The sequence below is a fragment of the Mustela lutreola genome, chromosome 4 (genome assembly GCF_030435805.1).
Source record: "Mustela lutreola isolate mMusLut2 chromosome 4, mMusLut2.pri, whole genome shotgun sequence".
Lineage (NCBI taxonomy): Eukaryota > Metazoa > Chordata > Mammalia > Carnivora > Mustelidae > Mustela > Mustela lutreola.
Window position 1 is genome coordinate 47268115 of NC_081293.1, and position 124898 is coordinate 47393012.

Sequence of the window (124898 nt, forward strand, 5' to 3'; positions counted from 1 at the left end):
CCGCACACCCACCTCAGAATGTGCTCAAACTCCAACAGGCACGTGGTCTACCCAGGGCAGCCTTGGCCTTTCCCAAACTCAGCCAAAGGACACCCTGCCCACCTGCTCCCAGGCCGAGGGCCTGCCCGCAGGAAGGCACCTCTGAACAGATATCATGGCTGCTATTGGAGGCATCCCACTGCACGCAGCAAGGGTGGCCCTTTATTAAAGATGCTGCAGGACCCCTGCATTCTGAGCTCCCTCTTCGACCTCCTCCATCCTGCATCCCACACTCCACCCCTATAAACAGACCACATTAGCCCCTTCTTATGTGAATGGAAGGTACATATCTATGTTGAATGAATGAACACATGAATGAATGAATGAATGAATGAATGAATGAATGAAATCATATACCAATTTGTTCTTTAGGCAATGAATGCCTTTCCTGAGCCCCAGGGTCGGAGGAATTAAGGCAATGAAGAGATACAAAGCAGGTGAAAACCGACATTCACACCAACTCAGAAAGAACAAGGAAGTAACACTGAGAAAACACAGACTCCTTAGTATGGGCTTCCTCTGGGGACAAAACATTTGTGGGAAAATAAGGGAAGTAGTCCCTAAAGAAAGGTAACTTTCTACAAACCTTCCAGGAAATCTTCCATGCCTGGCACCAAACACAACCGCATGTAGCCATGTGGCCAAAGAGTCCTTTCTTTCACTCACAAAGCCAGTTGGGTCAGGTCCAATGCCGGCATGTTTCGGCACTCCTGAAGATCCTGGTTATCCTTGACAGTGAAGCTCTGAGCACAGGGAAAGAGTCTGTGTTTAGCAGCTAGTATATGTCACCTTTTCATATATTTTCTCATTTAGTCCTGAGAATGACCTTGTGATGTAGGGATCATTATCCTAACTTGGATATGGGACCACTAGAAACCCTCCACTGATCTGTCTTCCCTTGGCTCCCATTGCCAGTGAGTGTCAAAGCCGGAGTCATCCCAAAAGCCAGGCCATAGCGAAATGCATTCTTCCTCCTCATCTACCAGTTTGCACAAGACTTGCTTCACACAGTTCTTGGCCTAGCTGAGGAAGGACACAGGGGCCAGACCCCAGAAGGGCATGTGTTTTGTGCCTTGTCTGTTCCCCTGTCCATTTCCTAAGCTGGGGAGTGGATGGAAGACCCCAGTTCTTTGTTGGTCAAAGGGGGCCCTGGTTGAGAGGGGAGACTGAGAGGGGGCTCAGCCCAATGACATTCCTTCCAAACAGGAAACTTGATCATCCTGCGTTAACTTTGTATCCTTACAAATAGGTCTCCATTTCTTCCTGTTTCTGAATATTTAAAGTGCTCTTAAATGAAGGGATTATTTAACGATTTCTGTGGGTTTTCTGGTATTTGTTTTGAGGGGTTGTTTTTTTTTCTTTTTAATTTTGTTTTTGTTTGACAGTGTTGAATCATCAAAATATTGTAAAGCACTTTTCCGGCTCACTAATTGATACACTCCTGCCTAATTGCCTGCTGTTTCATTTCTTCTTTGTTAAAATGACACAAGGTTTTCAGTTTTGTTGCTTCCCCAAAAACAAAGGGTGTTGCTTCACTACCCCTCCATCTGCGCCTCCACCAGGATGACAGCGTGCACACACACATCACTGGTCCTAGGCAGGAGCTGGGGGACAGAAGCCTGGAAGGAGGGGGGCAGGGGACAGTGGTTGCCAACAGAGCTCCCTCCCCAGCACCCTTGCCTGACATCACCTAGCAGATCTCCCGACATCTGAAATCTTCGGCGGGTCTTAATTGTCTATGCCCTGAATTGCCAAGGGATTTTTAAAGCTCCCAGGGAGATTTTTAAAGCTCCCAGGAGGCTCCAACCAGAATCTTCCAGAAACCAACTATCCTCAAGCATTCCACAGTACTGTGTTGCACAGGCACCCAGCCCAGATGAGTGCCCCTCCTGATGCTGGCCGACATGTGGGCCCTTCCCAGCTACCTATCTTTCTGATGTCTGGCTTTGACCTCCCCTCTAGTTCCATGAACTCACCCTGAATCACAGGACTGATTGTTCTTCTAGCCCTCCCCCCTATGGTAGAGTGTACATGCTGGCCATAAACTTTGCCCAGGGGTGCCCCTGGCTCTGACCATGGGCTTCTCCATGAGGCCCTGCCTCTTCTAGCTTTACCCAGGTCCCAGGATAAAAAAGCAAACCCCAGTAGTCCTTGGCAACATTAGAACTTCAAAGGGGTATGATTTTCTGAACAGACCTCTGCCTTTTCCATGAAACCTTGACAAAACCAGAGGTTGACTAGGAGACAGTATTATGATCCTGTCCTCCTGTAACTCAGTATTTTCTGAGTCCCAATGAGAGGAAAGTAAAATCCAAGGCCACCTTATGAGTCAGTGACAAACCTGGGACCAGACCAGGGGCCCGACTTCTAACCTGATGCTATGCTAATTCCAGACTCGACTTCTCTTCACCTCTCCCAGAACATCCATACTATTCTCTTTCTGTGGACCACATTATTGCATTCTCCAGAGTCAGAGTCATGACTTTAGAATTTACTCTGTGGTTTTCACAAGTTTCCTTGAGCTTAAGAATTATCTGGAGTGCTTACCAAAGAAATGGATTGCTGGAGCCTAACCTAGACAGACTGGTTTAGAAGTTCTGGGAGAAATTCCTGATGGTCCAGTCATTCTTGTCATCAAGAAAGTTTAAAAAAAAAAAAAAAACTGTAGAGGTAATTGGGAGTCATCAAAGGTTTTAGAGCAGGATCATAACATAAACAGTCATGCTACTGAAAGATTAATTAGGTAGCCCTGTGGAAGCCAGATCGTCAGCATCGAGCTGTAAAGAGCTCTGATAAGGGCTACCTGGGAAAGAATTTCCAAGATCAGAGTGGAGGGATGAGAAGTGCAGGCCCTACAGTCATGTCTTCCTATCATGATGCCAACTTCCTGAGCCCATGGAGAGGAACAGCACGCACATATGATACAGGTGGGACGGTGGGGTTATCCCTCACAGGGATTCAGAACTGGTGTCTGCCCCACCTTCCCAGTCTAGCCCATATCAGAGCCCGCCCCTACACTGCTGTCCTGAGGCAGATGGCATCTCAGCTCCCTTCGAGGACTCATGCCACCTGTCCTTGGCCTCTCTTCCAACCTTAGTTACTTCCTTCCATTCTAAACCAGGCAGCTACTTCATCATTAGATGAGAAATTGAGATTCCAGCTCACTTTCCTTTATTTCTATCCAAGATTCCTTGGACGTAGATGACAACATACCCGCCTGAGCTTCCAGAAGTGTTTGTCTGACTACAGCTCCACTTGTTCCATGAAATCTCAGAGTCCTCTAAACTTCCTTCCAGCCAATTCTCTAACTGACCAAGAGGTTTCCTATATGAGCTTTGCGAAGAGACCTCCTAGCTACCATGAGACATATGCAATTTACTTCTTGTCCTCTGAGATCTGTTACAGTATCTCTTTCCTTTACCTGTTCCAAGAGTGGGGCCGTGGCCCAGGGCCCAGCATGGCCCAGCTGCTGCTTGTTAGGCATGGAGGCTCAATGCCAAGAGCACGAGAAGTCAATGTTGCTGCCATCCCCAATTTCAAATCTCTCTATGCCTTAACTTGTCTATGTCCTACAGAGACACAGTCAACACAGTTATTCATTCAATATAGATTGCTATGGGTCTGCTTGGTACCAGAGCCATTAAAATACAATCCATTCACACTCACTTCCTTTAAGACTCCAACATCTGTTGAAAGAGTCTGGAGTGAAGAACTGTCTTCCTTGGAACCTCACCTCACCCCTCAAAAGGACCCCCTTGGCCTAAAGCCATGCATGTGCACCTTGAGGCTGTCTTCCCCTCTCAAAAGCTTATGTCAAGAGAGACCCAGTGCCTTCCTCTGAATCAATACTAGAGTCAAATCTCACCTCCATTCACTCCTCCAGGCCAGGCTAACTCCTAGAGTAGACATAGCTTAAGCCCACACTAACAAATACCTCTTGAATATTGAATGAATGTCTTTCCCACGCAAATCCCAGACAGACCAAGACATTCCATCCAATCTCCTTCTTGACCCTTCATACACATCCTCCTATAGCACAGCAACTAAGAAGTCTTTGTGGCTCCTACAGGACTTTGAACAATACAGTTGAGGGCCTCATGAGGAAGAAGTAATGAGAGAGCACAATTATATGAATCCTCTTTTACAGATGAGGCAAGAGAGGCTCAGAGAAGTGAAGAGCTTCTCAGAGCTAAGGGGACCAGATGCGGTATTTGAATCCAGGTCCTCCGTTCCTGGTTGCTGTCCAATCCAGCCTCTCTTAGAGGGAGGGCAAGGCGCCTGACCAAGTGCATGCTCTGTTCTAGTGGCCTTACATGCTTCATCTTGTCTAATCCTTGCAGTGGCCCTGTGATGCAGAAGTCATCACCCCCATTTTGTAAATGACGGGACTGAGATATAAGGAGGTCAAATCACTTGCCAAGATGACCCTACAAACAGGTAATGAGGGCAGGATTCCGATTTTGGTCACCGGGATCTGAACCCCATGACTTTGGCCTTCACTGCATTGCCCTGCCATGTAGAAAACTCGATGTCTTAGGACTGTCTCATTAGAAAACCAGTCCTCACGCTACTGCAATCCTCATAAATAAATTACCTCCCCGATCAATTAGATAATGAGCAGCGAAGGGTGCTTTAACTCCCAGACTTCCAGCCAGCTGAGGAGAGCACTCGGTGTAGCTGATCTGTGCCATCCCTGTGTAAGGTCCCACAAATTCCCAGCTGAATAACCACAAAATTTCTAAAAGCTAACAAGTGCCTTAGCCCAATCAGAGACATCTTGAGATAGGACTAATGTCCTTCCACATCAGAGACATACCTGAAATCACCAAACTTGTAGGGGCTTGATTGGAAATTGAAAGGGTCATTGTGAAATCATATTGGGAGAAACTTTATTAAGACACAAATTATGTCTGCTACAAATTCAGATTTTTTAGCTCATTTTCCAGATGGGCAGTGGCACGGACTTTCTTCGATCTTCCCTCCTACAATCTTACTTTCCACTGACAAGAGAAACCGAAGGGAAGTGGCGCGCAAGGCCAACTTGAGAGCGGGTTGGGTGCAGAGAATCTGGGCCACAGACCAGAATGCACCAGGACCGCATCCCGGGGGGTCCCTAACAGACACTGCCTTGCCTTTCTCCTCCTGTTTCCACCTCTCACTCTTCACACCCCTGCCTTTGTCCTGTGGGGCAAACTGGGTGCTGAGAGGCCATTGAGGACACAAGCCCACCCAGCTGCTGGAAGGAGAAATGAGCCTTCCTACCCCCCAGGGCCGGCCTCCTCCAGAAGGAAGAGCTCAGGCCAGTGTACTCCCACCATTTCCCAAACCCCTCATGCATGGGTCTGTCTACGCTTCTTCCTTCATCTCTTCCGACTTGCTCTCCATAATTCAGACATTCTTCAGGTTTTGTCTCCTGCAGGTTGACTTGCTTTGCCTGCAAAGATTTGGGCACAGACTCACAGCTCCCTGAGTCTGCCTTCTCATCTCCTATGCCATTTCTCCAGCTCTCTCCTGGTGTGCCAAGTACTTTCCCTCAAACACTGCACCCTTGAAACTGGGCTGCTGTTACATGCTAACAACAGAGGCAGGTAAAATGACAGCTGGCTTCAAGAAGCACCCGATAAAAATCAGGACAGGACTTGAGTGGCCATGCTGAAAAGGCACCATCATCTTATCATGCCCCAAATTGAGCTCATTGTCTTCCTCTGTCACCTTCTCCTCGCAGGTGCTCTGTCCCTGTTAATGGACCCAGCAGTCAGTCGCTCACTCAGTCCAGAACTCTTAATTCCAATCAGCAGCCAAGGGCTGTCAATTTTGTCCCCTTGCTACACCTCAAACGTGCCCCCTTCTCTCTATCCCTAGATGACATTACCTGGCTCCAGCCCTTCTCACCCCCCACGTACATGATGGCCTTGGTTTCCTCACTGGGCTGCCCCCTGAAAAGTCTCATCCTCCCCCAACTCTGCTGCCTCAGGTGTCCCCAAGAAATGCAAACTCTAACCTCAGTAGCTTTCTGTCCATACAGCCCCAGAGTGGCACGGACTCGAAGCATTTTCCCGTCCATACTCGACAGGAAAGAGCCACTACCAGACATGCAGGCAGCATGCTAGTTCACACCCATATTCCTCAGTGGGGTCTGTTCTCTTCATCTAAATCTCCCTGTTCGGGTCTTTCTAAAACATTGCCAGTCACCTGCAGAGAAATCCTTACTCCTCTTCAAAGTCCACTTCAGGTAGAGTCTGATGCAAGAACACTTACCTGTGTCCCTCCAATCTTCCCTGAGCACTAATTAGTCCTTCCTCTATAGGCCTTACATCCTTAAGCACATGTATTTACCTCCTGTCTGTCTCCCTGAACCACTCAAGAGCAGAGGTCATGCTTTCTTTGTCACACATCCGGAGGGCCTGTCCCACTGAATGACGGGAACTCTATTCAATCCGCCAACTCACGGCAGAAAACTTGAAGGTCATCACTTCATGTAAAGGGTCCAAGTATGTGCTTCTCTATCATCCCCCGAAATGATATTTAAAAGTAATAGATGGTGACATATTTTAAGTTAAGGTAAAATAACTCACTGACAAATGGTACAAGGTACCCCGAGACGAACGGGGGAAAGCTATAGAGCAGATCAGTGATCATGGAAACAAGACACCCGGTGCCAAAATATAACAATTTTTATGGGAATCACTTTGGAATATTATTCTTTGGAGCAGGATATGATTCCCCAACATGGGGAGAAAAGAGGACAATGACCAAAAAAGACTGCATCAGGTGGCTATTCTAGGATAAGCACTTTGTTAAGCATTTTATAAACATTGACTCCCTCCACAGTCATGCAAGATGTATGCTATTAACTATTTGCAAATAAAGAAACCAGGTTACATAGAGAAAATAATCCTAGCTTTAGACTAATATACTACAAAACAGGAATCTAAATTCACATCTGATTAGTTCAAAGACCAGCTTCCCAGATCAAAATAAAGAACACAGAAGTCATGATATGAAATGATGGGCAATAGAAAATGAACTCTCCAAAGTCCTAACTATAGCAGTTAGGATTAAACTTAGCTTCAGTTAATAGTGACCCAGAGTGACAGTGACTTACTGCAGGTAGATGTTTATGTGTGTCTTGTTTCCAAGTCTGAAAAGAGGCAGGCCAGGGCTGGGTTAGTGTCTGCAGAACCAGTGGTCACTCCATTCCTAGGGGACAGCCCCCCTGCTCATGTCCCACCATGAAGCTCCAGCCATCCCATGCATATCCCAAGAAACAGAGAAGGAAGGAGAGAAAGAAGAGGCAAAGCCCTCCAAGCACTCCTATAAAAACAATGCCCTTTAACCCTATTTCCTGGAATCTAATTATGTGACTCACCTAACCACAAAGGAAGAGGGGAAATGGAGCCTTCACTCAAGCAGCTGTGAGTTCCAGTAAAAATCAAGGGTTCTGTGGAATGTGAAATGGGCATTAAGGTAAACATATGGTGCCTCCGCCACAAGCACTTAATATTAAACGTATTAGAAATACTGCTATTGTAGGAATACAAGACTGCTCCCGAAAAAAAAAAATCTACATTTATATATTAATGTGTGCTCATTCGGAAAGACTCTAACCTTTTTTAACAAGCCTGGCAAGTTAGAAAGTATGAAAGTGAATGACAGTTAAGCTCCTCATGCCTTGGGGTCAAGTCAGGAGGGGGGAAGTGATTTTTACCATTAACTATTATGATGGAGAAAATGTGGTTATTCACAACACACATCACATTTAAAGCGAATTGCTGAAGGTGTTGGTTCTACAGTTGGAAACAAGGCAAGGTCACCCATTTTTATGACTCTTAATACTATGAGACATGATAGTCAATCAATTAGACAGGAAGCGGAAATCACAGTAAAAGTAAAATAGAATGTACAGTTTTCACATCAACAGAGAAAAACTCAACCTACCCAGTGAAAAACATAAAAGCGGAAAAACACACAAAACAAATGGAAAATAGGACATAAGATGGCAGAGATAAGTTCTAATCAAAGAATAACCAAAAAAAAAAAAAAAAAAAACCCAAATGGGTTAAACTTACCAATTTAAAATGAGATTCCAGGGGCGCCCGGGTGGTTCAGTGGGTTAAGCCTCTGCCTTTGGCTCAGGTCATGATCTCAGGGTCCTGGAGTTGAGCCCTGCATCTTGCTCTCTGCTCAGTGGGGAGCCTGCTTCCTCCTCTCTCTGCCTGCCTCTCTGCCTACTTGTGATCTCTGTCTGTCAAATGAGTGAATAAAAATCTTAAAAATAGATAAATAAATAAAATACAATGAGACTCCCACATTGTATTAAAGAAAACAAGATCCACCAACATGTTGTCTTAGACACATTTTAAGCCAAGAAATAGAGAAAAGCTAAAAAAAAAAATTTTTAGGGGGAGAGATACACCAGGAATATACAAAGCCAAAGAGAGCTGGGAGAGCAGTCCCAATAGCTCACAAAATAGAATTCAAAGCCCAAAGAATAATGTTACCTATTGATCCAAAGAAATAGTAGGAAAAAATACATAATTATTAATATGTATGTACCTTACGATACAATTGTAATAATAATTCAAAATATATAAAGCAATAACTGATGTGGGAAGAAATAGATAAATCAACAACTACAGTCGAAAATTTAATATCCCTTTCTCAGACGTAATAAATAAAGCCATAAAAATTGAGCAAAAATAGAGACTATCCGAATAATGCAATTATTGAAGACAGAGGACTTCACACCAGATAAATACGGAGTAAGCATTCTTTCTAATTACATATTTAACCTACACCAAGAAATGACCATCTATAAAACCATGGACTGTCAATAAATTCCAAAAGGTATGTTCTACTCTCACAGAGCTATATATGTTCTCTACTCGTACTCTAGTAACATTAGAAATTACCAACAAAAAATTAAATTCAAAATTCTATGTACCAAGAAATAGGATTACATATGACTAATAACTTTTGAGCTAACAAATCATAACTGAAATTAATAAATGCTCTAAAACTCAGCAGCAGTTAAGACACTCTAGTTCAAAATTTGTGGGAATTGCTGAAGCAAAACTTTTCGGATCCTCATAAATTCATCAAAAAAATAAAAACAGAAATTGAAAACATTCAATTCAAGAAATTGCAAAAAATATAACAGAGCAAATAAGATAACTAAAAAGCAACAAATAAATAAATAAATAAATAGAACCCATAAAGGCAAAAATGAGTGAAATTGATAATTAAAAAATAGACATTTTATAAAACAAAAAGGCAGTTTTTTAAGGAATTGACAACATAGAACTTTGGTGACACGGCTAGGAACAAAAAGAGAAAAGTTAAAATAAACCGAAGCCAATGAAATAGAAAACACCTACAGGCACAATATAAATAAGTGATAATAAACAAAATACCTACACATCAATAAACCTCAAAAACTGAGATAAAAGGAACTGATGTCTTGACAATGCTTCTGGCAGGAGCAGAACGTGGGTCTGACCCGGTGAGCCGCAGAGCCCACCTCCCCAGACCCCTGCCCCAGAGACTAAGGGTCTGAGCCCAGGTGCCAGAAGTCCACCTGCCATCCTTCATATCCCAAAGCTCATCTCTGAAAGGACACCCACCTTCCACCACCCTAGTCCCAGAATTTTCCAAAGCTCAAATCTGAAACAGATAGCACCCTTATTTAAAACCCTTTGGTGGCTCTGAGAAACACACAGCCAGGGAGAGACTAAGGAGACATGACAACTAAGTGTAACATGATATCTCTGATTAAATAAATCCAGATGCAGAAAAGGGACCTTGTGTAAAAAATCAGGAAGTATGAATAAAGTATGGGTTTTAGTTATTAATACTATATCAATATCGGTTGATCACTCATTGTGATCAATATACCAATTTAATATAAGATGTTTATGATAGGGGAAACTGAGTATGGGGTCTAGGGGAATACTGTGTGTTATCTTGGCAGTTTTTCTGTAAATCTAAAAACTACTGTGAAACAAAAAGTTATTAAATTAAAAAGAATCTAGTGCAGGGCAGGAGACTCTTCAGTGATTCCCCAACACTTCTAAATTCAAGTCCCTTATCTTTGGAAACGCAGCCCTTCTTTGTACACTGGCATTCCTAGGGAGTGGAGACCAGGGGCCAGGGCACCAAGAATAGAGAGAGATGGGAAGCCTGCTTCTCATCATTTATTCAGGTTACAGAACAGAATGTGGGTGGGAACAATTTAAGACAGGGCTCGGGAAAGAAATAAAAAAGGAATGGCTTTGGCTTGGGAAGGACCCTCATTTTGATCAACAAAACATTCCCTAAAAGGAGCCTTGGCGTTCCTTGGGAACATGCAGTCACAGCTGTAGGGACATCTGCTGCTCAGCACCCTAAGCTTGAGGCCTACAGACTTGCAGCAGCCCAAGCTGGAACCCCAACATTGGCCCAACAGGAGGTCCCTCCACCATCCAAAGCATCAAGGTACGGTCAATCATGGTTTAGCCATCTCCAAAGACTGCCTGGATCAGATGCTGCTCTCCGTGGCTGCAGCCCCAGATCACTTTCAGATCACCCTCGAACCTCGGGCCGGCCATCCCAAACATAGACAATAGCCATGGGTCTTCGTCCAAGCCTGCCCCTTTCAGGTCATGTTCCCAGGGCTCTGTCCAAACTAACTCAACAATTGCCACAACTGTAAAAGAGAGCACTAGAATAGAATAGATGCTTCTACCAACCCTTACAGCTCTAAAAAATTCTCTGAATTTTGGGGCACCTGGGTCATTCAGTCGGTTAAGTGTCTGCCTTCAGCTCAGGTCATGATCCCAGGATCCTGGCATGGAGCCCCATGTCCAACTCCCTGCTCAGCAGGGAGCCTGCTTCTCCCTTTCCCTCTGCCTATTGCTCCGCCTACTTGAGCTCTCGCACTCTCTGTCTCTCTACCTAAATAAAATCTTTATTTTTTAATTGTCTAAAATTTCCCCACCAACTCTACAAAGCTGGACTCAGATCTCCTTCTCCCTGTTTCAGACTCATTTTCAAATTCTCTGCAGTTCTGCTGGAAATGAATTAAACCCCCTAAGAGCCTCCAGCTTTCTTTCTATCCAGACCCCACGAAAAGAGAATTCTATGCTGGCAAACCCAGTGTGGGCTACAGGAGAAATGCCAGGCAGCCACACATAGAAGCTACTTTGCAAGTTACATTTCATCCGCATTCCCCTCATTCATCTTTTGGCAAAGAGCAGAGAGAGGATTAAGAATGAGGAGGATTCCATCAAGTCAGGCAAAATTAATTAGCTGCAATTTCACTGCTGAGCTGCCAGGTAAATTTCACAGTGTAATCACTCCAAGCTCCCGCATTAACACGACAATAACACCTTATAAGCATTCAATATCCCATTTCCCTCCATGCATGGTCAAGCCTAAGAATTAAGTACTAGCCCAGCTGCCATGCTTGGTTTGGATCTGGGAAGAGTCAAATTTTGTAGAATGTTTCTCATAAAGAAACACAATAGCTGCTATCTCCACTTTTCCTCCTCCTCACTCACCTATCCGTTCTGGAAGGAGGCTGGACTCCTGTCTCCGGGTCAGTGGGCAAGTCTGGCTCGCAGCGTGATAGAGCAGAAAGCAGGTGGGATGGGCCATGAACCCACTAGGCACCTTGGGGCACTTCGCTCTGACTCTCCACGTCTTTGTTTCCTCACCTGTAAAAGGGGAACAATAGGACCATCTTGGGTGCCTCCAAGCTTGATAAGAGAATCACTTGGGATTGTGGAACATTGTTTACACTCTGCTAACTGAACAGGGCTCCAGTCACAAAGCATCGTAGCAAGAATCATCATGAGTTGGAAGACTCAGATATTTGAACATGAGCACTCACACACCCACCACTGCACATCTTCCTCCCAGCCTGAGATCTGGCTGAGTGTCAGGCTCAGCATGAATACTGGGTGCTGTAGATGTGGGCAAGGTGTCTCTCCCCCAGTGCCCAGAGTTGATGTTCAAGGAAAACCGGTGTTTGTCCTCAGCTAATGTTCCTTAGCTGTTGTTCTTCAGAAAGAGCTGACATCTCTACTACTATTGGACCTTCACCAAAACATCGATAGCTAACTGGTTTTCTCTAATGGCGTAAGGGAAGAAACACAGCAATCCCATCATGAACCAATGGGGTTGACCAGACAGCTCCACAGGAGTCTGGACAACCACAAAGAATGCAGCCCCAGTATCAGGGTACCTATATACAGTGACAAGAATAAGCTTGGGGGCCAGGCCAGCTGGAGTTTTAATAGGGCTCTGTGACCTCATATTTCTGCAGTCTCCTCACCCTTATATGGGAATGATAATACCCACATTATTGAATTATTGAGATGGACCTAACACAGCACACACATAATCAGTGCTCAGTGTAGCCTCACACAGCAACAACCACATGGCATCTACCCAGCGCCAGCTTATTGATGGGCTGATTTCCATTTAAGTAAACTGAAGATTTAGGAAGAAAAACTCAAGGGAACTGGGGACATGTAGTATTTGGATTACACTTAATGACCCAGAAAGCATAGAGGGAAATAACGCTTGGGCCCCAGTAGTAGCCTTGCCCATCTGCAAAGAAGCAAAATGAAGTGGAAGGCGGACATCCATCCACCTTGACCGTGGTTCATCAGCCTGAACAGGGGGCTGACTCAGAGAACACTAGCACACTAGCTCCTGGGAAGTCTTCCCTGTAGCCAAGGGAATCTTCTCAGTAGACCAGTATAGACTCTGGGTCTGCCCTCTGTTGCTACACAGCAGCTCTACCTCTGCTTCCAAATGGTGGCTCTACAGAAAGCACCTCTTGCCTCTGCTAAGGATGCCCCATTCCTTCCTCAGTCCCCAGGGACCAGACAAAAACTGTGTGGCCCAGTACTTAATTACATGGCCTCTGAAGTCAGATGGATGTGGACTGAATCCACTTTGACCCTGGTCCAGCTAGTTTACCTTCCTAAAACTTAGTTCCCCTGCTGTAATATGGAGAATTTAATATAGAAGACTCCCCACTGAACAGGGAGCCCATTGTGAGGCTTGATCCTAAGACTCTGGGATCATGACTTGAGTCAAAGGTAGATGCTTAACTGACTGGGCCACCCAGAGGCCCTGACCATGCACTTCCTAACTTCATGGGCAAACTCTTGTGGCTTCTAAATAGCATCTCTAACCTAATGTATCCAAAACAGGAATCATGATCTGTCCATCCAAAATATTAACTAATGATATTTTTAAGAAATCACCAAAACAGGGCTCCTAGTACCTTGGTCCTCTCCATCAAACCAGCAGAAGGAAATGGGACATGGAAAATAGATATGAGGGTTTTTTACAGGCCAAGACTGGAAGGGGCATCTATCGCCCACACTGCCATGGGCTGAAACTTAATCAGACGGTCACGCGCAACAACAAAGGTGGCTAGGAAATATACAAGACTTGGGTGCCCCAAAGAAGAAAAAGCTCAGTTAGCTATCCCTGTCATAGTCCCCACCAATTTGGGACTGGCACTCAGCTCCCTATTTCTGTTCTTCAGACATACCGGGTTTATTCTTGCCTCAGGCTGCCCACTGCTCTTTGTTCTCTTTGCCTGGCTCTCTGCATGGCTGGCTCCTTCTGTCATCCAGACCTCAGCACAGATGTCACCTCCTCAAAGAGGGCTTTTCTGGCCACTTAATCCAATGTGGCCTCCACTCACCAGCTACTTTCTGACACAGCCCACAGTTTCAACAATGTCATGCACTTATATTGGCATCTGAATCTGCCTTGTTCTTTTTGCACCTGTTTCTTACCGGTCTCTACATTAGATTAAGAAATCCATGAGAGCCTGGCACTGGCAGGTACTCAAGAATATTTCTGAATAAATGAATGAATGAATGAATGCTTTTCTTCCACTCTTCTCTTCTTCTCTCCAATGAATATCGTTACAATCATTACTTTGAACTCTTTATCAAGCATGTTGCTTATCTCTGTTTCATTTGCTTCTTTTTCTGAGGGTTTTAACTTGTTCCTTTTATTCGGAGTATATACCTCTGCCTCTTCATTTTGATTGACTTTCTGGATTTGTTTCTATGAGTTAGGAAGAAGAGCGACTTCTCCTAGACTTTAAAGAGTGGCCTTGTGTGTGGTCATCCGTTGTGTACACTGTGGGTGCCTGGTGACTTGGGCTGGCTGGCTGCGCCTATGGCTGGCAGGAGCTGGGGATCCCATGCGCTTTATGCTGGGGTTGCCCAGGCAGGATGGTATGGGGGTAAAGTGGGAGTGGGCTGGGGTGTCCCAGGAATCTCTACATAGAGGGCACCCTGCCAGGTAGCTGGATCCCACAAGTGCCATGGGCTAGGGGGCTCCAAAAATGTACTGTGCAGGGAGCATCCTGGTCTAGTGGCCAGAACATAAGTAGGTGTGAGAAAGGAAGTTCCACACTGCTCTGTGCTGGGGTACCCTGGCAAGCTGTTGATTTGAAGTGGTATGTATGGGCCTGAAGTATTCTGGATCACCTTGGCATGACAGCCTGAGCTGTAATGAGTGCTGATCAGGGATATGTCCTACTGTGCACTGCACTGAGGTCACTTTGATGGGATGGCTGGAGCTGGTGAGCCTAGGGGCCCAGAGCCCACTGAGGCAGACCGCAGGCCCCAGAGAGAGTTCCAGCAGTTTCTCCATCACCTGGCAGGGTTCTGGAACTGGATCTTTAATACACTAGTTCCTCTTCTACACCATAGCTTTCTTCCTACATCTCAGAGCAGATGAATGTGCTCCCTCCCTCAGTGCTATCCTTCTCCACTGCAGTTCCCAATGTCTGAGGTGGGCTGTCCCTTCTCTCTTGCCCTTCTACCATTTGTTGTGCAGAAGCTGTTCAGTCAGCCCTCAGAACTCCTTCAGGAAGAATTGTTTTTTGTTTTTTTTGTTTTTTAAGATTTTATTTATTTGGGAAGGAGAGCATGAGCAGAGGGACAGAGGGAGAGGAAGAAGCAGGCTCCCCACTGAGCAGGGAGCTAGATGTGGGTCTTGATCCCAGGACCCCAGGATCATGACCTGAGCTAAAGCCAGACGCTTAATTGACAAAGCCACCCAGGGGTCCTGAAGAATCACTTTATAAAGAGTTTTAGATTTGGTGTGTCCATAGAGGAGACGAGTTCAAGATCTTCCCGTCTCGCCATCTTGGACTAGAATCTGAATAAATGCTTTGAGTGAACAAACAGCACAGGACGAGATCTCCATAGAGCAAAAACACCCATCTTTTCTCCGGTTCTGCTGTATTTCCCCTTGCAGAGCCCATCATCTGATGAGCACGAAATTAAAACGCTTCAGCCTCTTTTGGGTAGAACCTAAACTCTGCCTCTTCTGACGGACTTGTACCCTGACTAGCTGATGTTGAGGATCGAATAGTGAACTTGAGAGTGACTCATGCTAAAACTCATTTTATTTTCTCTAAACGACACAGTTGGTCTCCGAGCGTCTGTTCAACGATCCGTTGTTTTGATTCTCCCATCCAAACCGGGTCAGTACACGAACTGATGGTCCCCACAGAGAGACAAAGCAAACCAGTGCTTTCAGTCCACCGATCAGCCTTGCCCCACACGGCACGCAAATCCCGTCCTTGTGCAATTAATTTTGGAAAAAAATCGAATACGCCCTTGAGCCCACCTGCCTTTGGCGTTCACTGTGAGTCTCAGATTCTCAGGGCTCTGTTCCCCTTGACACTGTCTGGCAAGGCCAGGCTCTGCCTCTGTGCCCCTCCCCCCACCTTTCTTGCAGGTGCCTGGTGGAGCTTCAGGAACTTCTGCAGAGGCCTCTGATGTCCACAACTAGGCTTGGCATCAAACAGGCCAAGATTTTAAATATGGCTCCTTCACCTACTTGTTTTGTGGCCTTGGGCTTCTGTGTCCTCTTCTGTAAGATGGAGATGATCGTGTTCATTTTCAGGGCTGTTTTAAGGATCAAAGAAGACAAATGTGTAAAGGACAGAGCCTGGCACAGAGCAGGACCCCAACCGGAAACTTCATATTCTCCAAATACTACATGCTTCATGGGTTCACTGACGCGTTCACTGAGCTAGCACCCAGGACGGTCTGGGTTGAGGGAGGACTGCTGACTGCCCCTCCATAGAGAAGCTCGGTGTTGCCAGACCTCACCATCATCTCGTGCATTCCCTACCTCAGACAGGGCAAAGCACTGACTCCTCCCCAGGGATGGGCTTTCAGTTCATGACAAGGTCTAAAAACAGGGTTCAGTGGGCTCAGTCCCTGCTGAGGCAAGGGTCAGGATCAGAGATGAGAGCTGATCAGAGTGTAGAACACACCTGCTGACCCAGGGGTTCTTACTGAATAGTTCACCCCTCTGTCCATAGACCTGATCACCATCAGGTTCTGAAAGTTTCTATAGGGCAAGCAAGAGATCCTGCCAGTCACCCAAGACGTGCTCCTGCAGACAGGCCTGGGTCCCGTGTCCCTAACAGAAGGCAGACTGTGCCGCAGGACATGGGCTGCTTTGTCCTCACTGAGAGACAGGTGAGAAGTCTGCAGGGCTGCACGCTGCTTAGACACGGCTGGAACGAAGCCCCTTGAGCACAGGAGTTGGCAAGAGCCAACTCACCCCTGCCCATCTCCATCCCCCTCCACCAGCCCAGAGGGGTCTCTGCCTTGGGGGATCCCCTCTGCGCAGGTTAAAGAGAGAAAGCCTTCACAATGATGGACTGAAAGGCAGCTCAAAGACCTTTCCTCCAGGAATAAAGGTAGCTGGGAATGAATGAAAGGGAGAATCTTAGTCCTTTCACTGTAGCATCTTTTTCCTTCTCTGATAAATTGTATCTAAAAGGTCACTCTTTGAGATTGATGGCTCTCTTAGGAGAGTGCTCTCTGTCCCCTCCTCATTTGTGGGGCCTGCATATCCCAAGACGCAGTGGATCCTCTTACAAAAACTTAGACCACAACAACATAAATAGCTAAAATAAAACTTTCCAGAACTCGGAGGCTCTGGCCTTTTGAAGAACTGAATTTATAGGTTGCTCTGCTTTCAGATGTCTCTCCCATTCTGACTTTTGGAAAGAACCATAAACCCTGAGGGCAGGCCTGGACCTCCAGAGCTTCTCAGGAGACAGTGATTCTGGTTCTTCAGACCATACATTCACCACGTCCCCAACCACCCAGCCGTCCACCCATTGAGGCACACCTCTGTTCTTTTCTATTTTTTTTTCAAGATTTTATTTATTTATTTGACAGACAGAGATCACAAGTAGGCAGAGAGGCAGGCAGAGAGAGGGGGGGAAGCAGGATCCCTGCCGAGCAGAGAGCCCGATGCGGGGCTTGATCCCAGGACCCTGAGATCATGACCTGAGCCGAAGGCAGAGGCTTAACCTACTGAGCCACCCAGGCTCCCTGGCATGCCTCTGTTCTTGCAACAAGCAGCTGAGTGCCTGGTTCTGTCCTATAAAGGAGGGACAAAGCAGCGAACTCCCAGACCTGGTCACCAGTCTCAGGGGAGTGCTGCTGGAGGCAAATACAGACAAGTAAACCGACACAGCAGAAGGCTTTGTCAGACATATACTACAACCTGGAAATAATTAGAAATAACTTAGTCTTATTCCCCCGAAGAGATAACCAGGGCTTTATGTCTGAAGCCTTGGTCTTCCTTTACCCACCAGATGAGAGCATGAGTAAGCTTTTATATCCCAAAATCTGGGCAGGTGATCTCACACTGGTCCCTGAGGGCCACCCTGTAGCCGTTGTCTCCAGCCTGCACAAAACTTTAAAAGACACCGGGTCTGGGCAGGTGGGAGACTCGGTGACCTGTGTTAACGTTAACCACTACCTCTCTGCCGCTGGGTTTGTGAACCTTCTCTATGCTCAATGAACTGGGCTGGCAGCAGCTCTCAACCTTGACTACAGGTTAGAATCACCCGGAACTCTTAAGTCACTATGCCCGGACTACGTCTAAGCCAATTAAATCAAGACATCTGGAGGTAAGAGCTGGTCGTCAATCGTGTTTCAGGTTCCGCAGGTGAATCCAGATGAGAACAGCTAGTATAAGGTGAGCTACTGGCTCCGTTGAACATTAGGGATTCAGGATTAGATGCCTTAAGGGGGAAAGTTTGGGTTTCTTCTCCTGCTGGGAACTAGAACATCATCACAGCAGACTTCCCAGGGAAGCAGCAACGTCATTAGCAGAGGAAGCAAAGAAGCAGGGGCTCCTGGGTGGCACACTCAGTTAAGCGTCTGCCTTGGCCTCAGGTCGTGATCCTGGGGTACTGCACATCGGTACTGCACATCAGGCTCCTTGCTTGTTCTCCTCTCCGCTTGTTCTCTCTCTCACTATCTCACTATCTCTCTCTCTCTCTCTCTCTCTCTCAAGTAAGATCTTTAAAAAAGGAAGGAAAACTGGCAACCACCATGGATACGAAAGCTTCAAGGTACTGTCTATGGAAAGCCCAGAAATGACTGGACCTGTTTCTTCATGAGCTGAATCTCAGAACTGGATTTTGTATTAGTTGGAAAAATAAGGAATTGTGTCACTTCAACATGTGTCACCTCAACATCATCTAAGGAATTCATCTCTTTTACGTACTCAATGGTCATACACGGAAGCAAGGGCTAACCAGGAGGGAGACCCCTGCCACAGTAACAGAGGATGGTCCCCAAACTGGCTAGTACTCCCCTCCCTTTACTGGCACCCTTCAGCCATCCATAGAATGGAAGCCCAGCTTCCAGTCATGCCCCACCAGGTCACATCCGCTTGGCACGTATTACCAGTGGTACAGAGGGTCATCAGGGCCCCCAGGGAAAGGGACAATTCACCCTGAAGTAGAGGGGAGTGGAAGGTAAGAACCTGGGCCCTAGCCAGCCTCGTCCCCCTCAGCTTATCAGAGCTCTTCCCAAGAACCCAGATCCCAAGGTAGAGTCACTCGCTCAGCTCCCTTGCCTCCTGCCCTCTTGCCCACTGCCCTTCCCACCCCATGCCCCAGCCTCCCTCCCAGAACAAGGAACTTTAAAACACCTGAAATGACCGCTCAGCCCCTTTTCCTTCTGCAAAGAGACTTCCATCCCATTCTTCTGAATTTCTCCTCTTGGCAGCTAAGCTCAGACCCCAATCTCCTCCTGAAGCATATGGCTTTAAGAACCTTCCCTTGTTTACTGTTGGGACTATTGACTGTATTTTATAGAAATAAAAAGCTCTAAGCTTGTTCTCTCTGTTGGCACAGCCAACAAGGAACAGCTGGCAGCTTTGTAAACGACTCCATTAAATCCCAGCTCCGTCGAGGGGCAAAGACTCCCACAGCCCAGTGCACCTCAGCCTCAGCTGCAAATGGAATCACCTGGATGGGTTTTTAAAAATAAGATGCCTGGGTCCCCACCCCCCAGAGATTTTGTTGTAATTAGTCTGCAAGAGGTTAGACGTGCCATGCGTGAGGATTGCCTTTGAGGACCCCCTCCATGGAATCCCGACCCGTGATCAGTGGTGGAAACCACTGCTGTGGAGCAGATCAACATCTCTGCCAGGAGTCTTGCCTCTTCGCGGAGGAGCCATCTCTGAAGTGCCATTCCTGGGGGGAGACAGGATAAAATAAAGCCATGTGACTCGTTATCCTGTTATCCTCCAGGGTATCTGCAGGTCCCCACCTGGTGTTTTCATTGTCACCACACCCCCTTGCTCTGGTTACAGCTACATCCATCGCCATGCAAATGCATCTTCCAGGATAAATTGCCTTTGCCTGCTGTGCTTCTCAGCCAGCAAACCTTTTCTAAACATGCACTCGAGGAGGGATGCCTCAAACCCAGCTCCCAGTTGGAGAGGAGCAGGTGGCCAAGGGCTGACCTATATGTCAATGCCCACGAACTTCAGTGGGAACACAACGGGCTTTCAGGGAAGGGGCCGACGATGGAGGCAGCTTTCTGGAGGAGGCGGGCCAAAGGTGGGAAGGGAGGGAATGCAGAGAAGGGTAAAGCCAAAGAAAAGGCTTCTGAGAAGAGGTAAAACAGTAAGCAAAGGCTGAGGACAAGAACAGGTATCACCTTCAAGGTGAGGAGGAGATGATGGGCAAAAAGGGAAGACCAAACAGCCCCGTGGATCATCCGTTCCCACTAACCCTGTGGCGACCGCTTGCCGGGGCCATCATGCTCCCCTCTCGGGATCTGTGTGCACCTCTGCCCTCCGTGTAGACCCTCTACTGATGGGGGGATGCGGGGAGTAGGAGGTGACCGTTTGCTGGCCCACCATTTACACTATCAGCACATCTAGCCTGGTCAACAAAACTTCCTTAGCATCAGCTGGTCTCCAGACCACGTCCAAATGTCCCCTCCATGTGTTTCACAAATACCCTTTTCATAGACAATTTGTTCAGCTCAAGATCAGAACGGTGTCCATGCATTGCATTCGGTTGATTGGTTTCTTAAGTTTCTACTCCTCTAAAACTTACTTCCCCATCCCAATTTTTTTATGCCATTTCTTTTATGAAGAAGTCAGGTCATTTGTCCTATAACATTTCCCTCATTCTGAATTCAGTTTATGATGTCTTTATAGGAGTTTTAATTTTGAAAAAGGCAGGGGTCAAAAATCACCAGCAATCATGAGAAGCAGGAAGACCTAACTAAGAACTACTCTCCAGAGGAACAGAATAACCAAAGCATTGGCTTCCTTTTATACCAATCCTTCAAGCTGTGGTTTGAAGAGAGAAGGTAAGTGGGATGCAACTATTTCCTCCCAAGCCCACCCACAGTTCTAGACTCTGGGCATGTGGTGAGGAAAAGAGCTAGTGGGAAGAAAGGACACATCTGGTAGAAGGGGAATGACACTGAGGTCTGAACCTGCTTGAAGGAGGTGAATGATGAGAGCCGCACAAAGAAGATTTTCCAGTGGCTCCATCCTCCACTGAAACCTTCCCTGGGGAAGATCAAAGCCTTGCTCAGCCACAGCCAGTGACGCTCACTGCCCCCTCAGTGGACTTTCTTCAGCAGTAATGATGGAATCTCAGCCCGGATTTCACCCAGAGCCTTGGAGAAAGCAAGAGAGCAGGAATGGCTTCCAGAATAGTCTACATGCTGACTCTGGTGACGTCCCTTCATGAAGGTGGAGGACCACCTGTTCCATCACCCTGTGAATATATCCTATGGCATGTGGCTGTGGAATCAATGAAGAACGGAGGAGAAACTGGTCTGAAGGTGCTGAGCTGGAAGCCAACCTGTGAGAAAGTCCTCAAGCCATCACTTGTATACCAGTGACACTGGAAGAAGCCAGAATGCTCATGACTATGACATTTCATCAGAATGGAAGTTCTTTCCTTTCAAAAATATACTCAAGAGGGCAGGGTATGGGAGCGCCTGGATGGCTCAGTGAGTTAAAGCCTCTGCCTTTGGCTCAGGTCATGATCTCAGGATCCTGGGATCAAACCTCCCCATTGGGCTCTCTGCTCAGCAGGAAGCCTGCTTCCCTCTCTCTCTGCCTGCCTCTCTGCCTACTTGTGATCTCTGTCAAATGATTAAATAAAATCTTTTTTTTTAAAAAGTGCAGGGTATGGAGTTATACATGCACCATGTATTTTCTCTGTGTTGATGGGAATCGGGTGAAATATCTTTGGATTTCCTTTTGAAAAGCACAACCCGGTAGCAAATTACGAACAATGAGTATGTGTGCATCTGAGGTCACGTGGTTGACATAAAACACATCTCGAAAATACACCTTAAATTTTGATCAACTCTATTGGCAGAAACTATAGATCATCCTTTTAATTCTTTGTATGAGAAATGACAATTCTATGGAGAGAGGATCAAAGAATATGAAGCCCAAAAAAGTAGGAACATGTGAAGTAGTGTAAAGGTGTTTATTTGGTAAACATGATGCCATCCTTCTAGATTTGAGGGTGTTTGTGGTATTTGGCCACTTATTCAAATTTGTGTTTTTTAGTAATTTCTTTTCATATTTTTAAATACTCACTTTTGTACCCAGAAAAAAACTTAGGCAAAAAAAAAAAAAAAGTGAAAACTATAAAATAGATGAATTAAGGAGTGATAATTAGCTTTGCACAGTTTCATCTAACAAAAAAAAAAAAAAAAATTCCTTGAAATAGAATGTGTTCTCCCGGGGCTTTTTAATTATGGCTTCATAGAACGTTACAGCTTCCAAAGACCTTGGAGGTAGGTCCTCAGAGAGCTGGGGAACTAAGGTGGGGAAAGGAACCGGGAACCAAAATCACACTGCGAGTTTGTGGCAGAGATCGAATTAGAACCCAGGCCCCTTGGCCGTGACCACAAGCTCCTGCCTCCTGACGCATGCGTGCTTACAGCCTGCCAAAAAGGTCTGGGCTCCTCCAGGCTTTAATCCCAACGTTTACTTGGAACTACGCACGTACAAAAGCCCCCTCCACCTCTGCGCCACAGAGCTACAGAAGCCAGGACCTCCAGGCTGAGAAAGCAGGGGAGCAAGTCTTTCCACCTCAGCCTGATCTACTCCAAAGAAGACCCTCCATGTTGCCAGGATCTGAGCTTCCCCTGTCTTCCCTGCTAGAAAAGCTGGCAGAGGAGGCAGGCGCCCCCTGCTGGCCAAACCGAATAAAACAGGCCAGGCGGCCCTCCCCCTTAATGATTTGACCCCCAAGGCCCTTGGTTTAAAACCTATACATAGCAACATGGAAGAGATGATGCTGAGTGAAAGAAGTCAAGCAGAGAGAGTCAATTATCATATGGTTTCACTTATTTGTGGAGCATAACAAATAACATGGAGGACAAGGGGAGATGGAGAGAAGGGAGTTGAGGGAAATTGGAAGGGGAGGTGAACCATGAGAGACTATGGACTCTGAAAAACAACCTGAGGGTCTTGAAGGGGCAGAGGGTGGGAGGTTGGGGTACCAGGTGGTGGGTATTAAGGAGGGCACGTATTGCATGGAGCACTGGGTGTGGTGCAAAAACAATGAATACTGTTAAGCTGAAAAGAAATTTTAAAATAAATAAATAAATAGTTTAAAAAAAAAAAAAACCTATCCATAAGGAATGCCTGGGTGACTCAGTCTGTTAGGCTCCTGTCTTCCACTCAGGACATGATCCCAGGGTCCTGGGATGGAGCCCTGCATTGGACTCCTTGCTCAGTGGGGAGCCTGCTTCTCCTGCCTGCCACTCCCTCTGCTTGTGCGCTCTCTCGCTCTCTCTGACAAATAAGTAAAAGTTTTAAAAAAAAAAGTAGTGTAGCCCAGAACAGTGCCTTGAAATTTAATGTAAACAGACCTGTTCACTTGCGGGTCTTCTTGAAATGCAAATTCTGATTAGCTGGGTCTAGTGGTGGAGCCTGGGACCCTGCATTACTAACAAGCCCCCCAGGTGGTACTGTTGCTGGCTCAAGGACCACCCTTGAAATAGCAAGATCGTGGATAGAAGTGCATGAACTTTGGAGTCAGATGCAATGGTCTGAACCTCAATTTTCCCACTTACCAGTTACATGACCTCAGACAAAAGACTTAACGACCTTGAACCTAGAAAATTCCATATTTGTAAAATGGTCATGTCCCCACCTACCTCACTGCATTTTGTATGGATTAAATGGACACCATATATGTGAATACCTAGGATCGTATCTGGCATGGAATGGGCAAGCGTTTAGTAGATGATGACGATTACCAGTACTAGCATGTGACTTTTCTCCCAGCAGGTTCATGTCCTCAGCAGCTCACTGCTCATGGACACTAGTCAAAGGCCTCGATTCACACAAACGTGGAAATCATAGCATCTCACACTTATGGATGATGTCATTGTCATTTATTAGCCTCCTCGCAGCCAAGATTAGATCCATATGTAACCGCAAGCCTTGAGGCTTTGGGCCATTTAGAGCTGGATCCTTAACGGTGTTCTCAGGTGTCCCTGCTGAATGTACACTTTCTCTCACATCCAACCTGGAAAGACACAGAAGAAATAAGATTGATGCCTCATCAGCACACTGGAGGTGAGCCATCTTTCACATGTGATCCAGGCAGACACTGGAACGTGACCTGCAGATAAAATCCTCAGTGAGCCCACGGGGAAAGTCTCAGTGCTGTGGAGCTAGAAGGTCTGGGTCCACATTCTGTCATTGGGCCACTGCAGAAACACCTTTAAGTCCTCTGAGCCCCATTTCCTCATCTGTAAAATGAGATGATGGACACAATGCATCCACATTAGACATAAAATGGGAACTACTTTGAAAATTACTGTCCCCAAATTGATCTTTTAAAAAAGAAAGAAGAAGAGGAAGGAGAAGGAGGAAGAGGAGGAGGAGAGAGAGGAGGAAAGGAAAAAGGAAAGCAAGGGAAAGGAAAGGGAAAAAAGAAAAGAAAAGGATGAACCCTAAATTAGCAAGACAGGAACCAACATGTGTTGGAGAGGATGTGGAGAAAGGGGAACCTTCTTCCACTGTTGGTGGGAATGCAAGTTGGTGCAGCCACTTTGGAGAACAGTGTGGAGATTCCTCAAGAAATTAAAAATAGAGCTTCCCTATGACCCTGCAATTGCTCTCCTGGGAATTTACCCCAAAGATACAGATGCAGTGAAAAGAAGGGCCATCTGTACCCCAATGTTCATAGCAGCAATGGCCACAGTCACCAAATGGTAGAAAGAACTAAGATGCCCTTCAACGGACGAATGGATAAGGAAGATGTGATCCATATGCACTATGGAGTATTATGCCTCCATCAGAAAGGACGAATACCCAACTTTTGTAGCAACATGGACGGGACTGGAAGAGATGATGCTGAGTGAAATAAATCAAGCAGAGAGAGTCAATTATCATATGGTTTCACTTATTTGTGGAGCATAAGAAATAACATGGAGGACATGGGGAGATGGAGAGGAGAAGGGAGTTGAGGGAAATTGGAAGGGGAGGTGAACCATGAGAGACTATAGACTCTGAAAAACAACCTGAGGGTTTTGAAGGGGCAGGGGTGGGAGGTTGGGGGACCCAGGTGGTGGGTATTAAGGAGGGCACGTACTGCATGGAGCACTGGTTGTGGTGCAAAAAACAATGAATACTGTTATGCTGAAAAGAAATTTAAAAAAGAAAAGAAAAGGATGAACCACGTTGTGTCACCTTGGCCCCTCCCGTGTCAGAGGGGTTGGAATTCAAGGTAAATCAGGGCCTTTTCTCCACAGTTAGTCCAGGACCTAAGGATCCAGGAAGTTAGGGGTAGCAGGTGCAACAGAATGTTTGTTTGAAAATAAAATATACTATCATTTATTTTATGGCTAAAGAGTTTTGGTCACTGAGCATTGAAGGCCCATCTCCCCATCTGGGTTACATTTAGAAGAAAAAAACAACAGAAACATAAGGCCCATCTCCATGGCAGAGCCCATGAGCTCCTTCTGCACTGGCCTCTACATCCCTGACTCCATTCCCCATAAACATCAAACTTTGGGGGCGCCTGGGTGGCTCAGGGGGTTAAGGCCTCTGCCTTCAGCTCTGGTCGTGATTTCAGGGTTCTGGGATCGAGCCCCGCATCGGGCTCTCTGCTCAGCGGCGAGCCTGCTTCCTCCTCTCTCTCTCTGCCTCCTCTCTGCCTACTTGTAATCTCTGTCTGTCAGGTAAATAAATAAAACCTTAAAAAAAAAAATCAAACTTTGTAGCTCCCAGTGCCCTTTCTACCTCCAGGGCTCTTTACATGTCCCCCTTGTCATTGTCCTCCATCCTCCTCAAACTTTTGACCCAAGGACCAGTCAGGGCTCTTGGCTGTAACCGAATCTGCCTCCAGGTGACTTAAGCAGTGAACAGCCTATCAGAGGAGGTCAGGGAGCTCCTGGTATCACCAAGAAACCTGGGCAGGGGCTTGGGAACAAAGGAAACCACAGTCAGAACCACGGCCAAGATCAGCACCGGGGTGCCAAACAGCACCGGGGTGACCACTCAGGTGCCAACCCCAGCCCCCAGAAGCCATCGGGGTGTGCCCCGCCAATGCCACCACCACCCCCCCCCCACAGGCCTACTCTGCCCCCACACTGTCACCATTACCAGTCCAAGCCATGTGACTCCTTGGCTGCAGTGCCAAGTTTCAGACTAATCTGTCCAACTAGGCACGTCTGAGGGAGTTAAACTGGACTTTTCAACGTCCGTGGTGGGACATGCAGCCTGAATCAGAGACAGACCCACACAGGTAAAGGCTCAGATGCCAGGCAGTCAGAAGACAAAAGACACCACACCTCTTCCGGAACACCATGGCGGCCCCAAAGCTTCCCTGACGTGCTTTTCTCCTTGGATGGGTCCTACACATACTTTCACACACAGTCCGTCATCTGTGCTCCCAGCACCCCTTAAACTTAATCATTTGGTTTTGTCTTTTTCGGACAAATTTTCCATGACTACCTTAAGACGAGCTCCACAGAAGTAGCCCTAAAGAAGAGGAGTGGGCTACCGGCGGTTTACGAAGGAGATTCTCCTTGGAAGATCAATGTGCAGAGAAGGGAGGAGCAGAACAGGAAGAGGAGGAAGCAACGAGGAGGATCTCAAGCAAAGGGGAAGCAGAGGGTGGCTTCAAGCTGACCCTCAGGGGAACCCAGGACAGTGTCCTAAGCCACAGAATTGTCCCAACCCAAGACAAGGGGCTGGGCTCCCACATGCCATGCCCCACAGACATTGACTAGTGGCAGCCAAGGTGGGAGAAGGGAAGTGAGAACATAAACTCCAAGGTGCATCCTTGCAGAGTGACTCCCATTACCCAGTGGAGTCCTTCAAGAAGAAGCAGCAGGGGGCATGCTGGTGGCTCTGTTAAGTGTCTGACTTTGGCCCAGGTCGTGATCTCAGGGTCCTGGAACCGAGCGCCGCCCCCCCCCCCCCCCCCCCCGCTCACCCAATCCAGCTCTGCTCTCAGTAAGGAAACAGATTCTCTCTTCCTCTCTGCCCCTCCTCCCAGCTCGTGCACTCTCGCTCACTCTCTCAAATAAATAAAACCTTAAAAAAAAAATAATAAAAGGCAGCAGGTGTAAGCTTTAAAAGAATGCCATTGAGAGCAGTGATGGTAAAGTGAGGTCCAAGGAGGTAGAAGAGAGTTCTGACGCGGTCTGCTCCAATGACCCCACTAGACTGGGAGTGCCCCTTGAAAGGGCTGCCAGTGGTTGATTTGTCCCTCTGTTCCCAGGACTCCACATAGGGCAGAAAATTAGCAGGCATCCAGGAAATATCCCAAAAGTGGATAAGGGCTGGCTAGGATGGGCGTGTATGCTTCTGGGAGGCAAAATGAAGCAGCAGAGATGGGCATAGACCCAGACAGGGGGTAAACAGGCACAGGCCAGTGATTCCAATCCAAACCGTCATTCCCTTTATTGTCTTGCAGGTCCTGGCCACACTGTCTCTGTCCAAGGAAAGAATTCTTGGAGTTTCCCAGGTCAAAGTACCCCTGTCATTAGAAAGGATCCAGTGTAGAATGAACACACTGGAAGGTGTATTCCCTCTAGAAGGTGAACAAGCATATGGAGTTCTCAGACACAGCTAGCCTACAACTACCCGCCCTCTTAGGAGGAGGAAAGAAGCTGGAGCTAATGCAGAGGGCTTCCAGAAGTCCCATAAAATACCCAAAGGACACAGCCAATTTGCTACAGCAGCTCACTTCTCTTTACCTACTAGCAAGTGGAAGATAGGACCGGACAGGCTCATAAGCCCCTCACGGATGTGCTTTCATGGGAGAGCCCTGGGAGGAATTCATCCAGGCTGACTCGGGAAAGAAGGCTATTTTTAATCCTATGCCTTTGAATTGGCAACCTCAGAAAAAGAGCAGAGCCCCTGGGGCAATCTCTCTCACCCATTTTAGGATAAAGAACCAGGGTGGGGTGATTTAGCAAAGGCACGATTCCAGATGCTAGAGAGATCTGGGACCTTCCAGTCTGAGGCATGGATGTGGCAGACCACCATGAAAGGGAACCACCAAGTAAGGTACTCGGTAGGGTCACTGTGGCCCAAGTCGTGTCATCAGCAAGTCAATGCTTTTACCACTGCCATTGGTTTCTGGAGTTCATGGCCACAGCAATGGTTATTTTTATATGTCAACTGATGGTGCCACAGTGCCAGATATATGGTCAAACACTATTCTGTATCTTTCTGTGAGGGTATTTTTGATGAGACTAACCTTTAAATCAGTGGACTTTGAATGAAGCAGATTCCTTTTCACAATGAGGGTGGGCCTCATCCAATCAGTTGAAGGCCTGGATAGCACAAAAGACTGACCTCTCCTGAGCAAGAGGGAATTCTGCAAGCAGGTAGTCTTTCAACTGAACTGAAGCTTCAGGTTCCTTCCAGGTCCTCCAGCCCAATGACAAATCCTGCAAATTTATATATAGAGAGAGAGGCCACATGAATGTACCTAGAAGGATGGACCCAGGAGGTTGCACAGAGTCTCCATACATCTGGATATAGAAAGCTCAGAAAGCAGACAGATTTTTTTTTTCCTTGGGTGACTTTGAGAGGGGCTGCTGGGGCTCTGAAGCCAGAACCAGACTATCAGTAGAGGCAGTGTGAATTTCACATCTGGAAACAAGATGGGAACATCCACCGGGGTCTGGCAGGAAAGCAGGACAGACCCCATCATCAGATAGAGCTACATCTGGTGGATGTTGACTGGGAAGGAACATCTCCAGCCAGCCCCAGCCCACACCAGGAGGAGTCACCAATCCCTGATGCTGTTAATCTATCCAACGAAGAAGCTGGGATTGTGAATTGACTGATTTTTAACCTGAGATAACCAAGTTTAATTCTGCAGATTGGGAACTTGACATAACCTAGTTTTAAATACATAAAATTAAGGTTTCATTGCTTGCTCGGATACCTGAAGTCATGAAGACTGTAAATGGCATCATCCCCAACAATACAGCATGTCCACACTATCCTGTGCCCCATAGAGGGGACACTTAACCTCTAACACATAGAGTTCTTTCCCATTTCCTTAATATATATTGATACGGAGGCCCCAGGCCAGACCAACAGTATCAACATCTCTAGAGCAGGAACACTGCCTGTCTGTCTGTCTGTTTGGTTGCTTTTAAGATCCCTGGAATATTGTCATGTGAGTACATCTCAGACTCTGGATACTGGTCTCCAGACACTGGAGGCCATCTCAGACCTTCTTCTTCGTCCTGGCATGTAATCCTGCATAGAGACAATTCGCTGGCTGGACAGACATAAGCAGACCATTGAGGCTCTTTCCCCTCGTTCCTTGTATGTTTTCTGTCTCCTGTGCTGTCTGAATTTCACACACAGCAGTATCAGGCTCAGCCAGAAGTCGAAACTATAGTTAAATTTCACTTCTTTCTAATTTTCCAGAAATCACGCTAATGATTCAGCCCATGCTCAGACGCACCAATGAAGAAATGACAACCACCATTTTGCATGGTCATCCCCTGGTCTTGCCTAAACTGGAAAGCAACTGCACGGAGAAGGTAGGCAGAGCTGCCCAGTAGGTGGGCCCCAGTCTTCCCGTTCCTCCAACAGCAGGGTCTAGAGGGACCTGCGCGGGAACCTTTGGCCTCAGGCTCAGCTGAAAAGCCTCTAGAGATGCTCAGAGTGTACTGTCCAGATGTGTACTTCTGATGAGCCTTCCAAATCTCCTATTGCTACTTTATCTTTGGAGACCCCGAGAGGGGTCAAATGGCCACAGCCAGGACAGAAACATACTAAGAACGGGTTCATTACTAAACACGAAATTCACCACAAATTCCATCAAAATGGGCATGTCAGAGTCTAGAGGATGAAGTAGCCTGCCATCCCGGAGACCAGGGACTCTTGCCCCGCTGCCTGTCTCCTCAGGTATGGAGGGAAAGGTGAGGGTCACCTGCACGGAAACACCACAGCCAAGTTTAAAAGCTGGAAGTTAAATAATGAGATGATGGTGTCAGCCTTCAAAGCAAGATGAAGAGGCCCATTAACAGACTCGGCATGAGGTGCTGCAAAGTTGACAGAGGCAGATGGAACAGGAGAGCAGGCAGAGATATGATCTCTGAGTACATGAGCAGACCGAGGTTGGTAAGGGAAGCTGAGACAATGTTGGACTAACATTGCCGCCCAGGTGGACCTTTGGTCTCCTCTACCTTGGGAGGCCCGCCTGGGTAGACTTCACCAAGAACTTCAGAGCCTCTGGCATTAGGCCAGTTCAGTCACTGGTCAGGCTGCAGAAATTAGAGGGAGGAAGGAGGGTGAAGTCAGGGTATTTATTTATGGCCCTGGCAGCCTATCCTCAAGGTCACCGAGGCTGGCTCTGTCCCTGGACACAGTCCTGACTCTCAAAATGGCCAGCTGCATGTGTATCTCCCTCCTCATACATAGTGCAACTGCTTCCTCCCCATCCTGGGGGACGAGGGGTGGAGGGGCGCGACAGCTACTAAGCCACACGTCACTGTTTCCAGTACAGCTCTGCTGCACCCTCACCTTTGCAAATGAACCTCATCAAATGACCCTATGTTGGGGCTCCTCCCTATTAGGACTCTGACTAACAGAGACACCAACGTCCGCTAGATCTTTTCCCGGCCACTCTCAGGGTCTCTGGACAAAGACAGATGACATACCCAATAGCATCGAAAAATGATTCCATGAAGAAGTAAAAAACAAGAGACAAGAGAAAACGCCCGTGAAATGTGTCTCTAACTTTTTCTCCTTTCTTGGGTCCCCACCATACTTCTGAGTACAATTGGCTAAAAAATTAGTGTTCAGGGCTTTTTTAAATTGCTGGGACAAATGGTCCCTCCCTCAAGCCAATAATTGAATTGCTTAATTGAGAACATAAATCTCTATTGTGAATAGTGACATTCCTCTTTAAGGGCTCTGTGTGCTACATCTTCCCGCCTGGACTCCATTGCTTCAGAGACGTGTCAGGTAAGTGCTTTTAACGCAAAGTATTCCTCCCCTGGTATGCACTAAGTAATAAAAGTTAAGTTGTTCCTAAAATGATTTTGCGTTTCTGTTTCAGCTATGAGTTAGTGTCTGCTTTTTAAGGTTAAGAATGTGTCTAATGCAGAGTGTCATTAATTAGTTTCCTGATGGCCCATTTGTTCAGGGATTCCATGCCTCTTGAACAAATTGCTACACTGTTAATAGAAAACGGTATTTTGTTAGGCAGACTTGGGGAGGTGTTGGATTTGTTCCTAAAATAGTATGCTAGAGTCAGACTCTGGGCGACTAGCTCACAGATGGGTTTTGGGGTGGTGTGCTTTTATTTTTTTTTTTTTTACGTATTTATTAGAATACTAATTTTTGTAATGTTTTGACCATTCTGTTTGTTGTGCTGGCTTAGCAATATGTCCTACTTTTCATAAATCCTTAGAAACTGGAAATGAGGGGAGAGGCTTGATGACCCCAGAGAACTTTCTGTAGTTGTGTTCAACAACCCACAACCAGTAGAAATATGAGGCTGTAATGAATACCCACACCACATATAAGGGGGTGGGTCCCTCCTCTCATCAAATTGACCAGCAGCTGCCCTGGGAGAAAAAGAACCATCACGAAGGACAGTCATCTCAGCCAATCAGAAGAAGTCCAATGGAAAAACCCACCGAAACTCCAGGAAGACATGAGAATAAATGAGAAATTACCCAGAGACATGCGCAGAGGACATGAAAGGTAGTCAACAATATAAAATTTGATGAAAAGATTCAGAAAGAAAGATATAGGGAGGGTGTATGCTGAATTTTTGGTCAACACCCAAGTTATAGGCATGAACTGCTGTTGCCCCATAGGCTTGCAGAAGTGTCCAAGGCGCTTGGCTAGTGGCTGAGAATCTGAGCAGAATGTGTCTCTTGTGATGAATTTGGTTGTGCAAATGTTTAGTTTGTATGATAAAGGTGGGGTGCAGGATAGTATGCTGAAGGGCACCTATCAGGACTTCATACACACACACACACAGTACATGTCTGGGTGTGAACGACCCCTGTGGATCATATTTAAGGCTTTTAGCCTCACATGCACATGCACAGACACTTACACACCTTCATGGCTCTCTTCCTTTGCTGATACCCCTTGTTTCCTGTTTGTGGCAGCCTCTTCTGTCCTTCTTCTGTCACTGGTAACCCCAAAGAATTACTTTTCCCAGTCTGCTGCTGTCTCCTCCTGCCAGCAGGGCAGGGGAGGGGGGCAGGTGGTAGAGATGTCCAGGGAGGAAAAAAGACCCTTAGCAAATGGGTCAAGGGTCCACCAGAGATGAGCTCTGCTGGTCTCCCTGTTCTCTAGGGCATGGGGGCTCCTCAGGGCTCCTCTCCTCCAGCTTCCCTGGAGGGGCTCCCTTTCATTGCTGGGTCTCTGGTATTGGGTGCCCCTGGGGCAAGAAATTTCCCTTCAGAAGAGTGCCTGGCACACCATTTCTGAGTCGGCTTGTGACCCTGCAAGCTCACCATGTCCCGCTTTACACAGCCTCCAAGGGGGCGAGCTCAGAGCTCGGCCAGGCGTGAGCTGATTCTCTGAGATGAGGCCGTAAATGCACATACTATTATTCATGGGAGGGCCTTACACAGCAGCTCTCAGCGCCGTCAAGGGGGAGAAGGCATTCAGCGTTTATCAAGTGCTTATCACAGATCCCATGCTTTCCAGAGATCATCCTTTTAAAGCCCACCCACTAAAGGCCACCCGAACACACCCGTAACCAAAGTTAGGTTTATTACCTTGTTGCAGAAGGAGAGCCCGTACCAGAGGAATCATGGAACATCTCCTAAGGTGGGAGTTAGGCAAGATTACTTATTGAGATAGGGAATGGCTTTGGTGGGGACTGGTCTGAATCTGTAAACTTGGGACTTGTAGAGCACATGGACCCTACGATACAGACTCATGTTCATAGCAGGATTATACCCAAGAGCCAAAAGGCAGAAGCAATGCCAGTGCCCACTGATGGACCCATGGATAAAGAAAATGTGGTGTATTCCCACAAGGGGCTATTTATTCGGCCTTAAAAATAAAGACAATTCTTACACATGCTACAACTTGGGTGAACCTTGAAGAAACACGCTAAGTGACAAAAAGCTGAATAGGGAAATTATTTCACTGAAATAAGCAACGTGGAGTTATCAAATTAATACAGACAGAAAGCTGAATGCAGATTTCTGGGAACCAGAGGGATGGGAGAATAGGAAGCTATTGTTTAACGGGTATGGAGGGTCAGTTCTGCAAGTGTTCCATGGACGAGTGGTGGCGATAATTGCATTAAAATGGTCCGTTTTATATTACATAGATTTTCCCACAATAAAAACCAGTCCTTCAGAGTTACTGCCACAATAGCTCATCCGATGTCCTCCAAGAACCCATGGGTCTGTGCAAACTGGCCAGGAGAGTTCAAGCTCAGTGTCTGTTGCCTGCTATGGCTTCGCTGTCTGTTTTGCGAGTCATAGAACAGCTTTGCCAAGACGTGATTTCTGTTTCAATTCTCAGCGCGCCCATCTCACGCTTGCTGGGAGCCGAGTTACCTCGGGCATCTTCAGTCTCCTTGGCTTGTTTGTTTTTCTGTTCTGCTTGAGGACGGAAAGGGGTGGATTCGAGATTTCAACCCAAAGCAGCCATAATGCTCAGCCTGGGCTTTTCAGCTACAGGGCTCCTGTAAAGGGTAAATCACGTCTTTGAAACCTGCAAAGTCCATTTGTCTCTAATCCCTAACAAACACAACTCGAAACATCCACTGCTCCATGCGTAATAAAACACACCAGTAAACAGGGCATCGTCAGACCTCTGGGACCTTGTAGATTGAAATGGCAAAACAGATACATACACAGTTAAGTGCAGGATGCATGGTAAATTCTAGAAATGCCCATATAAAGTATCTGTATAACTGTGATAGGACCAGCTTGCATTGGGTTAAAATCCTCTGACCAAAAAAAAAAAAAAAAAAAAAGGAGCGTCCTATTTGGTTACTTGAGAGGGGATGAGATGTATCATATTTAAAATGGGAACGCTACCGGAACTGTAACACATTCACTTCGGCTTCTCTGAAGGATAAATATGGTGTTAGAATCTCTCATAAGAGTAGATTTAGATCAAGCAGAGCAAGACGGCAAAATAATTCCTAACATATGCACATAATTTAAAACCAGGGTCAGCAAGCTTTTTCTGTAAAGGGACAGATAGTAAATATTTTAGGCTTTTGCAGGCCCTACACAGCCAACGACTTGGTGTCAACAAATGAGTGTGGCTATATTCCAATAAAACTTTCTTTATGAGTGCTGAAATTTGAATGTAATATAATTTTCACAGGTCATAAAATATTATTCTTTTTAATTTTTTCCAGCCAGCTGAAAATGGAAAAACCACTCTTGGCCCTCAGACTGTAGAAGACAGGGCAGCCAGCCGAATTTGGCCGGTGGCTGGAGTTTGCCTCGCCCAGCTTTCGAAGCTTGCTTTTCAGAGGGTGGCAGACAGGCCAGCAGCATCAGCAGCACCTGGGAGCTTATTAGAAACCCAGCACCTCTGGGGCACCTGGGTGGCTCAGATGGTTAAGCCTCTACCTTGGGTTCAAGTCATGATCCCAGGGTCCTGAGAGTGAACCCCACCTTGGGATCCCACCTCAGTAGGAAGCCTGCTCTTCCCTCTTCCTCTGCTGCTCCCCTGTTTGTGCTCTCTTTCTCTGTCAAATAAACAAACAAAATCTAAAGTAAAAAAGAAATAAAAGAAAAGAAATACAAAACCGTCAGCTCCACCCCAGAGCCACTAAAGGAGAATCTGCATTTTTAAGTTCTAAACTTCCCTATGCCTCAGTTTCCCCATGCACAAGATGGAGAGGATAGTCTGTCTCCCTTGGCATGACTATAATAATGACTATCCACACCCACATACACACCCACATACACACAGCTTAAATAGTATTCGTCACTACTATTACAAAATCTCACATTATGTGACAGTTGACCCTTGAAAAACGTGGGTTTGAACTGTGCAGGTCCACTTAGATGTGGACTTTTTCCCAATAAATACGGTACAGTACTGTAGATGCATTTTCTCTTCAGTATGATTTTCTTAATAACATTTTCTCTTCTCTAAATTACCTTATTGTAAGAATACAGTGTGTAGTATATATGACATACAAAGTAGGTATTAATTGACTGTTCATGTTATGAGTAAGGCTTCTGTCAACAGTAGGCTATCAGCAGTTAAGTTTTGGGGGGAGTCGAAAGCTTTATGTGGATTTTCTAGTGCACCCCCACATGGTTCCATTTTTTCAGCCACCTTCTGAGACAGGCATGGTTTACCGCATTTCACAGAAGAAAGTGTGGCCCAGAGAACTGAAAACACTTGCCTAGGGTCACAGAACAAAGTTCCTTCTGGCTTCAAATTGAGTCCTGAGGTTAATGAAGGGTTCAAGGGTACGGAAGGGGCCTGCACTCCCCAGGAACCGGGGTCTTCCTGTCCAGGGCTCCATTCTAACCCTGAGGAGCCGCTTTGCGACCCATGCCCCTGAGACTCTCGCACCGCAGGTGTCCAGCTCTCCAGCTCTGCCACTCCCTGCCCGGGACCCCAAGTTACCCTTCCATTCAGTGACATTTATCTTCCATTAACTTGCATAGTATTTTTTACAACTTCTCTTTCTAGTTCTAGACTGTAAATTTTCTCTCTGCTGAGTCTTGTAGCTGACTGACTATTTTTCATTATATTTGTAGGGCTCAGGGAACAAAAAAAAAGGCGATCCCTTTATTTGAGAATCCTGACATTTATTAGCATAATAAAACTCTCAAGATGAAATTGCAGTTTTCCAGACAGTAATTTCATTTGCAGGACAACTTACAAGGAATTTATTTTAAGGCCAGGTAAAACCTAAAATATATGAGACACGCAGAAAAGTGCAGGCCCCAAATAAAATGAAATAAATGTGTTAGGCATAGAAAACTCAGCTGTTGTCTCTCACATATTAATTAGGGGTGACAGGAACAACAGCTCAGGGGTTCAGTTTCTCGGCCGGGGTTGCTCGGCTCTGTGAGCGGCTGCTAGTGCTTGGAATAAGAAGTTTCTTCCAACACCTTGAAAATCATCACACCATATTCCCCTGCCACGTCACTGCTAAGCCCAAAATAATAATTGTTGCTGTTTCTGTGGTTCTTATCAGCCATCCCTCCCATTTAGACGGAGCTTTCATTACTGCTCATTTCACTGACCCACAAAAAAAAAAAAAAAAAAAAAAAAAAAAAACTAGTGGCAGCCACACAGAAAATCCTATTCTCCAGGAGACCGAGCCTTCATGAAGCTGAATGTCTTGCACAGTCACATAGCTTGTAAGCAGCAAGACTAAAACTAAAACTCGTTTCCTTGGGAGATACTAGAATAGAAGTATCTATTAGAAGAAAATCTAACCATAATCGGTTATGGTTTTAAAGTACTTTGGCATTCAAGAAGGAGACTCCCCCCTTCACTTTGATTTATTCATTCGGGGGCCCTGGGAGAGAGCAAGAGAGAAGTCAGGCTGGGAGACTGACATTATTGGACACATTTGGATGATGGGTCCTTACCTTGGCTTCCCTCAAAGGCAGAGCCTACAGCAAATGCCTATATTCAATTCAGGGGTGGCCAGCCCAGAGGAGCAGGAGAGGGGAGCAGAGGAGGAGGAGGGGCAGATGGGAAGGGGGTGGACCTCATCTGGTCACTCTTCGATTTCATCATCATGAGTTGCTCTGTCTTGCAGGTCGATCTTCCCAGAGGTCGTCGGAAGAACTGCCTGTCCAAACAGCCCCCCAGCCGGAAGAAAGGGAAAGAAGAAGCTTACCATCTGCTGTCCCCCATTGATCCAAGGTTCACCATATGCAGAGCTCATGGCCCTGCTCTTGAAGGTTGCACGATGTCTTCAGCATCTGCAGCAATAGGAGATGAGGGGCCCAAAGCACCCCATGGGCAAGGTGGCTTTGGCTCAGCTCACATGAAGCTGATGTACCCCATAAGGGAGAACAACATCTATGCAGAACGACTTGCAGTGGTAGTGACCAGGGTGAAGCAGGTGGCCAAGAACGTGAAGAGTAGGGAAGGCAGCAGGTGAAGGAGAGCACACAAGATGTGGTACACAACTATCGTGTAAGGTACACCTGTCCACTGACAGAGCACAGAGCTCATCCACCCTTTCACTCCCACCAAATATGGTGCTGCCAACATTAAAATACTAGTAAGTCCAGGGTGGGGAGTTGAACACAAATCTGCTTGATTCCACTATAATATTCCACCCATAACATGCTGTCTCTGTGTCTATAAACATGAAAACCTGAATATGCATGAAGACACTTCCCTGAAAGTTACAGAAGAGTCACTGGGAGAATCTCATTGAAATGAAAACCATACTCAGATTAAGTGAACGCAGGATCAGACTCAAAAGGACCATGAAGGCAGAAGTAATCATACGGGTAACCTGTATCAAGAGGGCCAAATCCTAGAGAGAAAGGCTTTCTTGGATTTATAATTCATCCTAGGTTTGGGGTACATCTATGGGAATACACAAAACCACTGCCTCAATATCACAAAATCTGGGTCAAAATATGCTTCCAAGACGAAGGATAGGTGGCCGAAGAAGAGGCAAATAAAGAAGGCAGGGCAGTATCAGCTACCTATTCTGGAAGCTACGTCTCAGAAGCCTTAGGTAATTATTGCAATGATAAAAATCAATGAGGACAATAATGTACATCATAAAAGACGCAGCATCTATATTTTCCATATAAATCCTTTGCAATATTTCGTCTATACTCTCCATGACTTTATAGACAGAACAGGTAGGAAATAACTTACTAGAAAAAACTGGTTAGTGTTGGAAGACTTTCAGAAGAGCTGTATTCATTCCACAAACATTTATTGAATGTCTACCACTGGTTACATTCAGAGTTCGGCACTGGAATTATTTTGGATTATTAAAACATAACCCATGTGCTCTGGGGGCTCAGCTTAGGGTGGCCATGGCAAATAGGCTTCATTCTCTGAAGTCATAACTAAACTCTTCTTGAAAGAGCTGCATCAGCTAAGAGCAATTTCTGTCCTCGGCACAGGGATGGGGACCAATAGCACGTATATTTCATATCCTTTGAGACATACTAATCTACTTAATCCTCTGGCTGGTGGTGGTGGATCTTCCGGAAGGCCATAAGGATTTGAGCCAGGAAGTTCTTAAGTTGAGTTCAAAAAATGGATACCCAAAGAAATCCAATTGGTAAGGGGGGAAAAAAATCACTCAAACAACAGATGGTAGTCTGGTGGGCTGTCCCTCTGTCCACAGGGTTCCTGCAGCAGCTCTCCCCCTGAAACAGTGATAATTTCCTCCTAAAAGGAAAAACAAAAGGGAAGAATTACTTGTAATCAAGCAAGGGAAATAAACATCCACCAGAGAGAGGCCAGTTCAAGATAGAAAGTCTATGAATATGTATCTGCCTCCTCCTCACTCAAATTTATAAAAATGACAGAAAAAAAAAATCTGCTTTTTAAAAAAGAAATAGAGCCATATTGGGAAAATGGAAATAAATCCAATATGGGAAAATAAGAAGGAAGGACATCAACAAAGATAGGTGTTGAAGAGTACTTGAAACCCAGAAGACCTACAGGATGAGATTATCAGAGGAGGGAAGGTGAGGCAGGGGTTGGAGCAAGTTATCAGAGGGACAGGCTGAGGAGCCCCAGGCTGCAGATGTCTTTGCCTCCACAGACCGGAAGTGAGGAGGGGCAGACCGGAAGTGAGGTGAGGCACCGCCCTCCATTGGAAGGCCAAAGAGTCCACAAAAGCTCAGACTTTCCATGTCGGAAAGATAAGTTACTCGCTGTCAGCAGCAGCCCTTACAGCATAGAGAGAATGGATTCGGGAAACAGGGACTATATCCATTGATGGATAAGCAGGAAATTCAAAGTTCAGACACCAACTCATAACTCAAAATGTGTACATACTTATGGAACATTATACCCATACAAGAAAGATGCCAAACTCAACAACAGAACTGACCTCCCAAGAAAACATCAAGTTTATAAAAACAAACGGTAAGAGCCTTTGAGGGATGAGTATTCATCTCCTCAGTGGAATAAGAAGATAAATCATCTGTGAAGTAAGAATGGGCCATTATTTATGGGGCACCAGGGCGGGACAGCCCATTAAGTGTGAGACTCTTGGTTTCGGCTCAGGTCATTATCTCAGGGTCATGAGATCGAGCCCCGTGTCAGACTTCACACTCCATGCCCCCTTCCCCTCTGCCCCAACATGTGCTCACTCTCTCCCTCTCTGTGTCCCTCAAAATAAATGAATAAATCTTAAAAAAAAAAAAAAAGAATGGGCTATTATTTTTTTAAAGAACCTATAAATGAAAAGAGTACCCACTTAAATAAAAATAAAAATCTCAGTAGAAAACCTGAGAAGCAGAAAAGACATAACTGAAGCTCAATTTAGTTGCCGGAAGAATTGACACGTCGGTAAGAAAGGAGACATCTAAGCAGAAAATGGACAATGGACAGGAACGGACAATCCACAGAAGAAATTCAAAGGGCCATTAAACATATGAAAAGATCCTCTGTGTCAGGAGTAATTGGAGAAATGCAAGCTAAACAACGGTGAGATAGAGCATCTGCCGATCTGATGGGAAAAAATTAAAATGACTGATAATCCCCAGGGCTGGCAGCCGTGTGGGGAAACAGCCTCATCTAGTTTTGGCAGAAGCATGAGTTGGCACTCCATTTTTGGAGGGCAATCTGGCAGATCTTTTCAAATGAAAACGTGCATCATCTTCCATCCAGCAATTCCAATATGACAGATCCATCCTAGAGAAATACTTGCACCTGTGCCCAAAGGGACAGGGACAAGCAAAGCTCTGCAGCCCTGTTTGTGATGATGGAAACCTGGAAGCTATGTAAGTGGCCATCATGGAAAACCACAGGGCATGTGTGTGGATGTGGTTGGTACGTGTACTCAGCACACGCAATTCCATAACAGCCAACGTCCTGATGACTCACAAATGTCAGCTGTAGTGCCGTAGCACTTTACACAGTGATATCTCAATGAAACCTCCCAGGGACCCTAAGGAGGTGCGTGCTGTTTGGAAACCCATCTTACCGGGGAGAAAACTAAAGCACAAAAACTTTAGTAGTTGCCCAAAGTCACACATAGCAATGAAGTTGGGATGTAAAATTTAGCAGCCTACTTCCAGTGACCATGCTTTGAAAAAACACACATAGGATATATTGATCCTGCTAAAAAATCAAATTGCTGAGCAATTGGTAACGAATTATCCAGTTTAATCTCACCCCACTATCCTTATTTTTTAGAATTCTCCTGTCTAAACAAGTACATTTCTGTTTTGTCTGGAAAATCCTGTCATTTTTTTAAAAATCTCCATCCTATTTGGTGTATTTTTTGGGTGGAGAATTGCATTAAATTTATAGTTTAATTAGAAAAAAAAGAATTGCCAGTTTATGTGGAAAATAACAAAACTGTTTTCCTTATGTAAATTTGTGTTAATGCCCAGGAAATACTTGAATAGTAACATGGCAAACTAATACTTCAAGGTGGAGAATGGAAATGGAGATTTGAAATGGACAAGGCATTCACCTTGTATTGTCCTTGATTATTCTTAGAATGTAATCATAAATTAATTGTGTAATTAAATCTTTAACATATACACACTGACCAACAGATCTCCACATGGGCATAGATGAACCCCCTCTATAGTGTAAGAAACTACATCAGAAGTCTCCAACCCTATATTTGAAAGAGGATAAAGACCTTCAAAGTCTTCTGTTCTAACCTTCTGATGCAGGAACCATAGCATAGCATCTCTGAGAGATGGACTTTTCCCTGTGCCTGAATACTTCCAAGGACAAGAAGTTCATCACTGCTCGCAGCAGCTTATAGTGGGCAGGGAAACCAAACATCGTGGTACAGAGGAAAAGGCACAATCTTTAGAGGCAGATGGCCTGAGGATTAACTCTTGGGCCATGTGGTGTCAGCCATGAACACTTAGGGAAGCTACTCAAGCTCCTCGGCTTTGGTTTCCTGATCTATGAAATGGGACTAGTCTGCCTCCCTCATAAGTTTGTCATGAAGAGGAAGCAAGAACATGGATGGACAGCACCGGACATGATGCCTGACACAGAGAAGGTGTCAATATCCACACACACCTGTAGAGACAGGGAGGGTGTGTATGGATAATAACTCCCTAGAGTTGTTAGAAAAGCTCTTCCCAACATGGGTAGAAATCTGCCCTAACCCTGATTAGTCAGTTTTCCAGGAGTCCTGTCCACCCAACATCTAGACATTTGTAAATGGGTCATTTTCTCTGTGCTTTACTTAGAAGGTCAAGTCAAGAGCTGTCCATAGATCCCTGGGGACATCCATGAAGAAAAAGCAAAACCAATCCAAGAGTCCCTATCACAGCAGAAACCCAGTGAGACGGTTCGGGAATTCTGTGACCCTTGCTACAGATGCAAATCTCAGGAAGATGGAGAGCGACCAAGGCTCTGTTTCTAGGCATCTCTCTCTCTCACCCTTGTGACTCACTGAGTTCCACCTTTGGCTTTCTCCCAGTTACTACCATGCTGACAGTCACAAAAGAAGTAACAAAACTAAAGAAACACAAAACAGCAACAAAAGTTGCTTCTGTCTATGTACATACTTTGGAAGGCACCATCTTTCCTCATGAGATGTCTACAGTAGGGGGACAAATGACAAAGAGAGTTCTGGAAAACAAGAACTTCCACACCACTTCACAGTTAAGGAGTACTGTTACCGACATTGCCTCATTTATCGGTCATGTGATTTGACTATTATTTACATCCATTTGCCGGGTTAGGATGGTAAAGTTCAGTGAGACTAAGGAACCTGCCCAAAGTCACACACATACCACACATGTACATATCCTTGTAGTTGGAACAAGAGATGTGGTAACCCTATTAGAAAAGCTTCTCAAGCCACAGGGTGGACGGCTAAGTTTCAGCTAATTCTACAAAGCTGCCAGAGGCCTGACTAGAATGTCCTCAAGCAGGACATCCTGGGGATGAGTTGCAGGTGGGCTGTGGGCTTGGGCAGAAGATGGGTCAGCTAGTCCCTAAATGTTAGCAGTAAGGAGCACTCAGAGACTTGAGGTGAGGAGAAGCTTAGGGACCAGGGCTGGAAGTGCTTGCCTTAGTCAGAGGGCAAGCCAGAGAAAAGAACAGCAGGCCCCAGAGCCTATCTGGACAATCTCTGCCCTCTTCCACCCTTCCACACATCCCTGTGATCCTGTGGACCTGCTGGGCTGCCTGCTCCCTCTCCACCCCATCTCTTGGAACACCTGCAGCCTGGCGCTCCTTCACCTCACATTTCTACCAGTTCTAGCTCCTGACCAGCACCCCTCTGAAGGATACCTTGTGGAAATCAATGAGATCCGTGAGCGTTGCATGGCGATTGGGGTCCACTCCCAGGAAGCTGTAAAAGTCCGCAGAGGCATCCACAAGAAAGTGCTTGAACCCTTTCTGCAGGCGATAGGAGAGGGTGTAACCCCAGATTTTCTCACTGACCCGGACCAAAAATGCTCCCTCTGTCATGTTCTCGAGGAGATCTTCTGCATCTTCTCGACTAATAATTCCTGATTTTAAAAAGAAAAAAGAAAAAGTCAGTAGGTTCAGCAAACTTTTCCTCTGCCACTCTCCCAGACTCATCCCTACCCCTCATCCTGTTTCCATGATATCAGGAAAGAGAGGGCTTCGGGAGCTGTCCAGCACTCGTCTCATTCCACCCAGGACTCATCTTGGCCTAGAGCAACCAGCTGTGAGCCTGCGGGCAGAGTTTCTTTTAGGACCTGAGTTTAGCACGCTTTCCTCCAAATTAAGCCTCACTGATTTGGATTAATTGGGTAAGCAAAGAATTAGTAATGAGCAGGAATTAGAGCATCTATCGATTACAAATACAAGTCAGCAAGCACTGCCCTGTGGAGAGCATTGAGCCCTGCTTTAATGACAACAGCAGAGTGACTTACAGTTATGACCCGGGTTATCTTGCCAGGACCCATAAGTGAGCACCTGGAAACAGTAGGTCCTCTTAAGTAAAAAGACCTCCTCCGCCCACCTGTGGAAAACAGCTCAAAATTTTCTCGGGTTCTGCATTCTTTCATGATGATGATGTGGGTCCAGACCTGGAGTTGATTATTTGTCAGTGGCAATCCCCAAAAAGGATTTTCAGAAGATGCTGTTATCTGGGTAGAGCATAGGAAGCCATATGTGGAGGGAAGAGCCTGAGCCTCGCAAGGCAGGGCAGCGGGAAGAGGGCAGAAGCCAGAAAGCCTAGGTGACCTGCTCAACCTGCGTTCATCTGGGCGACCTGAGGCTCAGCCAACACCTTGACTTCTCCAATGCCCTCTGACGTTTAAGTGATTCATCATCTTACTCATCTACATCAAGGACACCTTATGACTTTCAAGTCGGATAAAGAATTCGAACACATTAACTGAGAGACACTGTGGAAGTGTTGGCTACTGTTAATCATATTTGAGGGAGAGGAGAAACGCACAGTCCTTTTTATACACCCACTTGGTTACCCTCTGCATACATGCAATGGGGTCATTTACTGACAGTCACGTAGCAAAGGGCTAGAAGGTAGCTGAGTTATTGGTCCCTGTAACCGTGAGAGGGACTACACACTTGTGACTTCTCTCCCCCACACCCTCGTGCCACTCTCAAGCTTTCCTGTGGGTACTCCCTGCTCCCCCCACACCCCTTCCATTGCTCTCCTATTTATGGGAGATGTGGCAGAACTTTCCCTGTGCCCAAAGCAGAGGACATAGAGGCCACCACGCTGTCACATATCCCCCTTTTAAAGACAACCAACACATTTGGGGCTCACCTCCATCCTCCTTACCTAGAACTTATCAAGAGGCAATCGAGCGAGCCACCCTTTCCCCAGCCAGGCGCTATTAGTAGGAAACTAGGGAGAAGGGAGTGGGAAGGAAGTGGGGAGCTCTTCTACCACAGCACACCTGAAGAATCACGTGCAATTTCCCCATAGGCAGGAGGATGCACGCTAGGGTTGCTCAGGGGAGGATGTCCATGCCTTCTGCCAGGGAAGCAGTGACAGCCAAAAGAGGACCAAGATGGTCACCTGGAATCTGTCGGAAGACTCAGCACCATCCCTCACCCAACTCCCTGCCCCAATGCCAGAAAACCTAGACCGTAAAGGAGACCGCTGTCGGGAGAAAAGCAAGAGGAGACAGAATAGAGCCATGGGCCGGGAGGAAGAAGGACCAGAAAATGTCACCCCCTTCTCCACTCCACCTACCTCCAGCTGAAGCCCAGACAAGACTGAAAACTGGGGAGGAGAGAATTGTTCCACTGGGCAGGAGACTGAATAGTCACAGCTGAATAGTACCTGACATTTTAATATCTGAAAGCTAACAGTAACACCAAAAGGACAATATCACGTGTCTGTGATCTAAAACCTGTGAATGGCCTCCCTGGTCTCTGGCAGAGTCCAGACTTGGGAATGAGAGACACTGGGCTCTGGGACCACCCCCCGCCACCCACCTCTCCAGGCTCCTTGCCTCACTCACCCCATGCACCATTGCCCACTGCTTACCACAAGTGCAGAAGCTTCCTGCCGGTCCCCAGCCCCCTTTGCCCCAGCGGACCCTGACTCCTCTTCTTCTCTCCTGGGAAGCCCAGGCTGCCCGTCACCTACTCTCTACCTTTGTGCAAGTGAGAAGTGGAGGTCCCTCTGAGTGGTAGAATTTGAAAAGAATGCCTCTCTAGGCCAAAATGGCCAAGCTCACATTTCCGCATTTTGACTCCTCCTCCCTGCAACCAACCCCCTTGGCAGGGACCCTTTATTCAGTGCGCAACCTGCCCCACCCAGCCGTGAAGCCATCCCTATCCCCGGAGGCCGCACCGCACCGGGAGAGCCACCTTTGAGCTTTCATCACACCTGCCTAGAGGCTCCAGTGTATTAGTAAACAGGCTGTGAAGGACTCAAGGATAAAGCCTGTGGCAACTGTGGGAGCCGCTGCTCAAGTCTTCCCTCAAGAGAGACTCTGCTGCCAGAAGTGTCCAGTGCCAAGAAGTGCCCAGCGGCTGCTCAGGATCCACCACCGAAGCCTGCTCTGCCCCGGGGGGCACGAGGGGGTACAGAACCCAGTGCCCTTGACTCAGAGCACTCCTTTGTATCCTTCATGGTGCTTTTTTCAGGAAATGGCTTGCACTTCTGCTTCCTAGAAGACCCAGACTGACACTGAATGCTGACTTTTGTGCCTCAAGCACCTGGAATGCTGGGGAAGGAGAGGCTTGTTTGGAGCAGTAATCAAGAGCATGGACTAAAATCACAGCTTACTCGGGGTGCCTGGGTAGCTCAGTTAATTAAGTGCCTGCCTTCAGCTCAGGTCATGATCTCAGGGTCCTAGGATCCAGTCCTGTTTCAAGCTTCCTGCTCAGTGGGGAGCCTGCTTCTCCCTCTGCCTCTGCAGCTCCCCCCTGCTCATGCTCTCTCTTGCATACTCTCTCTGTAATAAACAAAATCTTTTTAAAAATAAAAATAAAATCACAGCTCAGGGACCTGTTCAACAGGTGGCCTTGGGCAGGTTATTCAAGCCTCTCTGAAACCCAGGGCAGTGTCCTCATCTGCTAACTGGTACCATTAATCCTTCTACGGTGTAAGGTTGTTTGAGCCGATGTTAAATTAATGTGTGAGCAAGCTCCCCACAGTGCCAGAGAGCATAACTAGTTTGCCTCGGCTACCCCAAGAGTACCACTCCTGTGCCACACTGGGATGTCACTTCGTCCTGGAAGCAGCCATGGTCAGGGCACTGCCAGGCTGTGCTGCCCACACCCATGAACCCAGTCCCTCCAGAGGTTGTAGAGGGTGACTTCTGATGGGGACTGCTTGAGTCCCTGGGCCCCAGCTACACCATCCCTAGCAGACTCTCCAGCTGTCTGGGATAATAAACATCTGTGAACTCTGCCCCCCCACACTTTGTAATTCGGCCCAAGACCAAAAGAAGTGAATCCTCATAGTTCACGATGGCATAGACCCTTCCACAGAAAACGTGAGCCCCAGGAGAATCAGTCAATGGTGGGGAGGCCTGTAGGTCACTTACAAGGAGAAGCTGTTACACTTTCCTGCCCATCCACACTCTGCCCTCCTCATCTCTCTCCCTGGATCGCCTCTAAGCCCAAGTACCCTGGGAACTAAGCAATAATCACACCTCACCCCATCCCACCTCCGTCCCTTCTAAACACTCTATGGCCTCTTGGCTAAGGAAAGGAGGGAGGGCTTCCCCCAACCTCTTCTGACTGGGGAGCAAGCACACTGCTCCCCAGGGATCATGGGAACTTTCTGCCTCTGCCAATGACCAGGCCTGGCAGCCTTCGTACACAATGTTCCATGGTAGCTGTTCTGGAATGATGACTAGAGAATGCAACTATTGGTCCCTTCTGAGCCAGTTCCTACCTGTCAACAATGGGAAATGTGGTTTTTCCTATAATTTCTCTACTTCCTCCCTTCAACAACTGTGTAGGAGCCAAGCCCCATGCTGGGTGCCTGGGAATCAGCACTGCATGAAAAACAGTTCCTGCCTTCCAGAAGCCTTGACTCTGGACAGAAATAAAGATCAACTGATTTTATTTATTTTTTTTTTTTAAGAAAAGGCTCACTGTAACCAGTGGTGCTCAAGGCCCTAGGAGCTGAGGGAGTCCCTGGGGGACCACCCTACACAGCTCTGGTGCCAAGCGTGGGAGGGACAGCTGTACTGAGACCAGAAAGGTGAAAAACAGAGGTGCAAGGCAAGGATTCGTTGGCAGAGGGGATTAGCGACTGGTTCCCTGTGTCTGAGGGAGGGCCAAAGTAGGAGCCACGTGGCACCAATGGTGAGATACGTAGAGGTTGGCAGGGGCCAAGCCCCCAAGAGCTCTCCATACCGTTAGAAGGATTCTGGACTTAATTTCGAGGGCAATGAGAAATGACTCATGATTCCAAACATAGAATGTGAGTGTGTTCAAGGATGGATAGATGGCCCCTGGGGGTACGAACTGGAGGCACACAAGCCAGGGACCTCAGTCCCTTCATGCGGGGATGGCTTCATAGCCACAGTTCCACAGTCATAGGGCTGGACTCCAGCTCCCGGACTGTGAGTCTGACAGAGACGGCTTCTATGCTGAGGCAGGGGGGCAAAAGGACACATCGGGGGTTACATAAGAAGCCCCCATCACAGCCAGTCCTGGGCACCATCCAGGGACTCATCCGCCTCCGTCCTCTTAACATCCCGATCACCGTGAGTTCATAACTGAGGACACCGAGGGTCAGCGAGAAAAGTGACTTACCCAGGTCCCAGAGCTAGTAAGTGGTAGAGCCAGAATTTGAACTCAGGTCCTCGGACTCCAAGTCCGGGGCTCTTTGCTCTACAGCATGTTACCTCATCACAGGACAGTAAGTGCTGCTGTGAAAGACAGAGCAGGAGGAGATTAATGCGACCTGGAGAAGTCAGGACAGGCCTGAGAGCGGCAGTGAAGGGAGAGGTGAAGTGGGCTTCTGGGGCTGGGTAGATTCTGAGAGCAAGCAGTGAGCACAGCTGATGGCGTGGGAGGGGAGAGGGAGGGACGTGATGAGTGAAGAGAAGGACACCCCCATGGCACATTGATATAAATGGAACCTACGAGAAGCTTCACTGAAGTCGCAGGACAGGAAAAGAAAGGGGGATGGGCTGAAAGCTGTAGCACGTGTACAATCCAGACCCCAGAGAATACGGGCGAGAAGGAGAGGAGGCCATAGTTAAAGACTGAATGAGTGGGGATTCATCAAAGTCGCATCGCGGTGAACCCACACAAAGCCACTTAGTGTCTCATTCTGTCAGCCAGAGAGAAAAGGCAGATTATCTCCAAAGAATGAACCATTAGACTGATGGTTAACTTCTCATTGCTCTCATAGAAGCCAGAGGACAATGGGATAATATTTTCCGGGTGCTGAGAAAAAAAATAACAGTGTTTCATGAAACCATCTTTCAAGGAAAAGGATAAAATAAAGACATCTTCAGGAAAAAAAAATTGAGAAAATGGACCATCAAAGATAATCTAAAGGACATACTTCAGGTGGAAGAAATTTGATCCTTGACAGAGAGTCTGAGGGGCTAGAAGGAATGGTGAGCATAGATCCTGCAGGTGAATCTAAAAAGAGATGCTGATTTACAAAACAATACTAATAATGGATAATTTGAGGATTTAAAAGAAAGAACTGTCATACAGACAACATCTGATCCATTGAGAGTGGAATCATTGGACTTTAAAAGTACTGCATGTGGAGGGGGAGGCTGGCTGGCTCCATTGTAAGACCATACACTTCTTGCTCTCGGGGTTGTGAGTAGGAGCTCCACCCCCCCGTTGGCTGTAGAGGTTATTTAAATATATAAAACTTTTGAAAAATTAAAAAAATATATATTCTGTGTGTTTCAGAAGAGGATAAAGATATGTATCAACTTGATAATATATGAAATATGCATGTTACACCCTCTCCATTAACCACAGAGAGATAGGCCTTGAGAGTGGTCTAAGCTCCAAACAGCAGAGGTAAAAAAAAAAAATGCCACGAGGAAAGGTTTTTTTTTTTTTCAATGAAGCATGAAACAAGCTAATAACTAAAAAATAACTACACTGTATTCCCTTGGTATGAAAGTGGAAAGCTCACAAAGCTAAAGGCAACAGTGTTTGGAGATTTATATATAAACAATAATGAAGTGAAGATCTGATAGAGCATATGGCCAGAAGGGGGATCCTGTCTGGTGGAAGGACCAGCGCGACCCAAGGTCAGGAGCACACGGGTGCTTCCAGGATGGGTCACGCCTCCACTTCTGAAGCTCCCTTCATGCCCTTCACATCTGTATGTGCACACATTGTATATATTCAATGTTTAATATTTTAAGGATTTAAATATCATGGCTCTTCACCTCCCCACACATCATGCCATGACATTCATTCCAAGTCAGTCAATGTCCTTTGAGGGTTGGGGAGGTTATCAACCAGGAAAAAAAAAAAAGAAAAGAAAGGATCATTAATGAGCTTTAAATGTCAGTGTTGGCTGTTTGGAGTCCCTAGAGCATGGTTCTCAAGCCCGGCCCACTCTGACAGAGTCTTCTTTAATTCATTTTGGGTACCACAAGCATCACTAATGTTTACAATCTTCTCAGGTAATTCCAATATGCAGCCAGGTTTGAGACTGACTGAGCTAGAATGTAATCTCTCTTGCAAGCCAGGGCTGGCAAAGAGGTAAAAAGTGGATTTTTACATTCTACAAACTCCCTCTATATTTCGAAGAGTACTTGGAGGTCTGAACAGTTTTATAGACCTACTCTAGAAGGCACATAGGGAGGTCCTGTGAGAAATCCCTGCCCAACGGGAAAGAGTTTTCCTCAGTTAGGGTGGGACAGAGGGGAAGAGGGACTAAAGGGAGGGCCCCCACTCATGTTCCTGCACCCCACAGAGGAACTAGAAGTGTCCTATGTCCTAGTTTTGTGGAGAATTTAGCAGGTGCCATGCACTCGCATAAGGCAGCCACAATTAGGCAGAATGATGTATGTGGAGATGGAACAACCTGAAGATGATGGCTGCCAGCCTCCCTGAGCTCCTGGGAGCCCGGGAAGGGAGCCGGGACTTCCACCATGTTCTGGTGTGGGATTTGGAACATGGAAGGAGCGTGACCATCATGGAAGGCTGCTGGGAATCAGGACTGGATCAGCCTTCCAGAGAGCCACGGGCACCCCTAATCGGAATAACTGCACATTTACCCTCTAATCCAACAATTCCATTCCTGAGATATATTATAAAGAAATCCTCACACAGGTCCATAAGGGTCCCTGGAAAGAAATGTAAATGACCCTTGGGTTAATTGTGGTGCTGATCAGTTGAGGGCAAGGTGGGTGTCCAGGACTTGAGGAGAGGATGAGCCAAATTTGGTAGATGCACCCGGTGCAACACTGTGCAGCAATTAGAAATAACAGGCCAGAGGTAGAAACAGCATGGCTCTTGTAACCTAGGCTCCATGAGATAAAGTGATAAATACAAATGATATTTAAAGCACCTTACTTTTCATGTCAATATACCTAAGTGCAGAGTAGGAGAAGAAGTGGCAGCAGCAGCATTTTCCAATCTCTCCAAATCCCCAAAGAAAAACAAGCAGAACAAGTCAAGAACAAAACCCAAAGTCGGTGGACTACATTTCCCACAAAACTAGGGGGCAAGGTAGTCCCATGAACCCCAGATACAAATGGAGTGGGAACAATCAACCCAAGACCTTCGTGAAACAGTGTTTTGCAAAAAGAAGAGGAAAGACACCAGGGTGACTGATGGACCTGAGAGCAGTCAACAGGAATTCACTGGAAAGAAGGAGGCCAACTTAAGAACAGCAGCTGAAACTTGGGGAAGATGTGCCTTCCCCAATCCTGGGGAAGGGCAAGAGGCCCCTGGAGACAGCTTGGGGACCACCTTTGATCACTGGGAGTAGCATCAAAATGGAGCAAGTTAAGAGAAAAGAAAGGGAAGGAGGAGAATGTCCAGACCCATGTGGGAGAGGGGAACAGAGCCTGGTTACCCCAGGAAGCAAGCTGCCCTTGTAAGGGCCGGGTTGGCCAGAGGGAGCCATTTTGTTGTGGGCTTGGGTTGACCCTTCCCCTCCTGGAGGAACTTGCTTGCAGGTCCCGGATATGGGGGCGGGCCAGGCCAGATGGAGACATCCAATCAGTGGGGCGCACATATATTTGCTATGGTGAGTTGGAATTCAACTGGCCACCTGTATTGCTGACCAAGCATGACTGTGCAGTTTTCCCTGTGTGTTGCAATCTCATTGGTCACCTGTGTGTGGGCCAGGCTCAACCACCTCTATAAAGGTTAGTCTGTGAGGCAGGGGAGTAGTAGGGGTAGTTGGTGGGAGCAGGGATCAACGAGCAGCATCGTGGGGAGCATCGTGGTTGTCAGGAGCGTCGCTGGGGAGCGGCATCGCCGGTTAAGGGAAGTCATCAGGTAAGGGAAGTCATCGGGGTTGGCATCCTGGTCGGTATTGCCTCTTTGTTAAGAGACAGCCCTGACTGGTCGGTTTGATTTTCAATGCTTGGTGCAAAATAAAGCTTTGCTTGACTTTTGCTTTGTGTCGGTCTTGTTCCTTTGATCACGGACCCTAATACCCTCTTTGTAGACACATCACAAAAACAGCAGAAGTGGGCATCTGGGTGGCTCAGTTGGTCAATCCTCTGCCTCCGGCTCAGGTCATGATCTCAGGGTCCTGGGATGGAGTCCCACAATGGGCTCCCTGCTCAGTGGGGAGTCTGCTTCTCCCTCTACCTTTGCCCCTCCCCACTCATTCTCTCTCTCTTTCTCAAATAAATAATTTTTTTAAAAAAGATAGCCATAAGGGACACCCGGGTAGCTCAGTTGGTTAAGCATCTGTCTTCGTTCGGCTCAGGTCATGATTTCAGGGTCCTGGAATGGAGTCCCTCATCAGGCTCCCTGCTAAACAGGGAGTCTGCTTCTTCCTCTGTTTCTGCCCCTAGATTTTGCTCTCTCGTGCACTCACTCTTTCTCTCAAAATAAATAAAATCATAAAATAAATAGCCACAAAAAAGCATCAAGGTCAAATCACATGTAACATTACCATGAGAAAAAAAGAAAATAAGGAGCAGAATAACTTCCCTTGGGTGATACATACATAATATATATACAAGAACCCTTTGAACAGACACTCATCATTATCAGGACGGCTCCTTATTGAGGAGGAAGGGGATGTCAGAGGAGCATAAAGGAGAGTAAGAAAATAAACAAATTAGGAACAAGCCTGGCTTCCTTCCATTATTATAATACAATAGGAGGACCAGGGAGGGAAGAGATGGCCATTGAACTGAACCTTTCGGACCTGGGGTTTATTTAGAAAATAAACATCATTAAAAGCATAGCCCAGAAAAGAGGCAAGGTGACTCCAGAACCTAGGCCTTGAGGTGGATGGTCTTCTCTAACAGTTAATTGATGGAAGCTGTTGAAATTCAGGAGGCCAAGCAAGAGCCAGGATAGGGCCAAGTCAAGTTTGAGGGACAATCAGTGTGGAGAAGGGGAGCCCCCAGACCCCAGCTATATTCAGTGTCCAACACTCACAAATGATTCCAGAAGCAGCAGACCATTGGATTCGTAAAAACAGAGAAGAAGGCCTAGAGATGAGGGATCAACCAGGACCTATCTTTGGCTTCTTCCCAAGCTATGAGCTCCCCCTACACCCAAATGCCATTGGGGAAGGGGAGTGATGATGGAAAAATTGGATGTTTGCTAGAATATAACTGAGTTAAACTGAAAGAGACTCTTAAAACCAAAGGAATTGAAAATTTTGAGGGTTCTTTTTAAGGCATTAGCAGGACACAAAAGTCCATACAAGGTAAGATCACCTATAAAAACAGGTAAGCAAGAAATTATACTTGTATAACTACCTTTCTAGCAACAATTCAAAAGTTTGATGGAGATGTAAAGACAACCAAATATGCCTCCAGACACTGTGAACTGCCCCACGGAGCACAATCATCCCTGGCAAGTTGAGAACCGCTGACATGCAGACAGATCTGAAAAATCTCTAACTCAGTAAGAAAGACAAAAGTTGTAACAAAATAGTCCAAGGTTCCTCTGAGTGCTGAACCACAGAGGCAAGGCAACTTACTACAGCGCCCTCTGCTGGGCCTCTGCATAAAAATTTGTGCACAAAATTGGGGGACAGAAGCCTTCCGGTGCATCTGCCCCCCTTCCCCCTATCCCATCCCGATTGCACAGCAGGAGGGTAAGAAGCAGGGAGTCAGAAGCAGAGATGGCCAGCATAGCCAAGAAGTCCAGGCTTGCTCATCCTGGTCCAATACCCGCACATTAATATCGCAGGCAACCAGCACCCTCGCAAGGTGAGGCTAGCAACTCCTGACTCCCTTCTTCTCGTGCCACCTTCACTAAGCCTCACCTAATCATCTCCCATGTAGATGTTCTCAAACACCAACAATTTCAAGTTGCTACCAAAATATTGATTCCACCGGTACTAACTGGTGGCAGCCCCAGGACAGGAAAGGCACTTTCTAGCACACCTCCAAAAGATGCTCGGCTGTATGGGACCGATAAATCCCTACGTTAACAAATCCTGGATTCAGTTCCCAGCCTCTCTTGAACCACCAGACCAAACCCTTAAATCAATGGCTCGGAAATTAACCTGAGTAACCAAACGAGCTCCTTTTATTTCTCTGTTAGGGTTTCTCTCTGAAAAGAACGAAACGCAGGAGGGCCAGACACGACGTTTTACTTTTTATGAGTCTCAATTCATCGATGGGCATATTTCTTGCAGCTCTCACGGTAGCTACGCCTCACCGGCCAACAACTCCCCCATCAACCGGTTAGCTATTTCTCATTCATTTTTGTGACTTTCCTTTCTTACTGTCATACTTTCCAGACGATATCATTAAAGAGGCTGGAATTATTAAGCTCTTCATTCTCAACGGTTTCTTAAAGCAACCTAAAGCCACAGAGATTGTGATGAATAAGTCCACATGCCTTCATTTTTTATAACTCCAAATGAAATTTAACCATGGCTAACTGCTGAGACAAGGGCTTCACTGGACAAGATTCTAGATTCCAGATCTAGCCATGCACCAGGGGCAATATCCCATGCCCACGACCGCCTGCTCCAAGCTGACATGCCTGGTTCAAATCACTAGCACCACAGTTGGTGCAGAGGATTGCAACCATGTAGCAGAACGACTTCTGAAACTGGCTACCCAAGGATCCTGCGTAGCCCTAGTTTCAACTTAAAGTATAATCAGATTGTTCGTTTCAGGCCCACCTTGCTGACTGGACTAACAGTTTCACTAGGACAAAGGACGGGTCTTGTCCTCTCTGTGGTAGACATCCCTTGGTCTTGCCCTCTCCAGACCAGTTGCCCTCCTCCTGCCAAGGGAATGCCGACTTTCTTTTGGAAAGCCACACCTTTCACGTCTATGCTGATACAATGGGACGGATTCTGTTCTGCCCCATGGATGGTCATGTGACTCACGCCTGGCCAATCAGAGAGGTCTTATGGTTCTGGCCAGAGTGACTGGTTCAGAAGTGAGCACATGACCCAAACAGACCCAGCAAACAACTAGTAGGGACTAGTAGGATTGGGAGTGTTGAGAAAAAAGCATGTCCTCTGTCTGCTGGACTTCAACCTAAGCAAAAAGGGACATGGCAACCACAAGCTGATACATCGCTTAGGCATGAAATCAACATGTAGAGCAACAGAGCTGAGAGACGGAGAAAACCCAGATGCTAAAACCTTAAGTTCCCTGGATCAAGCAAAGCCTGAAGGCAGCCCGACCTTTGGATTTTTCAGTCATATGAAAAAATAAATTCTCTTCTTGATTATAGCAGGGGTTTTTTTTCTGTTATTTGTAAATGAATATGAGTTCCATGAGGGCAGGGAAGCTGTCATTTGAACTCACCACCAAATGTCCTGTACTTAGCCCAGTGTCTAACACAACAGAAGCTTAAAATTAATGATCAATAAGTTAATTACAGAAATGCCTTACATGGGGAGCCTGCCTCCTCATGCCCCTGCCCAAGTAATTCGACAATTCCCAACCCTGACAATTCCCAGTTTTACGCCCCTGAGTCCCAGATGCCCCCGAGAGCAGTTACATAACATAGACCCTCACCTGTGAGATGGCGACAAAGCTGTTCTGCATTACAGATGGGAGTGTGGACCCTAGAGTCCACTGGACTGCCAGAGTTTAAGCCCCACAGCCCCCAATTATTAACAGTGAGCCTCAGGAAAGTGGCCTCAATTCTCTGTACCTCAGCTTACTTGTCTGTGAAATGGGGCTAATGGTAACAGGAAGCACACAGCAATGATGTAAGGATTAAATAAGTCACTAAATGTGAGCAAGTGTCTGGCCTACTATAAACACTGTGTCCCACCCTAACTACCCGTATTTCTACCTCTTCCAGACAGTAGGAGGAGGAGTCATGGAAATGTTTCCTTGGCATAGCCAACACCAAGTAAAAATTTCATAAATTATCTGTTAAAACAAAAGCCAGCATGACCCCACAGGGGAGGTCGACCAGCCACATCCCATGGAGAGCAAACACTGCACCCCTGAGGGCCAGTACAAGGTTAAGTGCCTCCTTTCCAGGGATGTCAGTGATCCAGGCGGTGCTTCCGTGAACCTCCAGATGGACGCAGCCCCATACACGGTACAGGGCTTGGCAGCAGAGACCCAGGGATAGCCTCTCTTTTTTCCCTCAGCCACCTAATCTCATGCAAGACAAAGGCTGAACATCTGCATGGCAGCCCTGTCCCCCAACAGCCTCCTCACCGTGGAGAGAAGCCCCAAATTCTTCAATGCCCTCTTGGAGAGAAGCAGAAAGGGGAGAAAATCCTAAAGACCCAGTTTCCCGAAAAAGACGACTCCACTGAATAGGACGAAGTTAAAGAAAATGGTCTAGAGTTTATTTTTTTCCCCTACTACCAGAAAGGAAAATGGGGAGTGGAGGTGGTAACTTCGTGACAGGGAGAAATATAGAAAAGTAAAGGAATTCCACTTTCTTTGTAGGCAGAAGCTTGCAACTTGACTGCACCAGTGTTAGTAACGCCCCACTGCCTGCAGGGGGCGGTGTATTGGGGCCAATTACAGGAGGACACTACATTAATTACATATGAAAGCCATGTTGTTCCCCTCTGGGAAGCATTTCTAGACTGTCCCATGGGGAGCCGACACCCACCTGCCCTGTGCACCTCTGAGGGCTGGTGAGACCAGCGTGAATCACAACACCCAACAGTGGCATCATTGTTTGAAATGAAACCTGTAAGCAAATGCTCTGGCAAGTAAATCTATAAAGAACTTAATTACGGAGCAGAAGGTAATTTGAGTCTGATAAACTGTTAATAATTACGCATAAATATTAATGAGTCTTCATTTCCAGAAAGGCTTCTCAACTACTATAGTGACTAGACTTTATTCTCTAGCAAATGTCGAAGCCACCATATTGGTTTCTCAGATAAGCCGAGAGAGAACAGCCCACGTGGGGAAGGTGAGGGGAGAAGAGTCACACAGTCTGACCTAATCGCCATCAAATGGGACCATGCACGCTCTCACTGTTTTGACTGAAGGGCTGTCTGGCTTCTGTTTACAAACCCCAGCAGTAGCTCAGGACTCCTGGAGGTAACTTATTCCATCTCAGGACAAATGACCGCCGAAAAGTTCATCAGACTGTGCCAAAGACAGCCCTTGTGATTTTTACCTTGTGCTCCATGTCCTGACCTTGAGGCCTCTCACAGGTTGGGGGATGTTAGTAGTCTGAGCACAGCAGCTGTGCCCCGCCCGACCCCCCCCCCCCATATGTTCCCGCTCAGCCCTGTGCCTGCCCTCAGGAAACTGGAAGGCCAATGGCTCTGGCAGGAGCTGGGGCACTTGGGTACCAGGGCTGGGATGGGCTTGGGGCTGGGAACAGGTGGGAAACTAGACTACAGAGCCTGGAGCAAAGAAAACCCCAAAATAGCTTGCTGGATTTGAAGAAGGCTCGAACCTATGATAGAAACCTCCCAGAGTTAGGAAGATAGGAAGGATCTTTTGTCACCAGCAGAAATACAATGGGGATGTCAGAAGAGTATTAAATCAATTACATCAGTAGACATCACGGTTTGCGGTTACTCTGTTTTTCTTTTTAATCTAACAGGAAAGGAAATTTCACTTCTCTCAAATTCAGCTAGAAGGCCCAAGCCCTTCTCATGCCCCCATGTGTGTGGATCAGAAGACAAAGATCTCAGCAAACAACCGAAACAAAAGTGCTAGGTGGATAAGGCACAACAGACTGAAATCAGAAGCACAGAGCTACAGACAGCCGAAAGGAAGGAGTTAAGATCTTGAAAACACCATTACGATCTATGCTTTCCTGAAGCAAAAAATAATGTGGCTGTTCTTTTGTAATCCTTTTTTGAGACTTTACAGCCAGTGCACAACTTTTTTTTTAAAGGAGAGAAAAGATTCCTTTATTTCTTAGCTGGAACAGCTTAAGCAAGAACTTAAGAGGAAAGTAGGTCAACTGACCTACTTTTTCTTCTCTTTAGAAATTTTTGCATTTGGGATCCGAGTTGGTGAAAAATTTCCACTCCACACTGTGCTCGGGAGAGGGAACTCGGCAATCTGACGTGTCATGATGGGTCTGAAACATGCCAGTCATCCTTCCCAATGACCCTGTATCACCCTCAAAGCTTTCAAAACACATTTCAAGATGGGGATCGTAGGCATGATGTAAGAAAATTCAGACTTGTGCTTTTTAAATAAGGTTAAATAAGTATCATCTTTCTTTTATGCAATCATTTGATGTCACTTTTTCCTTTACTTCCAAGTCACAGCAGTGGCCTAGCCTCTGGGTGGGAGGCCACCATGTACATATTCAAATCCTGACATGCATCTCCAAAGGCTACCATGTTTATTTATTCCATATGACAAATGGAAGCATTTATTGTATGTCTGGAATTCTCTGACCACTTTATAGATATTATGCACTTAATCCTCACAACCCAACTGCAAAGTGGGTATGACTACTTTCTCCGCAGCTCTTCCTTGCTTAGCATGGATTTAGTGCCTGGGTCCTTGTTGCACGGGGTCCTCCATGCTGGCTGCCACCTTGCAACAGTTTCCAAAGCCTGACCATGGTTCCCTGTCCTCCTGCTGATCTTGGACACCAAGGATGGGGCCCAAGCTGGCTCACTCTCTCCATCTAGGTCCCAGAAATGCTAGCTTCTGAGAGTAATCCCAAAGGCCAAACTGGGTATTCCCAGATTTCCCCTCTAGCTGGGCCATGAGACCAGTGGCAGCTCCACTCCACAAGGTCACAGAATGAGCAAGGGTGAGATTTAAAATGAAGAATTCTGACTGCATCTAAAAGAGGTTCAACTGAGGGGCACCTGGGTGGCTCAGTTGGTTAAGCATCCGACTCCTGGTTTGATCTCACAGTTGTGGGGGTCAAGCTCTGCTTCAGGCTGTGCTCAGTGCGGAGTCTGCTTTAGATTCTCTCTCTCCCTCTCCCTCTCATTCGTTCCATCTCTCAAATAAATAATATCTTTTTTTTTAAGATTTTATTTATTTATTTGACAGAGAGAGATCACAAGTAGGCAGAGAGGCAGGCAGAGAGAGGGGGAAGCAGGCTCCCTGCTGAGCAGAGAGCCCAATGCAGGGCTTGATCCCAGGACCCCGAGACCATGACCTGAGCTGAAGGCAGAGGCTTAACCCACTGAGCCACCGAGGTGCCCTTCAAATAAATAATATCTTTAAAAAAAAAAAAAAGAAGAAGAAGAAGAAGAACAGGTTCAAATGAATATACAGTAAGGGACAGTGAATCCAGAGGGAAGACGTCTGTCCCCCATTCTCCCTCCCTGGGTAGGAGTATATTCAAGGAACCACCAAATGAAGTAGAAAAGGCCAGGATCCAGAAGTCCTGCATCTCGTTCCTGCTGCTATGCTTACGGCTGGGTGACAGGGTTTGGTTTCTCAAGCCCTCTGGGCCTCAGGATGGTCGCCTGTAAAAAGCGAACCATGACTGGGTCAGGAGCAGTTGAGACTTCCCGTGAGGGGATGCCCATCAAGCCAGCCTATATGTCTACACCACCACACAAACACACAAGACTACACAGCAATGTCATGCCAGGACAACTACCTACGATCAGCACCAGTCAGCCAATCCAAGCCCCTTGCTCTGTGCAGCTCAGAGAAGAGGGGGCCCTCCCAGAGCACGCAGCTGGAGGAGCTGAATCTAGACTCCAGTCCCACCCAGCCTCTACTTCTGGACACCATCCTTCCCACTCCACAGGGAGCTGCCTCCCTGCAGGACAGCCCAGTGAGTCTGCCTTTCACCTGCAGGACTCCCATAAGGGCCATCCACAGGGGGTCCCCACTGCCGGTACCTCAGCTTCTACAGCAGAAACACCACCAACAACAGAGAAATGAGCAAGGTGAAGAAGCCCACAGTCATCAGGAAAGAACACCTTTCCTTCTCAGCCCGTAGACTCCCAGGCACCCCCTCGTGGCCAGCCCCGTGCCCTGGACATAGTTTTCAAAGCACCAGAGCACCAGAGAAGACTCTAGAGGTTCTGGAGGAGCAGAGACCGTGGTCCTGGAGTGATGTCAGCAGAATATACGCTCAGAATCACACTGTATCCTGGGCGCCAAGAAAAGAAAGCTTAAAGGTCCCCATTCCCCCCCATACAGTGAGCCCTCTAGACATCCACACTGCCCAATAATTAGCTGTAGCCACCAAAAAGCTTTCTTCTCTTGAAGTGAAATGTCTCTCTTTGTAAGTCCTAGCCCCCAGCTCTGGTTCTGTCCTCTCCAGTAATCTCCTCTTCTCAAGACAGAGCCTCAGAGATGGAGAAGTGGTGGCTCTGCTTTCCCGTCCATCCCACACCAAGACTTTTCCAAGACAAACATTCCCCGGGTAGTCACTAAAAATGACCACAATGACCCCTGCTTCCTTCCCTTCCCTCAAACATGTTGAGATGTGTTGTGATCAAGAGCAAGGTGAACAAGAAGGCTGAAGGTTGGGGCCCATTCTTGAACCTCGAAGCACTAGGACCTTCAACATTCCTGTCTTCTAACTATGCTCTGAAGTCACAGTGTGGAAAGGTAAGAAGCAGTGACCATTACGACTGGGAGCTCAAGCTTTGCATGGAAAGCTTTGCATGCACCCCCTACTGTTGAGCTCCCTGCAGACTACGCTGTCTAGATTGGGGGGGAGTACCTCCTCCCCGGGGATGCCCCCACTTTGTCCTTATACGATAAAATCCCAGCTGAATGCAGGTGAGGCCATCTTCAAGATCCACTCCCAGGACCTGAACAGGGACCTGTGGGAAGAGCTTATCAACACCAGCTACATCAGCCACTGCCTAGCACCATTCCCCACCAAGCCTCAAGGGCAAGCTGTGAGTCAGCCAGTGGGTCATTGCCAAAACAATAAACCATGGATCACATTGTGACTGTTTTTCTACAAGCAAAGCACAGGAAGAGAAATGGGGTCCAACTGAGCCAATGTTCAGACAGAGGATGCTCTTAATAATTTTAGATACATGTTGAAGTCCAAAAATAGATTTTTCCCCCCAAAGCCAAGCTCCCATGTACTAGCTTTTCTCAGGAGTATTTTTGCAGCACAAGAAGGCTCTCTTATAACCCCCTAGAACATGACAATGAACAAAGACAAAAGGAGGAATAACTTTACCACTTCCTCTTTTTAACAGAGGAGACTAGAGAACTCCTTGGTCCCAGCAGGAAACAAGTTGTCCTTCCCCTCCTCTCCATCCTGGCACTCTGCTTCCCAGAGTGGGCAGGGTCTCTGGTGGCCCACCTCAGACTCCGAGAGACATCAGTCCTCACACCGACATGGCTCATTAGGGTGGACAAAGCACACTTGCTGGCTTGATCTTCCTAAGTCCTATGAAATTGATGTTAAAATCCCAATTTCATAGATGTGGATTTAAAGGACACACCAAGGTCACAGAGCTGCTAGGTTCTAGAGTGGGTCCCATGTCTTCAGATCCCTCATCCACATTACCCTTTGGAGCATACAACGCGTCCAAATGTGTTTGAGGGAAGGGAAGGAACTAGGTAGGAGTCACAGTGGTCATTTTTTTAAAGATGTATTTATTTATTTATTTGGCAGAGAGAGGGAGAGAGAGCAAGAAAGAGAGAGAGAGCTAACAAGCAGGCCAGTAGAGGGAGAGGAAGAAGCAGTCTCCCCACTGAGTAGGAAATCCCATGCTGGTATCGATCTCAGGACCCTAGGATCACGACCTGACGAAGGCAGATGCTTAATGACTGAGCCACCCAGGTGCCCCCACAGTGGTCACTTTTAACCTCCACCTAAAACCCAGCTATAATGGGGTGCCTGGGTGACTCAGCTGGTTAAGCACCCAACTCTTGATGTCGGCTCAGGTCATGATCTCAGCTTCATGAGATCGAGCCCCACATCGGGCTCCATTCTCTGTGTGGGGTCTGCTTGAGATTCTCTCCCTCTCCCCTTGCCCCTCCCCTCCCCTCTCTCGTGTGTGCTGTCTCTCTCTCTCTCTCTTAAATAAATAAATAAAATATATTTTTTAAATGTTTAAAATCCAGCCAAAATAACAAGGAATGTTTTACCCAGGAAAGAAAAGATGTATATTGGGGTTGTAATCGATTACATTATCAGCTCAAATTCTCCTTCCCTCCTTGTCTTCACACCCTTCAACACACAGCTTCACAGTTCCTCACAGAAAAGGAACAGAATATTCTTTCCCACCCTCAAACTCTGTGACATATTGTGGCCAATATTCTGAGGTGAAAGTTGACAGTGTCCTGCTTCAAAGACTATATTCAAAAGCCTAGGATGTCACTGGCTCTCTGATCCCTGGGAAGAGCATGCCTGGGCTAGCCTGCTGGTCCTGGGGGCCGGCGGGGGTGGGTGGTGGTGGTATGGGAGATTTGGGGAACACAGCCGCCCCTGCTGACAGGTCCAACCAAGAGCTGTTGAGAACAGAGCCCCCAGCCAACCTTGGCAAAGACACCCTCACAGTTAAAAGGGTGCAGGCTGCCTGTGGGCAGTATGGGCAGTAGCTCTGTCTCTGGAAAGACTTGGTGGGGTGGGGTGGGGGGGGCATTCAAAGATGCCATCAGGGAATGCTCCCCCAGGGGGAGAGGCTGCACTGTACCAGTCCTTCCAGAATTTGGGGTTTTCGGTATGAAGCAAAGTTACTCTCAAGAGTTTAGAAACCAACACGGGGCGGCTAGCTTTTTGTTTTTCCGAGCCAAGGCAATACATAAAAATAACTACCGCTTACTATCACCACCAATTCATAAAAGATAGAACATTTTCACACTACAGTTGAGGAAAGGATATCATCTTAGAATACAACAGTCCTTTCCAAGCGAAGAAGGTTGTCCACCCACCGTCCATGAGCCTTTTTTCTTTCATTCTGTCACAGATCAATAAAAACTTTGTAACTAAATAGCTCCAGTCTGTGTATTAGCAGCTTTCCCGCATGTTTTATGATAGAACTGTCAAGAGAACATGAAATCAGTTACATAAATTATGAGACTTAAATCATGGTTCTGTTTGTTCTGTGACAATATAAAAATTACATTTTTTTTTTCATCAGGATAGAAAAGAAAGCTAGAGATGAATTTGAGCAGCTCTGTCGTGCCTTCGCCGCTGGTGCCGCAAGCACCTCGGAGCCCCCGGGGCTTCCACCCCACAGAGCTTCAGAGCCTCACTGCGCAGGCGCCTGAGACGCCACTAATGTTTTTCCCTGCTTCTAATGGATGAACGAAAAGGAAAGCAGCAATTCAAAGGAAGCCATGTAACTGGGACAGAAGTGAGAAGCAAGGAATCCCCCAGGGTCGGTTTTGTGGTTGTGTGGCTCAGTAACCCATGAACGTTGACTCCTTTCTTTCTGGCCTTAAGGAACCTCTCCATCCTGTAGGATATGTGGAGGCCTGGAGAAGGTGAGGCAAGGGAGGAGGAAGGTCATAAGCGGACAGCTCCCCCTTAACCTCACTCATCAGACCCTCAGGAGACCCACACACCTACCAGACCTACCAGGGTCCAGTGTGGAGAAGCGATGGCTATTCTTTGGGACTGGGAAGACTGGATCTAACCCAGTACTTCCTTCCCACCGTCATCCATTCTTTAGGCATTCAGAGAAAATGAACAATGTCCTTAGTTTCACAGGCTTACATACAGGTAGGAGAACAAACAAAAGCAAATAACAAGATAAGTATCAACTGGGTGAGCACTCTTAAAGAGATGAGCATAGTGAGTTGAGAGAAACTGGCAAAGAAAGGCTGCTTCAGGTAAGGATTCAGGAAAGGGCTCTCTGGGAAGGGGTATTTGAGGAGAAATAAGAATGCATCGTCCATGCAAAAAGCTAGGAAAAGAGCAATACCAAGCAGATCAAAAGCAAGTGCAAAGGGCCCAGGGTAGAAAAGAAAATGGCTTGTTTGAAGAAGAGGAAAAAAGCCAGAGCTGTGGAAGCAAGAGGAGAATTGTGGTATGAGGGTGGAACAGGAAGCAGGACCCATCATCTAGGGCCTTACAGGTCCCAGCGTAGAGTTTGAAATTCATCGTAAATATAAAGGTATTAAGCAAGGGACTGGCAGGATCTGGTTTATATTTAAAATAGTCTCAGGATGCTGTGTGAAGGATATACTGTAGAGGAGCCAGAGTGAAACAGGCAGACCAGTGAAGACATACCTGCATGAGCTGGGTAGTGTCTCTGTGACCTTTATGACCTTGGACAGTCCCTGAACAATGCTACATTTCAGTCCTCCCACCTACAGTACAGCTACCACCTACACTCCATAGCTCACAAACGCTTCAGGCTCCTGCAGATGGGGATGAAGGTGCATGTGGCCTTGCTTACCCCTGTATGATGTCTGCATGCCTTTTCTGGAGCTGGAGCCATACCCACAACTTGCCGGTGAGGGCCTCCCCATTAGCCTGTAAGAAAGGCACAGTCTAGAGGGCCCGTCATGACACGGAGGGCAGCTCTCCATCCGGATGGAATTGAGAACACATGGAGGCTGGCCAGGAAGCAAGGAGCTAGTTCACAATGCAAAGGGAGACACAGGCCAAGGTGGAGGCTGGCCGAGCTCCCAGGAGGCAGGCAAAAGTGAAGCAAAGGCAGGTCAGGGTCTGATGACGTTAATTACAACAGAAAAGATCCATTCTGCCCAGGGGAGTCCTCAGACAAACCTGGGCTCAGCTCATATAGGGAGGGAAGACTCTAGGAGCAAGGCCAGCACGCAACTTATCCAGAGAAACCCAGCAGTCTGGCCAGGCTGCTGGAGAACAAGAGACCTTCTGAGCAGAGAGGAAATGTCTCAGGCAAGTCTATTGTGGATAAGCCAGCACCCAGGAGACCAACCCACTGTGCGGGGACACATGAGAAAGCTCAGCTCATATGAGCCTGGTTCATACCAGAACAACTACCTAGTTGACTCAAAAAATTATGAATAAACAATAAATGCTTATTTGTTTTCAGCTCTTGTGTTTTGGGGTAACTTGTTATGTCTCAACAGCTACCGGGTACAGAAGAGGCTGACGGCCAATAACGACTCCTATCTCACTGTAGCAAGTCTCTGCTGAAATCACAATCCTGTTGCCTGGTTCGAGACCTCTCTAGGTTCAGATCACTGGACTGGGATCATGAGCTTGAGATACATTCTTGAACTTGACTTTATAAGGCTATTGGTGATATGATGAAAACTTTCTCCCAATCCGGACCTGTTTCCTTATCTGGAAAATGAGGAGTTAGACATTTCCAGGGAGCCTCCCAACTCCCTGTTCTATGCTTGGGTGACTCCGACCACTTCATTCAGCTCTTCTGTCATCGAATCCACAAGTGTTTGTGCCGAGCCTGCTGTGTGCCCACCTATGGTCAGGATCTGGGATGCAGGCTCAGACCACAGGATGTGGGCCCTGCCCACCAGGAGCTCCTGGTGCAGGGAAAGCTCCCCATCTGGTGAGTATAAAGAAGACCCCTCTGAGGAGCCCTTGATGGCCAAGGAGGCTGTGAGAGGGAGCAATGGGCAAGATCGTGGTCATCCTTCCCCAGCACAGAGAGGGGAATGAACGCACATTCAGAATCCCCAGCCATATCCAGTCTCCCCCGGGCTCCTGCTCCGAGATGTCTGCCTTTTTCCCTAAGGCCTTGATGGATGCCACTCGGCATTTTGGCTCATTCCCTGCGGAAATCAAAATCTGTATCTTGAATTCAGTACACTCAACGAGCAAACAGAGGATAGCCTATGACCAACCTCCATGTCACTCTCTCCCAGGTGACCAAGAGAGCTGATCCTTAACTCTGGGAGGCTGGCCAGTCTTTGTGGGGCAAAATCCTAAGTTCTCCACTCACCCCGATGACAGTGGTCCCTCAGGACCTCCTCCCAACCCCAGAAGGAGGCAGACGGATGGTGTCTGCCCCAGGGGCCTGAAAAGCTATCCTACCGTGGAACCAGGGGGCGATGGATTTGGTGTTCCTCTCAAAGCCGGCTCGGCGAGGCAGCTGCTCCTCCTTAAACCAGCGGACTATGACTTCTCTGGAGACAGGTCTCAGTGGGCGCTCCCAGGTCCTGCTGAGAAAAGAGATGAAGTGTGGAAAGTTAAGGAGGGAGTTGGGGGGGAGGATGAGAAAGGGGGAGGGGAGGAGAGGGGAGGGAGAGCCACTATGAGAACGAATCAGCACGATAACCACACTCATGCCTGTGGAGAGAATTCAATGAGTCGAGGTGCATGAAGGCACTTTGCCGGTACTAATGCACCAGCTATTATTACTTTCCCCAAAAGAACATTGTTATTGTTTGCTTCCAAAAAAGCCACACAGGTTGGAAATAAAAGAGGATAGGAGGAGGTGTTTGAGGGAGAGAAAAGGCACTTTTTCCCTCTAGAATTTGCAGGGCACGAACACCAGCATCCATGAATTACTTCATGCCCTGGTGACCCTCGTATATCAGGAGCAGCAGACCCAGACACCCAGAGAGGCTGGCCCGTCCGCCTCCCTCCCGGGGCAGCCCATGTGTAAAATGAACATCTACAACATTATTCATTAAGGGCACTGTGGTCATAACCAAAGATTTCAAACAACTCCAATGTCCGTTATCAGAGTTGTTAATAAATGACTTCTAGCACATCTGTGGAGTGGAATACAATGCAACTGTCAAAAAAAAAAGAAAGAAAAGAAAATAAAAGAAAGGAAGGAAGGAAGGAAAAAAGAAAGAAAGAAAGAAAATAACCAGGGTGACTGGCTGGCTCAGTCAGTGGAGCATGGGACGCCTGATCTCTAGACCGTGAGTTCGAGCCCCACATCGGGTGTAGACATTACTTAAAAAGAAAATCTTAAAAAAAAAAATGGAAAATAACAATAAATGAAAGCTAAGCACTGACATGAAAAGACCTCCAAAATACAGTTAAATGGAAATAAAAGTCAAGACACTGAGCCATGTGTAAAACATGCAGACTTCTCTGGGAAAAACAGAGGGAGCTAGGACTTTTCATGTCACCAACTACACAAAGGAACTGGGGTTGGGGGGCACACATACACCGAGGACAGGGCTCCCCTATGGGGCCAGGGAGATCCAAGAAGGTGGAGGCAGGAATGGGAGGCAGCTATTTTCCATATTTCTTTTTAAACTTCCTGGTTTGTGAATTGAATAAATGAGAAGGAAGGAAGGACTGGGCAGGGTGGGGGAGAAGAAAGGAAGGAAGAAATGCAGGCATGATCAGCCCTCCCTAGCCCTCAGGTAGACGGCGAAGGGGGGTTATTAATATCCTAAATCCCAATTAAAGCAGAACTCAGAACAGACCCTCATGCGGATTAACCGTGGTCTGGGACCCAGCAGGCACTACCACCCACCCTCATGCAGCAGTAGTTGCTCTGCAAGGATGGACGTGTGGGGGACCAGCCTCGGGGCTGGCCTAAGGTGGGCACAAGTGGAAACTGGAGAGGCCACAGGCAACCTCTTGACCCTGGGGTTCCGGAATGATGGGCAGTCACCAACGTGTCCTTGCCAAACCATTCTGGAGGCCCCAGTGTGTGTGAGGACCCTCAAGACTCAACCACGCTCATCTACAAGCCTGTGACCAGAACCAGGCATGCACCAGCACTACCTGTGGTTGGAAAGAGCAGCCAGCCCTGGTTTTCAAGCAGGTGGGCCATATTTAACCCATTTGAGGTCTTATATTACAAGTTCTTGGGGTTTATGGGCCTTTAAGAGCTTGAGATGATGTGCAAAGATTTCTGGGTATTTTCATATGCACAGCTTGGAGGGAAGAGGGTACAGAGCTTTCTTTAAGTTCTCAAAGGAATCCTAGGCCCCAAAATGTTAAGACTCCCAGAACTCTGGGCCTATTAGAAATCTCCAGCCAGACTCCTTGCTACCTCCCTCTGGCCCCATTACACAGATTTGAACACTGAGGCCCACAGAGGGGAAATGACTAGCTCCAACATTCACAGCTGTTGGAGCAGAACAGGGACTGGAGCTCCCAGCCACGCTCTATTTGTCAAGACCCACCTGACAGGTATGGCAAGGGGAAGCGGAGGCCCGGGGCCTGGCAGGTGGTGGTAGAGTCTGGCCTCCTGCTCCTGGCTCTGGCCGAGCTCTCGGAACATGGAGCTGAGGCCGGCGACCATGCCCTTCTGGATGGCGCGGAGTGAGTGCCGCCGGTACTCGTCCCTGGCACGCTGAGCTCCGCGGCTCCTCTCCTCATCCGCAGCCTTGGACCTGCGCACTGGAAAGGGGTGAAGAGCATGTTCACCTGGACCCACAGCCCAGGCCATACATCCAGCAAGCCAGGACAGGGCCCAGAGCCCCAGGACTCCCCCAGAGTCCCACAATTCACCTGGATTCACCCCCCGTGGGCTACATGGAGGCTCAGAGCCCAGGAATGGCCAGACAGGCCCAGCTCTGGCCAACAGCCCTGGGTTTGTCTGTTGCCGTGGAGGCAGGACACTCGTGACAGGTTAGGTTCGCCGGCCTGTTCCTGCAGCCCCGGTCCAGAATGAGCGAGAAATCTTTGGATGGAAATATACAGCTCTATATGGGTTTCTTTCTGGGGGCGCCCTGCTTAGAACAGCTGCTCAGACCATGTGGCCACCGGCCGGCCTCAAGGACACCTGTCAAGGTGGTCAGCATCTCCAAATACTACTGCCATCCCCCACATCGACTGTCGGCTTTCTCCACGCTAAGCCCTTTATTCCATGCTTTCCCTGCAATATCTCATTACAGGTGATTCCTCCCACCACTCAGGGTGGAGGGCCCATCACTATTTCTACATCAGAAACCCAGCATCCAGAAGGTGACATAACTTGCCCCCAAATAAACAGCTAACAAGGGGCAGGGCCAGGGTTGGAACCCCGGTTGGTTCTAAAACCCCGGCAGCCCCTCCCCCCCACCTGCACCCTACCTCTCATGCTCCCTTCCTTTGAAAACCTGGTGCGCCTAACACCAGAGCCCCTTCTCCTTCCTACAAAAAGCATTAAGACCCTCCAGTCCTGCCTCCTCATGTTGCTTACATTGAATCTGAGGCCCAAGGAAGGACAGTAACCTGCCCAGCTGGGTCAGTGGCCAAGCCAAGCCAGGAGCCCCCCTTCCTGCTCTCACAAGCTGAGGTGTTGGAAACCCTGGTGCCCTGGTTCTGGTGCCCTTTCTCGGGTTTACGGTGACCTTGACCGCTGTTGGGTGACCGTGCTGGAGAGAAAGGCTCCTCTGGTAGCTTGGTCATTTGCAGACCACGAACTCCAGATGCCCCTCTCTCCAACGTTGCAGTGTTCTGTGTTTCCCAAGGCAGGGCCTGGTCTCAGCCAAGTGGCCTTGGAAAGCCATCTGTGTGCTGCTTCTGAAACTCAAACAGGGGAAATGCCAAAAGAAGGAACACAACCTGTTGGAGGCGAGGGCTAGCATTAAAACCGATTCTTTTGTAGTTTGATTGCATCTCATCAGGCTCCTATCTGCCTCTGATATCTAATTCTTTTTGTAGAGAACTCTGGGAGCTGGACGTGTGCTAACTGTGCATGACTGGTGACCGCGTGGGCCCAGGCAGGTCCCCCTCTTCCTCCTGGAGTCAGCTCTTAGCCGGAGTCCATTCGTGTTTCAACAACTCCATTCTACTCGTGTAACAAACACCTACAACCAACCAGCATCAGAGAACTGTGTTTGGAGGATACAAGGCAAACAGCCCTTGTTCTGAAAGAGAGCACTTCTGCCTCTCAAGCTGTCAAAGGCCTTTTCTTGAAACATAATAGAACATATCCCCAGCTCTGAAGAAGGCAGCTAGCTTGAAGTCTGTCCCTCGGAAAGATTCATGGAAATGGAGGTCATATGCAAGGGGTCCAGTAGGGTGAGCCCCCCCAGGGCAGGTTCATTGCTATAACCCAGTGCCGACATACACAGGAGTCAGTCAAAAGGCAATCCCTAGTCTTGGAGGGCTGTGCCCCATGAAGTACTGAACTCTGAGCTGGGGGCAGACGTAACCAAGACCAGACCCTTCCCTCGAGGTGCTCAGAGCCTTCCTGGGAAAACAAGACAAATCTCTCTTAACACAATGAAATCTAGGGTAGATAAAGTATTGTCAGGGTTTAGGGACAGCGGCTCTCATATTCTGTGAGGGAGCCAACAGCCACCCAAAGAGAGGAAGCATCTGGAAAGGTCAGTAAGAGTTTTCCAGAGAAAAGAAGCCATCCAGGGAGAAATCTATGTTTGGTGCCCAGCTGGTTCGTCTGTACATTCCAGCCACTACGAACACCATGATGCCTGCCTCGCATTGCCAGGGGAGGGTCAAAGAAGGCCAGGACGCCTGGGCCTGAGCTCTGCAGACACAAGCCAGCAAATTAAACACAGGAGCCAGTGCCCTACAAAAGCCAGTGACCTTTGAGAGCTTATAGCCCCCGAGAGACAGTGACACTCAGTGACAGGCTGCAGAAGGAAGCCACAGGCCAACTAGAAAGACAAGCTGTTGGAACTCAGCCAGGTGAGGCCCTGGGCCATCAGACACGAGGAGACGAAACCCAGCTCCTAAAGGCCCACTCCAATCCAGCCATCCTCTTCCTCAAGGCCTTCGGGGGCCCCGGTGCACACAGGATAAAGAACAAACCCCTCTCCTCCAGTCCTTAAGAGGTGTCCTGCCTGCCCCCTTCCTCCCCAACCCAGCGGCTTCTGATCACCTCTCCACTCTGTGCTCTGGCTCTACCATGCTCCCCACGCTCTACAGACCCTTCCTGTGCAGCTGTGCTCAGCCACTCAGAGCAGCTGTGCGGAATGGGCAGGCAGGGCAGCCAGAAGGGCCCGGCGCTGACGGCTCTAGGGGCTGAGAGAGCGGCCGAGGCGGAGAGCAGGAAGCAAGCCTTGGCCTTGGCGAAACCAAGCTGCTGACCAGCCCTGATTATAGAAAAGGGACCCACACAGAGGCACACAGAGTCAAGGGCGGCTCCAAGACAGCTTTCCTGGGCTGTTTCCTCCCATGGCGTTTTTCTGTTTTGTTTTTGAGATTGAGTTGACCTCTAACATTCTGTAAGCTTAAGGTATACAGCATGTTGACTTGGCAAATTCATATATTGTGAGGCCTGCCCCCACAGCCTTAGCTAACACCTCCATCACCCTCTATAATTCTTTCTCGTGGTAAGAACATTTAAGATCTAGCTTCGTAGCAATCTTGAAGTATATAATACAACATTCTTGACTACTGTTGACCATAATCGCAACGGGCTTACTCTCTCCAGAACCTACTCATCTTCCAGCTACAAGTTTGTGCCCTTGGACCAACACCTCCCCCGTTCCACGCCACCCTCCCAACCAGCCTCTGGTAACCACCATTCTAGTCAGCTTCCGTGAGTCTGGCTTTTTGAGGTTCAACATACAAGTGCTGTCAAGTAGTATTTGTCCTTCCCTGTCTGACTAATCTCACTTAGCCTAATGTCCACAAGGTCCATTCACGCTGTTGCAGATGGCAAGATTTCTTTCTTTCTCATGGTTTAATAATATTTCATTGTGTGCCTGTGTGTGTGTGCACACACACGGGTGCGCGCGCACACACACACGTTCTTTATCACTTATCCAATGACAGGCCCTGAGGTTGTTTCCATATCTTGGTTGCTGTGAATGACGCCGCCTTGCCCACAGGAGGGCAGCTATCTCTCCAATGGCCTCCTTTCATTTCCTTCCACTAGCTACTCAGAAGTGGGTTTGCTGGATCATGGGGGGGGGGGGTTCTATTTTTTAATTTTTTGAGGAAGCTTCCTACTGTTTTCCACAGTGGCTGCACCGACTTATTCCCACCAACGGAGCAGGCCAGGTCCCTTTTTGGCATGTACCTGCCACACGCCATCCTAGGGAAGTCCCCGGACACCTCTAGGCCTCAATTTCTTTCTCTGGCAAAATGAGAAGGACACGAATGTCTCCCTCACAGAGTTGTCATGGTGAGTAAATGAAGCAGAAAAACACCATAAACCGTGAAGTGTTCTGGAAAGGCAGTGTCTTATTAGATCGGGCCCCTGACGTGGATCCTTTCTTCAGATGTCCCAAAGCCCGAGTCTGGAGCCGGGCTGCCTCGGTTCACATCCCAGCTCCACGTTCCCGCTGTGGACAAGTTATTCCATCAGCCTGGCCTTCGTTCCCTCCTAGGTAAAATGGAGCTAACCGCAGTCCCTACCTCATAAAGCTGTCATGACGATGGAGGGAGCTAATAAGGTAAGCCACTTAAAACCATGTCAGGGACATATTAAGCACCATGGTTAAGGGTTAGTTAAAATGTTTCTTTTCATTAGCCCTGGTATTACTAGGTCCAAACCAGAGTTCATGGCCAGTTTAGGAAGAGACACCCTTGTTGATCAATCACAGGGAACTTGCTTGGAGTCAAGCAGCTTACCTTAAATTGCACTTTAAAATCTTCAAAGGTTGCTTTAGTTCCTACTCGGAATCAGGAACGGATTCAGACCGTATCCCATGAATCTGCCACAAAAACCCGCAGCCGAAACTCATGGGGTTTCTTCCTGCTAACGCAGTGAAAATAACCCGTACTCATAGGAAGAGCCACGAGCATCTTTTTGTCCTGAGCCAGCAAGTGTGAGATTCTCCGCATGGCCCAGTGGACCTGCTGTGGAGGTGAAGACCGACCCCGGGTCACCTGCTTCCTCCCCCAACTGCACTCTGGCCCAAGATGATGCCCCGTGGGCCTGTCCAGCAGGCACCAGAAGGGCCCACACGGAGCACAGGACAAAGGGAGAGTACGGCCAACCCCACTCCTGAGGTAGGATCCAGAGCCGCCTCCCTCCTTCCTGCGGGAGACTGAGGCTCATCTCCCAGTAACACCATAAAGACAACTGGGACTGTGGGAAAACCCTGAAGACTTCAGAAGCAAGGCTGACTTGAGAGATCCAACATTGGACCAAGCACAGTAAGACACCACTTCATGAGAGTAGCTATTTTTTTTAACTTGTTTAATGAGGAAAAACAGAAAACAAGTGTCGGCAAGGGTACAGAAAACGTGGAATCCTGGTGCATTATTGGTGGGCATGGAGCGTGGGGCAGCTGCTGTGGAAAACAGGATGGCAGTTCCAGAAAAATTAAACATGTGATCACCATGCGAGCCAGGAACTCCTCTTCTGGAGATACACCCAGAAGAATTGAAAGAAGAGCTTCGGACACATTTTTGTACAGCGATATTCACAGAAGCATGATTCACAGTAACCAAAAGGTGGAAACAACCCAAATATTCATCAAAGGACAAAGAGGTAAACAAAGTCTGATATACACATACAGTGGAAAATTACCCAGCCCTAAACAGGAAGGAGAGTCTGGGCCGCCTGGGTGTCTCAGTCATTGAACATCTGCCTTCAGCTCAAGTCATGATTTCGGGGTCTTGGGATGGAGTCCCTCCTCCAGCTCCCTGCTCAGCAGGGAGTCTGCTTCTCCCTCTCCCTCCACTGCTCCCCCTGCTTGTGCTCTTGCTCATGCTCTCTTTCTCAATTATGTAAATAAATTCTTTAAAAAAAAAAAAAAACAAGAAGAAGGGATTCTGATCCCTGCTCCAACCTAGATGAATCTTTAAGACAGTCTGTGAAGTGAATAAGCCAGACACAAAAGGACACCCTAGGAGTTCACTGCTACCCCATGTACTGTACTTAACGATAGTTAAGCAGAAAAAAAAAAAAAGCAGAAGGGTGGTTCCAAGTAGCTGGGAGCAGGGTGGATCGGGGACTTACTGTTCAATGGAGGCAGAGTTCCAGTTCGGAAAGATGAAAAAGTTCTGGAAACGGGGAGGGGGAGGAGAAGGGAACGCTGGGGGTTGATGGCATTCCAACAATATGAAAGTACTGAATCCACTGAACTGTACACTTAAAAATGCATAAAGTGGTAAATTTTAAGTTGTATGTCTTACCACAGTTTTTTTTAAATGGACATTCTATAACATTCTGGTTGGTGAGCACTGAGCTGAGAATTAAGAAGCCAGAGCAGAGGGACACCTGGGTGGCCCAGTTACTTGGGTGTCCGACTCTTGATTTCAGCTCAGGTCATGATCTCAGAATCGTGGCATCGAGCCCCGGGTCAAGCCCAATGTTAAGCCCCACGTGGAGCTCTGCACTCAATGGGGAGTCTGCTTGATATTTCCTCCCTCTGTCCCTTCTCCTGTTCATGCTCACTCTCTCTCTCAAATAAATAAAGAAGAAGAAGCAGCCAGAGCATAGCTAAGTGTCTCCATCACAAGATGTGTACCCAGCTATGTCCCTGCCTTGGCCCTCAGTTCTCTCCCATGCAGATAAGGGGAAGGTCCCTTCCAGCTCTGACCCCCTCTCTCAGGGAGACACCCACACCTGCCTGGTCTGGGGCCACCTCCCCAGAACTGAGACACCACCCTCCAGGATGGCCCAGCCTGGAACCCTCCTGCTCAGGAAGAAACCAGGAGTCCCACAGGCTTTGGAATCCAAACTCTCCCCTATCAGACCTGGAAACTTCAGCTGCGGCAGGCTCAGGAGAGTAGAGAGAGCTGGCATTTGCTTGGCTTTACTCCTAACTGTCTAGACCGGGACAACTTTTCATCTCTCTGGGTCTTAGTTTTCCCTCCATGGAGACAGTACCATCCCCTATCCAATGGCTGCCAAAACTGCCAGACTGGTCTGAAATCATGTCCTTATCTGTGCTCAAGATAACACTGCTCAGTTCTCTAACACCGAAGAGCAAAAACAAAAGTTGGTTTTCCTCCTGGCAGAGTCTGTAAGCAGTTACAGAGCTGCAGACATCGTGCCAGGCCAGTCACTGTAAGAGGCAGGGTTGTTAACACTCTAACACAGTCGGGCAGGGCGTACACATCTATTCAGCACCTGCATCCTTAGGACCCACTCTATGCCCACTCTGTGCTGTGCAGGACCAAAGCTGCTCATTGAACACCTCCAGGGGGCGCAGTCTCTGCGTGATCATCATAGATTTGGACACATGGGACAATTTCTGGCAGATGATATAGCACAGCATCTTCTTCTAATTTTCACAAGGTCAGCATAACAGCTGGCTGCCAAGCTGATACTGGGAGATATGGGTACAGCAATGAACAAGACACAGTCCGTGCTCTCAGAGAGCTTACCATCTAGCAAGGGAACCACACCAGCAAACTGTGGAGCTGTGTTGGAGAAGAACATCTAAACTTATGCCTGGTGGACACATGAGATTCAACCAATAGAGGCCAAAGAAAGGGTCTTCTGGGCAGAGCAGGCTGAGGGGCAGAGGCCCAGGGGCAAGAGGGAGCTCAGGCACCCCTCCTGGGGTAGTGGGCATGGCTGCAGGGCAGCTCCCTTACAGACCCCACAAGAGGTGAGGATGCAGAAACAGGGAAGCCCATTTAGGAAACCAGTAAATACTGGCTAATTAATTCTGATGCTTTACCAAAGGGTGATCGAAAGCCCCTGACATGTTTTCAGCAGGAGAGCAGGAGGCTCTTTCCACTTCTCGAAGATTGGCTTGGTTGCAGTGCTGGGAAAGAATTTCGACAGCAACAAGAACGTAGGCTTAGAAAACAGAGATGGAGGTGAAGAGCCACGGGGTCAACATTCAGATGGTACCAGGGCAATGGGATGGAAGGGGGTAAATTCAAAGAACGGGAAATAAGTAGAATTCTTACCTCTTGGTAAGTTTGGGGATTGATCGTGAGCAAAAAGGAGAGATCAGAATGACAGCCAAGTTTCTGCCCTTGGCAGCCAGGTGATAAAGCCTGTTGGGGGAAGGGAGGGTTGAGGTTCGGAAGTGTTGAGGTGGAGGTGACTGTGGGATCCCAGGAGGACATGGGGTTCTAGAAGATCATTAGCTGCTGCTCGTCATGAGACCCCTCTCTAGAGAATTTGCGCATGGTTCCTTGGGTCCTTTCTCCCTCTGCCTGGGTAAAAAAGACACATTGCTTTATAGAATTCCGATAATCCAGTTACATCCACAGAGAAACCTAATGATTCAAAGCAGTATCAATGTGGAGTCCTGCCTTGGATGAATAATATAATGTTTCTGAAAATTAGTGAATCATATGTATCATACAAATATATATTTATTTCTATATGTTATATATATGATTTATATATAAATCTATAATATACATTATTATATATTATTACATGTATATACTTGTGTAATATATAATATATATATACACAAATATATATATACAAATATATATGTGAATATATAAAGTGGAAAAGCCCCCATAAAGATTTAAATTGTTTCTGTGGGCAGTTGCGTTTAACTTCTCCATTTTCCACTCCATGTGACGCTGGACAACTCCAATTACCGTATCTATATTTTATCTCCGCATCTGTAAAATGGGGACTTCACAGGGTTGCTCTGTAAATGAGGTAAATGAAATATTACATGGAAGGGTCCTGGACAGCTCTGGCACATAGTACAAGTTCATTAAATATCATATATTTAGAAAGGGTCCGTGCCACTTAAGACAGAAAGGAGTGCAGGTGAGGAACCGGCATAGGGGGAGGGGCTGGGTAGTGTCCGGAGCGCTGGTCAGGCAAATGGGGAAAATGAAAATTTTGTGAAACGGGGAAGCTTCCTGACCCCAAGGGGAGGACAACAGGCCATCCAGATACTGAAAGGTATGCACACAGACCCCTAGGGACCCAACCCACGGGTGGGTTTGGCACCAAGACGATGGACCCTGGGAGATGAGCCTCAAGGAAAGAAAGTGAGGCTCACCCACAGCTAAATGTAGGCCAAGGGAAGGAATGTTCTCTGCTCCCTGACTCCAAGGCCTCTGAGGTCACCGTCACACAAGTCCCTCTAGCAATTCCTGATGACTGCCAACAGTGACCCCCTGTGGCCAGCAGGCGCAACATCAGAGGTTCCTTAAGACCAGAGTGCTCCCTGGACTCTGCTTTGGAACAACAGAAAACCCCCAGAGATTCTTGAGCAATTCAAGAGGAGAGAGAGAAGCCCAAGCAGGATACAAATGGAGCACATGGGGACTCCGGCTGGCATTATTTTCAGTTGTAAAACCAACCCTACGTGACACTAGGAGCTGGAGGAATGGCCAGTACTGGTTCTGTCCAAAGAGACGCTGCTCCATTTCCCAGGCCATCCGTGCACCGAACAGACCCTGCTTGGTGTCATCTTTCCCTCCGGCCCCCCATTTGGCTCTACCCCACCCCCTCTCCCCACCACACGGCATCCCCCTTTCTGGGTCTGCCTGTCTCCAGCGCACGGCATTGTAGAATCACCCAGGTTAAACCCAGACTCCAGAGCACTCTCTTTTCTATGAACAAAGAGAACAGAACCAACGCAGCTGGACTCCATCCTGGGCCCGAGCACACATTTTTCTCCCCTGGGCTCCGAGCACACAGCAAAGGGTGAGACAAGCAGAGTACGATGGTGGGGTAGGAGCCACACCAGAGTGGCACAGTCAAGGAGGGAGGGGAAGGGTTCACGAGAACAAGTTCCAATATTTGGAAATAGTATCATTTATCAAGTCATGCTGGCTCTTCTCCAAATCTCTGGGCAACTAGACAGCACCTAACTCCACACTCCTACAAGTTTGCAGTCGAGAAATAATTAAATGAATTTTTGCCTGAGATTTTCAGAGCTTCTCAGAGGCCAGAGCCTGCTCTGCTGTTCGAACTGAATAACGAACCCTGAATTCAAGTGATACTAAAGGAAACAATGCCCTTTTTTTTTTTCTAACTCTGAAAATTTAATTTAGGTGTTTTATCAAAAACTGCTGCTCCCAGTAGATTAATGGCCCGCTATAATCTTTCATATTAAATTAATTGAGTGCAGAATGGCTTTGCTGGTTTTGAATGACAGCCTCCAGAGTTTAGCTCATCATTCTTTAAGGAAGCATAAAATAAGGAACCAGCATTGTAGGGCCCGCATTATCACCTTTCCTCTGTCTTTGGAGGTCTTTCCACTTTCCGTTGCCATTGCCACACGGCGCATTAATTAGCAGTTAAACAGCTCCAGGGCCCAAGGATCTCAGGTCTGCATCCTTAATGAAAGACCGCCCTGCCCCTAACAGTCCACCTCAACCTGTCACTATAAAAAGACTCTTACTCTATCCTTACTCTACCCTCCCAACAAGCCTCAACTCAACATGATTACCTCCACTTTCCAAATGAAGAAACCGTGCAGCTGGGCACGAACTAGCTCACAGTCACACAAGTCAGTGACAGAGCAAGGGCAGGACTCCCAGTCCAGTGCTCCTTCTCCCACACGAGAGCAGCCTCAAGTGACTTCACTTTTTAACTGCTCACTGTTTTTGCAGGATAAAGCTTTGTCCTGCCTTTTTTTTCTCCTATGTCTTCTTCCATCCCGAATTTAAATGAATGAATTCTTCTTTAGCTCTTTCCCATCTTACCTCTGTCACTTTCACCGTAGTGCACTGTGAACCTCAGGCTGCAGCCACATGGGGACATGTACCGCGTCCTACACACATGATGATCTTGCTTTTGCTCAGTGCTGCTTCCTCAGCCGAAGGCCCTGCCCTGCTTCTGGGTTTCCCCACTTTTCCCAAACCAAATGCCATTTCCTCCACGGGGCCTTTGCAAAGGCTCTGTACACCACAATCACGTGCGATTAATCCCTGGATTGCCAGGCTGGCTCAGCGCCCGCAAATCTGTAACTATGATACGCCACATTCCCAAAAAGCATAAAAATCGTCTGATTATCTCAGGAGATGCAAAAAAGCATTTGACAAAATTCAGCACCTTTTCATGATAAACACTCTCAACAAATCGGGTATAGAAAGAATGAATCTCATAATAAAAACCATACATGACAAGCCCACAGCCAATGTCATACAAGACAGTGTAAGGTTGAAAACTTTTGTTCTATGATCAGGAGCAAGACAAGAATGCCCACTGTCACCACTTCTCTCCCCATGATACTGGAAGTCTTAACCAGAACACTTAGACAAGCAAAAAATAGTAAAAGGCATCCAAATCAGAAAGGAAGAAGTAAAAATTGTCCCTGTTTGCAGGTGGCATGACCTTACATAGAGAAAACCCTAGATATTTCGCCCAAAAATTGTTAGAACTAATAAACAAATTTGGTAAAGTTGCAGGATACAAAATCAACACACAAACCTCAGTTGTGTTTCTATCCAGTAACAATGACTATCCAAAAAAGAAATTAGTAAAACAACCTCACTCATAACAGCATCAGGATGGGTGAAATTGATGATGGGTGTTGAGGAGGGCACTTGTGATGAGCATTGGGTGTTACATGTAAATGATGAAACACTAAATTCCACAAGTGAAACTAGTATTACACTAAATGTTAACTAATGGGAATTTATTTTTCAAGACTTTATTTATTTATTTGAAAGAGAGAAAGAGAGAAACAGCATGAAGGGGAGCGGCAGAGGAGAGAAAAAATCTCAAGAGAGTATACACTGAGCATTTCAGGACCCTGAAATCATGACCTGAGCAAAAAACAAGAACTAGATGCTTAACCAACTGTGCCGCCCAGGCATCCCACTAACTGGAGTTTAAATAAAAACTTGGAAAGGGAAAAAAAAAAAGGATAAAATACTTAGCAATAAATTTAACCAAGGAGACAAAAGACCAGGACACTAAAGACTATAAGACATTGATGAAAGAAGTTAAAGAAGTCACAAATAAATGGAAAGATATCCTATGTTCATATATTGGAAGAATTGATATTGTTAAAATATACATACTACTCAAAGCAATGTACAAATTCAATGCAATCCCTATTAAATTCCCAATGGAATTTTTCAGAGATAATAAAAAAAAAATAATCCTAAAATCTGTTGGGAATCACAAAATATTCTAAACATCCAAAGCAATCTTGAACAAGAAGAACAAAGCTAGTAGCATCTCACCTCCTAATTTCAAATTATATTACAAAGCTATAGTAACCAAAACAGTACAGTGCTCGCATAAAAACAGAAACATAGACCAATGGAAAAAAATACAGGGCTCAGAAATAAACTTACGCATACATAGTCAAATAATTTTCAACGAAGGCATCAAGAATACACAATGGGGAAAGACAGTCTCATCAAAAAAATGGTGGCACTGGGAAAACTGGATATCCATATGTGAAAGAATGAAATTGGACACTTACTTCCTAGCAAACACAAAAATCAACTCAAAATGGATTAAAGACTTAAATATAAGACCTGATACTGTAAAATACCTGGAAGAAAACATAGGAAAAAAGCTCTTTGACATTGGTCTTGGTGATTTTTTTTTTTTTTTTTTTTTTTTTGGATCTGACACCAAAGCAAAAATATCAACAGGTGAGATTATGTCAAATTAAAAACCTTCTGCACAGTAAAGGAAATCATCAACAAAACAAAAGGGTAACTTGCAGACTAGGAGAAAATATTTGTGAACCACATACCCGATAAGTGGTTAATATCCAAAATATATAGGAGTCCATACAACTCAATAGCCAAAATCAAATAACCCATTATAAAAAATGGGCAAAGGACCTGAATAGACATTTTTCCAAAAGGACCACAGACAACCAGCAGGTACATGAAAAAGTGCTCAACATTATTAATCACCAGGGAAATGCAAATCAAAGCCACAAAGAGACATCAGCTCACACCTGTTAGGACATCTATTATCAAAAAGACAAAAGATACCAAGCATCGGCAAGGATGGGAAGAACTTGGAACCCTCATACATTGCTTGTGGAGATGTAACCATTGTCAATGGCACAGAACGTAGCTAACTTCCTTCCACTGCTGTTTTTTTGAGATTGCACTTATGTTCTAAAAGGTGCTGGGGGTACATTTTGCACTGAAATCTAATGATGTTTTAAAAACACTTAAAAGAAAACATTTTTCACAAAAATAGTCCTTTGAAAAAAAGAAAAAAAGAGTCCTTTGTCATTAACCCATGTATTTGTACATTTCTGTCTGCTAATTTAGGAATTTGTTTTTTTCAGTAAAAAACACATACTCAAGAACCACCAAAAAAAAAAAAAAAAGAAAAAGAAAACAATGTTCAGATCAACATTATTCATTATTCATAATAGCCCCAAAGTGGAAACAACTCAAAGGTCCATCAACTAATGAATGGATAAACAAAATGGTGGTCCATGCCTACACCAGAGCCTTACTCAGTCATAAAAGGAAAACTGTCCACTTTAAAAGGATGAATTTTATGTTATGTGAATTGTATTTCAATTTTTTTTTTCAAGTCTGTTGAGTGAATCTGGGCTGTGGTTGAGAAAGGCTGAGGACCAGAGGGCCGGCGAGTGGAAATCATGCAGCCTCTGGGCTCCCCTGGCCCTGGCCCTGGTTCCAGTCGTCTCTCAGGGACACCACTGCCACAGCCTCATCCTCTCTCTCACCCCCAAACCCACCTTTACAAGTGTCCCACTGCCCACCCGCATAAACTATGCCTTTTTATTTTCTCCATGTTTTGACCTCCAGGACCTTGCTCAGCCAAGAGAGACACTCGCCCTCCCAGGATGGGCCAATTCCTAAAGATGCTAAAGGACTCACCCACAAGTGTGCCTTTCACTTGCGAACCAGCCAATCCAAAAATCTTCGAATCACTTCCTCTATCTAGTTCTCACTGTCTGTGGCACTGCCCACCTGTCCCCAGAGCCAGGCGTCAGACAACTCAAGAGCCCATGTGCCCCCGAGCCTACAGACATTATTTATAAACCAGCCAATCCTACACCTGCTGACCCTGCCTGGCCTCACCTGCCCCAAGCAAACCGTAAGAAAGACTCCTGCCCACACTGTCCCCGGCGCCCTCCTCCTGGTGGTTCCCAGTATAGCCCTGCTGGGTGTGCCCTGCCCCCATGCGTAAAAACTTCTTAGGGCAAGGTGGTCATTTCCACACTATCCCTATGATCCAGGTGTCACCGGACCTGATTCAAACGAAGCCCAGCACATACTGAAACACATCCTTCAAATCTGCTTCTGCCTTCCCTCTTCCCCCATCCCTAACTTTTCTCCACCCGACACCCTCCAAGCTGTGTAGCCTTTGTAGCCTCCCCATACATCTCCGCCTTCCTAAGCACATCCCATGCCCATCACCATGCCCTCACCTAGGGTGGGCTGAGGCCTCTGTCTTGAGCACCCTCTCCCTCTCCCACCTCTTCGCCTGTTTTTCCTGTGCCCCCCTAAAGCTTCACTTCCTCTAACGCTGCCTTTGGAAGCCCACCGGGATCGCCACTCTGTACTCCAACGGTACTGGCACTTTCTCCCTCAAAGCCGGGAGCCTGCGTGTCTGTCTCCTCCAAGATAAGCACTGTGATCCCTCCTATCTGGGAGCCCAGCGCTCAGCACAGAACCAGTGAAGGACTGGTAACGCAGTCAAGGCAGGGTTTTCTTTTTTAGTGTAAGAAATCTCCTCTACGGGCACGTAAGAAAGCTCCGGGCCGGTGGAGCCCTTACCCTCTGGGTTTTCAGCAGGGCCCGGAGCACTGCTGGTCCTGGGGGAAGGCCTCGGGCCCGAACGCGTGAACCGGAAGGATGACGGGCACGCGCACGTGGGAGGAGGGTGGGCTGGGAGGCAGACTGCGCTACTCACGCTGTTCTTCCCACTCGCGCTCCTCGTTCTCGCTGGCGTGGCTCTGCAGCTGGGCCTGCTTCAGGGTCCAGTAGAGCTCCTTCGCCCTCTGCTCTTCCTGGAGGCGAATCTGCTCCTCTCCTCGCTTCCTCTCCTCGTCCTCTTTCCTCTAAGATATCATGGGGACAGAACAACGTCAGGTCACAAGAGAGAAGTGCCCCCGTGGCCCTGGGTTAGGGATGTGCTTTCTAGGGGTGCGGTGGGCCAGTGCTGGCTCAGGTGTGGTCTCTGACGCAGGAGATGGCCGTGGACAGGCCTGATCGGGGCTGCGGTAAGGATCAGACAGGTTAAAATGGGGAGAACAGGGGTGCTTGGGTGGCTCAGCTGGTTAAACTACCAGCTCTTGGTTTCAGCTCAGGTCCTGATCTCAGGGTCATGCCATCAGCCCTGTGTTGGGCTCCACACTCAGTGGTTTGCTTGAGATTCTCTCCCTCCCCCCCAAACTAATTAAATGCATCTTAAAAAAAAAAATACACGAGAAGTAACTTGTAGACTCTGAAGCTTTCTGCAAAGAGGACACTGGGCCATCCTTGGCCACACTTGCCTTCTGGGGGAGAGGGAGGGCAGGTACCATTCCTTCTGGAAGCCGGTTAAGCAGGCTATGATCATATCTTAACCTTCTGTCTGGATAAGATATTTCCAAGACAAATAAATAAAATCTTTTAAAAAGGGGGGGGGGGTACCTGGGTGGCTCAGTGGGTTAAGCCCCTTCCTTCAGCTCAGGTCATGATCTCAGGGTCCTGGGATTAAGCCCCGCAGTGGGCTCTCTGCTCAGCAGGAAGCCTGATCCCCCCTCTCTCTCTCTCTGCCTGCCTCTCTGCCTACTTGTGATCTCTGTCAAATAAATAAATAAAATCTTATAAAAAAAAATATTTTCAAGACAAGCAGGTTTGGGGGCCCATCTCCAATTGTCTCACTTTGAAGTTCCAAAAAGGCTGTGTGTGTGTGTGTGTGTGTGTGTGTGTGTGTATTTCCCTCTACTTTTGTTCACATCAAAGTAACCCCACAGGTGTCAGATGTGCATTATATGCCAAAGGCTTGTTTTCAACACCAACAATTCTCCAGACCACTTCACTCCAAACCACTCCAAACTCACCCATGCCCAGAGGCCATCACTCTCAATTATTTTAGCTGTCCCTCATGTGGTGACATCTCTGAATCACACACGAAATGTTTTACCCATTCTAAACATTATTGCTTTTCTTTTTTGGTACATGAGTATGTGGCAATTATGTGTGGCTCATGGGTACACGCCCAGACTTTTCCTCTCCTCACCCTTACCCTGTCAACATCACAATTTGTGGTGAAATCAATAATTAGTATAAATGTTGTTCACTGCACCAATTATAAGAAGTACATTTTGTAACTTCCTAATGTATCTCTGAAACATGGGTATGTCTCATGACTTGCAAGTTGCCTTTTTAATAGGCAACGGTTTCTTCTTTCTTCTTAAAATAATGATTAATAAATCAATACTTAATGAGGCATCTTATATTCAGTAAAATATGGTAGTATGATGGCTTTTTCTTTCTCGACTTTATAATTGTTTTATCCTGAAGTTGCATATTGAATTCTCCCAACTTCTCTAAGATCTCCTGTAAATCTTTCCCTGTGTTTAGTATTATAACAGGTAAGCAGCAGTTAGCTTTTGTCAAAGGTCCCCACTGTCCCCAATGGCAAACTTCTTTCTTCTCCCATCTCGGTTGTTACCTGGGCCTCCTGCCCATCCATCCACCAGGGGACTCATTTCTTAGCCCTGCCCGAGTTGAAGCTCTTGTTTCTTTGTTCCGGGGTTTTGTGGGTTTTTTTGGTTTTTGTGTGTGTGGTTTTTGGGGGTCTTGTTGTTGTTGTTGTTTTGGTTTTTTTGGTTTTGGGGGTTTTTTTGGCCATTTCATCATTTTGCAAAAGCATAGCTAGCAGGACTTCTCAGGTAGGGACGCACAGAAAGGCACTCTCTGAGTCTTGTCTAAAAACATCTATATGATTCCTTCAGAGAGAACCACTAATTTGGGGGCACCTCGTTGGCTCAGTGGGTTAAGCTTCTGCCTTCAGCTCAGGTCATGATCTCAGGGTCCTGGGAAAGAGCCCCACATTGAGCTCTCTGCTAAGCAGGAAGCCTGCTCCCCCCGCCCCGCTCCCCTTCTCTGTCTGCCTCTCTGCCTACTTGTGATCTCTCTGTATCAAATAAATAAATAAAATCTTTAAAACAAACAAACAAACAAACACTAATTTGGCTGAGCATAGAATTTAATTAAAAATCACTTTCCTAAAGCAGAATTTGGAAGACTTTGCTTCCTAGCATCCAATACTACCCCTCAGATTTTCAGTCTTCTGCATGAGCTATTAAGTTTTCTTTTTATCGCTGATATTCTGAACATTGTTAAATGATGTGCCTTGGCAGGGATTTTCCTTCATCCATTGTGCTAGGCGCTCAAGGATCTTTCTGCCTGAAGTCTCGGATCTTTCCAGTCTAATACACCTTGGCTTAGAATTTCTTAGGTAATTTCTTCTCCTCTCATTGTTTTTCTTTCTAGAACTCCTGTTTGTCAAATGCTGGACTCCTTGACTTGATCCTCTAGGGGGCCTAGCACTTCTCTCTTACTTTCTCTCTCCTGCCTTTGCTCTTCTACTTCCTGGCTGATTCACTGATTTTATTGTCTAAACCTACGATTACATTTTTCATTGCAGCATCGCATTAATGATTCCCAAGCCTTCCTTCTTCTTCTTTGCTTGCTCCTTTTTGCTTCATTCCCCCTGTCCTGCTTTCAAGAGTGTCATGTTCCATCTCTGAGGATTTTAGAGCTTTCTCCCCCCACCCCTTATTCTGATTTACATCTATTTCCTCTGTTTTGGGCTTTTCCCTTCCCTTTAAAGCATGTTATATGTGTTGCCTGTCATTGGTGTTGGAGGCCTTCTTCCAATGTCTGATGTTTTCTGGAGGTCCATATTCAAGCAGAAAATAACTATCTGAATGAGAGACTCAGAGTGTGTAGACAGGACTTCCATGGGAGGTGGGCTTCACTCCAGGATGACTAGATGAGGAATCAGCCATTTCACTGAGGCAAATACTCAGTACTCCGGTCCTTTGTCTGAGATAATTCCATCTCTTCTCCTCTCTCCTCCTTCAGTGGAGTCTGAGCACCAGCATTCCGAAGTCTGTGGGGAAGGCAGGCAGCAGGCAGGAACCCCTAGCTTGTGCCCCACATTACATAGGAACACCATGCTTTGAAATGCTTTCTTTGTAAGCATCCCCCATAGGTGTCTCCCAGGAGGGGACCCCAGAAAGTCCCCCTGGGATTGGCAGGAATGGCAGTGGTCACCAGGTAAGCTACCCGAAGGCCAGACCACTTCCCGCATGAGTCCTAGACTCTTGTTTCTCCTCCTTGGGTGCTCTCTGACCCTCTCCTTCATGAAAGGGATTAACCACATGCCCCCGGGAGCTCCAGGATTCCTATTTAAGGAATCATCCTGGAGTCCAGTGGCCTGTCCACAGTTCCAGGGGCGTGGCGTAGCAAGCCAATAAACCCCGCCAGCCGTAGCATATTTTTATCTCAGCATTGCATGAGATTGGGTGACCAGAAAAGACCTAACATCCTGATTTCATGTGGCTCAAATGGCTAGTTCATGCTAAACAAGGACACCATGCAAAAATACTTGCTGGCCCTGTGCATCCCAGAGACAACCCAAGCTGCAGATCCCACTGCTCTGGCTACTCACTGCTAAAACAAAGATCTTTGCTTAATCCTCCTGTTTTCCATCTACCCCTTGCCTGCTCTCTCCACTTGGCCTGACACACTGAGCTCTGAGCCTCTGCCCACTCCCCATCTCTTTCTGTTCAGAGAGAAGGATCCTGTAGCCTGGGAGAAATGGGTAAAAGTGGCAACATGAGGGTCCAGCCATTCCACGGAGAAACTGGTCGCCAACCTGAGCTCTCTGCTTCACAGTCCCTGGTGCCCCCAGGTCCCAAGCCCATGGGGACCCAGACTAAGCCAGCTCCCCTCTGCCCCCTTCCTGCAGGCACCGCACTTGAACCCCTCACCATTCTGCCTTCCAACCTCCACACCTTGGCAGACATTTTCTCATCTGCTCCTGCTTCTCGTTTTCTCTCTCCTGGTGCTTGGAACTTTTTCAGTCCTTTGCTACTATTTAAATGGATCAACAAGAATCCGGTGGGGAGGAGGTAACTGAGTTTTTAATCCTTCATTTAGCAAAAAAGACAACGTGGTTTTTGTTGTTGTTGTTTCTTCCAAAACAGTATAGATTAAGGATTTTCTTCTAATTCAACAATCAATTTTTTAGTCCCAAAGAATAGGCAAAATTCCCACTTCCTAATGAGTCGCTCTCAAGAGCTGGGCATGAGGACAAGAGAAGGTGAACGGCTTCACGTGGTCAGTCACTAAATATTTCCAGGATCAGGCCTGTGTTGGGCTCTGGGGACACAGCAGTGGCCAAGACACACGCAGGCCCCACCTGGTGCTTGCCTTTCCAGGGGTGAAACACACCAGACAAATAATCATCAGGAAATACCAGAAAATAATAACCAGTGTGCACAGAATTAAAACAGGGAAAGGACAGAGAGGACTTAGAAGGCCACTTTAGGCTGGGTGACCAGAAGTCTTCTCAGAAGGGACAATGTGATCTGACCACTGACCAGTAAGGAAGAATGCCAATAAGTGAGTATCGGGGAGAAGAAATTTCCACACAGAGAAAACCACAAGCAAGATGGGCCCGGCGTTGTAAATGGGCTTGGCATGTTTGAGTACAGAATCACCCACTGTGGTTGGAAAAAGAAAAGTCAGAGCTCTATATTGGATGAGTTCGAGATGCCATCTGACATCCCTGAGGCCTGCCATTAGCACCAGGATGCGTGAGCTTGGGGCTGAAGGGCAAGTTCAGCTGAAAATACGGCTCAGAAGTCATCTGTATGGGGATGATGTTTCTCAGCCACGGGACCTAATGCTATCACTGAGAGAAAGAATGCAGAGCCAGAGAAAACCACCAGAAATAAGGTACGGGAATATAGTCAATAAAACCATAATAATGTTGTAGGGGGACAGATGGTGGGTGACTGCACTCACCATGGTGAGCATGGCATAGTACAGAGAATCGTCGAGCCACTACATTGCACACCTGAAATGCATATAAGGCCATATGTCAGTTACACTTCAACAATAACAACAAAAGAGCGAGAGAACAACCCGAGTGTCTTAGGCCACTCCATCATTTAAAAGTTGAGAAGAAGAGCCGGAGCCAGGAAAGGAGGCGGAGAAAGAAGGTCAACAGATAAGCTAAAAACCCAGAAGGGGTGGTGTCCACTGGGGAAGCCAAGAAAGAGGCCGTTTCAAGTAAAAGGGAGTGGTAAACTGAGCTGCAGGCCCCAAGACATCACAGAAGTTAAGGACAGAGAAGCAACAAGGGACAAGGTCATGGCCTCAGGATGTGAAGAGAGACTACCCAGAGGGGTGGAGGGGCAGCCAACCAGGAGGGGTGGGGGAGGGAGTGGAAATGACCGCAGACAGGCCTCTGGGGACATCTTCTGAAGATAGGAGCAGAGATAAGGAGCAGCAGGTGGAAGGGAATGTGGAGTCAAGAGGGACATGGGCTCAGATGGAAAATGCTAGAGCTGAGAGTTGGTGACACATGCAAAATTGGAACCAAAGTCCATGTGACTCCAAAGTAGAAGTTTCAGCTTGAAGCCCTGAAAAAAAGCTCACCTTCAGCAATCACCAGCATCTCAACAGAGCAAAAACTCGCCCCATCCTGGCACAGCACCGCAGTGTATGCAGCGGGTTTCCCATGCCCGCTGCGTCCCCCTCAGCTCCCTCATCTCTGACCCAGGTTGTCACATCACCCAATACATGGGGCACCATCCAAGACAGTGTCTACCCTGACTCCAGATCTCGCACCTGCCCAGGGCGGGTCTTCCGGGAAGGAGCAGGTCTCGGGGAAAATACCATCAGCCAAGGCCTGTCAGAGTCAGAGGGACTTCAACCTCCGGTCCTGCTTTCTGGTACAGAGGAGGAGTATACTGGCTTGCTCAGGCTGCCACAGACCAGGAGGCTGAAACCACACACATGTATGAGCTACAGAGGCCCTAACTATAGAGGCAGGGTGGGTTTCTTCTGAGGCTTCTCTCTTTGCTTTGTAGATGGACCTTCCTCTCTCCCCGTGTCTCACATATCCCGTCCTCTGTGTATATACACGTCTGTGTCCGAATTTCCTTTTCTTCTAAGGACACCAGTCATGCTGAATCTGGGCCCACCCTGAAGACCTCTTCTTAACTTATGACATTTCTAAAGCCCTTACTTGCACATACACTTAGATTCTGAGATGGTGGAGGCTAGGTCTTTAACATAGAAATTTGTGGGTGACGCGGTTCAGCCCGTCACAGGATGGTAGACGCCACCCCAGAGAAGGGTCATGACTAACATGACTAACACTTGGCATAATGCTCTCCAAGTTCATCCGTGTTGTCAAAAATGGCATGGTGTCCTTCTTCATTAAGACTGAATAGCATTCATTTTATTTATATATATATATATATATATACATATATATACATATATATGTATATATTATGCATAATATATACATACATCATAATTTATACATTACAATATATATATGTATACACACACACACATATAATGTACACACACCACAGTGTATTTATCCATTGGTCAGCAGACACTTGGTTTGTGTTTGGCAAACAGATACAAAGTTACAGTTATGCAGGATGAATACATTCCAGATTTTCTTTTTTTTAAGATTTTATTTATTTATTTGACGATAGAGATCACAAGTAGGCAGAGAGGCAGACAGAGAGAGAGGAGGAAGCAGGTTCCCTGTGGAGCAGAGAGCCCGATGCAGGGCTCGATCCCAGGACCTTCGGATCATGACCTGAGCCAAAGGCAGAAGCTTTAACCCACTGAGCCACCCAGGCACCCCCATTCTGGATTTTCTGCATGGTGCCTGTAGTTAATATTGTACTGTATACTCGAAATTTGCTAAAAGAATGGATCTTTAGTGTTCCTGCCACACACAAATAAGGTCACTAGGTAAGGTGACAGATGTGTTCATTATCTTGATTATGGTCAACATTTAGCCATGTCTACATATACTAAAACATTGTACATCTTCAATATTTACAATTTTTATTTGGAAATTGTAGCTCAGTAAAGTTGGATGGGGGGGGTGGACTACCTACAAATAAATAAATCAATAAATGGCAGAATCACACTGTTCACTCAATCCTCTTTGCCCAAGAGTGAACAGCACACTGGGAGCCAGGAGTCTGCCACTTCCTCCATCTCTGAGGAAAATAACCAGCCACTTACTGTGACAAAAACAAGCTGCTCACTGGGCTGGGGACAACAAAAGAAAACATTTTGCAGCTACAGATAAAGAGCATTGCATCTTTCCCTCCGGGGCTTGCTGAAATGCCTCACCCCTCACAGCTGAAATTGCCTGGAAAAACTTGTGCTGTGGTCCTCTCAGAATCTTCTGGCTCCTCTGCGAGCCCTGATGAAAAGTCCGTCTTTAAGTGTGGTCACCACAGGCCAACGAGGCCATGCGGCAGATCGGCAAACACTCCCTTCTCCTACCTCAGGAATCGATGCCCTTTTTTGGCAGGCCCAAAGCCCTGGGAGCCAGCCGCCTTATTCAATCCACCTTCTCCTGATAAGCTGATGAGGGAGCAGGAGGCTGGCTGAGGACAAAGCAAAAGCTGGCGCCTTGCACCCCCTCTTCACCCTTTCCCCTCCATATGTGTAGCATCCCTCAGGCAGCCCTGACTGCCATGAACAATAAGCAAATAGTTAACTTGCAGAGCTCACAATCCTGCTAGACAGGAGTCTCCCTTGGCTTACAAATGTCCTAAATCTCACTAACAAAGACGATTGATAGCAGGATTGTGACACCCCACCAAAAAGTCTCCCAAGTATCTTACTGTTAATGGCTGGTCTGAAGACAACATTGATCCAGCAGCAAGGGCAAGGCCTCTGGCAGGCCTGGAACATCCTGGCACCTTGTAGGCCCTCTTTAGCATATGAAAACTCCACTGACACCTCCCTTCCCCTCACCTTCCCCCAACAGCAGGGTATATAACATGCCTACCCTCACAACCCGGGGCAGCCGCATCTCTGCCTGCCCACGGGTCCTATCCCCGTGCTCTAATAAACCACCTTTTTGCACCAGAGACGTCTTAAGAATGCACTGTGGGAGCCCATGCCTCATCCCTGCGGAAACTGTCACAGAGACAGATGCTTTTCTGGAAGGCACAGTCATTTGTGTTGTGCTAGGGAGCAAGAATCCCTGTCCCCTTCAAGGGTCCTTCTAGCTGGACCAAGAATCAGATGCACGGGAGTCAGATTCACAGGAGGAAATCAGACGTCATAGGGTACATACGAGGAAAACATATGGAAGACCGTCAGGCAAAAGGGAGGCTATGTGTCATCCTGAGCTTCGGAGATGGGGGGTAGGGGTCTGGGATTTCAAAAGAAAGGTACGCAATTCACAGGGCACCAAGGAGAAGAGCAGGTGTTTGGGAATTAGATATTGTCGGGCCATACAGCTGGGTAACTCGGATCAAATGTATCACTCTTAATAACCCCCATTCTGGAAAAGATCCCCCATTTAGATTCTTCTATATAGTTAGAGGGTGGGGCAATAGTGTCCTTGATCTCTCCGGGTCTCAACTGCCTTCAGCTCGAATTAGCCCGCCGGTCTAAGTGGCACATTCTGGAGGCAGAAGGGCTGTCCCGAGCCCCTTCACTTGCTCCTCTGGCCCAAATAATACCATCTCGCTTTTCGAGATGATGTACCCAAGAAGGCAGGGTCAAGCCTGTGTCTGTCATTCTCCGACCGACAGCCCCCCGCGCAGGATCCAGCAGAGAGGAGGAACTCCGTAACACTGACCAGAGGAGTGAACGACCTAAAAACAAAAAGAGGGTAACACAGGGTTTCTGGTGACCGTTGAGAGTGGAAGGGTAAGTTGTCTTGCTGATGCCAGCCTCATCCAGGAGAAACCGAGATCAAGCCTCCCATTCATTCAAGAGAAAACTGAAAAGTGCAACGTGTCCCCACCACTGATAATCCGGTTGGAAACTAGGTGGGGATTGTTTCTATTGTTGTACAAAATGTCATGAAGGGCTAAGAGGAACTCCAGCCTTAACAGAGGAAAAAACAAAAAGAGAATGAGTGGCCTTGAATAGGAAACGGTGCAAAATCAGAGGACAACGTCATTGCGTCAACAGTGTGTGTTCTTTATCAGCCGCCCTGGGGAAGGGCAGGAGACTAAGGCAGAGGGAGAGAGCTGGAGCCTTATCGTCAGTGTTCTGTGGTCTGAAGGGAAGGCAGAAGCAGTCAAAAGCAGTCTGAAGAGTTAAGAAAGCACAGAAAATATGCAAATTCTATCTGGCCTCAGGATCCCCTTTCTTTCTACAGGAACACTTTAAACGCATGTAAATTGCATTCAAAAGGCACCAGACACAACAGAATGGTTTTTAAAAACAGGTTTCCAACTGTCTGTATCTTCTATTTTGAAGTTCCCTCTTTAACCTTACAAAGGGTTCTGGAATTCCCCTCCCCCCCCCACCATTTCCTCAAAGGAATTCTCACTCTTATCTTTCCTAGGACCGGGAGAATTCACAGAATCTGCAGGCATCCTGGACACAGGCAACCCATGCCCCCTCCACCAGCCGCCCTCCTGTCCAGCTTCCCCATCTCCTCCAGCCTCCACCCCAATATCTGCTTCTAGTGGCACAAAACACAAACCCCCTGGACCCAGCTAGCACATTCTCTGCCCTCCAAGCCTCTTCCCAGCTCACCTCCGCACCAGGGTAGCCCCCCGTCCCTACTCCTCAGCCTGAGTTCAGGTGCCTTTGCTCTTCTGCCCCCTCATCCCAGCATCTAATTGATGCAAGCCCTACTGATTTCGCCTCCACTGTTTCTCTGTGTCCATCCCCCTGAATCTCGCCATTGTCAGACTCCTCGGTGACCACTGTGATGACTGCAACAGTCCCCTCACTGGCCCCTACCTCCCCCCATGCCTTCCTCACCGGTATCACACTGGGGCCACCAGACAGTCATTCCCATAGAGGTGGCTTGAACCATGTCCCTCTGTATCGAGAGCCTCACAGTGCTGCTCTGCCCACAGACAACCATCTGCCCCTTGATCGTAGCATCCAAGGGCCCCACAGCCTACCTTGCCAGGTTCCTGTCTGGCTTCCCCCAACACATGCTCTTTTCCCTCGCCCCACCAGACCAGTCACCATTCCACGGATCTCCTGTCTATTTCCAGCTCTGCTCACACCCAGCCTCCTTCAGGGGGACCCTGCTGTAGTCCCCCAGGTGTGCTGGGGGCTCAGGGGACTCACAGAGTTGTCTCTCTCTCTCTCTCCCCCCAGAACCCTGTAAGCTTGTAGAGAGGAAGGAGTTCATGACTATTCCACCACCACCACCCCCCAACAACCTGCACTTAGGTTTTCAGGGAAAGGGGGGAAAAAATGTATGAAATTAAATGAACTTTGTTCGTGCCTCCCCGCATGCAAGACTCACATCTGGCTAGAATCTTGATGTTGAAAGACACAATGAAAATTATCTGAGCCAATCTCTAGTTCAATGCATAAATACCTTTGACAGAGATGTTCCCATTACCTACTACCGTTATCTATTACCAGGCAACAAACTCCCGGAAAGCATAAAGTCTTAAAACAACAACCATTATGCTTGCTTGTGGTTCTGTAGGTTAATAATTCGGCCAGAGCTTGGGGGCCCTTCTGCTCCACATGGTTACATCTGAGGTCAATCAGTTAATTAGGGTCATTCACCAGAAGAACCAAGATTTCACTCATGTGTCTGGTGCCTTGGTGTCCCCCACACAGCCCCCTTCTCTCTGCCTGGCTTGCCTGGGTTTCCTTACAGAGCAGTAGTCGAAGGCTGTAGGGTTTCTCAGGGGGCAGCTTCCAAAAGGGAGCATTGCAAGAGGGCCAGAAGCTGCCAATCTCCTAAAGCCTGTCCTCAAAAGCTACACTGAGTCATTCCGGTTGTAACCTACAGATCAAAGCTAGTCACAAGGCCAGAGCAGACTCAAGGGAAGGGAAATACATCTCAAAGAGAGAAGCAACAAAGAATTTGCCACCAGCTGTATTTAGTCCACCACAGAAACTTCTCAGGTCTTGTTTCAGCCCATGCTAAGACAGCGCCTGGGATGAAGAGTTCATGACACTACAAGGGCAGCCCATTTACAGAGAATATCCCAGCCCATAAACCTGGACCTGCCCACCCCAAGTCCATGAGCTGACGTTCCTAGCAGACACTGCCCTGAGGAGCCCCACCCGGACCTCACAGATGCTACTCATATGTCTGAGGTTCCTCAAAATACAGGCACACCAAATCAGGATCACTATGAGTACTCAAGTTTGAACATTCACAGGTAGCAAATTAATTTTTAAAACAAAACAAACATATCATTACCATAGCCCTCCTTATAAATAACACCCAAAGCCTGCATTTGGGTCCCTTGGTAAACCTCATAGCTTTTCTGAGCTCTCCATGAACCCTGACATGGAGTACCCCAGAATTTATCATCTCTCTCACTGAGGTTCTCAAGGAGATCATCAATCAGAAAAGCTCTGGGAATTCAACCCCTCTGTAATCTCCTTGTGCACTGAGCCCCAGAACACCAGCTCCACAAAGCCACCTTCCCAGCCTCTGGGACTCAGTTCATCTCTGGGGCAGAGGGAGGCCAGAGATTAGGAGAGGGGATGCTTGCTCTTAGAGGTACATAGAAAGTATTGCTTGCCTTCTCCAGCAGGCTTAAATAATCGGATGCAAAATCCAACCCTATAAACTAAACATCTCTCCACTATGGATTGAGTGGATTTTTATACTATTATGGAATTACCGTTCATTTCAGTAGGTGGGACAATGATTGTTGTGGCTCTACAGGGAAAGGTTCTCGGTCATGGGAGATGCACAATGAAGTACATACAGTTTGACTAGGAGTCAGCAAACTCCAGATCTACCCTCTGTCTATTGTTTACAATAAAGTCTTATGCGGGCTTCTGGGTGACTCGGTAAAGCATCTGCCTTTGGCTCAGGTCAAGATCCCGGGCTCCTGGGATCCAGCCTCTGCTTCTCCCTCTCCCCCTGCCCTTCTCCACCGCACTCATGTGCACTTTCAGTCTCTCTCTTTCTCTGTCTCTGTGTCAAATAAATTTTAAAATTTAAAAAAAAAAATAAATTCTTATTAAAAGACAGCCACACCCATTTGCTCACATATTGTCTGCAGCTGCTTTTTGTGCTATGATGGTCTGATTGAGTAGTTGTGACAGAGAAAGTGTGGCTGACAAAACCTAGAATATTAACTATCTGGATCTTTACAAAAAAGAGTTTGGTAAGCCCTGGGCTAGAGTCTACAGTATCTACAGCTTCCTTTCAAATTGCTTAACGAAACAATGTAGCAGTCACGACAGAAATATATCTGTGTGTATGTGTATGTATATATCCGTGTGTGTACAGATAGATGCAGATTTAGAGGAGGGGAGAAAAGAGTCAACACAAATGTGACAAGATGTTAATGACTGGTGAATTTCAGTGGAAATTCTACGAATACTTTTTTTCCAGTTTTGCTGCAAATTTGAAATTACTTTAAAAAAAAGGTTTGGAGAGTAACTATTGCTTCCCTTAAAAACTCAAGAGAATCCTGTGTGTGTGTGTGTGTGTGTGTGTGTGTGTGTGTGTATAAAATCCTCAAGGGAAAATTAAATAAGATCAGTAACAATATAAATATGTAACCAGCAATTACACTAGGTTTTAAGAACAATCTTATTCACAATCACAGTAACAAATATTAAACCTACAGTTTAACAAGAAAAGAGATGTGGGACATTTAAGTAAAACAATAAATTTTACCAAAGCCCAAAAGATGAAAGCACAACATTACATATAAGTTATCGTGAATGTTTGGGATTGGGTGGCCCATGCATTTACAGATGTTTAAAAAACAAACAAACAAAAACGATAGCAAAATCACTTTATCAAAGACAAAAAGAGGTTTTAAGTAACTGGGAGACCATACCATATCCTGAACAAGACTGAATGATTTAGTATTGGAAAAAATGTGCATCCTCCACAAATACATCTGTAAGGCTGATGTAATTCCAGTTAAAAATCATTGTGTGGTGTGGTGTGTGTGTGTGTGTGTGTGTGCGCGCACGCGTGTGTTTGTGGGAGGAAGATAGTGATGCAAGGATTCAAATTTATCTTGAGCAGAAAAAAAAAAAAATGGGTTGAATCAGCCAAGGACATCTTGAAAATGAAGAGCAATGATAGGTTCTTACCTTAGCAGTTGTTAAAACTCATTTTATTTACTTTTTTTAAAGATGTTATTTATTTATTTATTTATTTATTTATTTGACAGAGACACAGCGAGAGAGGGAACACAAGCAAGGGGAGGCGGAGAGGAAGAAGCAGGCTTCCCACAGAGCAGGGAGCCGGATGCAGGGCTCAGTCCCAGGACCCTGGGATCAGGACCTGAGCAGAAGGCAGACGCTTAACGACTGAGCCACCCAGGAGCCCCAAAACTCATTTTAAATGCTATAGTCATTAAATAAGCAAATCTGGCTCAGGAAAAGATCAAAGAAGAAAAATCCATGAAGAGATCCAAAGGTCTGTAAGAAGAATCGAGGCAGCAAGTGCTATGAGAGAGGAGAGGAGAGATTCTATAGTAAACGACGATGGCACAATCTGCCGACCATGTGGAAGGAAAAGAAGTGAGAAATAAAATCACGAACGATAAATAGAACAATGTCGATTAATAGGAGTACAAGCTTGTAGTAGCACAGGTCTTTCTTAGCATGAAACAAATCTTTTTTTAAACCTTGATGTAGTTGGCTAATAAAAATTTTAATCTTCTGTACACCTGAAAGCACTACAACCAAAATTAAGAAAAAAACAATCCTGAGAGGCCCCTGGGTGGCTCAGTCTGTTGAGGATCTGACTCGTGATTTCAGTTCAGGTCATGATCTCAGGGTTGTGAGACGGAGTCCCGCCCGGGGGCTCTGCCCTGGGTGTGGAGCCTGCTGAAGATTCTTTCTCTCTCTCTCTCTGCCCTTCCCCCTGCTTGTTCTCTCTCTTTCAAAGAAAAAAATCCTCTGAGAAAAATAATTTGCAACATAAATGATCTTGAGGGGCCACTGCCCTCATTGTCTAATCATTATAGGAAAAAGTATTATTAAAATGTTTAAATGTTTGGGGCGCCTGGGTGGCTCAGTGGGTTAAGCCTTAGCCTTCAGCTCAGGTCATGGTCTCAGGGTCCTGGGATCGAGCCTCACACCAGGCTCTCTGCCCAGCAGGGAGCCTGCTTGCCCCTCTCTCTCCGCCTGCCTGCCATGAATATACATTTCATAAAATAATATGATTGTTGGGATTTGACATGATTCTTATTTTCTTCTTTTCACTTATATGTATTTTCTCAGTTTTCTCCCCCTCTCAATTTATTATTCCTACAGAAAAAAAGTAAATTGTAAAATAGGAACCAGAAAAACAATTTTTTCTCAGTTAACCTACGTTTCTTACCAGAGGACAATGTAAATAAAGCTCTTTTACTAGGTCCTAACATTCCCAGAAGGAGTACAGATGCAAGGTTCCCAACAACTCCCTCTCCAAGGCCGGAAAATGTCCATTTTTCATCTCCTTGAATCCTCCAAAAAGGCTAAGAGAAGTTCAGCAAGCTTTCCAAGGTCACACAGGACTAACCAGGAGAATTAGAACTGGATCCCAGTTTGGTCTGACTACAAACTTAGCACTTTCTGGGTCCCTTTCCAAGCCCCTAGGGTTATGAGACAGAAGGTCTGAGTTCTGGTCCTGTTTCCAGCCCCTCCTACACGATGTCCTCTGTCTAACACTTAGTTTCCTCATCTATCCAATGAGAAGTGGATTGACTCAAATGGGGAGTTACGTTCCTCCCTGCTCAAACATGTAAGATTTCTGTTCCCATAAAGCACTCAGTACTGATCAAGAGATGGGCACCAGTAGCCTGGGAGCTGGCGTTGGTGGCCGCACGCAGATGCTCCACCTGCTCACTCACCTTGAACTCCTCACGGATGCGTTCCTCCAGAACTTTGGCAGCCTTCCGGTCCTCCATCTCCACTTTCCACTTCTCCGCCAGGATCCGGGCTTTCTCATTGGCCAGAGCATCCCGAAACTTCTTGGTGATTTCTGCCTCTTTCTGTCTCCTTGCAAGAGAACACCAGCAGGTAGGAGCTCAGGTAGGAAATTGAAGGACCACATAACCACAGGACTTCAAATGAAAACCAGGAGCAATATGTCTTGGTCTATCAGAATGCCAAAACTCAATGCTGGCAAAGTTGTGGGGAAATAGTCACTGTCCTGTTGGGTAGTGTAAATTACCCGAATTGTTCTGGAAGCCGAGGGGGAGGTACTCAAAATCCTTTTTCTCACTTAAGATCACAAAGGTGTAACTAGAAGAGGTTCATCGGAGGATGAACATAACAATTGAAGGACAACCTAAATGTCCATCCACAAGATCAAGTTGGGTTTTTCATGTAATAGGATACCATATAGTAATCTTAAATAACATTGTGAATCTATATTAATCAATTTATCAAGGTGTTGCCTAAATGCTCACCATAGTTATCTTAGGCGGTGGGTGTTTGAGTTGTTGTTACAATTTTACAATTAAAATACTGTCACTAAAAGTTGTGGGGTGAAATGTTGGAGTCAACTTCATATGGCTCTCCAACTTGGACCAAAAAAAAAGTTAAAAGTTGTTTATGAAAGAAGTCTGACTCCAAATCTCACCAGGGACTCAACTATCCACATTGGGTGCAAAATGCAGCTAAAAGGAAGAGGAACAAGCTGATGACAATGGTGAATCCAGTTCCTCTACTGTCCCATCTGTATTATCTCAGTGAACCCAAACTACGTCCAGATGGAAAGGGTGTTAGGCCCACAACACAGATGTGAAAACCGAGACCCCAGATCAGCTCACTACTCCCTGGGGGAGCCAGGATCTGAGCTTACAAGATCTACTTGATGAAGACTCTGATCCTTGGTTCCCTAATCTTAGCTGAGCTCAACAGGGTCAGCCTGCTGCCTGGGACCTGCTCCCTTCCACCCACAGCCTACGGTCCTTCAGCTTGGACCCAGCCTGGGCATCATGTGCAGACCCCACCCAACACCCATCTACACCTCTCACCAGAGCTCCTCCGCCTCCCTCTGGGCCTGCAACCGCGCCCTCTCTGCAATCAGCTCCTCAGAGATCTCTTCATAGGGCTTGTCCCCGGGACCTTCTCCCATGATCCAGACCCAGACGTCACCATCCGCCCCCAGGAGCCACTGGATGTGCTTGTCGCTTGCTGCCTCACAGCGGAAGGAGGAACAAGGAAGGAAGAAGAAACAGGTCTGAGTTATAATCAGTCCAGGAGGAGCTAGGTTGGCCAATGGTGCACAATGTTGTTTCTACACAATGTTGTCTCTACACAACATTGTCTCTACACAACATTGTCATCTACAAAAAGCCTCCCAGAGAGAGATCAGCCTGAGTGCAGGTCCACTTCCACCTCTCCTTCCCACTCTCTCCAGGGAGCAACACAGCTGCCAAGTCAACCCGCTGAAGCAGGTGCCCGAGGCTGGAACTGGGGTCGGCGGCTGAGCGCCTCGGAGATCTTCAGCACACAGAACAGCAGGAGAGAGTGTGTCCATCTGTCTGTCCACGCCTTCTCTCTCTCTCCCTCCCTCCTGTCCACTGGCTGGAAATAAGGAATTGGAGACAGTGTTGCAAGATACAGAGCCTAGGCCTCTGACCCACAGCAACCTGTAACATGAGCAAGAAATAAACTGGTGCCCTATTAAGCCACTGAGATTGCTTCGTTCACCTGTTGCAACAGATTCCATTGATCACCGTGACTAAAATGGAAATTGATCCCCAAAACCTGACGGTGCAGGAACAGAAATATCAACTATGTGTCATTGCCTTAGCAAGGAGGTGAAATTCCGCAGCAGACAGAAGGAATGCCTAGGGGTCCGTGTTAACACAAGAGCAAAACATCTGACAAAATCAGCAGTCGGGGTAACTGGAAAGGCAGACCCTCACACCTTCCAAACCTGCCACTCTGAGGCAAGAGATGGGCGAACAGGACATTAGTGGTGCATGTTGCTGGCCAGCAGCTGTGTTCAGCAAGGTGTTAAGAGAAAGAAGTGAGTTTCAGAAAGAACTGAGTGCTTTGCAAGTAAAAATGAAAGGGAATAGAGAGAACACAGCAATCTGGGACTTTGTAGGATTGGAAAAAACCACCTGCTTCTAGGGCCCAAAGTACAAGAGAGGGGATTTTCTTAAAGTTTGCATGACAGAGCCCAATAGAACTTCTAAGGTAAAGAAAATGACCAAGGGCATAGAACACTGCGGTGGCCAGAATGTGCTCCACGGTCATCCAACTGCAGGGGAGCTGAAGGGAGCAAGCTCTTCAGTTCCTACGTGCCTGTGTTTGCCGGCCACCATGCTTCCCAGAGGCGGCTCCCAGGCTTTGACTGACCATGGTGGGCCCATTCCTGGAGAACAGCAGACTTCGGATGGGCAATGTCAATGACCCTTGACAAACCTCCCTCCGGCTGCATGACTGTCTAATAACCCTCCCCTCCTACCACCCTCCCTCCTGCCTAGAACACCTCTGCCTTCCACACCTCTTTCACTCAATGTCAAGCTTGTGTTGCTACACAATGGCTCTCCCACACTCCTCCAGGACTCTGTCACTTCTCTCCCATGAGGACATTTGTATTTCCTGAATAAAGTTCTTGTGTGTGTAACCCCATCCCTGTCTCTGCTTGTCAGAGGAGTCAGGCTAACACAAGTGCCTTAAGAGTACAATCTCTTGTGATATTTTTCAAAAATCCTGGGATAGATAGATGCCCTTTGGTTCAAAGGAGAGATACAGGGGATTAGAGGCAGAGAATGGCAGTCAACTTGCAAAAAATGTCTAGAAAAGCTGTGGTTACAGGAACATGGAACCGAACAGATCAGAAGCCTCCTAAGTTTTTTGAGTCTGGGCTGAAAAAAGCCTTTGATTGTTAAGACGTCAACCACTCTTAGGTACCCAACCTCAATGAATAGACAGGAAGAAGGTTTCAAAGACAGTAGTGGTCCAAAGAGGGCGTGGTCCTCAACACTCACCTCAGATGAGGCCACAGGGAGCAAAGAACAGGGAGGCGGCTCCTCGAGGGCAAGTCCTGCCCTTATTGAAGTCTGTCCCTTCAGTGCCGGGGCAGAAAACTGGCACAGCCTGACCTGTGGGGACTGCAGGAATGCTATCAGCTAGTGACCAAGTAGGGCTCACATTCTCCCCTTTTCCATGGTGTACATTCTCACTCCGCTCTACCGCCGCACACTGTGTGCTAAAGGAGGAGGGTGTTTAGATGACATGACTTTTCAGCCACCCCCAGACATTAGAGAGATTAATGCAGAACCCATGCAGACGGTGGACTTCGGGCAGGATGCAGTGACTGCCTGGGACTTGAGAGTATCCCCTTAAGGTGGTGATGAGTGTATTTATATGGAAGAGGAGAACGCAATGTAGGCGGGACCAGAATGACAATCTGGGACCACCACCATACTGTCTGGCACGTTTCTCCTCCCTGAGTCCACCACGTGACTACTTTCCTCAGCTCCCCTTCAATCCCATGTGGCCATGTGAATGAATTTTAGACTGTGGATGTCAGAGGAGGTGATCTGTACCCTTTCAGGCTGCGACTGTTGCGGTTGGTGTGACTTTTCCAAATACCGTCTCTCATCCCCCCATGTCATCCAAGATGGCACTACTGCGAGGAAAAAAGCAGCCTGATCCATGAGTGTTTGAAAGCCAGTGACCCAGAAGAGCTACCCAATCCACATCAAGAAATAAACCTTCTTTATACTAATCCACTGAAATTTCAGGGATTATCCATTGCCTAAAGCAGCATTAACTCCCTGACTAATATAAGGAGGCTACTGTTACTCTTTTTCATGGTAAAAGCAACATTGTCATAGAGAACCACAGGCTGAGTTATGACTGATAAAACACTATTAACATTCTAAAACTTCCAGATTAATAGTGGGGGGGGGAATAAATGATAATAGGTTTATCAGTCTTGCAAAGATCTGTGAAGGGCAAGAGGAAACAAACACTATGTAGCATTAGAGCAGACAGTGTCACTGCCCAGCCACCGCCCCTCCAACCGCGCCATCCTCCCTTATCAGAAAATCCACATCTGCTCAGGGTGTGTAGGAATCTTGCAGCTTCAAGAGAGGCAAGTTTCTATGCCAGCCTCAAAGGGCAAGTAGAATTAGCGAGGGATCAGTCTAGGAGAACTGTATGTCCCCGGTTTCTGACAAAGCAGATATAAGCAGAATTCCTAGTAAAGGGCTTTCCCCTCTGAACCAAAAGGGAAATCTCCTTAGGAAAAATCCCTTCACTCCTCCTCTTTTATTTCCTCCTTCCTCCTCCCCGGACTGAAGACATGAAGCCAGGAATTGCCGGAAGACTTTTGCCACCATGAGGAAGAAAGCCATAGCTAAAGGCCAGGAAGTGCAAAGAGAGAAGGAGGCAGGGCCTTGATGATTTTTCTGAGCAGCTACGCTCCTACTAGCCATGCAGGGACCTCCAGAGGCCTCACCATCTGAGACAAATAACAAACTTTGAAGAATGCAGTTGTACCATTATCAAATGAAATGTGATAATATAAACATGAAATGTTGATTTAATTAAGCAACTATTTGCCAGATATTCCAGTATGTCAGGTCAAGCACATCCCAAATGGATATAGATAACACAAAATAACACCAAAGCTCTAAACCCTAAGTACATTCACTAACACAAAAACATGAACAGAATTAATTCTTCCGTTAAAATTCTGAGACTGTCAGATAGGATTAAAAAATAAAATCTAGGGGCACCTGGATGACATAGTTGTTTAAGCATCTGACCCGTGGTTGTAATCTCAGGCTCATGAGATCGAGCTCTGCATTGGGCTCTATGCTCAGCAGGGAGTTTGCTTAGGATTCTCTCTCCCTCTCCCTCTACTCCCCTTCTCAAATGAATAAATAGATCTTTAAAATAAATAAATAAAATAAAATCTAACAGTTTTATTTAAATAAAACATACACTTTTGGGGGAATCTGGGTGGTTCAGTGGTTGAGCATCTGACTCTTAATTTCAGTTCGGGTCATGATCTCAGGATCCTGGGATCGAGTCCCACATCAGACTCCAGGCTCAGCAGGAAGTCTGCTTCTCTCTCTGCCTCTCCGCCTGCCCCCTTCATGCTCTCGAACGTACATTTTCGCTCTCTCTTTAAAATAAATAAGTAAGGGGCGCCTGGGTGGCTCAGTTGGTTATAAAGCCTCTGCCTTCGGTTCAGGTCATGATCCCAGGCTTCTGGGATCGAGCCCCACATCAGGCTCTCTGCTCAGCAGGGAGCCTGCTTCCTCCTCTCTCTGCCTACCTCTCTGCCTACTTGTGATCTCTCTGTCTGCCAAATAAATAAATAAAATATTTAAAAATAAATAAATAAAAATTTTAAAAAAATAAAATAAATGAGTAAATATTTTTTAAAACACTCTTTTTTACAAGAAAACGTTAAAAGTAAAGAGCTAGGCAACAGTAGACCATGCAAAGTTGAGCAAAAAGAAAGCAGGAGTGGCAATATTGGGCAAAGCAAATGCAAGGACAAATGTGTTAAAAAAAAGACAAAGAAGAATATTGTGTGACAACAAAAATACATTCCACAAAGAAAATATAAGTCATAAAACTGGATACAACATAGCAGAAAATTGCATCAAACAGAAACTCCTAGCAATTCAAAGAGAATTTGAAAATGTATATATGGTGGGGAATTTTACTGTGTTTATTCAGAGGTTGGTGGATCACACAGATTTTAAAAATTAATAATATTGAAGATTTGAATAATATTGTGAAAAAATTTTTATTTAACAATTACAGAACCTTATTCCTTAAGCTTTGAGACTATACTTGTTTTTCCTCTTGAGCTTGCAATCATGATAAAAAAATTATAGGCCATAATCTCTAATAATAACAGGAAAAATTGGAAATTTATAGAAAAATAACCATTTTTAAAAGCCATTAATAAATTAGTAATTAAGAAAATATCTTCTAGTGGGCTCTTGGGTGGCTCAGTCGATTAAATATCTTTAGCTCAAGTCACAATCCCAGGGTTCTGGGATGGAGCCCCCCATAGGGCTCCCTGCTCAGTGAAGAGCCTGCTTCCCCCTCTCTACCTGGCTCATGCTCTCTCTCACTATCTCTTTATCTCTTCCTTCTCTCTCAAATAAATAAATAAAATCTTAAAAAAAAAAAAAAAAAAAAAAAAAAAGGACCACCTCTTGGTTTCGGCTCAGGTCAGGATCTCAGGGTGATGGGACCAGGCCCTGCATCAGGCTCTGTGCTAAACCTAGAGCCTGCTAAAGATTCTCTTAAGAGTCTCTCTTCCCTCCCTCACCCTGATAATACTTTCTCACTCTCTCTCTCTTGGACATAAAAAAGAAAAGAAAGTATCTCCTAGATAACCTATGAGCCTTAGAAAAAATCAAAATTGCAATTACATATTACATAAAGGGGAAATGTAGCCAAAAAATATAAGCACACATAATAGTGAGCTCACAAGAAAAATTACAGGCATAAAAGCTTTTCTTTTGGATGTCCCAGTAAAGATGTACATCTCTTCTCCGAACACATAACAATAATAGATACAAAATGGCAAGACAAAATGCATAGGAATACAAGAAATTGTATTGGGAATCTATACGAAACAGGAAAGTGAAGAAGAGAGCAGCGCTGAAGCCTTAGACTCCACCTGGTCCTGAAGCAAACAAGGGGTCACTAGGAATCTGACTCCTAGAGGGTGAGCAGGAACGAAGGCTCTATGGGCAAGGCAGGAGCCTGAACAGGATCATTACTGAGGGAGGGGCTGGTGATGTGCTTGGTGAGCTCAAAGGACAGCATAGGCCACTGTGGCTGCAAAGGGGGCAGGAAGGAGAGTGGGAAGGAAGGTGGAGAAGCCGCAGCCCCAACCATAGTGGGAGGAGGCGCAACGTGATTAAGGTTTAGGACATATGCTGAAGGAAAAAGCAAAATTTCCTAAAATCTGGATGTGAATTGTGAAAGAAAGACAACGAGAAAAGTCCAACATTCCAAGCTGAAACAACAGAATGAATGGGTTTGGCACCATGGAAGAAACAACTTGGAGAAATCAGTGATTCTGTTTGGGTCAAATGAAGTTTGAGATGCTTATTAGATATCTGAGAGGAAGTTGAATGAAACAGAGTTGAGAGGAGAGGCTAGAATTAAGGTGTACATTTTTGGAATCATCAGTGTTTAGACATTTAAAGCCACAAAACAAGATGAGAACGAAGAGAACGTAAGACAGATAGAAGAGAGAAGAGGTGCAAAGTTGGAGGTCCAGGTCACTTCAACACTTAGGAGGAAGACCGCCGAAAAAGCCAAGGACAAAGAAGATTATGAGCAGGAGAATAACCCCAAAAAAGCTATATCCCTGAAGCCCAAGGGAGAAAGAATTTCAGGAATTAAGGAAACATGGACTGAGTCAAAGGGTCAACAGATTGAAGACAGAGGACCAGCCACTGAATTTGGCACCATGATGGGATGCTTATCTTAACAAGAGTGGTTTCATGAGTTGGTGAAAAGGAATGCTTGGAAACTTGGAAATTTTTAGAGGGAAGTATAAAAGCACATCATTATAACTTTGGGGAAGGGAAGAATTTCTTCTATGAGATGTAAAAAGAATGAACTATGAGAAACAGTGTCGATAAATTTGAACACAGATTAAAACTTAAAGTTTCTACACAAAAAGGCACACCATAAAGACAATTAAAAATCAGGCCACCAGCAGAGAGAAGATATTTGAGTACACATAACTGTCAAATGATTGCAGGAATTAATTAAAGCAATAATAACAGCTCACATCTACAGAGGGCTTATCTGCTAATCACGGTTCAACATATTTTACATCTATTAACTTATTAATGTCTACAACAAGCTTTCCCTACTGGGCTCCTGTGAGACCCGATAAGCTCTATAAAATGTAATTTGAATGACGATTTTTCTCAGTTCTCCCAAAGATGGTACATAGATAGTACTGGCCTCGATGCATTATAGAAAAGTTAACCCGTTACATACAATGGGTCTTTAGGGAAGCTGTTCTCAGGTAATTTGCTCTCAGGACCCTTTTACATTCTTTAAAAATATCAAGTAACTCAAATGATTTTATTTATTTGAGCCATGTCTACTAATATCTACTATATTCAAAACTAAAACCAGAAAAAAATTAATGCTTATTTAAAATAACGGCAAATTCATTATTTATTACCATATATGACATTTTTATGAAAAATAGCTATATATTCTAGAACAAAAATATTTAATCAGAAGAGTGGCCTTGTTCCATATATTTGCAAATCTATCTGATGTTCAGCTTAAGAGAAAGTAGCTGGATTCTCATGTGGCTTCTACATTCACTCTGTTGCAATATGTAATTTTAGTTGAAGTATATAAAATTTTTTTTACTTCTCACAGATATATAGTTAGAAAAGAGAAGAAAAGAAAAACATGGATAATTTTTCAGATATTTATTGATAATCTTCTTTGATACTACAGTGAAACCCAAACAAATGGTAGTTCTTAAAAGCTAGTTGTGATATAACCTGAAAAAAATGTCACTGAATTTATTGTAGTTTGTTATATTAGAACTCATTGGTCATGTTAATTTCTTAGTTTTGATCAGTGGACCAAGGTAACACAAGATGTTACCATTCAGGGAAACAGGGTGAAGGCAATGTGGGAATTCTCTGAGCCACTTCGCAACTCTTCCCCAAGTCTAAAGTTGTTTCAAAATAAAAAATTTTAAATTTTAAAACGCAAAATAAAATAAAAATTCATTAGTTTATTCTGTGCTTCAAATGAATTATGCACTAATGCCTGATCTTCCAAAGTTATCCATTGGTCCTTTGGAAAATGTTGGTTCACAGAGTCAAGCAAATATTCCAAATGTGCACATATTTTATTTTTATAATATCAGAAAACCATGTTTGTTAATATCACAATGAATCTCATAAGAAAAGCCTCTACGTGTTGGGAATTTAATAAACTGTTGGTGACAGAAGTCTTCCCAAAATTCTAATTTTTTCTTAAAAGCTAGGATTTTATCATTGGCATAAATTCCATCGGTTGTTTTTCTTGAAGTGACAAATTCACTTTATTCACTTCCAAATACCCAAGTCTTACAAAAGACCTAGCTTGTCTGTCAGTCTTCCTTCAAGTAAAAATGGCATTCTAGGAATAAAGAGGCTAGCGCAGCACGTGACTTAAGAAATCCCACAGTGGGGGCGCCTGGGTAGCTCAGAGAGTTAAGCCTCTGCCTTCGGATCAGGTCATGATCCCAGGGTCCTGGGATCGAGCCCTGTATCGGGCTCTCTGCTCAGCAGGGAGCCTGCTTCCTCCTCTCTCTCTGCCTGCCTCTCTGCCTACTTGTGATCTCTCTCTGACAAATAAATAAATAAAATCTTTAAAAAAAAGAAAAGGAAATCCCACAGAGCTTTTCCTGCAGATGCCCATCCTCCTCAAATATGCAGCAGAAATGCTCTATACATACTTCCCATTTTGTCATACAATCAAATGAACAGGCTTACTGTTTCATCCAGGAGTGATGTGTGACTGAAAAAATACAATGACTACTGCTCCTAAGGTACTAGCAGATTCACCTGCTCTTGGTTTCGCATCATTAGTACGAGTGTAAACATGGTGAGTAGATCAGAGAACACCTCAGTATTATTGTGAGAACAGTTTTAACCTTGTTGATGTGGAGAGTCTCAGGCCTCCAGGAATCCAGAGACCACCCTTCAAGAATCACTGCTCGAATATTGGGGCTTAATTTTTTTACAGAATCTTGACTGGGGGAAAAAAAAAAAAAAGCCAACAACTATTGATCTGGAATAGGGACTCCTGGGTGGCTCCGCCAGTTAGGTGTGTCTGACTTGGTTTCCGCTCTGGGCTCAGCAGGGAGTCTGCTTGAGATTCTTTCTCACCCTCTGTCCCACCCCCTACTTGTGCTCCCTCACGCTCTCACTCTCTCAGATATATAAATAAAATATTTTAAAATAATAATATTTATCTGGAATATACAAGGAATTCTTATAAACTAATAAGAAAATAATAACCCCAGAAGAAAAGGCAACATATAGTGTCCCAAATGCCCTCCATTACCTACCGGTTAGCCCTCTACCCTCCTTCTGTTGCTTCCTTGTTTTAGTACACAGAGTTTAATCAAAACAGCAATATCCTTGGTTGAAGTTCTCATCTTCTGTCTCCCTTCCAGGAAAGGGTGGCCATGTAACAAAGTTCTGGCCAATTATTATAGGTAGGAGGTAGTGAGGGGACTGTGAGAAAGGTTTGCTGTCTAGATACAGTTAACACCTAGTCTTTCCTCCCTCTGTTCTTCACATGATGCTAAAAAAAAAAAAAAAAAAAAAAACACAAGAACTACCTGAAGACCCAATATACTAAGCTACCATTTAAGATCATGAAAGAAGAACCAGCAACATTAATGACATCACAGAGCCAATAACCCAGTTCCGGTCTGCCTATTTCTAGATTTTTTTTTTTTTTTTTTTTTTTTGCTTAGGTGGAAAACAAACCCCACCTAGGAAAATCCCTGCAGATTGGATTTTCTGTTCTTTGAGCTTAACACGTTGCTGTCCGGTTATTGATATGAACAGACATTTCACGGGAGAGGAAACATAAACAGTAAACTAACATATTAAAGAGACCTAACTTTATCACTAATTAGACAGAAGCATATAAAAACAAGAATGAACAATCATTTCACTCCTACAAGATTGGAAAGAATCTTGTAAAAAGTCTGATGAGGCAAGTGTTGGAAAGGATATGGAGCAACAATAATTGTTACAAATTGCTGATGATACAAGGTACTGATACAACCACTTGGAAGATCTTTGGTAACATTCAGTTAAGCAGAAAATGCTATTCATCATTACTAAGGAATAGTACTTCAGGTACATAACTTACAGAATCTCCTTCAAATGTGCTCAGAGAAAACCGAATGAGAAAATATTATTCAAATTTAACACTTCAAAATATGAAAAATTGGAAACAACATAAATACCCAATAAAGAAAAATGGACAAATAAATCATGATATGTTTTTTATCATGTAATACTCTATAGCAAGAAAAATAAATACATTTGAACAATATAAATATATGCCTTTTAAAAATGCAGAACCACAAAATTAAATTCAGGTTGCATATAGCAAAATGTCATTCATATAATGATTAAGCAACATAGTGAATACAAAATATATATCACAGAATGGCAAGGATATAAGAATGATGTGCACTGAATTTAATAAGGGTTGTATATTGGGAGAGAGATGGGGGAATAAAATTTTAGGAAGGCATTAATGTAGGTCTCCACTGTGTATGTAGTGTTTAAATAAAAATAAAGGGGGCACTAATGTCAACATTTAATCAAGATATTATCGGTCCAAATGCAAGAAACAAGTGTTGGAGAGACTAGGGAGAAATAGGAGCCCTCGTGCCTTGTTGGTGGGAACACATGCTGGTGCACCACTGTGGGAAACAGTATGGAGGTTCCTCAAGAAGTTGAAAAGAAGGGTCATCTGTACCCCCATTGTTTATAGAAGCAATGGCCACAATCGCCCAACTGTGGAAAGAACCAAGATACCCTTCAATGGACAAATGGATAAAGAAGATATGGTCCCTACATACAATGGAATATTACGCTTCCATCAAAAAGGATACCGAACTTTTGCATCAACATGGACAGGACTGGAAGAGATTATGATAGTGAAATAACTCAAGCAGAGAGAGTCAATTATCATATGGTTTCACTTACTTGTGGAGCATAAGGAATAACACAGAGTACTTTAGGACAAGGAAAGGAAAAGTGAACTGGGAGAAATCAGAGGGGGAGACAAACCATGACAGTCTGTGGACTCTGAGAAATAAACTGAAGGTTTTGGAGGGGAGACGGGTGAGGGATGGGGTGAGCCTAGTGGTGGGTACTAAGGAGGGCACGTATTGCATAGAGCCCTGGGTGTGGTGCATAAACAATGAATCTTGGAATACTTAAAAGATAAAATAAAATTTTGAAATATGTAAAAGAAAAATAAATTGTAAAAAGAAGAAGAAGAAGAAGAAGAAATAGAACTACTCTTGTGAATGTAAAATGGCTTTTCATCTGACTCCCCAAGCTCCATGCAACATCCTCTTAGAAGGCTTGTCTCTCCTGGGAGAAAAAGAAACAAATCCAAGATCTGCCACCAATACCATAATGCCCCATGTATGTTGGGACTTGGTGTCATTATTACTGGGAAATCCTCAATACCCCCACGATCAATCCCACCGCCCCTCAGTTCAGACACAGCCCAGTCAATATGCCAGTGAAGTCTCTGGACCCCAGTCTCACTGGTGTTCGTTATCAGCCCAGCATATTTATGTGGAACAACACGTAAGGCACAAAATAACTTAATCTGTAAAATGAAGGGGTACACACATACCAGGGGCACAGACCAACTTCCTAAATCCTTAGCATCTCACAGAGTCTGGCTGCGAGAACCCAACTGCGGTGGCCAGAAAATGAACATATGAGTGAAATGATAAGATAAAAGTAAATAACCCCGAGGGCACCTGGGTGGCTCAGTCGGTTAAGCGTCCAGCACTTGGTTTCGGCTCAGGTTGTGATCTCATGCTCAGTGTGGAGTCTGTTTGAGATTTTCTTTCCCTCTCCCTCTGCCCCTCTCCACAAAATAAATAAATATTTAAAAATAAATTAATTAAATGAAATAAATGCCCCGGAAGCCTAAAGTCATGTAATTTTGCAAGATCCTCAGAAAAATCGGTGTGAAAATGCCCCCCCCCAAAGAATTTAGACCCCAAAGTCAAATGCAAAATCTGGTTCCGAATTGGAAAACCCTAAGAAGCTATGCTAATTTTCACGTGAGAAAACCCTGGAAAGCAGTAATGCCAGCCGCTCGGAAAGATGCACTGAGGAACAGGCAACTGTCTGCAACCTGTTACTTATACACAGCTACCCTGAGCCAGCTGAGACCGGTGGTCAGGTTACAGGGAGCCAGGAGATACCAGCTGCTGGCCTTTCTCAGAAACTGCCCCCTGTTGACCTCCCACCTGGAACAGGAAGTAGGGAAGTGGAGAGGGAGGGAAGCAGGGGGGTGGCAGGCATGGTTACCCCCGCGGCAAGGGGAGAGAAATTAAACCTGAGCACAGCTCACCAGGCATCCCCCTTGCAACATGGATGAGAAGGGCTGCCTTGCATCCAGAGCTGAGCAAGACTCATCCGCTCAAAGTCCTTGAGCTTCGGCAGCAGCCAGGAGAGAACAAGGAACTACTCGGAAAGTCAAGTTTTCTGCTGGGCCACTGACCCTTGGCCCGCCTCTTACCTGCCCAATCCCAGAGGGCCCTGGCTCTTTGGGAACCTGCAAACTTCTTTGATATTTGCCTATCTTCCTGTTCTAATGTGCACTGGTGTGGTTTACCAGTGACATTGGACTTTTCACTTTCTGAAAGTAGTACACAGGACATGGGGAGCCATGGACCCTGGCGTCCTTGGCCAGGCGGTGCTGCCTCAATCAGCACCATACCGCTGGGCTTGGGAGAGGCGGAAAGGAAAAGGGGCCAAGGTGGTGGGCTGCAAAGGAACCAGAGGCCCCTGCAGCCAGCACTGTGCGCGCAACATTGGCTCAGAATGTGGCACAGTGGCTCCTACGTCCTCAGAACCACTTGGAAACCCCTCCCCCACTGCAGATGACATTACCCCCAGGAGCTCACTCACCAGTGCAGCCGTCCTACCCTGCTGTCTGCCCTGCAGAGGCAGAACATGGAGGCTAGCAAACCAGAAAGTAGGGCCCCATTAGTCAAGTCCACAAAGCTGGTGGAAGGCTCACCAGTCCTGTTTGTGACCGTGCGGCAGGTAGAACAGAAGCGTCTGGCCCCAGCCCCCATCTCCATGCCCCAAAGTATCAGCAAAACGCATACCATTCACACACACACGTGCACACACACAAGGTTGTCAGAGCACCCTAGCCTTTGTTCCATCACCTTGCCCTGGACAAGGCCCCACGCCCAGCCGCACGGTCACAAACAGGGTGGTCCCAGGCTACACATGCCATGCCTCCACCTATCCACAGACCACAGCAATTCCGCACAGATCAGTCCTGCATCCCCCATATCACATCTTGGTCCGATCCACAGGAAAGGTGCTTATCAGCATCCCAAGAACCAAGAGTAGCCTCTAGTGACATAACTGAGTTTCCTCCAACTTGTCCTAAAAAATAAACCACATAAGGAGGGTTGATTTGGCAGACACAGGCAAGGCTCCACTGGCCCAAGGCGGGGACTCTAGAATAAAGTGGAGGTTGGCCAGGCCATGAGGCAGCTGGTCCCACAGCCACCACGGACGGGTCCAGTGGCGGAGCTCCCAGGAAGAGGCTGAGCCAGTCCCTAGAGGATCTGCCACCAGCGTTGGGAGGGAAGAGGGAGGAAAGGAAGGAGAGAAATAGGACTGGGCTCTTAAGCACCCCACATGTGGCAGGAGCTCTTCCCACTTGCTGAAAAAGCTTTATGAATCCTCCCAGTGGAGAAAAGGTGGTTATTCCCATCACACAGGTGACTTTCAAAGGTCAAAATGGAACCAAGAAGAAAATCCAGGTGACCCGGTTCCATTCCACCATGCTAGAGGCATTTTGAAAATAACATCGACCCAACCCAAGAGTGAAGAATTGATCAGTGACTGTTATTTCTAATTCCTGAGCCCCTCAGAAAATGAGCTCATAGAGCATCCCTTCGGGTGTGAGAATCCAGAAGACTGAACACGGTCTGTCGGCCCCCAAATACAGCCTGCGAGCAGCAGGTGCCGATCAGCAAGTCACGGGAGCTAGGATAGCTCTCTGCGCTCAGGTGGACAGCCCAGTCACCACACACGCACACGTCTCATGACATTCTTCTTGCCTGACTTCTCGGTGCCCAGAAGCTGGCTCCACCCGCACTGCTCATCCGCCACCCTGACTGACCCCTCAGACCCACAGTCAGCCCCCATTCACCAGTTACCGTGCCACAAGGGACTTTTTACCTCCTGTTTACCCAGAGGTAAACTAATTAAACTAATCCGTGTCCTAAGTAAACTAATTAAACTAATTAGTGTCCCCCCACAAGAGTCTGGACACCGAGCCTCAACCCAGACTCCTCTTCTCTCTTCATCACATATATTCTCTGAAACAAAACTAAATATTCCCCTCCCCAGAATTGTTCCTTGAATATTTGCATATTGACAAGAAACATTTTCTTTTCTTTTTTTTTTTAAGATTTTATTTATTTATTTGACAGAGATCACAAGTAGGCAGAGAGGCAGGCAGAGAGAAGGGGGGGGGGAAGCAGGCCCCCTGCTGAGGAGAGAGCCCAATGTGGGGCTCCATCCCAGGACCCCGGAATCATGACCTGAACCAAAGGCAGAGGCTTTCACCCACTGAGCCACCCAGGAATATTTCCACCCGGAAATATTTTCTTAACAAAAGGAATGGGGCACTAATGGCAGGCCCTGTGAGAAACCAAGGGGGAGATTCCAGCAATAGTCTTTCCAGCCCCTCCCCCACTGCAATGTCCTAGACGCTCTGTCCCTGGTAACCAGGAGAGGGGCTGTGAACAACAGCTCCAACTCTCGTCCAGAAATCCGGGGCATCCTCTCCTCTTACCAGCCATGATCCTATGAAGTCATGGCCTCCGACATCACCCCAGCGCATCAACTGAAAAACTGTTGGAATTCAAGAAGGTTGAAGAAGTCAACATGGCAAGGTCAACCGTGTCCCACCACGTTATGTCAGCAAGAACATGGATGCAGCGGAAGACAGTGTCAAGTACAGGTTTCCCTTGACGTTTAAGTGTGACATGCTGAGGCCCACAGTGAGGGGTATGCAGCTAGGTTGGCCAAACTATTTGTGCAAAGGGACAAAGGGGGAATAAAACATTGATCACTTTCCCCTCAGAGGAAAAAGGAAACGTAGGGAATAATGACACTGGTACAATGTGGAGTTAATGTCCAAGTAATTACTGTAACTATGACTAACTAAGAAATCCCTACTATAAGCAGAAGATGTATATCTTGAAAGGTCAAATAAGGTAAATAAAATCAATCTAAAATTTCTTGATTATACCAAGAAAATCATGAAGAAAAATATTTTTAAATCCTTATATTTCTCATCCTCAGCATATAATGTTTTATTCCTGATAAAGATAGATTAAAAAGTGTTCCAGTATATTCTTAAAACTAAATTTTTAAAATATTTATGTATTTAAATAATCTCTGCACCCAAAGTGGGGCTCGAACTCACAGCCTTGAGATCTAGAGTCACAATTTCTTCTGACTGAGCCAGCCAGACACCCCCTAAAATAAATTTTAAAACAGCATATGCTCTTTAATATGGTACCAAGAAGCTAGAAAAAACAAAACAAACAAACAAAAATAGGTAGACGCAAATATACACTAAGAATTGGTGCCTGGGTGGCTCAGTCGGTTAAGTATCTGCCTTTGGCTCAGGTCATGATCCCAGAGTCCTGGGATTAAGCCCCACATCGGGCTCCTTGCTCAGAAGGAAGTCTGCTTCTCCCTATTCCTTTTCCCTTCTCCCCGCTCATGCGTTCTCTCTCCTTCTTTCAAATAAATAAATTTTTTTAAAAAATTTTTTAAATGTGTGGGGGATGCGCCTGTGTGGCTCAGTGGGTTAAGCCTCTGCCTTCAGCTCAGGTCATGATCCCAGGGTCCTGGAATGAGCCCCACATCGGGCTCTCTGCTCAGCAGGGAGCCTCCTTCCTCCTTTCTCTGCCTGCTTGTGATCTCTCTTTGCCAAATAAATAAATAAAATCTTTAAAAAAAAAAAAAAGATGCATGGGGAAAAAGTCTTATTGGTCAAGCTCACATCCAAGTCAAAATCCTAAAACAAGGAAGGAAACTGAAATGAGGTATAAGTCTGAGTGAAAAGGTGACAGAATCACCAGGACTTCATGTTGTTAGAGATGTAGTTCAGCTTCTATAACCCATCCCCCAACACAAGTGTACTGTGACTTTGATACTTTGGATGCAGATTTTCAAGGTCTAGAGGAGGAGTCAGGCTGCACAGCGCACAGCCGTTCACTCAACGCTTTACTATTCGCCCCTTCGGTCCAGCTCCTATGACACAGCAGGTGTGGGCAAATTGCACATCCACGCCCACCCCCCACCCCCCCACCCCCGCATCCAGACATCCAGATGCTGGCACAGAAGCCAGCGATGCAGCAATGGCCTCACAGCACCTTCAGGCTAATGGAAGAGACAGACCACAAACAGGCAAATAGATACATTTAAAAAAAAAAAAAGGCAGCAAATCCATGGAGAGAGAAAACAGACCAGCCCTGTTGTCAAGGGCCAAGGGGGTGTGTGTGGGGGGTGGGAGATGGGGCGTGAGTGCTTACTGGGTAAAGGGTTTCTTTCCCAAGCTGAAAATGTTCTGGAACTAGATGGTGGTGGTGGTTGCACAATATTTTTTTTTTTTTAGACTTTATTTATTTATTTATTTATTTATTTATTTATTTGAGAGAAAGAGAGCACACACAGGAGCCAGGGGAGGGGCAGAGGGAGAAGAGAATCTCAAGCAAACTCCAGCTGACTGCAAGCTGGAGGCGTGGCTGGGTCTCAGGACCCTGAGATCATGACCTGAGCAGACATCAAGAGTCAGACACCTTGGGACACCTGGGTGGCTCAGTCGTTAGGTGTCTCTGCCTTCGGCTCAGGTCATGATCCCAGGGTGCTGGGATCAAGCCACACATCTGGCTCCCTGCTCAGTGGAGAGCCTGCTTCTTCCTCTCTCACTCCCCCTGCTGGTGTTCCCTCTCTCGCTGTGTCTCTTTCTGTCAAATAAATAAAATCTTAGGGAAAAAAAAAACAAAAAGAATCAGACACTTTATGGACTGAGCCACCCAGGTGCCCCCTACACAACACTTTGAATGTGCTGTCACTGAAATGAACACTTTAATGTACCTAAAATGGTAAAATTCATGTTGTGTGTATCTCACCACAATTTTGTTAAAAAGACACTTGTCGTTCTGGAAGGTTCTGTAAAGAAAGTCCTCTAGGGTGTGGTAAGAGAGAGATGGAAATGGGACCCTTAGAGGGTGGGTGGTCAGGGGAGGACTCAGCCCCGTGAGGATTTGGGGAGAGTGCATTCCCCGCAGAGGGACACAAACCAGTGGAGTGTAGGCTGGAGAGGGGACACGGCCAGCTGGCCAACCGGAAGGGTCCTGTTTCCTCTGAATACAATGGAAGCCACTGAGGCAGCGAGATGACATGGCCACACTAGGAACATGTGCAGGCAAGTACAGGAGGAAGGAGGAGGACACGGAGGCTAGGAGGGACCCTGGCCCAGGAGGCAAGGTTGCTATGGTTACTGACTGACTCCCAGGAAAGAGAAAGAAGGCAGAGGTAGGGGATGGAGGTGGAGAGGGCCGGAGCCCACAGGACTTAGAACACTCCCCAGGCTGGAGTAAGGGGCAGGCCAGAGAGCCAACACAGGAAGACGCAGGCCCAGAACTGGCCGTGTGGGTGAGAGGAGGCACCCTGTGAGTGTGCAGCCTTGGTTCACTGGCGTGAGCCACGAAGGAGGGTGGGGAAAGATGTCTGGCTCCCAGGGAAAGTACCTGCAGATGGGTACAGAGGTGGTCATGGAGGAATCACTTTAACACTGACAGAAACTGTGCGTCATGGCAGAACAGATGGGTCCGAGTGGGGAAGCTCCCTGGGTCTGGCTACTATGGGAACTTGTCTCCTGAGCCCTTGTCCCAGACAACACCTAGGTCCACACTCAAGAAACAAGGATGACTGAGCAAGCACAGAAGGGCCAAAGGTTGTGAGGCTCTACAACTCCTGATGTGTGGCATGGGTTTTTGTGGAGAAAGGGCTCTTAACAGGGGAAGAGAGTGTGAAGGTCATGGTCATGTTGGAGGAGCTTGGCTTCGATCTAACAGGAACACAGTGTTAGAGCATGCCTTCCCAGGGCCTCAGCATAACAGCACTAATTCCTGTCAGACATGGGACAACACAGCAAGCATGAGGGTAGATAGGAAATCAAAGCTGAGGGTCTGTGTTCTCCACGGCAAGGTAGAACATCAGAAGATTCTCACCAAAGTATAAGGTGCCAACAAGGAAAGACGTGCCCCCATGGTCAGGGGAGTGATGTGTGCCCAGCCATGACTGTCATCTTTAACCCAGCCCATTTCTTCATGGACCCCAAGGGTGTGTTCAAGGATCCACAAAGCCCTCGAGTTGCTGTAAACCAGAATGATCTGTATCACCAGTGTTTACTACTATCCTCTCCAGGAATGACTGGATAGCAGGAAAGTTCTCAAAGACGGGGCACACCTTGCCCTGCCCTGCCTTCTGGGGCCCCTGGGACAGCAAGGTCAGGTCTGCTAGGAGTTGGGAAATGTCCTTAGAAAAGAGCCAGTGGGAAGGAGGATTTAGGGGACAAGACAGAACTGGGGCAGGGCAGGAGGAGGCAAAGTATCATTCCAGGCTCACCAGGACTGAGTGAAGTGTGCTCGGGGATCCCAAGGGGATCCACACCTCGGCAAAGCACAGCAGATGCTTCCTCCCAGGCATACCGGGAATGGGATGGGGATGGCGAGGGCAAGGAAGAGGGAGGATCCAGCCAGTAGGGCATGTCTCCACTTACTCCGGCACTGAGCCACCATGCCCCGGCTGTGTGCCAAGCCCTGCTCCCAACATTACAGTCGGCTGTATCCCACAGTCTCAACGGTCACAGTCCTGTCCCGTTCACCAAAGTCAGCACTTGGCAATGTTGCACAAGGGAAGGAATAAATGAAGGAATGAACAAGTGAATGCATGCACAGATCATTTGTGGAATCAAAGCCTGAGTTCAGAAGCAAATGCATGGAAAACCGTCAGTCACCAGACCCAAGGTCAAAGTCACGGGATGAGCTTCCCTTCTCCACTTCTTAGCATTCAGGTGACTTTAGGCAGATCGAGTCACTTTGTGGGCCACGGCTTCCCCATCAGGAACAGGGGCACGACACACAGTGCATCCCGGACCCCGCAGCAAGAGCTCTGCCAAGCAAGCCCCCCAGGCTTCCCCATGGTCCACCCAGTTACTTCCATGGGCAGGACTGAAGCCAAGAGCCGAGATCTGGACAAAATCCTGACCTGGAATACACACAATTCTCACTGTGTTTCCTCCTCTTTTCCATTCTTTATAAATCAGAAAATTAATTACCCGGAAAAGAGTCTTCTGCACCAGAAATCCAAATGAGTTTAATGTATAATTTACACATGAAAATGTAGACGTCAGTGTGTGACAAATTGCCATAAAAATGTTTTTGCAGTTAAATTTTTGGGCATCTGTCTTCCTCCCAGAAGAGCTGCCATACGGATGGTGTGAGGCCCCAGGGCCAAGGCCGGGTGGGGCTGGAGAGGCAGCTGGTCATGTCCACCAGCTAGGGAAGCAGCCGCCAGCATGGCCCAGCTCGGGAGGCCCCAGCCTAAAAACTGGCCACGCACAACCAAGTTGGAGCCCTCCCGCTTGGGGTCCTATTGTAGGTCTCATTCAAAACAGAGATTTAACTGTCTGCCAGCTCTGTGCTAGACCAAAGGATGGAAGGTAGAAAGACAGGATGGTCTCAGGCTCCAGTGGCTTTGAGACCACTGGGAGAGGCAGGGGAAGAGATGATAAATGATAGTGGGGGGGGGGGGGGAGCGGCAGGGGGGCCTGCCTGCCAAGCACCTGCAAAGAAGCAAGTTCTTCCTTGCACCAAGGGCATCCCCCAGAGACTCCAGGGGCCAGGGACTAGTCCTGGGGAATTTGTTAGGAGGAGGAGGCAGGGGGATATTCCCAATAGGAAGAACCGTTCGTGCTAAGGGAGAGGCTAGGTCCAGCCAGCATGTCCCGATGGGTGTGAGTGTGGTCTGTGGCACATGGCCAAGATGGTCCAGTGGGGAGCCTGGAGTGGAGAGAGGAGCTAGGTCACCAAGGAGACTGCATGCCCAGACCAGATCTAGGACTTTGTCCTGGATTGAAAACTAAACAGATCAAGTCTACACTGCACTCTGCTCAATCATATGGAGGCCAAGAGAAGGGTTGTTAGGGGGACTGTCGAGTGCAGCAGCCACAGGAAGGGCCGTCCCTCGCAGGACCCGGGCTCCTGCACCAGGTCCTGACTATGTCATCTTTATCCTAAGTGTACCAGCCTGCAGGCAGACGACCGCATAAAAACCATCCGAAACGCACGTCAGGCCTGTTTCTTCCCTGCACCTGCTACTGCCATTCAGGCCTGGTCATTCTCAGTGCAGGACATTCCCTGACACCCTCTCTCCAAGCCAAGCTTCCTCTCACCTGCAAATAGAGAGGCGCAGCCGGGTGCTTTGCGCGGGCCCTAGCTGAGAACACTGTGCTGGCATGCACAAGGGAAGGACAAGCATGTCCTCATTGCACGCTGGTCCTCCATCCTAGAACCACTGGTGAAGGTCAAGAGTATGCCCTCTCCTTCACCAAGCGATCATCACCGGTGTCTGGGCCCAGCTGGAGATCCCAACAATGTCTTCCCAGAATTTGGGCCTCCCACAACAAGACCAAGCAAGTCCCCATTCCCCCACCCCATCAGGACTCCCCCTCTGCAGTCTTGGAGCCTCACAGACCTGGTTGAAATCTAAAGGCTGGACTAGTGGGGACAGATCCTCACAGGACAAGGATTTCGAGTCCCTAGCTCTCATCACACTCATGCTTGGTGGCTCCGTCGTTAAGTGTCTGCCTTTGGCTCAGGTCATGTCCCGGAGCCCTGGGATTGAGCCCTGAAAGCCCTGCATTGGGTTCCCTGCTTGGTGGTAAGCCTGCTTCTCCCTCTCCCACTACCCCTGCTTGTGTTCCCTCTCTCACTGTGTCTCTGTCAAATAAATAAATAAAATCTTTTAAGAAGAAGAAGGAGGAGGAGGAGAAGGAGAAGAAGAAGAAGAAAGCTTGGCAGCAATCAATTTTCCACCTCCTGGGAGGCCAGAGGTTGACCTCTTGGTGGCTCCCAGCCACATACCTCGCTTGACTTTCGGGGGCCTGAGGCCCTCTGCCTGGGCCAGGGCCTCCCAAGCCTCACGCTCCCTCCAGCGCCTCAGCTGCTCCTCCCGCATTTTGTAGAAGAGAATGTGCTTCTGCACGTCACTGAGCTCGGCAAGGAGTTCGGGGTTGATGTACATGTCATGCAGGATCTGCTGCAGCATGATGTCCGGGGGTGCGCCCACCAGAAGGGCAGCCGGCCCGGGAAGCCCTGCCAGGGAGGACACCCTGGGCTCCTCCTCACCCCCGGCTCCTCACTGCAGGGTCACTCAGGGTGTCTCTCGTCTGCGTAGCATCGTCACGCTGCCTCCGCTTGGGAGCAAACGCATCTCCTCTGTCCAGGACAGCAACAGGGGCCAGGCAGCAGGAAGCAAAGAGGCAGCCGGGCCCCGGTGAGGGGTGGGGGGCAGGCATCAGGAGCAATCTAGTCCTTCTGTCGGGTCACCAGTTGCCACATCCCAGCAGCGCCTGTGTCTGGGCCTCCCCTGGGGTTCAGGGACAATGGGGAGGGTCAAAGCTTCCAGCTCTGCAGGGCGGTGTGCAGACCCAGCCCTGCTTGGGCCGACAGGTGTCGAGTGATCTGTTAATGGAAGGTAACGACGACACCAGTCGTATCGATGACACTGGCCAGGCCAGCCAGGAACCGATCTCTCCTCCGCGGGTAAGAGGAGGAGGAGGCAGTTCTGCCCACTCCTTCCATGACTTCTGAGCCAACTTCAAACAGGCCAGAGGAGCCAGCCAGGAATCTCTAGGCTCCTCTCCTTCTACCTGCTGCCACCTTGTCCACCTTCTTCTTTTCCAGGACATTTGGCATCCTGAGGTAATGCTTTTAAAACTCTGCCCTCTCCCTGTTAGCTCCCAGAAAGGAAACAAAACAGAGTCAGTGGAGACCAGGAAGGGGCTTTACTATGGATAGAGTTCAAGGACAGAAAGGTGATCGACTTCCTCTCTCCTTTCCCTCTCCGGAGCGCCTAAAGCCAAGCATGTCCCGACAGGTTAACCCTCCAGGGCTCAGTGTTGGTTGTTGCTGTGAATCTTTTGGGTTTTGATTGCAGGTGTCTGGAGATCACCAAACAGAATGATATGGGGTTTTTGTGTCCTGAATCAGAAGCAGCTGGGACAGAGTGGGATGCTGCTTTCAGACAGGTAGGACTGGGTCTAAGAGGTGCTCACAGCTACTCACTGCTGCCCCTGCATGCCGACAGGGCAACTGGGCTCCCGAAGGTAAGTAACCTGCCTACGGCTACCCAGTCCCTAAGCAACCGTCTTGGGACTCTACCCAACTTTCAAATTTGACCTCCACTGGCAACTGTGAATCTTTTGATGGGGCAAAGATGTAATCTGACCAGGAGAAAACAACGGAAGGAGGTCTGGCACTGCGGGCTGGTAGGATTGGTGATCTTCGTGTCCCTTCCCTCCGTGAGGGCCAAAGGTGGATCAGGCTTCTAAGGGTGACCCACTGCGGGTGTGATTGAGGCCTCTTCTCCTGCTGTTAGGTTAGCCCAGGACAGAATAATGAAGCTATTGGGATGATGATCAAAAACAAGTGTGGAGGGCCAAGCTGCCGCTCCCCCAGGTCTAGCTGGCTTGCTGCAGTGTGACTGAGACCTTGCAGCCTCCAAGCAGAGGCTCAGGCCACCGGAGCAGTGACCCTGGACTCCCCACTCCACCCTCTCCTCTGTCCTCCCAGCTCAGGTATTCTGGAGAGCCCCCACCCCGACTTGTATGCCGGTTCCCTGTTTCTTATAGCCAGGCCTTCTCTTGCCTCGGGCACAGCTCTCCGCGCCCAAACTTGGCTGGCTGGGAGAACGGAGTCCAGAGCAGAGACTAGGGCAACGGGGGCACGAAGGGAGCCCAGTGTCCTGCTGCCAGCCTCCTTCCTCTTTGGGCGGGAAGGCGAGTGGGAGAGACGCCTGCGGGAGGAAGGCCCGAGAATACGGACAGCAGGACCGCGCAGGCTGCAAGTGCGCCTCTGGCAGGGCGGTGCCCATGATACTCTTGCGGTGGCCACTCTGCCGGGAGAGGGTGGGTGGCGGCCGGAAGGAACGCGCCCCGATAGCGCCCCATTTCGTGCCGCAGAGGGCACGGTGCTCCCGAGCAATCCCAGGTCGCTGGGCGGGAGGCCGAGCGCAGCCGGGGCGCCACCGGGTCTGCTTTCCGGAAAGACGGGCTGTCCCGGCGAGGGTGGGAGCCCCTCTGCCGGCTGGGCACCACCTCCCGCCCGCCGGAGGCTGCTCGGCCCGGCCTAGGGCGCCCCCTGGCGGCGGGTGTAGGCACCTCGAGGAGCCCGGGAGCCCGCCTGCCAGGAGCCCAGGGGACCAGGCAAGAAGAGGTGGCGCTGGGATGGAAGGGGGGGTCAGCCCTCTCCCACCCCAGGCGCCGGGCGGCGGGGACACAGTGGCCCACAGTGGCCCTCAGTGGCTGCGACCCCAGGGGCAGAGGCCTCGCAGACGAAAGGGGTACCGGCAACAAAAAACAAAGGCAAGGGGCACCTGGGTGGCTCAGTGGGTTAAGCCTCTGCCTTCGGCTCAGGTCATGATCTCAGGGTCCTGGGATCGAGCCCTACATCAGGCTCTCTGCTCAGTGGGGAGCCTGCTTCTCCGTCTCTCTCTGCCTGCTTGTGATCTCTGTCAAATAAATAAATAAAATCTTTAAAAAAAAAAAAAAAAAAAAGGTGAGGGGGCCCCTGGGTCTGCAGATGGTTGTCTGCACCTTTTCAGCTGCCCTTGTTTTGTTTCCATTTGTCACTGGCCTTGTGATTTGTTTAATTCTGCATGCTAATGCAGCTGCTTCTGGGGCGGGAATACGTGCCCCCCCCCCCAGAGGTTCTGGGACTGGAGACCGCTGGGGGGCGCTGCTCAATACCAAGCTCTACATCAGTCACAAAGGATGCGTGAACTGTCTGCTTTGGCAAGGGAAGAAATTCACAGCAGATAAAAGGAAAAGATAAACGGAAAGGTGACCCACAGAACACCACGCGCCGTGTAAGCCATTATTTGAATTTGTCTGTGATTACTTTGGTATAGACAAAGGACAAACACGAAACACACATGGCTTCTTGCTTTCTTCTCAGAAGGGGAAGGGAGACCATTATAGGCAACTCTGCATCGTTTTATACAGTAAGATGTAGAATACATATGGCTGAAGCATGCTGTGTCAGGTGTCGGCCTGAGAACCACATTATCTTGGCCTCGGGAAAGCTTTGGTGCGGCCACCGTGTCAGGATCGGCGACTTCCAAGAGCACACCTAGGATCTCCCCTGGTCTCAGTTTTGCAGTCCGAGGGCTCAGTGAAAGTTTAGAGTTGATTCTGCCTTGTCACCACTTAAGACGCACTGAAAGATCATGGCCACGAAAATCAATAGTGTCCCTAATGAGTACAACAACTACATAGAAAATATGGGGAAAAGGTCCCACTTACAGTAAGAACCAGATACGAAATACTGGGAATCTATTTGGCAAATCACGTGGGGGCCTATATGAAGAAAAGTAAAACTCACACTGTGAGCCTGCCTGGGATTTCAGGCTGCGTAGGAACATAGCACAATCAGAAAGATCTAATGTCGGAAAATGTCTAATCCATCTGTGTTCGTTGGTGTCCAACATGGCTCCCCGTGATTCCCCACTTCCTATATTTGTGACACCCCCGACCCCCGGTGTATCGGTGTTGCTCTGTGCCATCAATAGAAAATGCTAGGTGGTGATCTGTCACTTTTGCAGTTAGAACATAATAGGCATTCTCGGGGTGACTGGGTGGCTCAGTCATTAAGTGTCTGCCTTGGGGTCAGATCATGATCCCAGGGTTTTGGGATCGAGCCCTGCATCCTGCTCCCTGCTCAGTGGGAAGCCTGCTTCTCCCTCTCCCACTTCCTCTGCTTGTGTTCCCTCTCTTGCTGTGTCTCTCTCTGTCAAGTAAATAAATAAGATCTTTTTAAAAAAATAAATTGAGGGTCGCCTGGGTGGCTCAGTGGGTTAAAGCCTCTGCCTTCAGCTCAGGTCATGATCTCAGGGTCCTAGGATTGAGTCCCACATCGGGCTCTCTGCTCCACGGGGAGCCTGCTTCCTCCTCTCTCTCTTCCTGCCACTCTGCCTACTTGGGATCTCTGTCTGTCAAATAAATAAATAAAATCTTTAAAAAAAAAATAAAAATACTTTGAATAATTAAATAAATAAATAAATAAAAGGCATTCTGCTTTCCCTTTGAGTTTCTCTTTCTCTCATGACTTTGGGGAAGCCATGTGAGCCCCACGGGGTAAGGAACTGACATCTCCTGCCAGTGAGGAGAACAGAGATCTGGTCAGGTGAGGCCACAGACCTGGGTCAGCAGTTGCACTGTGACCTCCCTAGAATCATCCAGCTAAACCATTCCTAGATTCCTGACCCTCAGAAAAGGTATGAGCTATACATGTGTTGTTTTAAGCTATCAGACTTTCAGGGTAATTTGTTATGCAGCAATGTATAACTAATACAATATCAAATTAATGTATATGTTTAATATAATTTCAGACCAGACCTGAAAATTAATTGGGAAGTGGGGGAGAAGCTTGATAAAATGGTCCCCAAGCTCAACAACAACAACAAAAAAAAAATGAATAGATGAGAACAGCCTAGAAAACCCTGAGGAATACTGAACTCTGTACTGCCCAGTTCAAACTTCATAAAGCAAACAGTTCAGTTCCGACACAAGAGCAGCCCGATGGAAGTGAGAAACCCCAGACAAAGATCCAGACATATACCTAATTATTTAGTACGTGGTTAAAATGGTAGTTACAATTAGGTGGGAAGGGATGAATGAATTTGTTCAATAGTTAGCTGGATCCTTGTCTGTCAGCTGTGATCCTACCAGGATAGCCCTCAGTGGCCGTGAACTCTGGGGTCTCTGTAGTATTAGGAGAGTGAACATCAAAGTAACTGATGGGTTCAATATATGAGGTTTAGATCAGTAAACCATGACAGGTCCATAGGATAAAATGCTCTACAGCCATTAGAGTTTCTGTTGAGAAGAATATTTGTTGACATAAAAGGGTGCTCATTATGTATTGCTAAGACAGAAAGCAGGTTGCAAAATATTATGTGTAGAAAGGTCTCAGCGGTATGAATAAGGAAAAGAATATTTTTAACCCCTAATGCCTTTGAAGGAGACTAAGCAGGTCCAATTAAATGGAAAAGCCTGGGGTGCCTGGGTGGCTCAGTTGATTAAGCATCTGCCTTCAGCTGGGGTCATGATCCCGGGGTCCTGGGATGGAGCCCTGCATCAGGCTCCCTGCTCAGTGGGGAGTCTGATTCTCTCTCTCCTCCCCATTCCTGCCCTCTCTCTCAAACAAATAAAGTCTTTTTTTTTTTTTAATGAATAAATAAATAAAAGGAAAGGCCTATGATCTGGAAACCTTGCTAGTTCTAGATATGCCCATTTGGGAGGCCCCACTGGGGTGAACTGAGCAGCTTCATGTAACCCAGGCTGGACATGAAGTTCCAGAGGGGCAGAGACAGCAGAGGAAGGAGAGAGAAACAACAGATGGCCGGCCATAAAACCCAAGGCTGAGGACCTCCTCATTCCAAATCTTCACCAAAATGATTTAATTCTCAAAAGGCTTGCTATGAGATTTCTTAGTTATGGGAAAAACAAAAACAACCCCCACCCCAAAAATCCTTAACCTCTATCCAATTCTGCCAGGACAGAGGGGGGACAAAACAGAGACTACTAAGGGGCCCGGGAGTTGGAGGCACATGGCAGTATGGGTCCCTGGAATGAGCAGGAGTCACGGGAAGGGCTTGGGGCTCTCCCCGCCATGGAAATGGCAGGGGCTGAGTACCTCTGAAGGGCAAGGACACCCATGTTGACATCCGTGAATGAAAAGACAATGGTACAGACACAACTGCACATTCGTGATAACAGCAGCAGAGCCCAGGGCTGCAGTCGGCCCCACACGGCCCTGCTGCGACTCACCTTCCTCTTCTGTATACACAGAAGTAATCGGGGCATGCACAGGGCTCCCATCAGCAGTAAACCGGTAAGGTAAGTGATGTCGGAGTGGGCCACGCCCATAGCAGGTACCAATGTGAGCTGTTTCCCTGCGCCTCAATCCAGGACCTGGTCCCTCACTAACCTGGTGAATCAGAATGTTAGGTGGGGATGGTGAGCTGCGCAGCTAATTCTCTCTGCCCAGAGAGCTTCCCCAGACACAGCGTGACTCAGGC

The 124898-nt window shown here is 47.0% G+C and overlaps 1 protein-coding gene across 1 annotated transcript; it reads right to left on the bottom strand.

The window, feature by feature from the left end:
* Positions 1 to 37738: 37738 nt before the first annotated feature.
* SH2D4B (SH2 domain containing 4B) lies at positions 37739 to 119515 on the bottom strand. The gene is made up of 9 exons (XM_059172497.1): positions 119470 to 119515; positions 118682 to 118912; positions 97701 to 97932; positions 96570 to 96717; positions 81440 to 81587; positions 66960 to 67176; positions 64897 to 65024; positions 42280 to 42500; positions 37739 to 38223 (listed from the first exon to the last, which is right to left on the bottom strand). The coding sequence occupies exons 1-9, from the start codon at positions 119513 to 119515 to the stop codon at positions 38131 to 38133; spliced, it is 1464 nt and encodes a 487-aa protein (XP_059028480.1). The 3' UTR covers positions 37739 to 38130.
* Between the last annotated feature and the right edge of the window lie 5383 nt (positions 119516 to 124898).

What these genes read in the sequence shown, in the direction of transcription:
- SH2D4B (XM_059172497.1), bottom strand. Translation starts at nt 119,515, where the DNA reads ATGCCAAATGTCCTGGAAAAGAAGAAGGTGGACAAGGTGGCAGCAG. An exon ending in GCCCCCGAAAGTCAAGCGAG is followed by an intron (nt 97,933 to 118,681) that starts GTATGTGGCTGG and finishes TGGCCAACCTAG; the next exon opens with CTCCTCCTGGACTGATTATA. An exon ending in CATCGCCCCCTGGTTCCACG is followed by an intron (nt 42,501 to 64,896) that starts GTAGGATAGCTT and finishes TTTTAAAATCAG; the next exon opens with GAATTATTAGTCGAGAAGAT.